Source organism: Brachyhypopomus gauderio, chromosome 17 (genome assembly GCF_052324685.1).
Source record: "Brachyhypopomus gauderio isolate BG-103 chromosome 17, BGAUD_0.2, whole genome shotgun sequence".
NCBI lineage: Eukaryota > Metazoa > Chordata > Actinopteri > Gymnotiformes > Hypopomidae > Brachyhypopomus > Brachyhypopomus gauderio.
The window spans coordinates 8541465-8682235 of NC_135227.1; the positions used below are offsets into that span (position 1 = coordinate 8541465).

General features: G+C 40.5%; 14 protein-coding genes and 1 pseudogene across 26 annotated transcripts in view; 9 read left to right on the top strand and 6 right to left on the bottom strand.

The window, feature by feature from the left end:
- Nucleotides 1-16349: 16349 nt before the first annotated feature.
- On the top strand, nucleotides 16350-19569 carry LOC143480668 (B2 bradykinin receptor-like). The gene is made up of 2 exons (XM_076978456.1): nucleotides 16350-16491; nucleotides 17594-19569. The coding sequence occupies exon 2, from the start codon at nucleotides 17602-17604 to the stop codon at nucleotides 18643-18645; it is 1044 nt and encodes a 347-aa protein (XP_076834571.1). The 5' UTR covers nucleotides 16350-16491; nucleotides 17594-17601; the 3' UTR covers nucleotides 18646-19569.
- A 2069-nt stretch (nucleotides 19570-21638) lies between these two features.
- On the top strand, nucleotides 21639-22840 carry LOC143481082 (B2 bradykinin receptor pseudogene; annotated as a pseudogene).
- A 480-nt stretch (nucleotides 22841-23320) lies between these two features.
- bdkrb1 (bradykinin receptor B1) lies at nucleotides 23321-24928 on the top strand. The gene is made up of 2 exons (XM_076979028.1): nucleotides 23321-23416; nucleotides 23592-24928. The coding sequence occupies exon 2, from the start codon at nucleotides 23593-23595 to the stop codon at nucleotides 24664-24666; it is 1074 nt and encodes a 357-aa protein (XP_076835143.1). The 5' UTR covers nucleotides 23321-23416; nucleotide 23592; the 3' UTR covers nucleotides 24667-24928.
- Nucleotides 24929-27791: 2863 nt separating this feature from the next.
- gpr65 (G protein-coupled receptor 65) lies at nucleotides 27792-30110 on the top strand. Its single transcript, XM_076978250.1, has 2 exons — nucleotides 27792-27929; nucleotides 28521-30110. The coding sequence occupies exons 1-2, from the start codon at nucleotides 27919-27921 to the stop codon at nucleotides 29452-29454; spliced, it is 945 nt and encodes a 314-aa protein (XP_076834365.1). The 5' UTR covers nucleotides 27792-27918; the 3' UTR covers nucleotides 29455-30110.
- Nucleotides 30111-34688: 4578 nt separating this feature from the next.
- On the bottom strand, nucleotides 34689-47578 carry kcnk10b (potassium channel, subfamily K, member 10b). Of its 3 annotated transcripts, none has more exons than XM_076978995.1 (7): nucleotides 47519-47578; nucleotides 44985-45394; nucleotides 41019-41136; nucleotides 40029-40189; nucleotides 39649-39841; nucleotides 38958-39100; nucleotides 34689-38751 (listed from the first exon to the last, which is right to left on the bottom strand). In XM_076978995.1, coding segments are annotated over exons 1-7 (1698 nt in total). In that variant the 5' UTR covers nucleotides 47520-47578; the 3' UTR covers nucleotides 34689-38079. The 3 variants fall into 3 exon arrangements, with proteins under 3 accessions (XP_076835110.1, XP_076835109.1, XP_076835108.1); XM_076978994.1 differs by lacking the exon at nucleotides 47519-47578 and adding an exon at nucleotides 46985-47505 and having other exon boundaries at nucleotides 39649-39838; XM_076978993.1 differs by lacking the exon at nucleotides 47519-47578 and adding an exon at nucleotides 46985-47505.
- A 1132-nt stretch (nucleotides 47579-48710) lies between these two features.
- On the top strand, nucleotides 48711-55656 carry spata7 (spermatogenesis associated 7). 4 transcript variants are annotated; one of them, XM_076978771.1, is made up of 12 exons: nucleotides 48711-48985; nucleotides 49181-49273; nucleotides 49400-49447; nucleotides 49553-49650; nucleotides 49723-49838; nucleotides 50127-50186; nucleotides 50451-50496; nucleotides 50631-50737; nucleotides 50869-50919; nucleotides 51124-51201; nucleotides 51301-51373; nucleotides 51601-55656. In XM_076978771.1, the coding sequence occupies exons 1-12, from the start codon at nucleotides 48943-48945 to the stop codon at nucleotides 52132-52134; spliced, it is 1347 nt and encodes a 448-aa protein (XP_076834886.1). In that variant the 5' UTR covers nucleotides 48711-48942; the 3' UTR covers nucleotides 52135-55656. The 4 variants fall into 4 exon arrangements, with proteins under 4 accessions (XP_076834886.1, XP_076834883.1, XP_076834884.1 ...); XM_076978768.1 differs by having other exon boundaries at nucleotides 49723-50186; nucleotides 51601-55653; XM_076978769.1 differs by having other exon boundaries at nucleotides 49726-50186; nucleotides 51601-55653.
- Nucleotides 55657-56289: 633 nt separating this feature from the next.
- On the top strand, nucleotides 56290-70588 carry ptpn21 (protein tyrosine phosphatase non-receptor type 21). Of its 2 annotated transcripts, XM_076977670.1 has the most exons (20): nucleotides 56290-56751; nucleotides 57367-57647; nucleotides 57999-58168; nucleotides 58290-58387; nucleotides 59281-59348; nucleotides 59497-59567; nucleotides 59956-60043; nucleotides 60152-60240; nucleotides 60378-60465; nucleotides 60737-60816; nucleotides 60946-61053; nucleotides 61477-61537; nucleotides 61675-61756; nucleotides 61875-63313; nucleotides 63873-64007; nucleotides 65635-65853; nucleotides 66181-66309; nucleotides 66444-66678; nucleotides 67457-67617; nucleotides 67832-70588. In XM_076977670.1, the coding sequence occupies exons 2-20, from the start codon at nucleotides 57468-57470 to the stop codon at nucleotides 67958-67960; spliced, it is 3630 nt and encodes a 1209-aa protein (XP_076833785.1). In that variant the 5' UTR covers nucleotides 56290-56751; nucleotides 57367-57467; the 3' UTR covers nucleotides 67961-70588. The 2 variants fall into 2 exon arrangements, with proteins under 2 accessions (XP_076833785.1, XP_076833786.1); XM_076977671.1 differs by lacking the exon at nucleotides 60946-61053.
- Nucleotides 70589-72838: 2250 nt separating this feature from the next.
- On the top strand, nucleotides 72839-75272 carry LOC143480913 (akirin-2-like). The gene is made up of 5 exons (XM_076978784.1): nucleotides 72839-73504; nucleotides 73731-73868; nucleotides 74087-74233; nucleotides 74406-74477; nucleotides 74562-75272. The coding sequence occupies exons 1-5, from the start codon at nucleotides 73336-73338 to the stop codon at nucleotides 74570-74572; spliced, it is 537 nt and encodes a 178-aa protein (XP_076834899.1). The 5' UTR covers nucleotides 72839-73335; the 3' UTR covers nucleotides 74573-75272.
- An 8264-nt stretch (nucleotides 75273-83536) lies between these two features.
- LOC143481160 (uncharacterized) lies at nucleotides 83537-84430 on the bottom strand. The gene has a single exon (XM_076979095.1). The coding sequence runs from the start codon at nucleotides 84428-84430 to the stop codon at nucleotides 83537-83539; it is 894 nt and encodes a 297-aa protein (XP_076835210.1).
- A 1978-nt stretch (nucleotides 84431-86408) lies between these two features.
- Nucleotides 86409-94096, bottom strand: orc3 (origin recognition complex, subunit 3). Of its 2 annotated transcripts, none has more exons than XM_076977672.1 (20): nucleotides 94011-94096; nucleotides 93290-93344; nucleotides 93097-93191; nucleotides 92837-92981; nucleotides 92533-92637; nucleotides 92283-92440; nucleotides 91956-92092; nucleotides 91636-91795; nucleotides 91420-91533; nucleotides 91175-91308; nucleotides 90904-90967; nucleotides 90630-90746; nucleotides 90439-90518; nucleotides 88511-88644; nucleotides 88113-88198; nucleotides 87924-88021; nucleotides 87289-87430; nucleotides 87076-87192; nucleotides 86890-86969; nucleotides 86409-86583 (listed from the first exon to the last, which is right to left on the bottom strand). In XM_076977672.1, the coding sequence occupies exons 1-20, from the start codon at nucleotides 94029-94031 to the stop codon at nucleotides 86430-86432; spliced, it is 2196 nt and encodes a 731-aa protein (XP_076833787.1). In that variant the 5' UTR covers nucleotides 94032-94096; the 3' UTR covers nucleotides 86409-86429. The 2 variants fall into 2 exon arrangements, with proteins under 2 accessions (XP_076833787.1, XP_076833788.1); XM_076977673.1 differs by having other exon boundaries at nucleotides 86420-86600.
- A 2653-nt stretch (nucleotides 94097-96749) lies between these two features.
- znf292a (zinc finger protein 292a) lies at nucleotides 96750-109993 on the bottom strand. The gene is made up of 8 exons (XM_076978222.1): nucleotides 109731-109993; nucleotides 107044-107198; nucleotides 106810-106888; nucleotides 106247-106382; nucleotides 105801-106003; nucleotides 104298-104434; nucleotides 103579-103717; nucleotides 96750-103472 (listed from the first exon to the last, which is right to left on the bottom strand). Exons 1-8 carry the CDS (start codon nucleotides 109878-109880, stop codon nucleotides 97191-97193), a joined length of 7281 nt encoding a protein of 2426 aa, XP_076834337.1. The 5' UTR covers nucleotides 109881-109993; the 3' UTR covers nucleotides 96750-97190.
- A 1611-nt stretch (nucleotides 109994-111604) lies between these two features.
- Nucleotides 111605-116232, bottom strand: cga (glycoprotein hormones, alpha polypeptide). Its single transcript, XM_076978198.1, has 4 exons — nucleotides 116143-116232; nucleotides 112202-112303; nucleotides 111850-112037; nucleotides 111605-111758 (listed from the first exon to the last, which is right to left on the bottom strand). The coding sequence occupies exons 2-4, from the start codon at nucleotides 112296-112298 to the stop codon at nucleotides 111684-111686; spliced, it is 360 nt and encodes a 119-aa protein (XP_076834313.1). The 5' UTR covers nucleotides 112299-112303; nucleotides 116143-116232; the 3' UTR covers nucleotides 111605-111683.
- Nucleotides 116233-118512: 2280 nt separating this feature from the next.
- Nucleotides 118513-127528, top strand: syncripl (synaptotagmin binding, cytoplasmic RNA interacting protein, like). Of its 4 annotated transcripts, XM_076978195.1 has the most exons (13): nucleotides 118516-118666; nucleotides 120183-120341; nucleotides 120993-121111; nucleotides 121694-121801; nucleotides 122061-122174; nucleotides 123589-123765; nucleotides 123862-123997; nucleotides 124210-124415; nucleotides 124540-124689; nucleotides 124772-124893; nucleotides 125010-125379; nucleotides 125625-125651; nucleotides 126051-127528. In XM_076978195.1, the coding sequence occupies exons 2-13, from the start codon at nucleotides 120194-120196 to the stop codon at nucleotides 126090-126092; spliced, it is 1719 nt and encodes a 572-aa protein (XP_076834310.1). In that variant the 5' UTR covers nucleotides 118516-118666; nucleotides 120183-120193; the 3' UTR covers nucleotides 126093-127528. The 4 variants fall into 4 exon arrangements, with proteins under 4 accessions (XP_076834312.1, XP_076834310.1, XP_076834311.1 ...); XM_076978196.1 differs by lacking the exon at nucleotides 125625-125651; XM_076978194.1 differs by lacking the exon at nucleotides 126051-127528 and having other exon boundaries at nucleotides 125625-126020.
- A 211-nt stretch (nucleotides 127529-127739) lies between these two features.
- Nucleotides 127740-137427, top strand: LOC143480636 (sorting nexin-14-like). Of its 3 annotated transcripts, XM_076978412.1 has the most exons (30): nucleotides 127740-128313; nucleotides 128431-128551; nucleotides 128635-128708; nucleotides 128799-128877; nucleotides 128963-129006; nucleotides 129098-129185; nucleotides 129310-129394; nucleotides 129500-129656; nucleotides 129747-129822; nucleotides 129908-129952; nucleotides 130170-130250; nucleotides 130330-130444; nucleotides 130538-130693; nucleotides 130801-130925; nucleotides 131088-131146; nucleotides 131508-131534; nucleotides 132188-132322; nucleotides 132943-133075; nucleotides 134076-134262; nucleotides 134347-134430; nucleotides 134575-134675; nucleotides 134777-134888; nucleotides 135031-135071; nucleotides 135175-135294; nucleotides 135389-135512; nucleotides 135659-135823; nucleotides 136036-136131; nucleotides 136451-136542; nucleotides 136636-136692; nucleotides 136806-137427. In XM_076978412.1, the coding sequence occupies exons 1-30, from the start codon at nucleotides 128183-128185 to the stop codon at nucleotides 136842-136844; spliced, it is 2949 nt and encodes a 982-aa protein (XP_076834527.1). In that variant the 5' UTR covers nucleotides 127740-128182; the 3' UTR covers nucleotides 136845-137427. The 3 variants fall into 3 exon arrangements, with proteins under 3 accessions (XP_076834527.1, XP_076834528.1, XP_076834529.1); XM_076978413.1 differs by lacking the exon at nucleotides 132188-132322; XM_076978414.1 differs by lacking the exons at nucleotides 131508-131534; nucleotides 132188-132322.
- Nucleotides 137428-139205: 1778 nt separating this feature from the next.
- Nucleotides 139206-140771, bottom strand: part of otofb (otoferlin b) — a 26489-nt gene continuing 24923 nt past the window's right edge. The window contains exon 42 of the mRNA XM_076978609.1: nucleotides 139206-140300. Within this exon, the coding sequence (XP_076834724.1) occupies nucleotides 140120-140300 (181 nt within the window). The 3' untranslated portion in view covers nucleotides 139206-140119. The remainder of the gene's footprint in view (nucleotides 140301-140771) is intronic.

Genomic DNA, 140771 nt, shown 5'->3' on the forward strand with positions numbered 1-140771 from the left:
GGGTAAAGCCTTGCTGGGACTGAAATCCAATCAATTCCTTTCTGACCCTCTACAGTTGCTTAATATTTCATGCAGCCTGAGCAGACAAGATGTAGCAATGAAGCAAAGACTGGCACCAGACAAATAAGCATTACATCATCAGTTACGCCAATATGCATTACATCATCAGTTACTCCAATATGCATTATCTCATCAGTTACTCCAATATGCATTATATACTCAGTTATTCCAATATGCAACTCATCCGTTACTCCAAAATGCATTACTATCATCAGTTACTCCAATATGCATCATAGCATCAGTTACTCCAATATGTATTACATCATCAGTTACTCCATTATGCATTACAGCATCAGTTACAGTGGGCATTACGCATTATGCATGGGCATTACAGTGGGAATAACAGTGATAATTATTTGGGGTGTAACAGTCTGATGGACATGTGGGGGTCTGGCAATGTGGCCTCCAGCATCTAAAAGAGCACCACCTCAGTGCTTCAAAACAAGCAGCACGGTTTGGGTAGCTTTCTTTGGCTATCAAGAAAATCTCTTATTTTGTTGTTAAGTGTATCACCCCAGCAACAAGCAAAAGCTCACTAAATATATGTTGAGCACTTTTAAAGTGACAGACACCCCGGAGGAAAAGAACAATACTAAATTCAATATGTGACATTGTCGCAACCAAATCAATCATAAATATATATTTACATAAACGGCATGAGCACAGATATTATTATTAGAAAAGATGAAAATAGGTTGTTTTTTTTTACAAAAAAAATAGCATGATGATCACACTTCTTGGCAGTCCAGAAACCACTTTTTCTTTGAAACTTAGGATTCTTTCTTTGAACTTGTGGAATATGATTGACATCTTTCTGTGCAATGTCCAGTGTAAATGGACTGTAAAGCACTCCATTGTAAAAAGCGGAGTTTGTATTTCACACTACATTGCTATAACCATGTTCTTTCCTCTCAAGCCTGAGGAACACCTGCTCTCCTCTCCGCTGTGCCTGAAGAATGGAGAAGGTGCTTGGTAGCAAAAAGCTGCAGATTGTTGTAGCTACTGTGAAATGAAAACATTGACCACCATTGCAGCCAGTCTCAGGTCTCTGGCAGCAGTGTCAGACATGGTCTGGAGCAGGTGACCGGCACTACTGGGTTTCAACCCTTTGTACATGGCGTGTGAAAGGCCTTTGGGTAATGTGAATGAAAATCAATGTGGCTGAGACTGTAAGTTCAGGCAACATTTCTCAGTAACACATCTGCTAGCTCCTCTAACCATGCACTGTTGTGCTACTCCACAATTTGAAAAGACATGAAAGTAGAGAAAGTGTTTTCACAAGTCTTTTTTGTTTGTTTGTATTCTGTGTATATTTAACCATTTTTACTGGATTCACTCCGACCTATATGGAAGATAAGGGATGAGCCAGCTATTAAGCTGAGGTATCATGACAGTAGAATCCAGGTCTCCAGAGTCTGTCTGAGATCAGTAAATTCCCTTGCAGTGAATTTCTTTAAGACTTAACATGAGCATGCACTGGGATTTATTTATACTGTTTATACTGAAGTAAAATAGTAAACCCCATATCTTACAAACATTCGGAAAGAAAGACAGAGTGGTCATATCCCCTTACACTTGGGCCTTCTACCACCCCTGCTTCAACTTACCCGGTTTTTAATGCTTGTGTTGCCATGTTTAGTGTCTCAGTGCTGTTCTTCATTCAGTCCTGCAATTTCCAACCAGTGGTAGGATTGTCTGTTCTTGTCTGTTGTTGGTCCAGTCTATGGAGGTGATTACCCTGCCATAGCACTTTCCTCTGTTTCCATGGTATCCATGTCCCCAAAATGTTTGAAGCTCTCTCTAATGAGCTAACCCTTGGGAGCCACTGCTTTGATGTACTCATGAATGCTTTCTGTCTCCGCTCAGATAGTGGATCTTACACTTTGTAAGACTTCTTCTACCCCTGCTTCCTGCTGATGTGCTGCTTTTGAGTGTTAAATCCTCAGTGGAGTGCGCTATGCATTATAAGACATTTTCTGATCTAATCTCAGCTTCCAGCTCTTATCTCGGCCAGTCTATTGGGGCCACTGGTTACCTGTTGACTAGCAGGATCAAACCATAAACACTTTTGCAGACTGGGCAATGGAGCTCTCGAGACAATCTAGATGCAAAAAAGCTGTTGAGAAAAGCATACAGGAAGAGACACAACCCAGTGTTAAGGAACATATGTAGAATTACACTCACCAGCCACTTTATTAGGTACACTGAAACTGGGGAACTGAAACTGAATTTCCCACTCGTGGGATCAATAAAGTTTGTCATTATCATTATCATTACACCTGTCCAACTGCTCATTAATGCAAATATCAAATCAACCAATCACATGGCAGCAACTCAATGCATTTAAGCATATAGACATGGACAAGATGATCTGCTGCAGTTAAGTGACTTGGAACGTGGCATGGTTGTTGGAACCAGATGGGCTCGTCTGAGTATTTCAGAATTTACAGAGAATGGTCTGAAAAAGATAAAATATCCCGAGAGCAGCAGTTCTGTGGGTGCAAATGCCTTGTTGATGCCAGAGGTCAGAGGAGAATGGCCAGACTGGTTCAAGCTAATAGAATGGCAACAGTAACTCAAATAACCAGTCAGTACAACCGAGGTATGCAGAAGAGCATCTCTGAATGCACAACACGTCGAACCTTGAGGCGGATGGGCTACAGCAGCAGATCACCACACCGGGTGCCACTCCTGTCAGCTAAGAACAGGAAACTCGCACAGGCTAACCAAAATTGGACAATAGAATATTGGAAAAACTTTGCCTGGTCTGATGAGTCTCAATTTCTGCTGCAACATTTGGATGCTATGGTCAGAATTTGGCATCAACAACATGAAAGAATGTATCCATCCTGCCTTGTATCAATGGTTCAGACTGGTGTTGGTGGTGCAATGGTGTGGGGGATATTTTCTTGGCACACTTTGGGCCCATTAGTATCAATTGAGCATCGTGTCAATGCCACAGCCTACCTGAGTATTGTTGCTGACAATGTCAGTGTTGGCTCCAGGGTTGTTCCATCTACCACCACTGGGGGAGCCCACGAGTCCAGCTCTCGTCAGTGCGATCAGCAGAATCAGCAGTAAAGACCTGCACCTGTCTTTCTCCCTACTTAAGGAGTTGTTTGTAGCCCTATGCTATGAGCATGCAGGTGCAGCCAGCTCGCTCGCTCGCGCTCTCTCTCTCTCTCTCTCTCTCTCTCTCTCTCTCTCTCTCTCTCTCTCTCTCTCTCTCTCTCTCTCTCTCTCTCTCTCTCTCTCTCTCTCTCTCTCTCTCTCTCTCTCTCTCTCACACACACACACACACACACAAAATCACAATCTATCATGTTGCATTTGGTGTTTTATCACGACGTTTGTCTCTAGTCGTGCATCTCATTTTGGAGACAAAATTTTTCTGTCGAGTTTTGTTATTTTGGGTTTTTTGTTAATTACCTCTCGGGTCAGAGAGCCATTTACTACCCCTGGTGTCCTGTGTTTACTCTTGGGTGTCTTTTCTCGCGTGAGGTTTCCATGATTCTTTAGATTTCCCAGTTTTTTTCCTGTACTGTTTTACGGTGTTTTCCTTTAGTAGCTTTTCCCACATAGTTTTGGCGAAGGTTAGAGTTATCTATTCTGTGTTCAGGCTCTTGGGTTTGCTCATTTTGAATAAAACCTTGCCGCAGATTTCCCTACTGTCACGGTACAGCGGGGCCCCTACTGGTCACCCCCATATACAGCGGCAATTGTCTTGTTGCGTTGTTTGTCCCTCAGGGCCTATGATCCGTCTCACCTGAAGGTTGTTTGTTTGTCTATATATGTCTTGTCTTTATACCAGTTGACTGCTGGTCATTGTATCCTTAATTTGGATCTTGTCACAGGTTTTTGGTTTGCTCACTTTATTCATTAAAACCTCCCTTTTTCCTGAGACTTGGCGTTATCACTTCCATTTAATTTCACACTTCCTGCCTGTCACACCTACTAGGAACCTACCACGTTACAGACCATGTCCATCCCTTTATGACCACAGTGTACCCATCTTCTGATGGCTACTTCAAGCAGGATAATGTCATAAGCAAATCATCTCAGACTGGTTTCTTGAACATGACAATGAGTTCACTGTACTTGAATGACTTCCACGGTCACCAAATCTCAATCCAATACAGCATCTTTTGGGATGTGGTGGAACGGGAGATTCGCATCATGTATGTGCAGCCGACAAATCTGCAGCAACTGCATGATGCTATCATGTCAATATGAACCAGACTTTCTGAGGAATGTTTCCTAGTACCTTGTTGAATCTATTCCATGAAGGATTAAGGCAGTTCTGAAGGCAAAATGGGGTCCAACCCAGTACTAGCAAGGTGAACCTAATAAAGGTGCCGGTGAGTGTATATGCTATGCAAATGAGCTGGAGATCCCTGGATGACTGAAGCAGATGTGTTTATGGCAAGTGATTGAATCCTTGAATGCTAACACTGTTCCAGTGGTGATTGAAGCCCATGGAGTTGTGACCCAAAAGATGGAGGAGTGAATCCAGGAAAGACAACATTGACATATAATATGACTACCCAATAGAAAGTTGAGACAGGAATTGATCTTCCTGGAAGTTAATAATAACTGACCAAAAGACTCTTAAATAATAGTAATTATATTTGTACAGTAGCACTACTGTTGCACAGCTTACTGTTGAACGTGAGCAGAAGTGATTACCCAATGATGCACTGGAGTGAATTCATCACCCTCTGAAAGATTGAGCATTCTGGTGCAGTGCAGATGGTCAGTAGAACAGATGAAGAGTTAAAACATGTTAGAATCTCCTTAGAAAATGGAAACCTTCCTTGTGTAACTTGGTGAGACTCGGGGTTGGACACAATGCTGATAAAGAGCCGACACCTACTTTAACGGAGCTAGTCTCCTCTAAGTGAACAATGCAGACACGGAGAGTGCACGACTTACGAGGCATAGTGAGAACACACTTCACAAAAATGCTCACGAAGGAATATAAAGGGACCACAGCGATTATGAAAGGAAAATATGTTTATGTAATTAAGAATGCTGAAATAATACAAGGCACTGAGAAAACACGGCAGAGACAAAGTAAATGAGTACTACAAAATAACGACCAGTAACACCAGACCACTAGATACTCACACAAGGGAAAACCATAAGAAACCAGAACCAAATACATAGAAGTTAGATTAACAGATACGAACCCTAAGACAGAGTGTTTGACAACGCAACATGGAGCACAAAGCATAAACCAGACTATACTAAGAATGAACATAGAATGCACTTTTAGGAGTAACCAAAGTCAAAACATACAAAGGACATGGAGGCAAGACTAACCAATACAAATATAAATAATCACAAGGCTTTAAACATTAAACTAGAGCAAAACAACCAAATCACAAACACACAATAACCCACGATCAGAAAACAGAAAACCAGGAAGTAAATACCAGACAATAATGAAACAAACAAGAAACAGCTGAGACGGAAACAAAGGCAGGACTATACAAAGAAGGTGTGGCGGACAGGAGGGGGGCAGAGCCAAACGCAACACCTTGTGCCTTCCTCAATAGGAAAGTTATCTTTGTGACCAATCCTGTAGGCCTACATAATAACAAATAACATCCATCAGTTCGTCACACATGTGGTTGCAAGATTAAATTCTATGGAAAGTATAAGAATTTGTATTGCTCTGTAATGTCACAGAAAATGGTTGTCAATGTGTTTAATATTTCAAATGCTTAATCAGCATCTATATATAATGCAGGATAATACTGTAATTGCTGTCTTCTCTCCTTTTAAATGTTTATAGTGGCCACAAGTCATAAAAACATAAAAAGAAAACAAGTACCCATCAAAGCACACTATCAAACCTTTCAGCCAATATATCTAAATGGAGATGAGTCATCCATTTTAGTGCCAAAATAACACTACATATTAGCATTGCTTCCATGTAAAACTCAAAGGTTATAGGCCAATAAATGCATTCATATTTCTTTCAATCATGTATTAAGATTCAGTCACTGGTTTCTGAGAAGCTGTCTACTGACATTCCACAAAAGTATCTCCAGTATTTCTTGGAGTCCCTAACCATTTCAAAGAGCTCCTACTGAGTGCACCTGGTATTCTCAGTCACAGTCTCTGTCTCAGCCAGCCTCATATAGTATGTACAGTAGAGGAGAGGACAACTGGCATTTTAAAACATTAATTTCATACTAATAAAACCTTAGTCTTCAACCCTTAAATGTGACATTTAATATAGATGTAGAAACATTGAAAACGAGTTCACAGAAGTGATATTTTTGGAAAGGAGGAGGCCAGTAGAGGCTCTTAGGGGCTCTCTGCCTCTGTGTCCTTGAGTTGATGCGCCTTGGCAAATTAAGAAGTGAGCAAACTCACTGACTCAGACACGGCTTGGTCATATTAATTGGTACCTAAGAACATGGACAAAATAAACATAGCAGCGTGTCTTGCATCTTCACACTTTATAACCTTAAAGAGCATGCTCCTATTCCAGTGATGAATACTAACAGCAACCTGATTTTAATGTCAACCTGCTTTGCTGGTTCAGTTTTGTTGTATGTTCACAGAATGATGGACCTTCTCTTGCGCAGATCCCAGTAATGACTGGAGCTTTCATGGACTCGCCCAGCGGGGACTACAGCACTGAGCACTCGCTCTTCAACTCGTCTGCTAGTGTGAATGCCATCCCCACGACGACCGTACACATCCAGCCCGACGAGCATCAACGCGTGTCCACAGACGCTATCTGGCTATGGGTTGCCATCATTGCCACAATTGGAAACATTGTGGTGGTTGGAGTGGTTTACGCATTCACTTTCTAATTCTTTCATTTATAGGGTCGGCTGTGGAAAGTTCTAAACATCACAAGATGACAGAGATGGTATTTGCAGTTCGGGTTCAGTTCCAGTTAAGCAAATCTCATCACACAAAGCCTGGAAAATCATCTCATCGCTGTGAGAAGTGTTGTGTTTACAGGATGTTCAGAAGGATTAAATGTCCCTCAAGATTTGGACCAACTTAAATGTCCCCAGGAGACATGAGAAGCAATTAGGAGAAGTGCTGCTCAATTATTTGGATGAAGGGACTGCAAATCTTCAAACATTAAATGGAATCAGGTCACTGCTATAGTTTTACTTTAAGACCCAAGAAAAGAAATTATTGCTATTTTTCTGCTAATGGAATTCTGCTAAAGTTATTTTGCTTGATATATGTTGTAAATTTGTATATAAATTGTTTTGTTTAACTTAGTTATTGTGATAAAAGAATGACACCATTGTTTTATAGCTTCACAACACAGTTTTGCATAGAATTCTAAGCTAAAGTCCTTATTTTGGAGAACTTCTTTTCCAATGCTAGATATTTAAACAAAAAAATATATTTGCTTTGAAAATGCTATTGCCACAGCTGCTCAGAAATTAGTTTTTAAAATGTGGAGGTGGTGTATCTGTTTTAGAATGAATCTAATTGCTACCGGTATCCTTCTGTGAGAAATCTCCAAGTCAGAGGCATTCAATGAATTGGCATTGATCAGCTGGGAGTTCTAGTTGTTACCATGGTGATTAGTCCCCCATAATTAAGGACATTAAATGACTCTTCCCTGGTTGCAGAGCTCCAGAAGGGAATATCCTGCCTCCCAGCTGTCTGTCTGTTCAGCCTGCTGTTTTATTGGATGATAGCAACTAGACACAGAAGAAGCCATAAGCACAAATTGTGTTCTCTAATAGCTGTAGAGTGGGTTGCCATGGAGAAGGTAAGACAGGGTCACATAGAGAGTGCTAGCAATGTTACCGCAGAGCTTTCTGGGCAGGACTCACATGGAAATCATTAGAGCCATTCACTAATGTCAGATCTATAAATATGTCTACCAAAAGCAGTATATATACACATCTGATTGCTCTTACAAGCAATTTTATCACAGTAAAAATGTTACTATAAACAACAAACATAACGTTCCAGTTTACATAGTAATGGACTGAATTAAATTATGAAGGTGTCTGATATGTGTCTGAAATCATCTATATGTTAATTGATACACACGTAAAACTATGGCTATTACTTATACATAATAATATTCACTAATGTTAACATGTTATTGTTAGTAAGAAAAATCAGCTGTCTCTCGAATTAATGCTCAACCAATCAGAGCTGTGAAAAGCCCAAGTATACTTTTCTGAAAGATAATAACATATTTTCTGTACCATTACCCCCTAATTCACCTTAACGTATATATTCTGAATCTCTTCTGAGGGACAAATATACAATTTTGACATTTTAAAAACAAAATGAATACAAACACAAAGCTCTTCGTGTCCTCTGCTGAATGATATGGATGGGTGAGACCCTCTGCTCTTCCTCTAGCGTTTCCTCACACCACCTCCATGCTGCCAGCCTGTCGGGGTTAATGCAAGCCTTAGGTTATGTGTACATATTGATGAGCCCAGAGATCTGAGGTGCTCTGGAAGCCTGGTGTCTCCTGAGAGGTGCTCTCTGCTCAGTGCATGGTTTCTGACAGCTCTGTGAACACAGTTCCAATATGCTAATGTGTGCCACGGACACGTTTTGGCAGGAGCTGTCATCTGTCGTAATACCAATGCAATCCCCTGCAACTACTGTGACTTACTGCAATCTGCAGCAGGAAGTCTGAACACAAGCTTGTCTTCAAAAATCATCTACTGCATAATGGCTCTTCTGTCATTATGTGTAATGAAATCTACATATGATTGTATGCAGGTGGATGTAAACTGAGAGCATAGTTGTAATATGGGCTTGTTCTGTGGTGACTCTCACAGCTGTGCTTCAGTCTGTCTGACATCCACCCACTCTGACTACACGTTATGCATGGACTGGCTTTACAAACTTAAAAATCATAAGTTATCTCATGAATCTCTACGTTTATCTATTTATTTTACACTGATTTGAATGAAAGGTAAAGAATAATGAATTAACTGCATAATCCTTAAACTCAGCTTTATGTTATGGATAGCAACTTTATGTTACACAATGAAATTAAGCAGAAGCAGTGGAAATGAGTCAAAGCAATCCTTCTGCGTAAGCTGTCATCAGCTTTATTGAAATCGAGCCTTGTTTGGATTTATTGATGAAATATAGGCAATAATGGCTACTTTATTCTTATGCACAATGAATGCATTTACTACCCTGACCATCAATATTATGATAGAAAAGCATAACCTCTGAAAAAAATAGCATAAAGAAATTGATTCACTGACAAATAGCCATATGCCAAATAAATAAGATATTTCTTATGAAATACTATGTACCTGAATCTTTACTGACACAAATGTTTGTGTCAGTAAACAACATTTTTTTTCTTTATAGCAGCACTTTGCTGACACAATAATAGCAGCGCCTGTGTGCAAATAAAAGAGAGAGAGAGGGAGAGGTGGAGAAGTGAAGCTTCACTTTGCTTGACTGAAATTTTTATTTTTATTATGAACACTTCAACAACATATGTTGTATTTAGAATAGGAATAATAAGTGGTAGCATACATAACAGTGTTAGTTAATTCAGTACTTCTGATTAGCTAGCATGGGAAATGTAACTCGTAATTCAACTCCAAACAACGTCTTCCATCTTGTTCCATAAAGAGTGTGATTAATGGTGTCATATCAGCTGAAAAATCTTAAATTTTGTATTTCAGTGTCTGGGTTTTTAGGAACGATTGCCAATGTTTCAAGTACAACTATGAAATACTTTAAGTAACATCTTATCTCAAGTACTATTTGAACTAGCATACCTTAAGTAACGTGTCTGATTCACTGAATATCATACTTACATTCTTATAATCTGTAATTTGGGGTGTTTGTTTGTTTGTGTTTTTGCTTTGATAATTATTCTTTAGATTCTAAATGTTAAATCCCTATTAATTACACTGTTATGCTGAGCTCTGAAATGAAACCTAAATGTCATGCCCTGGTTGGCACTCAGCCAATTCACTCATTTTGTTAATATCTACTAATCACAGTACCTGAACACTGTCCCCATGTCCTGTTATCACCTACACAAGGACCTTGTTTGTGTGCCATATTGATTCCCTCAGGTCCTCACCCTTGACACTTTCCATTAACCTTCTTGCGAGACACTACACCTCGTCTCCTAGTCACAGCACTGGAGAATCCAGGTAGCAACCTGCATGTGGAGACCAGGGAGGACAACACAGAGCAGTCTGTGGTTTTAGTGACATGGAACAACTGACCTGAGCATGCAACGTCTGTGGAGTTTGTGTTGTAACTATTAGTGATGAATTTACTTTGTTAATTTTTAACGGTTTATATCCACATTCACTTTTATATGATACCATGAATAGTTCAGCTTTCATTTGATTCTGAAGTATTTCATTTGCCTTTCATCCCCTTCAAGGAAGTTTCGTAGTGATATCAACCTCTCATACATTTGCCTACAGATTATTTCATTATCAAAATAAGGGCAGGGGTGAGAGAAATGTAGAAGACGGCAGAGCTAATCAATGTCTACATTGTGTTCTCTCATTTTTGCATCATGTGAGATGGGGAATAATGTGCCAGGTCTAACTGATGGAGAGAATGTGATCTTTTCAGTGCGCCTGCAGGCCATTTGTCTCCCAGAAGCATGAGTGTAGGCAATACATCATGATTTCTCAATAATATGAGCCATTGACTGTCTCCATTGAGAAGTAAAACAAATTGTTATTTTGTCTTTCATGGATTTCCTGTAGTTCTTTGTGCTGACGTTTTAAAGGGAAGGGGTGCTGATGATAAAATACCATAGCTGGTATTAAAGAGATCAACAGTGAGAGAATTTTTAATTAACAAATAATGTAATTCAAAGTAAACAGAATGTCTGTAATATTTAAATGATTATTGGTGTTACTGTTTGATGTTGCCTCCTGCTACTGTTTTATGCTCTATCCAACACTACCTTTGATAAAAAATAAATACCTGAGCCATAAAATGATCAGTGTCCTTACTGATTATATATAAGATTCGCAGATAAGCAGAATATACTGTATATTCTGCTTATTAGCTTATAGTAAGAAGAGGAAAACCATCAGACACTAAAGGGTGGAACTGAGAGAACTTGGAAATGTAACACCAAGGATTCCCTAGTGGTGACAGCGGTGACTTGGGGCTGATATCCATAAGTGACTCCAACTGATCCCAAGAAAGACAACACCTGTCCAGAAGATCACAGATCCCAGGAAAGACAACACCTGTCCAGATGATCACAGATCCCAGGAAAGACAACACCTGTCCAGAAGATCACAGATCCCAGGAAAGACAACACCTGTCCAGAAGATCAACGATCCCAGGAAAGACAACATTTGTCCAGAGGATCACAGATTCCAGGAAAGACAACATCTGTCTAGAAGATCAATGTCAGGAAATTCAAAAACATGGCACTGCAGCCTCAATCTCCCAGGCCTCCAACCCAAATGTGAGAGCCAATATATGACCACCCACTGGAAGGGTCAGGGTGAGGTTGTTTTTATGTTTTTGTAATGGTATCAGCAGTCTACAGTTTGACCATTCTGGGCCAACAGAGGGCGCTAAAATATAAAGAATCAGATATACAGCTCTACAGGACCTTGCAGTGATTAATTGGTTTTAAAAAATTAGATTGTTCTAGTGTATAAAAAATAATTTCTGCTTTGAAAGAAGTACGCTAAGTGTCAGAGCAAAGGTGGTCACTTTCCCTTTTCACTCTCCATTTTCCTTGTTCCTGGATCACAGCTCAAGAATTCCGGCTCATCTGTTATGTCCACTTCATACACATATTCAAGTGTCTAGTTTAGAGTAGTGGAACAGCATCCTGATAAACTAAGATGACCTTGTCATCATCAACAAAACTTCTGGAAGTGACCATATATTACCCTGAAATAAGTCAACAGTCTAACATCAGAATCAGGTCCACTACTTCCGCCTGGTATCATCTACATCTACATATTTTTATAGCTTATTGTGCATATCTGGGAGAAGATATGTGTCAGATATTTTCTTAATTAAAACTGGTAATACTTTATAATACAACATTACTGATACACTGTAACATTACCATTAATTACAGTTTGTAATCTCAGCAATGGTGTGAAGCATCTTGTATTAAGTATTGCTGCATTGTTACACATTGATGACCAGTAACATTTTCCATAATTAATGGCATGGGTTTCATTTCATTCATATTTCTGTGGGAAATATATTTGTAGTGGGTTATCCAACATACTCAACATGGTGATGCTTAAGAAAGCCATGTTTTTTTTATTGTTATAGTGGAAACATAATATCAGTCAGGAAGGATAATAGCACAGATCAGGTACCATCATCTTAATACAGCCTTAAATAAGTATAAAATGGTTTCAAAATTAAAAAGGTCTCTATGCAAAGTTACATAATACTCTTGCAGGCAAAACCACTATGACATCTCTCAGTCACAGGTGAGGCATGATTAGTGGTAATCAGGGTTAACAAAACACACACTGAGGGAAGGTAGACAGAGTGGAGCAAAAAGAGAACAAACCAAACAACATTGATTCAGCACATGGGACTAGCACTAGCATTCAGAGCACTCCTGGCAGGTTAGGGACCATCAGTGCAAATCACTCGACTCTGGTAAATAGTGAAGTTAAAACAGGAAAAAAATAATAGTAACAGGTGAAGGTACTAACTAATAAACCAGGAACCAAGGAAGTGAATGTAAGTGATGATGACAGGTACATATGAGCTGGCTGGTACTGGCCAGGGCTTGACAACTACTAACACTGGTACTACTAACACTGGTATATTTTCAATGCACATTAATTTGGAAAGTGAAAGTCCTTCACCCCATCCCCCTGCCCCACAGAAACTGTATAAATAACATGTGTTTTGCTTTATAATCTGCACTGTACTCTAGTTTCCAGTTTTAATATTATGTTACACAAAAATACAGATGTGCGCCATCATTCCATGGTTGTTTGAGTGCAGTTGTCTGAGGTTTCGTGCGTAAATACTGGAGCAGGTCACTATTTGGAATGGAAAGTCACAGTATGACTTATAGTCTGCCACAGTAGAAGACCCATTATTTGCTAAATGCTTTCAGAACCAGATTTTAAAAATAAACATTCTTGAGACACTGAGACACCATATTAGCTAAGAAATAGATGCAGGCATTTTCTGTCTTTAAAAAGGAAAATGTGAGACAATATATAGATTCGTTGATAAAAACTAACTAAATTAAATAGTGTTCATCCAGACAAAAGAGGATAAATTTTCATCCACTGTTTGAGGACTAGTTAAAAGCTTGTTTACTTTGGCCCTGTAATGAAGTTGCTGGGCCAAGTGTTTGCTTTCAACTTCATGCTAAAACGAAACACTCTGAGAATATAATACAATATCTGAGCAAAACGCCACAAAGAGTAAATGTTGTAGTGTTAGTTATGTGCTCTCCCTGTGCTACAGAAATATTCCATATAGCCACCTCACAAAAGTAAACATTCGTATCCTGCCTCTCTCTCTCTCTCTCTCTTTCTCTCTCTCTCTTCAGTGCTTTTCATGTGCTTGGTTTTATCATTGAAATCTCAGGGTAAAGGTGTGAGAGGACAGTAATTAGCTACTACTGAGTTGCAACACAACACAATATAAAGCATACAACACATGGTCACATGACCCCCCCAGCTAACTGTCTGGTGCAAAGTAATTCTTTGTTGATGTAAGCAATATATAGTTCTCTTCATATCAAATATATTATTTATTTATTGTAGACTTACAACACGCTTTAACACTTATAGGGATATGCAAATGTATGGTTCAATAAATTTGCATATGCCTCTTGTTTCCAAAGGAAACAATAATAACATTTTACAAATGAAACATGTTTTTATATTTATATTAATCTTGGTGCTGCTGTCATTGGTGCGTCAGCTTCTGCAGGCCCAAAAATGTTCATGTTAACACCAGATGTTTTGTTCTGTGTCTGCATTCACCCATTATCATTACTGACGTAGAATTGGAAAGTGCTGCTCATTGTTACACATTGAATACCTTTATATATGTCAGTAAAGCATGTGTTTACGAATGGAGACAGATATGAGTGCATAATCATGCTACAATGCACAGCCAGCTACTAACTTCTGACTATGGACCTAAAATGATTGAATTAAACTCACAATAAGATGCAGTATTGCAGTCTTGAACACCTCAGAGTAGTTGTACGCTCTGTGTATGTTTTATTCCTAGACCGACGGTACTACAGTAATACAGTGTAAACATTTGCAGCTTAATTTCATCATTGTTTTATTTGCTTAAATGTTTATATTATTTTATAATATTAACATATATTATATACCATTTTAAAAGTATCAACTAAATGTTTTTTTTTATCTTTAATTGTACAATATTTGCAAACTTGTATATGTACAGTATGTATGCCTGTCTTTTTCTTTGTTGGTACAGTACCCTTCTCACCTGATAAAGCACATCATATCAGACAGAAAATCACTTTATCAGGAAAAAGAGGAAATGAGTTTTGAAAAATGTAATAGAAAAACAGTCAAAGAGAGATCCCAGCATTCCAATGTCTTGAGGAGTCGCCCAGGAGCCGCCGCCCAATCAGGAAAGCCCAGTGTGAGGCAATGCAAGCGTTCTAACGCCAGCAGGGATCTAATACTGGAAAAGCTTAGAAAGATAAAATGTGGCAAGACAGAAATACTTTCACAGTGTTTGAGTTAACTCTCTATTTACAGGAAGTGTAAGATTTGAATCAGCAGCAGTGATCTGTACATTTTGATTGTTATGATAGTACCCAGCTGAGTTCTGTGATAATAAAGCAATATGCTTTAAAGACACTACCCCCTGTCCTCCAAACACAGTTCAGTAAATGTCAAATCCATGCAAGACAGAAAATGTCAGAATTTAATATGATACAACAAAAATTGAATGAAGTTCTTAGTTATGCAAGGTCTGCAAAAAAGTTATGCTAAGATGAAGCTTCTGATACTAGTGGAGACAGAGTACAACGAGACTGTGAAGAAGACTGTGATAGTCGGGACGACAGACACAATGGGCTGGAGAGGCAGAACAGTCCTGGGCTGAGCATGTTTGACAGGCCTTTAGAGGAAAATAACTTTCTTGAATGAGAAAAATGTATTTCCACCTGATCAAACTCAGAAATGCACACAGTCTGGCTGTAAAACAAAGTGATACTGAGACAGACACAAATACTGAGAAGAGCAAGATTTATTAGGAGCAAATCCATAGATGAGGTTAGTAAAAAGGTCTAGGGTCAGACAAACAGATCCAGAATCCAGAAAACAAAAGCAAAACAAACATCAGGAAAATAAATTAGCAGGCTAACAGACAGATACACCTGAAGATCTGATATAAACACTAAACATAACAGAGGCTAGAACGATCAATACAGGCTGCATGCAACAGGGACCTAGGACAATTAACCAGCAAGGAAGCACTAGAAACAGGGTATAGAGGCTAATGAGTGGTAAAAAGACACAAGTTAAACTAACAGAACACAGCAAAAACCTAAACAAGGACTGGATCAGATACGGAGAACATGAAACAAGGACACAATATATGGTTGTAAAGAGAAGGTGGGAGGGGCAAGCATGACACATATAGTTTAGATGTCATCTGAGAACTCTGTGGTCAATAATGGTTTACAGAGAATTCTCAAGTAGAAAGCATGGTAATGCTGTTAACAGTAACAGAGCAGGCCTGGGCTTGCTGTTGTGACTGAATCTTGGTGAGAAAATGTTTTCTGCTTTCAGAGTGTTTCCTGAAAGAAAGTTGTCATAGTTTTATTATTATTATTATTTTATATATGGCACAATTTCTGGCATTTTGATTGGCTGTACTGGGATAAATTATATGTACTAGCCTGTCTATATCAACATATATCTGTTATTATAAGAGTATATGTAATCATGGACTTGATTTGGTCTGACTATAAGATTGATTTTTTTTAATTCACCAATTTGCTGAAATAAACAAGGTTTCTTCCATTTAAGGTCACAAGAACCCTATTTGTCTACTGACAAGAATTTACATGAACAACATCTGGAATGTTGGTGGATATCTAAACACACTTTTGTAGGGTCATGACTTCAAAACACTCACCTAAGAAATGAAACAATTTATCTGTCAGGACTAGCAAATAAAGTGCAAAAATGCAGATGTTAAGATAAATATTGTGTATATATTTATCTTTGTAGGAGTTTTCCTGTTTGAAATCAACTATGAATCATGAAACAGGAGGGGGAAGAAAGTGAAGAGGGCAGAACCTTCTTCTCTTTGGAATGACGTCTCATCCCATTAAGGTCCAGCTTGCGGTGCTATAAAGCAGTGAGGCCATGTGGTGTACCCATCAGAGAGACTGAAGCGCTCGCAGGATCCAGAGAGGAAACCAACATATGTGGATTTAAATCTGACTCAAAAAGGGTGTGTACAGCTTTTTGTGTATCCCATAGCCTTACTAGAAAAGCATTAACCACATTAACTATTAACCACTGACAATTGCACATTATTTCTTAGTTTTTAGTGGATCTTAGTGATAGTCGATTCTGTGGACTATCTGTGTAACCTAATGTATGTATATGTGATGTGATAAATATCCAGAAAGACTTCAGTACTGCTTTCAATACTGCACATACAAATCTTTTGTAGAATTTTGACCAAACTGTCAAATGAAAGGCATATGGCTATGAGAGTACTTCTAACCGCAGGCATGGTTTAAAAAGCTGATCTGATCTGAGTTTAATCTATTCCATGTTGGCATAAAGGTTGCCTAAGCTGTCACAGATCAGACAAACGTGTGGTTACAAGGGGTCAAGATGTTATATTCCAGTTCCATTTACAACAGTGGGTTTGAAAAAGTGCTAAGAAAAATCTAAACCATACCACTTTGTTGTATCTAATTGTATTTGAATCTAGATACTAAATCATTTATTTTAGAATTCAAATCCGAATTATTACTAAGTGAATATGCAATATATGGACAGGTAGTTTAGCCATGTCATAGTAGGTCATTTCTTCTTAGTCTGAAGATCCACTCATTCATTAACTTATGTATTTATTTCTTGAAAATCTCATAATCAATGAAAGGAAAGATTCTGTTTTTGCAATTAAAAATATAAAGTATTTAAATAGACTAAAGCAAGTAGGCTATGTTTAGATCTGTTAGTGGTGCAGTGTTTTAGATTGCTAACCAGAAAATGTACATTACCACATTTAGCTGATTAATGCTGCTTGTGAAGGAGTCACAGTGGGGTTAAAAAGGCCAGCTCTGCTCTGTAAGCTTGTAGCCTGTCATCACTACACCTGCTTTCTGCCTGAATTTCATAGTTATTAACAATTCTTCCATTGCCAGAGCATGCTAACGAGATTACTCTGAAGATCAAGATAAGTCACTCAAGAATAGCAGACTAGAAAAAATGACATTTCTGATTTCAGAACCCACACAATAATATCTAAGCTACAATGATGTGAAAGTGGAAAGTTGTAAGATTGTAGCTAAATTTTATGACCATCAATCTCTTCCCAGCTCACCGAATGGAGCCAGAAAACCCAATATCTACAACAGCCATCTCTCCAGCCAATTTTACTAATGAGAGTATTTGCCATGATTTAGAAGCATGGAATTGGCTGTACACCATGCAGCCAGCGTACATGTTGGTTATCTGTGTGCTAGGAATTCTGGGAAATGTGTTTGTCCTGCTGGTCTTTTGCCTGCATAAGAAAGCCTGCACTGTGGCAGAGATCTACCTGGGCAACCTGGCAGCAGCAGACCTCATCCTGATGTTCTCCCTACCGTTCTGGGCCCACAACGTGGCCAACGAGTTCAACTGGCATTTTGGCCCCGTGATGTGTCGCCTGGTCAACATGGGTGTAAGCATGAACATGTACTGCAGCATCTACTTCCTGGTGTTGGTGAGCGCTGACCGCTATGTGGCTCTGGTGCACGCGCTGTCCCACGGCCGCATGCGCCGCCCTTGGTACGCCAAGCTCTCCTGCATAGCTGTGTGGAGCCTCGGAGTCCTCCTCAGCATACCAACCCTCAGCTTCCGGACAGTGCAGTACATATCACAGTACAAGGTCACCGCCTGCTTTCTGAACTACCCCAATCGCGCGGTGGAGCTGGCCTGCGACATTCTACTCATGTTGCTGGGCTTTATCATCCCTGTGTCTGTCATCTCCTACTGCACCTGGAAAATCATTTGTGCACTGCAGAGGCAGGTGATGGATCGGTTCAATGCAGTGAACACAGAGAAGAAGGCCACGTTGCTGGTGCTGGCCGTTCTCGTGGCCTTCCTGGTGTGTTGGGTTCCTTTCCACCTGATAACTCTGCTGGATATCCTTTTGCGACTCAAGGTACTGCATGGATGTTTACTCATCAATGTCCTGGACATCTGTAATCAGATCGCCACCTACCTGGCGTTTAGCAACAGTGTGCTCAATCCCATCCTCTATGTGATTGTTGGGAAAAACTTCAGAAAGAAAGTCAAAGAACTTCTGGAGCAAATTTCCTACCGAAAGAATAAAGGCAGCGGGTCTACACGATCACAAACATCATCGACGCTCAAAACATTTGCATAAGAAAAGATTACACTGAGCACATACTGTAAAGCCGATGAAACACAGATGAAACAAGGCTCGTATTGTTGGTATTGGTCTGTTATGCTGAATAAGCTTTTAAACATGCTGAAAGGGAATCAAACCCATGACTGTTAGGGTTTACCAAGTATTATGTATAAAAAATATGTTCTCATAATTATTCATGTTCAGTAGCTATATACTTAGTTATTTTGTAAATACAGAGTTTCAAAATAAATATTATTAATACTATCCAATTTCTAGTGTGCATGTATTATGTGGTGTGAAATGCAATGGTTCACAGAACTGATACACAAGATCAAGAGTTACTAAAGCGTGGTGTTATCATCATGTATTAATGTAGAGCACACAGATAATAAAATTATCTGAAAAATTTCAGATAATTTCAATGGTGGTGCTTTCTGTAAGATACAGTACTTAAACCAGACTAGTGACTGAAACAAGTGCCCTAGAAAAAATTACCAAAAATAAGGTTTAATGAAAACATTAGTCATCTCAAGACACTGAAAAGATTTCTCCAAACTCCAAAACTGTTAAGTATTTATATGGACTAAATCAAGTATATTTAGATTTGTTAATGGTGCAATGTATTAGGTTGTTAACCAGAAAATGAATCTTGCAGTCAGAGTATTTCAGTACTGTCATGTTAAAGCCCTGGACCCCTTTCTTTGTGTGTATATATATATATATATGTAGTCCGCATCCATATATGTACTTCCTGTGGGTGTGGTTGTCTTGTGTATGTGTTCACCCATCTCGTCAGTCTAATGCGTTATACGCAGGTCTCGTTATGTGTTTAGTATATATTGTGTGTGGTTGTCTTGTTCTGTGCTCGTCTTGGTGAGTACATTGTGAGTCTATGTGTTCTGTGTTCGCTCAGCGATACCTGTGCAGTAGTGCGACTATTTTTTGAATAAAGCCATGTATTGATGATACTGGTCTCTGCATCCTCTCAAACCTCGTACATGTACATTACCACATTTAGCTGATTACTGCTGTTCACAGTGAGGTTAAAAAGGCCAGCTCTGCTCTGTAAGCTTGTAGCCTGTCATCACTACACCTCCTTCCTTCTGCCTGAGTTTCATAGTTATTAACAATTCTTCCATTGCCAGAGCATGCTAACGAAATTAGTCTGAAGACCAGGATAAGCCAATCAAGAATTATAGCAGACAAAAAACGACATTTCTGATTTCAGAACCCACACAATAATATCTAAGCTACATCTATGATGTGAATGAGGAAATTTGTAAGATTGTAGCTAAATGTTATGACTATCAATCTCTTCCCAGCCCACCAAATGAAACCAGAAAACCCAATATCTACATCTGCCATCTCTAAAGCCAATTATACTGATTGAGAAATTGCCATAATTCAGACGCATGGGATTGGCTGTACACCCTGCAGCCAGAGTACATGTTTGTTATCTGTGTGCTAGGAATTCTGGGAAATGTGTTTGTCCTGCTGGTCTTTTGCCTGCATAAGAAAGCCTGCACCTGGCAGCAGCAGACCTCATCCTGATGTTCTCCCTACCGTTCTGGGCCCACAACGTGGCCAACGAGTTCAACTGGCATTTTGGCCCTGTGATGTGTCGCATGGTCAACATGGGCGTAAGCGTGAACATGTACTGCAGCATCTACTTCCTGGTGTTGGTGAGCGCTGACCGCTACGTGGCTCTGGTGCACGCGCTGTCCCACGGCCGCATGCGCCGACCCAGGTACGCCAAGCTCTCCTGCATAGCTGTGTGGAGCCTCGGAGTCCTCCTCAGTGGACAGTGCAGTACATATCACAGTATAAAGTCACCACCTGCTTTCTGAGTAAATATTTTCAGATAGTTTCAGTGGTGGTGTTTTCAGTAAGATACAGTACTTAAATAAGACTAGTGACTGAAACAAGTGCCCTAGTAAAAAGGACCAAAAATAAGGTTTACTGACATGAGTCATCTTGAGACACTGAAAAGTTTTTTCCAAAACGTATTTTAAGGTCTAATTGAAGAACGTGTCACAGACTTTCCAGCTGTTACACAAACCAGGTCTTTTGGTGTTTCTTGTGAATAACAGTGTCCTAAATCATGAGTCTCCCCAGAGCTGACACTGTGGTGAGACGTGTGGTCATAGCCAACAGTGGGGAGCAGAACACCCCCGTGTGACCACAAGCTTGGCAGTAAATGACCCTCATCTATGGGTGGGTTCTGGGATGTAGTGACTTTCATTTGCTCTCAAAAAAAGTTGTTCTTTAAAAGTTCTCCTGTTTTTTACTGCACTTTGAAAATAACACTGCATGACACATGAGGTTTTAATACCAATGCCTAGAAATGGCAGAAGCATTTGAGCCACAGTCTATGAAGGTTATGACAAAGCAGGCGAATCCAGAACAGCTGGTGCTGGTGGCAGGTATGAAGGATTCAGCATGTATGTGGTAGGTGAAAAACAGCATTTACAGTTCTATAGCACTCTAGTAGTGGTTGTCACTTTTAGAAGAGGCAGTACACTGATATAATATAATAATATAAACTATAATACTGTATATAATATAAACTATATTACTGTATTCAGACAAGAAAAGTATAACCTTTAAAGCAGATCACGTGATCCTTCGTTTATCAATCATCCTTCCACTAAGAGGTGCATGGCACAGAGAGGTGAGTGGTTATTCCAGGGTGAAGTCAGGCATACATGATTGGCCATCTGTTGCTTCTGTCGCCATTTGCTTTTCATCATGGCTGAGTTTATTTTAAAGAGGTTTTGAGCTCCACTGGCAACCGCATGTCCTCCCTCTGATAAACACAGGGCACCTCCCTCTCCTGTCCCTCCTCCACTCGCCTTTTGGCTCGTTTTGTTCACATTGCACAAATCGTCTTTGATTGCTTTCCATCTACTGCTGGATAACACGCACACCGCTTTTTGTTGTTGATGTTCTGTGCAAAAAGCGTAGTCAGTTCAGTACGTGCGTGTCTGTTCCCGGATAGAGTATTCCTGATGCTTCTAAATGCAACTGCAGACCCATCCATGGAAATCTCAGACTGGAACCGGTCGGACTGTAACCACATAGAGGCCTGGGAGTGGGTCTACAGCATACAGCCGTCCTACATGTCAGCCATCTGCGTCCTGGGCATTATTGGCAACGGCTCCGTCCTCTCCGTCTTCTGCGTGCAGAGGAGCCGGTGCTCCGTGGCCGACGTGTACCTGGGGAATCTGGCTGCCGCCGACCTGCTCATGGTGTGCTGCCTTCCCTTCTGGGTCGTCACCATTGTTAACAAGTTCAACTGGTCATTTGGGGAGCCCATGTGTCAACTGGTCAACCTGATAATTGGTATGAACTACTACTGCAGCGTGCTGTTCCTCAGCCTGGTCGGCCTGGACCGTTACCTGGCCCTGGCTAGGCCCATGTCCATTGGCAAGTGGAGAGGAGCCAGCCAGGCCAAGGCCGCCTGTCTGGCTGTCTGGCTTATGGGCTTCTTGCTCAGCCTCCCTGCCTTGCTGTTCCGCACGGTCCACTTCTTCCCCGAGCTGCAGACGCTTGCGTGCTACCTGGCCTACCCCCACGACGGCTGGAGGCTACGCTACAACATCACCGTCAACGTGGTGGGCTTCCTGATCCCTGTGCCGCTGGTCTCCTACTGCACCTACCACATCATCACGGCCCTCAGAGACAAGCAGGTGATTAGGCGCTCGGCCAGAAACGTGGAGAGAAGAGCTGCTTTCCTGGTGCTCGTGGTCCTCTGTGTTTTTATCCTCTGCTGGTTGCCCTTTCAGTTGTTCATGTTCCTTGACACGCTTTATTATTTTAATGTCATCTCTGGCTGTCTCTGGACCAACAGTCTAGACATAGGCACTCAGCTGGCTACCTACCTTGGGTACAGCAACAGCTGTCTCAACCCCTTCCTATATGTCATCATAGGAAAACACTTCAGGCAAAGGGTGAAAGGTTTGTTAGTACAGATGCTGACCTGTGGAGGTCGGGGTACCTCTCATGCTTACAAAATCCATTCAAGTGTGAGATATATGATGTCTTCAAGAGTGTGATTGGATGTTCTTAGAGTGATTACACACTGACCTCTGCTGTCATGTGGTTGCAATTACTAGTGAATGGGCATCAAACATGATCATCTCTTCAAATACTACATATGCATCCACTACTGTTACCTTACCTGTGATTAATACTAGCATAGTTGGTTTTATTGTATTTCTGGTTAATCTAAACTTCAAATCTTAAATTTAAATTATTTTAATTTGTGATTTCTTTTATTGCAATAATCTGTAACATCTATAAGAGAAACGTTTTGTTTATATTTATATATATATATATATATATATATATATATATATATATATATAAATAATTTTTTACTTTCTCGTTGTATAAGTAGAATAAAGCATTCCAAAACCATCTTCATTATGACATTGTTTCTATCTGCTCATGAAATATATAAAATATGTATATGTACGGCCCATCTTACAGTTTGTTCTCCAAAAGTACATCAGCGCATACAATGAGATCCACAGAACCTATACATAGTGTATTAATCCTGCTGATGAATGTTTAGTGACTAAGTTTGTGAAGAGGGCGTAAAGGCTGAGTTATAAACAGTTCATAGCACTTGAGACCAGTGGGAGTGGAGGAATGCAGCCCTCTCTCCACTTGCTACGTTAGAGAAAGCTTCACATCTGGAAAACGCCAGCGCCATACGATCATTTGTGCTTTTTTAGAGCGTGTTTAAGATAACTAGGAGGCAAAAGTAAAACAAGCTTGCAAGGTGAGTAAACTCTGCTGGATTTTTTTTGTTGTACTTTGTGAAAAAGGAGGTAATCTGTCAGTGTAACTGAACAAATACTCGCTAATGCAGCATATGCTACAATAACAATAATACAATAATAATTAGGTTTAACATGTAAAATTTAAAAAGTCTTTCTTTGCCTTTTTTATCAAAGGATGGATCAGCTTGTGTCTATGGCAACCTTGAAATTCCAAAATACCACAGATTCTCCTGACTCTCCTTCGATGATGTTCAATTCATCAGAATGGCGTCTGGTTTATGCCATCGTACCCCCATATATCTTTATTGTGTGTTTGACAGGGATCTTGGGCAATGCATTTGTGCTATTAGTCTTCTTGCTGCAGAGAAGCCGCTGGTCTGTGCCTGAGATCTACCTGGGCAACCTGGCCCTAGCTGACCTGGTCCTCCTGACCTGTCTGCCATTCTGGGCCATGAACATTCTCAACTCCTTCTACTGGGTGTATGGAGAGTTCTTATGTAAGGTGGTCAACCTGGCCATCGTTGTCAACATGTACGCAAGCATTTACATGCTGGTGATGGTGAACGTAGACCGGTACCTCGCACTAGTGTTGACCATGAAAGCAAGGTGGCTTAGGAGGAGGCGCAATGCAAAAGCTGTTTGTGTTTGTCTCTGGCTGTTTGGGATGTGCATGGGCATAACCACCGCACTGTACCGCACTGTGCAGTACGTCCAGTCTTTGCAGAACATTGCCTGCATTATCATCTACCCTTCTGACTCCTGGAAGGTGGCCCACGACCTCCAGCTGAACCTGCTGGGCTTTGCCCTGCCTCTACTGGCCATTGTCTTCTGTAGCTATAGCATTGTGCAGGCGCTTCGCCAAAGGAGAGAGGCCATTCATGCACAAGACGGAAATGATCGGAAGGCCACCATGCTGGTGTGTGCTGTCACCATGTTGTTCCTTGTGTGCTGGGGTCCGCTCCACATTATAATCTTCCTGGATGTACTCTGTCATTTCCAAGTGTTAGATAGATTGCAGTGGCACCATGCCTTGGACATTGCATCACAGTTTTCCACATATTTAGCATTTCTGAACAGCTGCCTTAATCCAGTGCTGTACGTGTGCACAGGCCACTACTTCAAAAGGAAAGTCAGTGAAATCTACCGGAGGCGAAAGAGTTCTGCTGGTTCTGTAGTTACCACCCTCCAGCGCTCTGTGGCGTCAACCTATGTACAGCGGAGCGATCAGATAAAACCAGTCGCACTGTAGGACCTTACCAAACAGCACAAGCATGTTGCTATATATGGGTATAAAAATTGTAACACTGTTTCTGTGTCATATTAAAAGAGGATCCATAAACAAACTCTGGTAATACAGCAAGTGTGAAGGGTTATTTGACACAAATGCTTGTCAGCAATCGCGACTCGGTTTGGACATTCTCAAGATGTTATGTGCATCTATGCTGTGTAAACAGTAACCCGTCTCTACAGCTGCAGTCATTCTGTTTATTGTTAGACACACACGTCTCATTACATACCAGGCATTAGTGTTTATGGAAGATTAAGCTGTGTAAATTGTATAAAAAGAAAGTTATTTGTGAAAAATGGATAATGAGTTGCATTTAAAAAATCTGCAATGTGTTTTGCAAATAATAAAGTTCAGTTTTATAATGCTATAGACTTTCCTTAATAACTAGTTTTTAACTAAAAAAGAGAAAATGGGGCTGTTAGCCTCCGTTTGCCCTGTAGCTTCCTGGATTCAGCCGAGGGAGTCTGTGTGAGAGCCACAGCCACATGCTGATAGCTGTTTTGAGCTGAACTGTACAAAGAGGCCCTCACAGCTGTTATTGTGGCTGAGACTAGACAGCTCTCGGGTCACACAGCTCTCATGTACACAACGTGTGACCCTTTCCAATCCAGCTAAATAAAGCAGAACCACCTCAAGCAAAATTGAAGGTGTCTGGAAACATGCTTGCAAAATGATTCACTTCAAGGCAACAACGTTTTGACTCAACAGAGCATCGCTAGAACCCAGATGGGTCCCAGGCAGACTGCACTATAGACCACATCATGTGCCACTGGCTTTTCTTCAAATGTTCTCCATCTGTTCCTCGTGGCATGTGCTGATTTTTCATCAGCCATGATCGCGTGGCACCTAATCCTCAAGCTACGTCCCAGCAGCGCTGAAAGATCTCAGACTCACAGCTGCAGCCTTCAGACACGTCTTTGCTAGCAGCACGTCCTCGAGCGCATCGACAAATTCTTCACGTACAGTGTCCGTGCACTGACACAGGGGACGCTTGCATGTACCCGACTGCCCTACTCTCTCATGTTCACCCTTGCACATCCAAGTCTCTCCCTGTATGTGACCTTTGTACTTGTGCATAGAGGGAACAGCTTGGCAGCCTATTTGGTCAACCTGTGTGTGTCTGACCTGCTGTACACCGTCACACTGCCCACGTGGGTGATGCTGGTGCAGTAGCAGCCGGTGACCCGACCCCATCCGCAGCCTCGTCAGTGCGATCTTGTACAACAGCTTCTGTGCATTCCGCACCGGGTCTGCCACACGTGCGTGGGCCGCTGCTTTGACATAGCCAGGTAATTTCCCAGTGCAATATGCAAATTATTTTACACATATTACTGTAATTTTAAGCCAAATCGATGTCCTTTTCTTGCTTTTCCGACTTCATAATAAAGCACAGGAATCCTTTACGGAGTGGCCATTAAGCGGCCACCAGAGGGAGGCCACGAGCCAGGAAACAATCAGGGGCTCGTTATCCCGATGCCACTCTGGTGTCTTCAGTTCATATTGCCCTTGGTTTAGATCCCATGTGAACGTGTATAGGGGATTGGCTCTCCTATAGACCCATCATGTCTGCTTGGGTGAGTCACCTGTTCCCTCATCTCTCCACTGGTCACTCCTCTACACATCCCAACCTTCATTTTTTTTCTCGCCACTGTTTCCAAGATTTCGTGGAAACTCAGTGGGTTGAGTCATGCTCCTCTGCTGCCTACACCCTTGGTCCAAATCCCTGTTCAGTCATTCCCCGGTGGTACCAGTTCTCCACTGGTTTTCCTCTTTTCCTTTACTCCCCTTCCTTGCTCCGCCTCCACAGCATTTGAGTCCTTCTAGGAGGGCTTTGCCCTTTGAATTGCTGTTGTTTAAGAAAGGTGCTATATAAATAAACGTGCCTTGCTTTCATCATGTACAAAGTGAAACTTTAGGTTACACTTTGTTTTGATGACCCCCTATAGATTTTCTACAGATGCACAAATTGTTAAACTATTGGTTGAGGGTCATGTTTAGACATAGGTTTGGAACTAGGCTTAGGTTTTGGGTTTAAGTTAAGGTTAGGGCTGGGGATAGGTTTAAGGTTAGATTTCAGTTACAATTACAAGTTAATGTTAGTTGATCACCTTAAAAGCATCAAAATAAAGTGTTACTGTCACGGTACGGCGGCCCCCTACTGGTCAGCAGCTTGTCCTGTGGGTGTGGCGTTGTGTTCGTCCCTCAGGTGGGCGGAGCCCGTGATTTGTCTCACCTGAGGGTCGTTTGTTCGTCTATATATGTCTTGTCTTTGTACCAGTTGACCGCTGGTTATTATATCCTTAATTCGGATCAGTTCACGGGTTTTGGTTTGCGCACTTTACGTATTAAACCATCCTATTTCCCTGAGACTTGGCGTGATCCCTTCCATTTATTTTCGCTCACCCTACCCGTCAGTTACCAATGTTCATTTGGCACAGAACTCATTTTACTTAGATTTGAATGGCATTTTCTTTTTGAATGGTCTGAAAGTTTTTTCATTATTTGTAAATCAGTACAGATGAATTGACTTTCATATAAATCATGCTTTTATGTTTCTGATAATGAGGTTTTCTTTTTCAAAGATGTATCTGAACATGTAAACTATACTCTGTACTATATGGTCATCCAACTTTACCTGTAAAAGTCCTGCTCTGGTATCAGTTAATGTGACTATCTCCATTCTCCAGATCTCCATGACACATGACAAATAATTTGTTTATTGAGGCTGAGGGATTTTTTTATTGTTTTTTTTTTTGTCAGTCTTGTTACTTTTTCTGCTAAATACTTGTTAAAATAAACTGAATGTATTACCTTCTTGTCTGTTTGAGCTGATGAATAGCATAACTAAGTACAGTGGTTATATGTTTAGATTTTCCCTCAGGCTCCATTACAAAGGCAAATCATTCCATAATCTATGCCAAGACCATAAATCACATTGCTTATTCAGAGCTGGAAATAGTGTGTGGTGTGTTGTAACCCACCATCAAATCTTTCGTCAGCCTTTTCTCGGATCTGACGTCACACTCAAAAACTAAATAAGGAAAAAAACGGAAGCTGACTATTTTTATATTATCACAGAAGAGGAAGTCAGTTTTTGAAGTTAAAATGCGTTCGGATGTTTAGATAGCTTAGATGTTTGGACATATAAAAGATAACTTCTAACCACAACTTTTTCCACAGCTGTTTTCTTTTAATGCTGAAGTTTAACTTTGGATGTACCAATGGTGAGTTTTAAGTTTTAAGTTCCTCATAAGATAGTGTTTGAGTCATACAACAGTGAGGACATTTTGTGTAGTAAATTTAGACTTCATCCTCTCTGTGTCAGTACAGCACTTGGTTTGCAAAACATGTCTGTCCTCATGACTCTAAAATGAAGATTTATGGCAGGAGGACCATGTTTAATCAACTTGAAACACTACAACATGTATAACAATAATAGCAATAATATAATAACTCCAGTTGCTGCTACTGTGATTGATTGTTATAGCCTATTAGTCTGGTACCCACTACCATGACACTAACATGTCGGTGTTTGTGTCAGTGTCTGTGCTGGATCAGGAAGATGAGCTGTCCAAAAAAACTGATCAGTAATCAATAGACTAGCTAACAACATATATACCACACCCTAATTATTTACAATTCACAAGTTATATGTAAATAATAAAATATCTCCTTTGCAATAAAAACATACAATATTTACTCTGTGTGTGTTGTGGCTGTTCTTATATTGAGAAAATAGAATAAAAAGGAACACAATAGAGGCAAATACATTTACCCTGTAAATTCATAATTGCTGTTGTTTTGCATCTTTTCAGCTGGGAGAAAATGAATTCAACACCTACTGCTTCCATGTTGACCACTGCTGATCCAGACTGCTATCCTGAGTTTCCGGAAAACCTGTTCTTCTTCTCTCTCCATTTGTTTGTCATTCTATTTGGAATTCCCTCCAACGCATTCTCCTTGTACATCTCCTATCGACACATCAAACAGAAAAATGAGTTGGGGATCTATCTTTTTAACCTGGCTTTCTCTGACCTCTGCCTCATTGCAGGCTTGCCTATGTGGATGGAGTTCAGCTATTATGATCACTGGCGTCATGACAAAACTGTGTGTACCGTGTGTGTGTTCCTCCTCTACACCAACTATTACACCAGCTCTGTGTTGCTAAGCTGCATCGCTATAGACCGCTACCTTGGCGTGGTTCATCCTTTTAACTTTCTCCTCTTGCGCAAACCCAGCACAGCTGTGGTTATCACTGCCACTGTGTGGACTTTCATAGTTGCGTTCAACTACATGACTATTTTCCCACAAGCCATCTACGATAGTTCCTCCGGAGTGTGCTTGGATGTCTTCCCACTCTCCCAGAGACAAAAGAGGGTCCACGTAGCTCGTTTTGTTATTGGGTTCATGCTGCCTGCTCTTGTTGTTGCGTTCTGCTACTGGAGGATTGGCGTGGAAGTGCGGGCCAACCAAGCCACAGGCCTTCCGGAGCGCAGACAAGTGTTCAGGCTACTGGGGGCGATGCTTCTTAGCCTGTTCATCTGTTTTGGCCCAGTCCACATCATGTTGCTACTGAGGGCAGTTTTTGAAGAATGCAGGCCTCCTGTGTGGCTCTTCCTGTTATATAAGATAAGTGCAGCTCTTTCCTGTCTTAACTGCTTGGCTGACCCATTCCTGTACTGCTTCATCACCAAAACGGGCCAAGCCAGCATCAACCAAGCCTTTCTGAGACTGACCAGAGGAGCATAGGAGAGACTTTAATAATATTAAAAATATACATACCATTTGGGGCCTAAAACGCTAAGGGTATTTTACTGATATGAAAATATGACTGTACTAAAGTGTACTTCAGAAGTTACACAGGTTATATAGTAGGAGATAAAAGAGAACAGCTTAGATGATAAAATTTGGAGATTCCTTGGCTTGAAACCGTGAAATTTGCTTTCAACTGTAAAAGGTGAAAAGACAATGGAACCTGAGTTTACAACTGCTTTCCACCACACTAATCCTTCCAGGGCCTTTAAAGTCCCAGGTGCCCCCAGGGTGCCCCCAGGTACCCTTCCTCAGTGCTTCATATTCAGTCTAGCCCAGCACTGCAGCTCAGTACCTCTCTACGTCTACTGGACTCGGTACAATCAAACTCGGTACAATCAACCTCTACTTGGTACCTTTGTGTTTTGTTCTGTTTTATATGCGTCACAGCCTTGTTTTTTTAACATCTTTTTATGCTTTTTTCCCACTACTCATGTCTCACTTCAGAGATAAACTAGCCAATAACAAACAAATGTAACAAATGTATGGCAGAATGTATGACAAACGTATGTAATATAATCTTTAGTGCAGTACATAGATTACATTTACCTCAGAGTTTACCATAGCATGCAACTGCTTGTTTTACTCATTAAACCAAATGTTTTGTGAATGGTTCTGTCCCTGTTTTTGGCTCCCCTTACACTGCAGACGTGTGATTCATTTTTTGTCTCACACTTTTCTCAACTCTGCAGCCTTAACTGCAGGTGTTACGTCAGGGAGAGTGCAGAAATGACTAGTGCACTGCCATAAACTGCACACTTCCCATCTGTTTTACAGCATTACAGGCAAGAACTGGCGCTAAGCCCACTTACACCATTAGGCCACAGCCCTTAAAGCTGCTACTTTGCCATCCACATAAGACTATCAATCAGGTGCCTGCGGAGAAAAGACGACATGTCATTCAGCACTACAGCTACTGATGTAAATGTGTCTGAAGAAACACTGTGAGCATATTTATTAAATGGGAGGACATGACGGTGCGTCCTGGTCTGGACCAACATCCACACCATTCCTCTGTCAGCAGATATGTGTGGTGTATGTAATGAGTGAGCACCATGGCACTCAGATGTCCATGATGATCTGTTAGCCTGTTTATTTCCAAATGCAACTGGTTTGCTGTTACAGATAACACCTGCTAAACCGGATAGCTATGATCACTGCTCATTCAAAACCAATTTCACCCCAGGACAGCTTTTCTTCATAGTGCATGATGTTTTTAGGCTCTCTATTGCACAGAAGACTTATTATTTCACTGGTCAAAGTCAACTACAAGTGAAGAAAAAAAAATAAGAGGAAGGAAATTATCAAGCAATTAATACTTTGTGTGTGAAGGGCCCCGAAAGTATCTAATATAAATCACATTTTGTTGTGTTAGGGTAAATTTATAAGTGGACGTCTGTGAATTCTGTCTGTTGATTTTAAACATATTTTTCCACTGCTCTCCCATTCTTTGCAGACTCCTTCAGTTTCGTTCAAATTGACCTTGAAATGGTATCTTCACCAATAATACCACCTGTCTGGCTAAATGTCCACATCTTTTTTGTGTTTGCTTGTTTGATTTTTACATTATCAGCCCAGTACCTCTTTCTTTCTTGTCTTTTTTCTTGAAACTGGTCATGTAGGTCATGTTTTCACAGCCACCTTTCCCAGTGCTACCACCCCCACCACCACCACCACTGGGAAGTCAAGGAGGGCTCTTTGTGTAGTATGGGAGTGACACTCACTAAGGCCCATATCAGTAAGCTTCAATGGCAGCTGCACTTCAAAGAGCTTCTTAGTGTGGGAGTCCAGGGTCTCTACTATTCTCATACTAACTGCTGAAATACACTATTGTTCACACGCACACACTCACATGCACCATCTCAGGATGCAATATCTCCACTTAACCTTCTCCATTAACACAGATCTTAATACAGCAAAGGTACCACAGACGCCACGTCAAAGAGAGCATAATAATTCATCCATGGCTAGTATACTGAACTCACACACAGCACAACAGATGCTTAAACATTGTGTTCTATAGGATCCTGTATTGGCGAGGTTGTCAGGATGCAGAGACGCAAGGGCATTATAAACAGCGTTTTATGTAAGGTGGTGTTCATGTGCACATTTCATAACATAAATACATTACATAGGAGAACTTGTTTTGTCATGGTTCAGGATTACGTCTTCACATCTTCATTTATGCCAGTGAAGAGTTCAGATCACCTTAACATGGATGTGTAAAAACAGCTAGTGTTAACAGTTCTGTTATCTGCTCTACCACACATCTGCCTGTCTAAGATGTGAAGAAACTAGTGATTGTCACGGATGAAGAATGAGGCAGGATACACGGACCAGTATACTAACATACATGGCATTATTCATGTACTCACACACATAGGACTCACAGAGATGAGCACAGGACACAGGTACTACACACATTAAATACTAAACACATACCTAGCAGAGGTAACATCTTAGGCTGACGAGATGGGTGAATATACATACATCCACACCCACAGGAAGTACATATATGGACGCGGACTAAATATACATATGCCTGAAGGGAGGGGTCCGGGGCTGTAACGTAACAGTGATTTAACTGTCATGTCAATATACAAGCATGCATCCATTTGTGTGCTTAGTGTATGTAGAGCTACCACCAGTGTATGTCTGACCGAAAACCTAGACATAGTCATACCAATGGAGCTCTTTCCCTTTTAAGAAACATCTCGAGCAAAAACATATCAATTTGACTTTTAGAATTACAATCAGAGAATTCTAACCATTAAATAAAATTAGAGAAATCTTTATGCTTAAGGTGTAGGGTTGTGCGTAACATCTGAACATTTTAAATACCTTTAGAAACTTCACAAGAAGAAACAGTTGCTTGTTTAGATGCTGCTGTTAGATGCTGCTGTTAGATGCTGCTGTGTGCTTATGCTTGCTTTCACTCCCTCTTAGCTAAACAAATGGGAGGATGACATTTGCATTTACCATAATTAGACATAATCTTCAGTGCAATTAATTAGATTTACTTAGTATACCTCAATCAGAAACTGAAATTACTTTTATCTTATAGGAAAACATTTCTATTGTCACGGTCACAGCTCCGGACCCTTCCCTGTGGGCGTGCCGCTACATTGTCTGTGTGCTGTTATGTCCATATTAGTACTTCCATGGGTGTGGGTTGTCTGTGAGCGTGTTCGTAGTCGCACATGTGCCTTGTCTCGAGATCACGCGGGTCAGCGTTAATCACCTATTTAATGTGCGTTCGCGCAGTGTCTTGTGCTCATCTTTGTCTAAAGTTTCATGCCAGTGTGAGTGTCTCTGTGTTTTGCTCACTCCCTGCTTGGAGCTTACACATGTCTGTTAAAATAAATGTTGATTGTTCACTGCAAACGTCGTGGTGCCTGCCTCCTACACCCGCCGTTACACCTATTCTATACCTTGTGTTACCTTATTGTTCTGCATAACAACATAGCTTGTTTTCAGGACTAGCCTGACTAAAGTAATTGTCTAAAGTAATTGTCTTTGATCAAGGCAGAGACCATCAGAGGCCTATTAACCATCATTGTGTAATAAACTGGTCCTTGAAGTCCAATTTATCCTGATTTCAAGGGGGCTAGGACATTAAGTCTCCTGAATGGATACATTTTCCAACACTGACTAGGATAATCCTGTGAAAACCATTGCAGGTAGCAACAGTAGGAATAGGATACACATTAACTGAGCTCCATGTAGGATATACGTCATTATCTGGGCTACATGTAGGCTACATGCAGGGGTTTTACATCACAGGGTTTTATAATGAGCTTAAGTTCCTTTCCCGCACACGTTTTCTCTGTATGTTTGCCTGTGTTCCCAAAGATTGTCATCAGTACTTAGCAGTTCTGCCCTTTGCTCTTGAAGTCAGTGGAAATCCTTATTTCCTCCAAATTTGCAAAACAAGCCTACAGAAGATATTCTATCGATGCAGAGGCATTGTCCTCTTTATAAGATATACTTAATCTATAGCTGCACAAATTTATAGCTAATAGGCTGCCATACATTTTAAAGTTAACTATAAGTTATATAATCCACACCACCGTTGGATTCAGAGTTTGACTAATGTTAATGTTACATACCGAGCCATATCCAGTGACTTTCAATGCCTTGTTTTGGCAACAGAAGTGTTCTTGTCTGGATATTTGTGTATATACATACACAAATACATGCTACATAAGTTTCTGCTGTTTTTGACAAATAACCTACTGTAGAAAGAGTCTGAAATGTCATGGTCACCAATTCTGAGCTAGACATCACACTATCTAATTTGCCAGCCCATTAACCACTGGCCTTGCTAGTTATCAGTTTCACCTGTGGCTCATCATGCACTCATCAGCCACTGAATATATGCTCATGCTGTTCTCTGGACATTATTAATCCTCTACTCAGTCTTCATGGTACTTACTCGCTGCATTACTGAGCTGTTTATGGGTTGGCTCTGTTTTCCTGTGTACTGACCTATCACTCACTCTTGGTTTGGGGGAGGTTGGACTTGTGCCAGGTGTTTTTTTTCCGTACTATTGTTTGCTAATTCTCTGACCTGTATTTCCCAGTATCCCAGTGTTCTTGGTTTTGATTTTTGAAGTAGTGTTTTCATTTTTTTGTAGTTTGCTTTATTTTTTGGTAGTCTGTTTGGGAATGGGAAGGGCTACCGACAGAGGGGTCTGCACTCTTCGCAGTTACTATTTACATTTATACATGTAGGCTGTAATCAAGGTCTGTTTTCCTCTGCCAAGATGGTTTATGCTGTTCTTTTATTAGCATGAGGAGAAAGCAAAGGAGAATCACCTAGGCTGGGCTTCCGGTGGTATAACCCAGAATATTTTTTTAACCACCGCTGACATTATTATAGCTCATGGTTTATCACAGCTCCACTATGCTGTCTTTGATAGTAATCACCTGAGCTAGAAATAGCGCAGACCTCACACCTAAATAACTAAAACATCCTTTACTATCTGTGCTCTTTTTTGATCATGATGTGTAGCTCATGTGGACCCAGGAGGTTCACACCCTGAGAGAGAGGTGCGCCTGCACCTTACGGAGAGGTATCAGAGTATGGAAGCTGGTAAACTGAAATATCAATTTGTGAATATGAATGCACTCCAGTTTTTTTCAATTTCATGGTAACACATACATTCTCTTCCAGCAAAGAACTGATTTATTGCACTGTTCATTTTACAATGCCACATCATTACATGCAATTTTCAGACATTTCACTTTGAAAGCCTACAAAATTATTTTTTTCTTGATTTGCCCAGAGTCATCATCAAATTCCTGTGTCAGGGGAATATGATGGTGACCAAAATGAATAGTGAACAGAAAGGGGGGAGGTATGTGGACAACAAACAATAACCAACAAAAAATCAGTAGAGTTAGCTAGGTGGGCCATTTTCTGAAACTAGACTACAAGGTAAAGCCTGATTTTTGTTCATGTCGTGGGAAACAAAGGCGAGAGTGACAGAGGCACGTCTGTAATGTCTATAGTGCACAACATAAACAAGAGAGTGCTGGCAACACAGAATAAGTCCAAATGCACAGCATAACAAACTAAGTGATAATACTCAGTCTTTTAAAAAAGTGGTAGCACAGAGCGTTGGGGTCAGCAGGCTTCTGAGGCTTGATGAGTGAAAAAGGTTTAAATGCAGAGTGAGAGGACTGGAAGGGAACGTGAAACAGGTGATGGCAATGATGAAAGGGTGTGACTAAGTGGGTGATTGAGACTGGGGCGTAGTGTTAGGGTGTGGGAGTGAGTGTCTCCCCTACGCTCTAGGACCAGCCCACCATGACATTTCACATGATAGATAAGCTTGCTATGACTTACTAAAGCAATGGTTGCTATTGATTCAATAAGAAGAAATTGTTGAGTTGATTGTGACTGTAAAGAGGCTTAATGTCTGTAAAACATCTTAAATCTAGGATGAATATTTAAACTTTATTTAACACAAATCTATTGAAGAATGTTTTGTTCTGACATACTTTTCTATGGAGCCATTTATTTGTGATCTACTTTTCAATGAAGAACCTAGGGTTATGAGTTTAATTAATATTGTATTCATATCAATGCAGCAATTCACAAAAAATTATATTAGTAGATAAAAGTAGTTCTTATTAAATATATAATTTGCTAAGCATGATAATGCTTGTGAATATTAAAATGAAAATATTCACGCTAGCTCGTGACTAGCCCTGGATGTTTTGTCCTAAACCTAAAATGTTTTCAAATCCTAGAAATGCCCACAGTGTATTTAATATTGTGTATGAGACTATGATAAAAATCTAATATTAGAGGCACAGTTGTAGAAATCAGGACATATGGTGTCACCAGTCGATACACAGTCACATTCATCATGTAGTGGTTTATTTTCAAAAGGCACTCACTACTTCTGACGCAGTGCTTACACAACAGCTCTTGAAATCACATTATTTATATAGGGTTATTAGTGTCTTAGTAGTGGGCATTTAAACTCATTTACAGCAGTGGGATCATCATCAAAATAAATTAAAAAAACGTAATTACTTCAAATCCCTTAATGACAATTTGCTATATGTGCCACCGCAAGACATAAACTGAACTCAGTGCACACAATTAGCTACTGACTCATATCAAATCCTCAGAGGGAAGTAGAAAGTGTTTGACATTGCATCACCAAATACATATAGTACAATGATCAGCAGCATTCCATTATCACGCCAATTATTTTATTATTTTTGTTTTGTTTTTTAAGGTACATTTGAATGATTATAATTATGCTGGAAGACATTTTGATTAAGCAAAGAAGTTGGTTTAGTATTAATGAGGACCAGGATATGATGTCATGATGTAGATGGAGCTGAAGAGATCATTGGTGCAGGGATTGATTATTTCGACCATCTGGGATTGATTAGTTGGACTATCAGTTTGGGTAATCACAACAAAAGCTTTGATATCCTTAAAGCAGCTATTTAAATTTGAGCACTAGGCCTGTTGGTTTGGCAACTGTGACTGGATGTGCCCGAGGGTGGGAGTGATCTACTGATACGAGAAGGCTAGTCAGGCATCACAGAGGTTCAGTGGTATAACAGAGGACTCGGCATCCCATTTGAGAGACACACTACATTCACACACAGCAGGACAGGAACCTACTACTATACTGGATGTGAGCAACGTACTACCACACACAAACCGCAGGTGAGAGACCTGCTACTACACCTGGACACGGCATACACAGCAGGTGAGAAACGAACTACCACACACAAACAGCAGATGAGAGACCTGCTACCACACACAAACAGCAGGTGAGAGACCTGCTACCACACACAGACAGCAGATGAGAGACCTGCTACCACACACAAACAGCAGGTGAGAGACCTGCTACCACACACAGACAGCAGATGAGAGACCTGCTACCACACACAGACAGCAGGTGAGAGACCTTCTACCACACACAGACAGCAGGTGAGAGACCTGCTACCACACACAGACAGCAGATGAGAGACCTGCTACCACACACAGACAGCAGGTGAGAGACCTGCTACCACACACAAACAACAGGTGAGAGACCTGCTACCACACACAGACAGCAGGTGAGAGACCTGCTACCACACCCAGACAAGGTGAGAGGTCTGCTGCTACACCACACAGTGAGAGTAAATAGGAAAATGTAATGAATTGCCACAAATGGACTATTACAGGTCAATGGTATTTCCTGGCATCTTTCTCAGATGACAGGTTATATTTTATGATAAAAACAAAGAGGGTGAAGATACATAAAAAGGACAGAAGATGAAGGTTCTAGTGTCAATCATTCAGGTGTCCAGTCTGTGGAAATGAACTTCCTCCTTTGCATGTAAACACACCGCCTGGTGCAATCATACAGTGGTGCAACATTCACTCATAGTTGTTCCATTTTTAGGATTGGTTTATGATTATTTTATTCACATTGGTCTTGCTCATTGTTATAATACTGATCAATCAACCTGAATGCAGCGTATATTTTGAATGTTACATTTTCATTCTCCAGGATTTTTAATTACCTGAAGTCAAGTTGTTGCTGAACAAACCACGTGTTCTCATTCAGTTCATGAATGACATCTGAAACAGTGTTTAAATGTAACATGTACTGAAGGCTCATGTATGTGTTATGTAAATGTACGTCCCAGATTTGTCTGAACGCAACGTGACTGAGCCCCACAGCAGCAGTTCCTCAGTGCAGACATCAGTGAATGGGTGCTCAAAGGTCTTAGACACACATCCTCTTTCTCGTGGATGCATATGGCTATATCTGGGCTCTGTCACCAGTAATTATTTCTCACAATGCAAAAAAAAAAAAAACATAACATGCTTCATACTCAACGACCTTCAAGAAACAATTCCATGATCTTCCATAGCTCACAATTTTTGGCAACCAACATGTAATTGCTGTTTGTGAATAGTTGCTCTTTGTGTGATTTTAACCAATATCCCCCATAATGAGTCAAGCCATAGCATACAAAACAGAAAGGCACATTCTGTGGCTTTGATGATTAACTTGCCTTCCAGTGTCTCTGGCATGCTTACGGCTGGTGTTCTCTATGTGCCAGCATTTTGTCACTCTCCCTCTCTTTGGCCTGAGCTGGCACAAAACCATTCTGCTGTTTGGGCAGCTCAGAGTCCGGGCTGGCGTACAGACTGGTCTCGCCCTCTTTCTCCGCCTCCTCCTGTCCGCCCTCGTCTTCACCAGCCTCCTGCCTCTCCTCCGCCAGGGTGCTGTTGCTGCCGTTGGTACTGAGCGGCTCGTAGGTGCGCAGACGTAGCGCGTCGTCCGTGGCAGCGGCGGTAGAGACGGCCGAGCGCGGCTCTCTGCTCCGATGCCGCTTGGCGAGCTTGGCGAGAGAGCCGAACCGGCCAACGATGCTCTCCTCCGAGGAGGCCTGCGGGGCGCCGGTCCTGTCGTAGGGCTCTCCCCTCGCGCGCAGGCCGGCGAACCTGCCGTCGATGCTTTCCTGCGAGGACGTCTTGAAGCGGCCTCCGTCGAAGCTGGCGAACACGGCCCTCTTCTCGGGGGAGAGCATGTCGAGGGAGTGGGCCCGCTGCTCCAGGCCCAGCCGGCGCCGCTCCATGCTGCGGATGGTGGCGGCCCGCTGCAGCTTGTCGTGGAGCTCCACGCTCAGGCGCCGCCGGGTCTCTCGAAGCTCCGCCCTCACGTTGGCTTTCCACTCGGCAGCGTGGGCCTTGAATTCCCCGACCTGGGCCACATGCACACAGACGGAGGTTAGTCTGCTGAGGTGAACAATACGCCACCGCACATTGTGGCTAAATGGGCAATTTTTATGGCTGTCATTGATTTAAATGACATTTTTCAAAGCTACTCAACACATAAAAAAAACAATGAAACGCTGCCACATTTGGTACAGAGTGAGGAAATGACACAGCAGTACTGCTCCTGTCGTACCTCCTCTTTAGTCTTCTTGGAAAGGACTCGTAGCCAGTCTCCAATCATGGTGAGAACAGCAGCAAAATATGCCAGACCCACTAAGATCCACAACAAAACTAATGGTTTGTACCATTTCATATATTTAATGTTTCTGTCTCCACCTGTTAATAAATGGATATTTATAATTAGTGCAATACATTTCAGTACAGTTCATCTATGGATCCATTGGATCAACAGTTTTTCATTCAGTAAACACTGAAACTAATGTAAGCCATGAGCGAATAAGCCTGCTGCTATTAAATATGGAAAGGGAATACACTCCAACCATCATATTCAGAACGTATTCACTGTATGACTCCAATACTCAGCAGTATCCTGCTTTTTAATATCTCACTGCACATTTGTTTAGACTATCCCTAGTTTACCTTGTCCTATACTATGCCTAGTCCTATACTATTGCTAGTACAATATTATCGCTAGTCCTATAGTTATACCTAGTCCTCTACTAACTCTAGTACTGTACTACACCTAGTCCTGCAATTCATATGGCATTGCCCACTGTATGTTGTTACCCTTTGTTTTGTCTGCTGTTAGTATATGGTGAATGTTTCTATACTATATGGTGAAAGTAGAAAAAGGCTTGTCTTTGTAGTAGAAATGTTATTTACATATTATATACATTCAGTCCTGTACTATAAAATATTTTTACCTGCTACATAATCCCCAATGCCAACTGTTGTGAGAGTAATAACAACAAAGTAGACGGCCTCCAGCATTGTCCAGCCTTCAATGTGTTTGAAGACCACAGCTGGGATGGTGACGAAAACAACACAGCCGGCCAGGATGAAGAGTATTGTTGAGGTGACACGGATTTTGTTCTGGCTAATCTCCCTGTGCTTCTGCTGCAGACAGAAACAGGCAGAATATATGATTTGTGCCCAAAAAAACAAGAAACAGAACAAGCAAAAGGCAAATCTATGGCATGATAGTATAGTAAACTTTGGGTTACTATTATATCCTATGAGACTGTATTAAACATGATTTGTGTCAATTGCATATACTCTCAGGAAGCCAATAAAAGAAACTGACCTTGAAAACAAGTTCCAACTTTAATATACTTTTAACAAAAATGGTGCCCAGCTGATCACCAATGCCAGCCAGCAGAAACCCAAACAATGGAATGCCAAATATGGCATACAGGATACAGAAGATTTTGCCCCCCTCGGTGCTGGGAGCAATGTTCCCATAACCTGTCATACGTGGGTGTAGAAAAAGCAAGAAGTGTATTATACATTCACTGTACAATTCAGGACCGATTAATCTCAATTTAAACGACACTTTCAGGAGAGAGAAAATTACCATCCACCAAGAGACCATGGCAGTAATTACAGTGTGCTAAGAAGAAAACAATGCAAGAGCTGGTCAACGGGCGCACAGTTTTATTTCCAACCATGTGACCTGAACCAGCTGAAAGGAGCTCTGCAACCTATCAACAAAAGCCCAACGCATCAGTGATGATGCATCAGTGATGATGCATCAGTGATAATACACACTATCTGTACTGTATTCCCTGCCTGAGGAACATTCTTACATTCGTTCCTCTTAGATGTGTTCCTCTGCTGTTATTAAACTTCATGTCTCGTGCATGAAACGGCTACACCAACCAAAACAAAACAATCATCAAAATGCTGTTTGCCTGCATAAATTGAATTGCATAAACAGGAGAATATTTTAGGAGAGGGTTCATATTGAAAGCAGCCATGCATTAAAATTTTTCATTTGATTATTACAATAATTTCTTCTATTCAGTATAAGGCTAAGCATAGGCAACTAGGACAGTGTTACTCTCCAAACACTATACAACCAATAGAGACATCATTGCTTTCATATCTGAGGAGAACCAGTGGTAGAACCAAAATGAAGTGTTTCTGGGTAGACTTTCCTCAATGAGTCAAATAAGAACACTCAGATAAAAAATTCCACTCCACTCTTCCACTCATCTCTCATTCACATGGTGGCAAATTTCATTATGGGCTACATGAGATCTTGAAACTTTCACTGAGAGTTGAAGAATTTTACCTATTGTAGTAATGACAGTTCCAGCAAAAAAGAAGGCACTGCCCAGATCCCAGTGACTGTAATTATAGGACGTTTCTCCAATAGGACTGACCCCAGCACTGACTGCATCTACTGCATGCTAAGGAAAGAGAACAAAAACAATATAAATTGACAGAAACCAGAAACACAATTTGGATTAACATATAAAAATCACCTGCAATGTTATTTATGACCCAACTGAGCCATTTAGTACTTAATCTTGTGGAGGATGCTCACTGGTAACACTGCTGAGATGCTAGAGGGCATGAAAGGAAAACAACAATGATACTGCAGACATAAGTCACCACCTACTCTTTTTCCTGTCCCTGTGTCACTACGACAATAGCTGGATCCACCCTGCTTAGTGGCCATGCAGGCTTAATTACTGACTAAACATGAGGTTCTCTGTGACCTAATATGGTCATCTGATCATTTTGGACCTTACAACTATACTATAGCCAAGCCTTAAATTAATCAGGCCATTGCTTAATGGTTTTGAAGGGAAAAGAGGACAGACAGACTATATTGGTCTTATCTGTATCATTTTGCCACACTCCTATAGACAATGTAAACCCTACGGATTTGAATCAACATATATTATTGATTATGCTTATGGTAGATATGGGTTGGTAATTGATTTCTCAGTTTCACCTTATAGATTTATTTTATGGAAAAACACTCTCGATGCTTAAGGTAAAACTGAGCTCTGTTTAAACGTGAAAGAGGATCCCATATATTATCGATGTCACTTAACAAGCAACAATGGATTTATTTGTGTCAGGGTTTAAATGAACACCTCATGTCATACATAATATTGTACCCTCTTGTACAGTAGCGAACCATGACCATTATACCTGCCCCCCCCCGCCCCCGAAAAAAATTTGATTTGATTTGATGAATATAGAGAGTTAAGAATTCACAAACATATTCACTTGCTTCACCATAGAAAGCAAGTAAGCAACAATATTTTAAAATAAATGTTACACTTTGCTGGCAGCCAGTGGCAAGAGTCCAGCACAGAACGAATGCTCTGGACTGCTTCTGAAACCACGCCAGAGCTTCCTGACTAAGGCAAGCCAAATGCTTGAACTGTCCTTTCTGTGTCCTTAAAGGACAAAGCACATTTTAGCAAAATTTCTGAGCTGTAAAAAGCAGGATTGAATATGTTTCTTAACTGAGAATTAAAATTACATTCTTAATGGCCAAAAACTAGAACCTCTGTGTTGGCTTCATTAATAGATAAGACATCTATTGTTCTTATAGCTACAATACATTCGGTTAGATTAGCTACTCTTAGTTGAAGCCACTGTGTTTATCATAGATTGAACTGAGAGTCATCTGCATAAAACTGAAAAAAACTAGTGAAAATAGGGATGAAGGTAGACTCCTGGGGCACCCCACAAATAAGATCAGCTATAAAAGTAATCTCCAATAAATTGGAAAAAAACCCTACAAACGATGCACTACCGCTGTTGACAAAAGCAGTCCAGGAACCCACTGGCTAAGGCTGTTTGTCAGGATACTGTGATCACCAGTATCAAAGACTGCAGTAAGATCAAGCAATAGTAAAACAGAGACCTCCATAGAGACAGCATTCATTAGAACGTCACTTAAACTTCTCAAAAGAGCTGTCTCTGTGTTATACTTCTGCTTACATTTGGTGAGACTGAAGCCTTTTCTTTCTGCCTACAATGCTTTCACAGAGTAATTAGAGATGACTAAAATCTGTGAAACAAAAGGTCATTTGTAGAGGTGTAAAATAGCTGAAATCAGATGGATCAAGGGCAGGTTCCTTAAGAACAGACAGAACAACAGCCTCTTCAAACAGTCAAGATTGCACCAAAAATGATATCAATTCACAACCAATAATGGATCGATTGATTCTAAATTCTTTGTAAGAAGGTGTCAGAGAGGGCATTATAAGTAATGGGAGACTGTTGCAAGCACCCCACAGTCTCCATTAACCTTTAAAAGGACACAAGGGTATAAGGAACAACCTCCATGCAAGAAGAGAATATTAACTATAATATCAGTTATTTATGTTGTCTAAACAAAAAGCTTCTCAATATTAGAGAATGTTTTACATATTACTGTTTATATGAAAATCAATAGTAGAAAAAACACCCTAAATTTTTCTTACTAGCAGTGATTAAATGACTAAAATGTGCAATTTTTGCAATCCAAAACCTATTATTATACAAACTACCAAGTCCTTCAGAAGATGAACAAACAAATAGAATAGAGCAAAGCAGCACACAGCTAAACTCCAGCCTGGGCCTGACAATGTATTCCCCTCTCTGAGTCATCTCTTCACCGCCTGCCAAGCCCAGGTGAGGAGCCAGCAGCATGCTGAGAAGAGAGAAGGGAGGCGGGACGTTCTGAGTCATTGCTCCAAACCCCCCCCCCCCCCCCCCCCCAACAGGGTTTTCTTTAAACCAACGCCCCCGCAAAGTGACAAGTAGCACCACAACGCTGTATCTATCAAGCTGGTCTCCCACACCAGGATGGGCAGAAAGCAACATGATCAACGTGACAATGCTTCAAATGAAGGAGATACTAACACTGCTGGAGAGGCTTTTTTATGCCTTTCTATTTACATGGAGACAATTAATAGCTGTTGATAAATAACATGAAGTTTGTTCTGAAACCAGTCAGAGGCTGTGGTGCAATATGGGTAATCTTAGCTTAACTGGATATGATTTGTTTCTATGGAAACTGGGATGCATCGTCTAACTGCAGTCTTACAACATTTAGCTGCGATTTACATGACGACGGAGCAATCTTGTTCTTGGTAAGCTGTGGTCCAAGTGGACCACGCAATAAATAATTAATTTCAAGAAGTCCAAGCACTGGAATACCATGCTAAAGCATTATCACCTTACTTTGTAAATGCGGTCAATGGATTGATCACATGTAACGTGAGTTTGGGTGGTGAAGAGATCTTTAGATGATGAAGGATCTCTTCAGAAAATAATAGATCAATAAGAAAACTGTATCAGGATCTGGTACTACTTAGAGCCCATTTCAAATGATGACCAATGAGGAATGTGAGATTAGCAGGATGAGTTTGGGATACCCACCTATTCTAAAAAGTGGCATATTAGTCAATTCATAGACATAGCTATAATCAATGAACTACATTGACTGTGTAATGTGTAATTGGAATGAAGCTTCAAAAACCATTCATGTGTTACACTGTGTAACAGTATAAGAATTTAGTCTCACAATACTTTGTATCAGAGGATGAGAAAAGCACCCAAGAAAACAAATTCTAATAAAGTTGTCAATGACTTTGCATCTGAGAATAAGAGTTTCTTAATTGATTAGCTAGCATTAGGATCTACAAATAGTATAAACAGCTCAGATTTTATCTTGTTGCAGATCACAAGCTCGACAGTAATTCATTGCCAGGAGTTCAAGACAGCATATGCACACAGAAACTGGGCAGTTGGTGCTCTTCAAATACAATCAGCTGACACTGCATGAGAGGCATGTTGAAAAAAGGTGCTGACTCCACATGTTGTCGAGGGGAGACTTAGCTACCAGGTGGGAATAAGAAACAGTTAAGTAAGAAGAAAATTGGTTAAAACGACAATGCAGGAAATGACCCAAGCAATACAGAAATGATATTTAGCAATAAAAACAGAATACTGTACTCAGTACATTTGCCTTAGAAATGCTGCCTTTTTGGAAAGAAAATTTACATTCACCCTGACCAAAATGCTTCACAAATATGGATTTACATGGATATCTCTCCTAAGTAAACATATACATTAACACAGATCAGTTTGACGTACACACTGTAAGTACTATTAAACCCTGTTTTGTACAGGTTTTTGTCAAACTACATATTAAATACCTTTTCTGAAGGAAGCTTTTAAGACCTTTCAATCCCCATTCTATTTTGATGCAAAGACATTTTACAAGAGCCACTACCAATGAGCTGACCTTGATAAGGGCTTCAAGCTCCATAGGTGACACACAAGGGTTCCTCTGGAGAAACAAGGCCTTTTTCTGGGTGATGGTGATCTTTTGGTCACTCTCAAAGTGTTGCTCCAGAGCCTGGAACGCCAGTCCTCCCCCGACCAGGTAGGCCACCACCACCACAAACACGGCCAGCACCGTCTTCCACTTCATCACAGAGTGGAGTGCTAAGCCATCCACTCCGGTGTCCATGCTGGCCACTATGCTTGCCGAGCGGGAGGAGATGGAGAGTCGCGGGAGAGGACAGTGCTCATTCCCTTTTAGCTCACAGCCCATGGGGTTCTGCATGGCGCCCATGCTGGCCTGGACAAGGCTGGACTGCACTGCGCCGGCCGGCATCTTTTTTGAGGACGCCATGTTTGTCTGAACCACCACTAAAGAAAGGGAGAAGTAAGGACATAGTGAGATTCAGTCAGCTGAAATACAGAGAGGCGGTAAAAAAAAGAGGAAGAAACACTTTCAGTTACTATAGGTAAGCCAACAGCACACGAAATGTAGTCTAGTTAAGGGGGCAATGTGATTAAAGCTGTAAATAGCACTCTGCAAAGCTCACACAAATTCTTCAGTCCATTTTCTGAGAAATTATTTATTTAATTTCTAATTAATGCAACCATCGGTGCTCGGAGAGCCAACCGGTTCAGGTCTCAGCCAGTGGTCAGAAAGTTTCATTTTTTGTTATCTGACTAGAATATTGCCTTGTGATAAGTCTAATTATACACCTTCAGTGGGAAATGAAACTAGAGTTTAGCAGAATAGATTAAACTGTGTGTTCTTTAGACTTTATGAATTATTTTGTAGTTTTTTTAATGTTTCCATGACCCATAAAAGAGAGTTTCTAGCTGCTATGATAGACTATAAGTAGGATTTAGGGAAGAAAGTAGGGTGGATCACTTGAGGTCAGGGAGAAAACTGAAGGAGAGGCCTTTTTAGATTCATACAGAATGCACACCAGCAGTCCTATATATGAGCATTACCTCCCTTTTGTTGTGGTTCATAAGGGGGGGAGTCCAAGTTGCCAGTGATGTAATGTTGAAGCCACAATTAGCTAAGCAAGCTCTCACTGAATTTGACAGTCACACATGTACCAGGAAAACCCAGATAAAAAAAACATATGACAGATAAAACGATTCCACAATATTCACAACATTAGGGATGCACCATAACTTATATATTTTTAGACAGTTTTACTGATAGTGGCCAGGTTATTGAAGCCCGGAAAGCATGCAATAACCTAAAATCTCATTTTATTAAATTTTCATGTTTAGTGTACTGTGTGAATGGAATTGCCATGTTACACTTTGATAAAGGCAGTCAGATATCAGACATTCTCTTTAACAATCTGTCCATATTGATAATATAGCCTACCTGTATTTTATCAATGGATGAAATTTTCAAACCACACAAGAATCATGTGGAATTGGAAATTGCAGTGTAAGCATTGCATATTTGATGAAGCAATTGCCTAATTATGTACTAAATCGAGCTACCCTCTGGATATTTCTATACTGTATTGCCGTTACATATTAATTTAATATTACAGGTGTGCATGTTTAAATACCTACATATGCGTCACACACCTCCATTTTACCTGTATATTCCTACCTCTCCGTTTTCACTTATCACTATGTCAACTTAAGAGTGCCGTAAGTGCTTTTATTAGGATTATACATTTTGTCTGACCATATCCGTCATGCGGATAACAGCAATGCTGCGACCAACAACTCGCATTTTCAATCAAATGTCAATCTTTGACATTGTAATCTATAGCCTACTTGTGTACAGCAAAAGGTAATGAACTTGTATGCTCACGCTGATTGGTAATTATTGCTATAAAATACATCTACAGCAAAGGATAAACTACAGCAACAAAGAAAGAAACTGATTTGATGTAGATGAAGCCCTCAACAAAAAAAAAAGAAAATAAACTATTTTTAGTTTCGTAGGTAAATTAGATGGAAACCAACCTTGCGTTGGGTCCCAGTTCACTTGTTTCCTTGGATTCTCAACTGGAAATTTCATCTTGATTCTTTCCCAAAGCGGAATTTTGTCTAAAATCTTGCCGCATTGAAGAATTCCCTATTCATATTCAATTCCATGTTTTTTTCTCGTTTGCCGTAGGGGTTAACGTGAGAAGGGTTGTATGCGCTCTAGTATTCTTTGGTCGTGGGAGCGTGGTGCACGCCTTGCTTCCAACACTTGGTAACGGTACAAGTACTTAACGTAGGATAGCACAACCTATATACCATATATTATCATAATAGTCCATTTATAAATAACGAGCCAAAATGATATACCACACGATTAAATTAAAAAAGCAAAGGCACTATATCTTGCATCAATAATTTGCCCACTTTCCTTTGTTTCAAACCCTCCTGACCAAACCCGTAGTCAATATTCAAATAGAAAGCGAACACATTGGGGAAATAAATTGCGGTGCAATTAAAGAGAGAAATGCCAAAAAAATGTGAACGCTCAAAAGATGCTTTAGCTCTACTCACTGGTTATGAGGTTGATCCTTGCGACGCCTTTTTCCCTCAGTCGCGTCTATGCCGGTAGACACGTGGGGGTTGAGACGCTAACGTTGGGAATGTGTCAGTAAAGCACCGCTTACGTAAGCATACTATATCGAGCACCTTAATATTCTTCATTTAAAATGTTACCAGATCTGTGATGCAGTCTGCCTTCCAGCCACAAATAAAAGTTTTGAGCCAACTGGAAAATCATTTTTGCTCTGGAATCAAAATTACTATAACAATCTTTATCTCTGATAGGTCAGCTATCCCGATATAGGACAGCTTTTACAGTGTGTCACTAGTTGTTGGCTTTGTAACATGCAAATTTGAAAATTGCTATGCTTAATGAATATTGTGCAACATACTTTTCCAATTTCAGCAAAAACTTCAGCAAATTCTGCTGACTCTTTCTATGGTGTACATGCACTTGGTGATACTTTCTAATAGGCCTACTTAAAGCTCCAAGTGATTATATAATATTAATTCAGATAAACTATTAAACTGTGCATAAACCATTAAACTTTGCTTTTTTCTTGTCATGTTTTAAAATAGACTGGAATATTTTGAGCGGTGTGGAGAGCATAAATGGGATAATGTGTAACGGTTCTTCAGATCTGAAACCTTGGAGTATGAATCCCCTAGATAGGCTGTACCTCCCAACATTGCATTCAATTATGAATGAAATAGCTGTGCCATTCTCAGCATCTATTAATAATGATAAAACGTTTCAGAGCATCTTAATGACCATATGTGATTTTGCACATTAAATATTAACATCTTCAAGAGCTGACATCCCGTGGATGACTGCATAGATTTTTGCATTGTCTTTAGCCAAAAAGATGTTACTGGTTCACCAACCTCTTTGTTATAAAGACTGGCCTTCATGTAATGGGCAGGACTACAGCTCATTTTATGTCTGCACTATGTAGGTGTGGAATTACAAATTGTAGCCATGTTTTGCCATGTACACTTCATCGATTACCCTCTACCAAATATGTACCAAATTTACATATATGTAAAGACTGACAAATAAGTATTACTAATCTCAGTTTTTGTAAAAAAAAAAAAAAGAGATTTAATCACTACTTTGAAGCGAACAATTTGTGGCTAATGGTTCATGTGTATAATTCATGCGCGTGAGACCGTTAGGTGACGTGCATGTATTACGTATGGACACTCTTAGCAACCAACATGGCGACAAGAAGCTTAGCAGCAGCGACGCTAGCTAGTTAGCCAACCTAACTGTTGGCTAGGAAGTTATGGGGCTTGTCTCATTCTTTATTTATTTAGCGGGGTAGCCAGTTTTCATATCCGAAACTTTGTTTTTGTTTGTTTTTTTTTTATATTATAGTATCTTATATGTTTACGGTGGTCGGTGTTTACACAATAAATGTAGCAGTATTCTGAGCATGGGACCCTTGTCTGAGTTTCCAGTCATGGATGCAAAACGAGGTGAAGTAATAACGGTCGAGAAGAGCTAATGTGGTCTATCAGTTTAACTGAGCTATTTAACTGAGCTATTTAGCTATTTCACATCCAGGCGTCTTTTTTCAGATTTCAAATGGACTGACATTAGCTTCCATCCAGATTAGATAGCCAGTGAAGCACGGATAGAATAGCCTACAACATGTTGTTCTGCCTTTGCAGCTTTGTGTTCTAGCTCATCTGGAAATCCTACGGATCGTCACATCATTAAAGACCACATGATATCACATTACAAAAAGATATATTCAGCAAAAGGTAATGGTGTTTTTGTTGTTATGAACATGGTGCCAACAGGAATTAAAATGTTGCTTCAGCATTTAGACTTTAACTGTTGGCTATACATTTTTTACAAGTTTTTGTTCCATATTTTTCCATTATCAGCTGCAGTGGACTGTACAGTACCCAGAAGTATGCGTTTTAATGTAAAATGTAAGCAACACCCCCCTTTTACTTGTATTCATGGAAGTTTGCAGTAATTAATACAATGGCTATGTAATTCCATATAACAACCTTCACTTCTGCCCATGTACACAGACATCGACCAAAAGCGTCGTCAACAGCAAAAGAGAGAGAACCATGAGTGGGCACAGACTGTAAAGTCCCATACGCATAAGAGCATTGACAGGAATACTGTAAGATGATTTTGACAATATTTTCACAATATTCATCAAGGTCAGGATTGAAGTTGCCTTCTCTTTCCTAAGCAGACCAGACACAGTTCGAGAACTGGTCAAAGTGATGAGAGTGCCCAACTGTGTATGGTGGGGGGTGAAATGTCCTCACCTCGGTTTAACACCTCCTTCCACTGTAAGCAAACTGTGTATCCTTCCCAAATGGCTGCAAGCTCTACAGACTGTGGGCGTGCTTCAGAACTGAGTTATGGCAGCCCAAATTCTCAGTGGCACCACTTCACTCATTCATCTTTTACATCGACAAGTCAGAAGAAATTTAAGAGCTTTCAGGATCCTATGCAGAAAACCTACAGTGGTGACATTCTCCTTAAACATACTCACTGTTTCACCCAAGAAAAGCCTTTTACCCCCAGAACTTTGAAATCCAATTCCAAGTCAACTCTATCTACCTATCGATATTACACTTGTCCTAATAGGAGAGAAGTGGAAGAAAAGACTGTGTCCAAATTAAATCAGCAAGATGCTTACTACGGCAGGTAGTGTGTATTTATTTTACGGATTGGGGTAGCCTTTTGTATTTTTTGAAAATGTTCCTGTAGATAATGATTTTGCAATAAACCATTGTAATAAATTCTGATTTTTAAGGAATTATCTTTGCTCTAATGCAGCTCTGCCTTTTTGAAAAATGCTCATAATAAATTCAGTTAGCTGTTTAATAGCTGTAACTACTTTTTTGCTGTTGCAATGCTTTTACAACAAATAAAACACACCCAGTGCATCATAACCTTTACTTTCCCCAGAACAAACAACAATGGTGGTGGCTCAGCAGGACTGGACTCACCCCTGGTAGGTTGTATGTCTTGATGCTCAGTGCCATCCCATTATTCCTGTACATATAATTTCAGACTGAAAGATTGGTGTGTGTCTAAATATATGCATGTATAAAATTAGGCACTGAAATTATTTTTATATCTTAATAGCCATGCTGCCCTGACCATGGGTGGTCTGATGAAGAGTCAGATGTGTTTGGACATTATAGCACAGCAAATAAGACCAAAGATAGTGATTTTCTTCTCTCCTCCTCAAGGTAAAATGCAGGCCTTTATATGCTATTACTGTACTTTATTATAGATGCATAATATGGTTGTTTTGTTATTGTTTTTTGTTTGTTTGTTGGTAACCTGTTTGTTTGTTGTTATTTTAAAACGTGTTTTGCAGGGTATCCCCAGAGGGGATGAGGTCCCCAATTATGAGAAAAGTAACAGCAGAGTAAGAATCATCCACCCCTTTCAATTACGCTGCCTCTGAAATGTATAAAGAATGTCTCAAGGCTGTCAGTTGTGTAACTAGTAAAGCCACATTTAATAATTTTGTGATGCAATATGATGCAGCTTTTTTGGTTCAGTATGTTGTTTTGTGTTTTACACTGCTATACCATGTCATTGAGTGGAATGTCCTTGTCTTTTTTATTAGGGAGGAAGAATTACTGTACCTGGAGTTTATTACTGATGTAACAAATGACATTATAGCACACGGATTCTACTCTGACAGGTTTGTTACAATGTTCGTTTGCAAACATTTGTTTCAGGTTAGTCCATAGGTTTGTAAAAAACATATTTTAACAATCACATCTTCAATGACAAAAAACAGTATTTCTTGTCACAGAGTACTGGAGCGAGTATTTAAGCGTCATATTGACATGAATAGACATCGATTAAATGAGGTGAGGTATTCTTCAGGTACTTACGTTTCTTACATTTTTCTTGTGCAATATTGGCAAGTTGTCTTTTCAATCAAATCTTACATTGGTTAAATTAAGTAGTGTAATATTTGAGTTGATATAAAAAAAAGTAAAAAACATCAATAATAACTACATTCCTTGGGTTATCAGTCAGTACAGCTGCTGTTTTAGGACACTCATGACTTTTTGCATCTCATATTTATTATAAGGACAAAATGCGCCACCTTCTGGATGATCTTCACAATGATTTGCAAAGTCCCCCTGCTGCTTCTGTCACAGCTCTTGAAAATAAGGAAAGGGGCAGATCCTTGTTGCTTAGACACAAGAGCTCAAGCCTTGGGCAAGAGCTCACATCAGTGACTGCAGATTACATCAACCTTTTCCCTTGCACACCCTTTGATAAGGACAAAGAGGAACCTGACAGTGCAATTCCTCTATTATCCTCCATGCCAGTAAGTGTCTCCAAAAGTGCTGGGACAATTAAACAAGAAGATGAAAACAACATTGAGGATTTGGACACAAAGCATCGACACAAAGAGGGAAATGTAAAGTTCCCAAGTTTGGAAAACCTTCAACAAAATGAAGACAAATATCAAAACTTTACAGACCAAAACGACCTGATAAAACAGGTTGATGAACTGGGAAGAAACATGTCAGAATCCCTCAGTGTGTCTGGGACACATTCCTTAGAAGTGGTCATTGAGCAAGAGCCAAACATAAAATGTAGTGAGGATGAGTTTTGAATCGTATGTTAGCATTCAGTTGCTTTTCTGAATACTCTGTCTTATGATAGTCTTACAATAAGATATTATTAATTACAGATGTTTATTCATGTGTGGAATTATTTAATGTTTTGGCAGATAATGTAAGGCACTGTTGCAGAATACATTTGATAATGTAGCCATGGGATCATTTGTGGTACAATCTTAAATGAAGATAAGGCATGGCAAGTTTGTTTATATACACTATATTGCCAAAAGTATGTGCTCACCTTTCTTGACTCACATATAAGCTTAAGTGACATCCCATTCCTAATCCATAGGGTTCAATATGATGTTGGTCCACCCTTTGCAGCTAGAACAGCTTCAACTGTTTTGTGAAGGCTGTTCACAAGGTTTAGATGTGTGTTTATGGGAATTTTTGACCATTTTTCCTGAAGCGCATTTGTGAGGTCAAATACTGATGTTGGACGAGAAGGCCTGGCTCTCATTCTCCACTCTAATTCATCCTAAAGGTGTTCTGTCGGGTTGAGGTCAGGATTCTGTGCAGGCCAGTCGAGTTCATCCATATCAGACTCTGCCATCCATGTCTTTATGGAGCTTGCTTTGTGCACTGGTGCTTAATCATGTTGGAAGAGAAAGGGACCAGCTCCAAACTGTTCCTACAAAGTTGGGAGCATGGAATTGTCCAAAATGTCTTGAATGTCTTGAAGCATTCAAAGTTCCTTTCACTGAAACTAAGGGGCCATGCCCAGCTCAACCATACTCCAACAGCTGACAGTTGACTGTGGAATATTTAGGAGTGAGGAAATTTCTCGACTGGATTTGTTGCACAGGTGGCATCATATCTCGGTTCCATGCTGGAATTCACTGAGCTCCTAGAGCAACCCATTCTTTCACAAATGTTTGCAAAAACAGTCTGCATGCCTAGGTGCTTAATTTTATACACCTGAGGCCATGGAAGTGATTGTAACACCTGCTTCCAATAATTTGTATGGGTGAGCTAATATTTTTGGCAACATAGTATAGCATCTTTCATAAAATGACAATTCAGCGTGCTTTACAAAGACAAATGTGAGGTAAAATGTGGTATGTACTCATACATTTAATCAACTAAAGAGAAAAAAACAAATAGGCAGCTAACAGTTATAATCAAATGTAGAAAATGTCAGGAATCCAGGATGGAGTCTAAAAGTGGGTATAAATCAACCCACTGTTGCAGAATAACTCCAATATGGTGAGTAAAAGTCATTAATCATCATCCTTAAACGTTACATTTACTGTAGATCCTTCATTACACACATTTTCATTTATTTCACTGCATTATCCTACTTCCACAGCTGATTGTCAAGCAAAGTAATTAGGTTCAACTTAACATTTGTAAATTTAAGTACAGTCTGTAAGTAAACTGGGAGTAGTTACAATTTTTGTTGTTTTGTTTACATAATGCACCACATTAGACTTTGTAGGCCCAAATGTGTAGTGCGGGTGTCAAAGGACTCTGTCCAGAATTATTTAAACTCCTAAATATTTTTGGGATGTCTTCTGGGAGTAGAGTGTGCAGGAGCCATTAACATGGGGCATCCGATTCTTGTATTGTCAGAGTAAGAATAAGAGAGGCTTGTCCAGTGTAAGAGTTTTGAACTGTATGGTGCATTTTATCTAGAATAAATAGGTTCCAGAAGCCAAAAAGTCTATTCCCATCTAGATCCAAAGAATAGTAGGTTCTTCAGCATGAACTGTGATAACATGCAGGAGCATGTGAAGTTGTAGAGGAAGGAGTTATCGCTCAGTTGAGCCAGATGGGGTCATTTCCCTGTGCATTATGTTGCGCTTGATGACATGCTGGGTAACAGACCAGGAAACCTGAGGACTGGGGTGCTGAGTTCAGCTACGATGCTAGAAGCTGACCCTCCATCTCTGTCCACATCAGCCATTGATCCCGTTAGGTTGATTATCTTACATTAAATACAAACTTTCATGTAGTGTTACTATAGTTTCATGACTATTAAATATTGTTATATCTTTTATTTAAATGATCATTATCTGTTAATATTATTATCCATCTCCTTATCACCAATAGTTGATCCATGCTTGCTTTTTGGATAAAACAAGCATCTGTAATAACAGCACAAATGCTTGCAGGTATTCTTTGTGCTCTTCCATATTGTTACTACTGTTTACTTCTGTTGTCTGCTTTTCATTGGTAGAAAAGGTCTACAAGGGTACGGCTTGTCTCCCCCACTGGTGGTGATATTCATGGATAGGATATAAGGGAATATCTCCATGCAGTGGAAAGAAGCAAATATCATTCCAATTCCTAAATTTGAACAACTTATTATCCCTTCAGGTCAGCAGGATACCTGTGCAATAAAGTGATATAATTCATAACCTTGCTCACTATAATCATTTTGGTATAATGTCTGGATCAGCTACTCATGGTCTAGTGGGTATTCTTAAAACATTGCATAAGGCTTCAGATACTTTATCTACTATTAGATCATCATCTACTTTCATCACAACTGGTTTATAAAATGCATTTGACAGTAGATTTGACAGTCACCATGAAATTCCTTGTGCAGCTAGGTGTCAAACTTGCCTTAATGCTGTGACTGTGCAGTTTCAACTCTGGCCGAAGGCAATGAGTTTATCAAGACTGGTAAGAACTCATTGGTGGAACAGCCATAAGGAACATTATTGAGGATTCTCATCTTTTTTTAAACCTTATAAATAACAAGTTATTTTTATTTATGAGAAAATTATGTACTGTAATTGTTGTGTCCGTATAGGTTTATTACATGTAAAATGCACAATTAATAAAAGGCTTCTTTAATTAGCTGACATTAACTAATAGATTCATTAGAAAAGGTCCTGTTATACTGTTATACACTATGGATCAGCACCTCCGAGTCTGAGTACATGGTTATCTTCTGGGAAAAGTTGGCATGCTCCTTCCTGGTAAGGAAGTGGAAGAATGCAAGTATCTGGCGGCCTTGTTCATGAGTGGTGGGATGATGGATTTTGCAGTAATGCAGTCTATACCACACTATAGTGGTGAAGAGTGAAGTTATAAAGCAAAGTTACCCCACCCTCACCTGACATGCACTCTGGATAATGACCAAAAGAACAAGATTGCAGATCAGTTTCACAAGCAGGTGAAATTAGCTTTTTTTGCCGGACAGTAGAGCTTCACTCACCATAAGGTGACGAGTTCAGGGATTAGAAACCATTCTTCTATGCAAAATCCTCTAGATTCTTCAGAGTCCTTACGGTCCTTTATTATGGACTCTTCTTTAACAGGGTAGGTATATACACAGGTATTACACACAGGTGTGGCAGAGCTCGAATGCAGTCATATTATTTTGCGTGAATTTATAGGTTCACATTGGATCTTTGTCCTTCATTTTTGTATATTTGTCACCTTGTTGGCTTTTTATTTTTAATGCAGTTATCTGTTGGATTGGAAAAACATTGAGATATGTGTTTTCAGTTGTTTACTATAGCCTATCCTTCGCTTGTTTTATAAAGCTTAGCAACCATGTCTGTTATGAATAAGCACTTGGGAGAACGTTTAGAAAAAAAAATAGAGAACCTTTGCATTTTTTGTCCTTTTTTAAAATGGTAATATTACGTTGAGTAAAATCCTTTTACGTGTTTCTCCGTGTTTTCAATGCATGCTTAGCATTTTGAACATTTGAAACATTAACGAATACAGATGGCTTCAAATTCATTAATACGGAGTGACTCGTCTACTTTTGGTGTCCGTGTAGCTAGCTTTATTACAACACTGCAACGTCCAGAGAATCTGAGAAATATGCGACCACGTGCACATGACAGTAAATACACCGCCGCAAAGTGCTGGATAGTTTGATAGCACCTCGACGAGTGTGAGTAATGGTGAAAGTGCTCATTGGGACACGGAGAGGCAGCTGTCTCATTCCTGCCATTCCAGCTGACTGATGTAACACACTCAAATCCAGTCCGTATCAAAGCGCTGCATTATAACCCTTAGACATCTACCTAATAATTGAAAGTATGGTTAACAATAATAATTACAAACGCGTATGTCTTATTCACGCTGTTTGGATGTTTGAAAGAAGTTGGAAATGCAACGCATTCTCCTTTTAAACGTCTGAAAATAGGTCCGCGGACGTATCCGACCAAAGGATTTACGTGCTCCAACCGGAAGTGAAGTATGGGAGCGACTACTAGTGTGACCCATGAACCTAACATGCGTAATCTTGCACAAACTTTAACGTATTTCGGATTACGTTCGAAACTTTTAATATCGGGAGAAAAAATAGTGTCGTCACCCCCAGTTGATGTAAACTAAATGAATATGAAGAGAATTTAATGGCCGTGGTAAGCCGACTATGGCGTTATCTAGCGGTAACTAGCTAGCTGCGTGGCTAACACGGTTGAGTTGACCGTCAGGACGGAGCCGCCGTGCCCGACAGCGCCTCGCACCACACGGGGGAAACGCCGCTATTATAGCGCTACACCGAACCAGGTGGTCGTTCTCGGGTCGTTTTTTTTTCACTTTTTGAGAGTGTGTTTTTCTGTTTTTGTTTGTTTTCGGTGCTCACTTGTTGCCCGCAGCATGATTTGGGACGCCGCCTCAGCCCGCTGTAGTAAACAGAGGTGAGACGAGTCAACAAACTCCTCGACAAACTTCACCTAAATGTGATTTAACGTGGATTTATGGTGTTAACTGGCAGCTTCACCTTTGTGGAGGGAGGGGGGGGTCGTTCGTAATGAGCTCACTTAACTAAGTTAAAGTCATGGTTATATAACGGGGTGTAGTTAAGTGACATTTGGCCGTGTTTGTGACTCCTTTGGCTCGTTTGTTGTGGTGTGATGGTCATTTTCTAAGTCTGGATCGCCTATAACTAGAATGTGATACCGTCTTAAAAAACAGGGATATTCTTTGGTTTAACTGTAACTATATTGGAATAGTTTGGATTGTTTTTAGTTAGTAATATAGTTAGTAATTAAAGTTAGAGTCGCTGAACATCTGAAAAGTTTTCATTGGGCAGGTCCAACGTGCAGTAAACACGGAACCTTGGTCACTACTGACAGATACTGATGCGGCCAAATTAGGTGGTGTTTGTATGTGTGTTGGTTTTGGATTGGATTATTTATTTATTTATATTTTACAAAAAACATTTTCCACTGAATCTTAACGATGCATGCTCCTAGGAATGCTTCCTAATAATATTGTGCACTTGATTTCCCAAACACCCCACCTACCCTCAGGTATACATGTAACTGCCTTCTGAAGTCTGGAGAACTTTCTCATTTGCTGATGGCTTAATTTTAAAGTGAAGCATAGCAAGTCTTTCCGACACTGGTGAAACATGCCCTTACCGTTTGGATTAAAATTGAAAAGGACACGGAGGTACACTGTCTCCAGCAAGAGCTGTCTGGTCACACGCATCCAGCTGCTCAATGGGGAATTTGTGGAGTTTACACTTTCAGTGGAGAGCACTGGGCAAGAATGCCTGGAAGCAGTCGCTCAGAGACTGGAGTTAAGAGAGGTCTGTATTGTTTTCTGCTGACGATTCTAGCTTGTGTTAGCTAGCTAGCTTTTTGTTTTACTTGTTAAAGCAGTCTTAATTGTGTGCTTGACCAATATCACTCATCAGCACTTGCTGGCTTCTTTAATCAGAATAGAGTCTGACATTTTAATTAAAGTATGAACACTCGTATGCAAATAAAACTTCTTTACATATGTGATATCAAGTGTATAGAAGTGGTAAAGTAGTCTGGATTAAGGTTGTTAAATATTCCCCACTCGTCGTTCCCAGAATAATGGTGTTTATCCAGAACAATATTGCCTTATGCTCCATTAACCTGTGAGCCTTACTGACCTTTTGTTCACTCTCCAGATAACTTACTTCAGCCTCTGGTACTTCAACAAACAAAACCAGCAGAGATGGATTGATTTAGAAAAGCCACTGAAGAAACAGCTTGACAAATACGGACTAGAGCCCACTGTTTACTTTGGAGTAGTTTTCTACGTGCCAACTGTTACCCAGTTACAACAAGAGATAACCAGGTGACTAATGAGAGAAGTCATTGCCATCATTTGATCCACTGGTGGAGGTGGTGCTGAACCAAATTCTACATCAGTTTTCAGTATTGTCCTGATGATGATTTGTTCATCTCTAATCTAACAGATATCAGTATTACCTCCAGCTGAAGAAAGATATTTTGGAGGGGAGAATTCCGTGCTCAATTGAACAGGCAATCCGATTGGCAGGCTTGGCTGTACAAGGTATTCTGATTTTAAAATTTACAGTTGATATTTAGCTAATGGCTGATCATATACAGGTTAGATTTGGGCTAGACATCATGCACGTTGTACCTGTAAGACATAAGTGACCCCTGCTGTAGTTTATTTATAATCAGTTTGTGTGTTGACTCTAAAGTTAATCAAACTGAAGCACTGTTAGGTACACTTTTAGGTGAGTAAGCAGAGCATGCAAGCCTGACATTTTTGGTTGCAGTTTTTGCCCAGGAGAAGAATCTCAAACACTGCTGGCAAAGATATATCTGGCAGCCAAAGTTACTGGCCTGGTGTTAACATAGCAGAAGAACTGACATCACTCACAGTTGCAGTCTGGTCCAAACTGCTGGCTCACATGCATCTTGCCCAGGGGGAAAGAATTCTGCTGTTGCTCTGATGCTTGCATGCAAACACACATTGGCCAGTATGTGTAGAGTCAAATGGTCTTTTGCTTTAGTTTGATGTGGGTCAGTTAGATCGGATATGTAACACAGGCTATTTTTGCACATTAGCAAATGCAGTACATAGAAGCGTATAGCTGTCCTAATACTTTGGATTGTCAGCATAGCATGTACATTTCTAACAGGATGACTGGAATTACTGTTACTGTTTAACATCTATTGTTTCAAGACTGGTTTCCAAAATATTTCACTGGCTTTGATCAAACAAGATCTTGTCGCAAAATGCTGTTTTGCAAAAGTACCACTTGTTTTACCAGCAGTATTAAATTAAATAGCCTGATAGTCACAGATCTGGCCAACAAACAGATTGTACTTACAAAATTGTAGAGTGCTTGTGGTGTGTTGGCTTGTGTAATACAATTATTATACTTATAAAAAGAAATTAATAGAAATTTTATGTATATTCTTTTGTGATTATAGCGGACTTTGGTGACTTTAACCGCTATGACTCACAGGAATTTCTACAAAAATTTGTTCTTTTCCCAATAGTAAGTCATTCATAGCCCTTCTTTCATTTATTGTTTTTGTTTTGAGAATCTCAACCCCACCAATGGTCAGTAGTTTAAGCAATATTCACTAAATTTTTTACTCTCTCCTTTTTAAAAAATAAAACATTCTGTTCGTCTCTGCACATAGGACTGGATTCAAGATGAGAGGGTTGTTGAAGAAGCCACTCAGAAAGTGGCCCTGCTGTATCAAAGCTACCGGTGAGAACATCCTTTGAAGTATATTTGTTTCTTTAGTTTTGTGTTTTGATGTTTTGACATTGTTTCTTTTTAGTCATGTAAAGATCACTTATGGTTTCGTCATCTGGCTTCTACAAACAGCTGCACAGCAGAGATATATGCAGAGTAAAACGATGAAGAACAAACCTGCTGTTATGTGATTATGGACTTTAAAATAAGGGACTGCGTTCTGATGGAAAAAAATTCCAGCCTTATCTTGCTGCTGTTCTACAGATATTCTGTCTATTCACAGAGCGCATGTTATATGACGTATGATCCACTACTGTGATAAGGCATGTTTGACTAGTAGGCCAATCGCTGACGTACGTCTGTGTGTTTTTGCACATTCCATCTTCACCTTCGACCTCAGAGGCTTGCCGGTGCCCGAAGCGGAGATGCTGTACATGCAGGAGGTGGAGAAGATGGACGGTTATGGCCAGGAGAGTTTTCAAGCAAAGGTGCGACGGCTGTTGTGGTCCACTACTGAAGCTTGAGCCAGAGTCCTACACTTCGATGATATAAAAATGTTTTGCAATGTTTTTTTCCCCCCCATCATTGCCACACAGGATAGCCAAGGTGCAGATATACTTATTGGATCGTGTCTGGATGGAATTTTTGTCAAGCATAAAAATGGCCGACCACCTCTCTTATTTCGGTATGTATTTCAGTGCTAACTGGTGGGGAATAAATCATTTGTCATGTACTTAATTTGTCATGTATTTTCTATGGTTGACTTCAGGTTGCATTAATGTAATCAATGGTATTCATGTTTGATGTCCTCTTCCCATGTAGGTGGAATGACATTAATAACATGACTCATAATAAATCGTTCTTCGCCTTGGAGCTGGCCAACAAAGAGGACACCATCCAGTTTCAAACTGTACGTTACACCACTGGTGCTTCTCACAGGCATTGGTTTGCTCAAAGTAGCTCAAAGCCCACAGCCGGCCCTTTCTGTGGGCTACTTGTACCTGTGTTTTATTAAGAGATTGATTCATGTGCATGTATGTAATATGTCTTCATGTGTGTGCAGTGCACCACTAGTTGCAGGCATTTGTATGCCACTGTCCTCAGCTGAGCACGGCAGGCCTTAGCCATGGATGCTTATAATTCCTGACCTTGTAGCGACTGGATTTCCTCATCTGTTTCAGGAGGACATGGAGACTTCCAAATATGTGTGCAGAATGTGCTTGTCACGGCACAAGTTTTATAAGATTAATAAGAGTAGTCTGTAAGTATGGCTTTCGGAATTATTGCGTGTGTGTGTGTGTGTGTGTGTGTGTGTGCGTGTGTGTGCTCACGCTTGTGTCTTTGTCGGTCACTTCTGGTGACTTCATCCCTGTGCCTTTCCTGTCTCCAGAGAGGAATCTGAGGCCCCGCCTTCTGAGGGCTCCCAGAAGTCCATTCTCACTCTTTCATTTCCTCGCTTTCCAATGCTCTCTCGTCCCTCGCTGCCTTCTAACAAGGGGTGAGCAAGTCCTCCTCGGTGGTCACCTCCACTCTCCACTCAGAGTCCTCACACTGGTGCAGCAGCCAGGAACCTTCATTTGCCATATGTTACATCTCTGCTGCAAAGCCCAAATAGTCGAATTTCTGATGCAGACAAACTGTCCGGCTCATGACCAATCAGATCTTTACACATATAGCATGACCACCAAGCAAAATCCTGAGATGTGTCCAGGTTGTACATTCATGAAGGCCGCACTACTCCCATTATGTGATTTCAGCAGTTAGGGCCACTCTGGCGGTTTCATACCCTTGTGGTTTCAAATTTCACAACACGCACCCTGTTCCCACATCGATCCTGGAAAGCCTGTCTCTCCCTCTGTGCTTGTTGTAGTCGATGTGCTGCTCTCCGGCTTGTTTCACTCGTTCTCGTCTCTTCCGACAGCCAAACTCCGACTGTTGCGGTGAACCCGGTCAGACAGCGCTCCTCCACACGGATGTCTCTGGTATGCGCGATCTGAATAACTGCTCGCTCTGGCTTATTCCTGCCGCTTGGCATGTAATTGTCTTCACTGGGTCTATCCCTGTGATTGGTCATGTGTGGCGAGGTCGTAATCTCAACATTGTTGCTGCTCTTGCTCAGCCCAAGCCTCAACCTTACATGATGCCTCCACCGCCGTTGCACTACAATGGACATTACACTGAGCCTTACACATCCTCCCAAGGTAAATTTTTATCTCACTTTTGGTTAACTGTTCACAAAATAAGTGCTTTGTTACTTTTCTGAAGGCTCTTTTTTTTTATGTAAACCTAACATGACCATTTTACCCCCACTTGTTGTAGACAACCTCTACATGAACAATCAGAACGGATACTACTACCATTCTCAGACCAGTTTGGACCGGTCGCCGCACGAGTACAACGGAAGGATCCGGAACGGCAGCGTGTACAGCGCCCACAGCACCAGCTCCCTCAACAACCCGCAGCTGTACCTTCAGCCCTCGCCCATGTCCTCCAACCCCAGCATCACGGGCAGCGACGTCATGCGGCCGGACCACGTGCCCACACACCGGCACAGCGTGCTGATCCCGCCCTCCTACCGCGCCACGCCCGACTACGAGACCGTCATGCGTCAGAAGACCTGCGCCGTGATGCCCGCCGCCGAGCGCCAGAGCCGCTCCATGCGCAACCTCAACATCGGCAGCTCGTACGTCTACAGCCGGCCCGACCCGCTGGTGTACAGCCAGCCGGAGATCCGCGAGCACGGGGCCGCCCAGTACCACCTCAACTACAGCTTCCACAGCCCCTCCCCGTACCCGTACCCCGCCGAGCGCCGGCCCGTGGTGGGCGCCGTCAGCGTGCCCGAGCTCACCAACGTGCAGCTGCAGCAGGCCCAGGAGTACCCGGCGCCGAACATCATGCGTACCCAGGTGTACCGGCCCCCGCCGCCCTACCCCCACGCCCACCCGCGGCCGGCCAACAGCACGCCGGACCTCTCTCGCCACCTGTACGTCAGCAGCAGCAACCCGGACCTGATCACGCGGCGAGTGCACCACTCGGTGCAGACCTTCCAGGAGGACAGCCTCCCCGTGGCCCACTCCCTGCAGGAGGTGAGCGAGCCGCTCATCATGCCCCGGCGCCCACACACGCAGAAGCGCAACTCCATCGAGATCGCCGCCCTGGCCTACGGCCTGGACGGCATGAGGCTGAAGGAGAGGGCGGTGTCCGTCTCGGCCGCGGAGGCTGGGCCCCCGCTGGCCCCGCCCACCGCCTCCACCCACTCTGGCTCAGAGCTCAGCGTCTTCCTGGAAAGGACCAAAGCAGAGGAGACTGTCCTAAAGGAGGACGTGTGCTACGGGCACAAAAAGTCCCTGTCGGATGCCACCATGCTGGTGCACAGCAGCGGAGAAGAGGAGGAGTTTGAGGACGACGGGGGTCGACACACCCCCCAGTCTCAGGACGCGGTCGCCTGTCCGGATCAAACCATGGCTGTTCTGGGACATCCGCTGATGGAGGCACCTCCGCCCGCCTACCATTTTGCCCCCAGCCTGGATGCGGTTCTTCCCAGTCCTCTGGGGTTCAAACCCCCGCCAGGAATCCAGGAACAGGAGGAGGCAGGGCCGCTGTACCTGTTTGGTGAGGCCAGTGCCATGGTGCCCTCTGTTTCTGAAGGGGACCTGAGCAGTCAGGGCAGAGTGAAGACCAAGAGGGAGCTCCTCAAGAAGAGACCCGTGTCTGACGTGCCGGCCGCAAGACGGAACATCGACGGCCTCCCTCCACCCGTGAGTTCTCCAGTTAACTGGCCTGCACAGTCACAAGTGCCCAGTGTGTTTTGGGGATGTCGCAGGTTGTCATGATCAATGCCAAACGTTGTCACAGTGCCACTAAAGCTGTTTCAGTTTCATGGAAAAGAAAGTGACGGCTGATTCTTTTGTAAAAGAATCACTATGTTAATTTTCTCTCACACCCTTCATTCTGGCTACTCAGTGGATGAGAATTATTACCAGTCAGTGGTTTATTATTATTATTATTATTATATTATAAGTATTATTTAACACTGGCCACTTAAAGATTTAGGCTACTGTGGCAGGGTTTTTATATAATTTTTATTGTTGTTATTATTATTGTTATTATTATACAATCCTGTCGATGCAGAATATTTTTATCTCTGGGAAGCGTCCAGGAAACTGCACCTGTGGCCCCAGGAATGTAGGCGAGCGGGTCAAGGGACTCGCCTGGCAGCATTCCACAGCAGCACTGATAGCTCATACGCCAAGGATCCTGTGCGCTGTTCGTCTCGCTCACGCACTCTTTCTCAAATTTTTGCCACACGCATAACAGGGCATGAAGAAGAGCGCCCGCCAAGAGTGCAAGAAGACGAGTCCACTGAAGGTGGCGGTCCCCAACGGCGTCTCGCCCACCCGCGTGCCCACGCAGGGCGAGGGCGAGCCGGGGAAAGCCTCCAACGATGAAAGGGTAGGCGTGCTTGACAAACCCAGGCATTGTGCTGAGCTTGTTTAGGCAGTCAAGTGGTTGTAGAGAAGTATCATTTTATATGTGTGTGTATATTCATTTTTATATTGTGTGTGTGTTTTAAATGAACTGTATTAAATGTAATCTATAGGGGGGGGGGGGGGGAGTTTAGTCAGTCACCAATTGTGCAAGTTCTCCCACTTAAAAAGATGAATGAGAGGCCTGTAATTGACATCATAGGTAGACCTATGAGAGACAAAATCACATTGTCTGATTTTTTGCTAATTATGGTGGGAAATAAATATATGGTCACCTACAAACAAGCAAGATTTCTGGCTGACACACACCTGTAACTTCTTCTTTAAGAGGCTCCTCTGTCCTAAACTCATTACCTGTATTAATGGCACCTGTTTGAGGTTGTGGGCAAGTTCAAACAGTCACACTCCAAATTCCACTATAGTGAAGACCATAGAGCTGTCGATGGACACCAGAAACAAATTTGTAGACCTGCACCAGGCTGAGAAGACTGACTCTGCAATAGGCAAGCAGCTTGGTGTGAAGAAATCAACTGTGGGAGCAATAATTAGAAAACGGAAGATCTACAAGACCACTGATGATCTCCCTCGATCTGGGGCTCCACGCAAGATCTCAGCCCGTGGGGTCAAAATGATCACAAGAACAGTGAGCAAAAACCCCAGAACCTCATGGGAGGACCTAGTGAATGACCTGCAGAAAGCTGGGACCAACGTTACAAAGGCTACCATCAGTAACACACTACGCTGCCAGGGACTCAGATCCTGCAGAGCCAGACGGGTCCCCCTGCTTAAGCCAGTACATATCCGGGCCTGTCTGAAGTTTTGCTAGAGAGCTTTTGGATGTTCTAGAAGAGTTTTGGGAGAATGTCATATGGTCAGATGAAACCTAAGTAGAACTGTTTGGTACAAACACAACTTGTCATGTTCGGAGGAGAGTGAATTCTGAGTTGCATCCAAAAAACACCACACCTACTGTGAAGCATGGGGGTGGCAACATCATGTTTTCTCTGCGAAGGCACCAGGACGACTGATCCGTGTACATGTGAAGATGAATAGGGCCATGTACTGTGAGATTTTGAGTGTAAACCTTTGGGTCTCCCAGCACACAGCCCGAGCACACTGCCAGGGCAACAAAAGAGTTGCCTTCGTAAGAAGCATTTCAAGGTCCTGGAGTGGCCAGTCTCCAGATCTCAACTCTATAGAAAACCTTTGGAGGGAGTTTAAAGTCTGTGTTGCTCTCCCCAAAACATCACTGATCTAGAGGAGATCTGCATGGAGGAATGGGCCAACATACCAGCAACGGTGTGTGCCAACCTTGTGAAGACTTGTTGTCGTTGCCAACAGAGGATATTGAGATGTATTGAATTTTTTTTGTCTCTTAGTTGAGGTCTACCTACAGGCCTCTCTCATCTTTTTAAGTGGGAGAACTTGCACAATTGGTGACCGACTAAATACCCCCCCCCCCCCCCCCCCCCCCCCACTGTATATCTTCTGAGTTTAAATGTTTAGGATGTTTGGTTGTACTCCTTCACAAAGTTGTGTTGAGTAAGGTGTGTGTGTGTGTGTGTGTGTGTGTGTGTGTGTGTGTGTTCCAGTGTAAGGTGTTGGAGCAACTTCTGGAGCAGGGCATAGTCTTCACGGAGTACGAGCAATTGCCCAAGAAACGACCTGACGCCGAGTGCAGCATAGCGCAGCAGCCTGAGAACGCAGAGCGAAACCGCTTCCAGGACGTCCTGCCCTACGACGACATGCGGGTGGAGCTCGTCCCCACCAAAGAGAACAACACGGGCTATATCAATGCCTCACACATCAAAGTAGGCACCTCACACCCACATGCCAAGTTCTCGTCGTGTAGAGAACACTGTCCTGGTTGTTTTCCTATGGTGGATTTTACATTTTGCTTCGCCATCGATTTCAGTGTTTTGTGTTTAATGGTTGTGCAGATATATGTATTGATGTATTGATGCATTCTTTGCCATGGTCAGATTGCGGTTTTCATTAAACATTTATATATTTGTTCATCACAAGAAGCATATTCTTGTAATGGACTTTTATTTGCTGTATCACATTACCAGTGTGGCTTTGTCACACACGTTTGAATGCTGCTCATTCATTGCGTGCTGCCTTGCTGTCTGTGCCAGGTCACGGTAGTGGGGGAGGAGTGGAACTACATTGCATCACAAGGTCCCCTCTCCAACACATGCCAAGACTTCTGGCAGATGGTTTGGGAACAAGGAGTTGCCATTATTGCTATGGTCACTGCTGAAGAGGTGTGTGTTTCATCCATGCTTCCAAAGACCTGCTGAAGTTCCCAGAGGAAGAACACTCCAAAGGGTTCTTCTGGTCATGCATTCTCTTTCTTCACTTCTGGCCTGTGTGTGGTTTTTTAACGCTGCACTCACAGGAGGGGGGTCGTGAGAAGAGCTTCCGCTACTGGCCCCGCCTGGGCTCTCGCCACAACACCGTCACGTACGGCCGCTTCAAAATTACCACCCGCTTCCGCACCGACTCGGGCTGCTACGCCACCACGGGCCTGAAGATCAAACACCTGCTCACGGGGCAGGAGCGCACCGTCTGGCACCTGCAGTACACTGACTGGCCTGACCACGGCTGTCCTGAGGACTTCAAAGGCTTTCTGGGTGAGTGACTCACCCATAGAGGGGCTGGCCCACTTGGCTCAGCTTAGTTTATGCTAAATAGTGCTGCACTCATGAAGACATCCAAAATGTTTTTCTTCTTCAATTCACTAGTCAAAAGTTTATTTTTAATATTTTCTGCTTTTTAGAAAAATGGTGAAGGTATCAAAATAATGAAATGACACATTACTATGCTATGTTAAACCAAAATAGATGGTATAATAGATGGCTGTAAAGTCTGTAAAGAACTGTAAAGTTCTTCAGAGCCACCCGATACTGGACAGCTTGTGATGATGCTCTTGGTGTTCTTAACCAGCTTTATGAGGCATCACCTGTGATGCCCTGAACACATTCTCGTGTATACTAGGCACCTATGATGTGCTGAACAGATTCTCATGTATACTGAGCACCTATGATGCCCTGAACACATTCTTATGTACGCTGAGCACTTGTTTGATGAGCAAAATCATTTAAAATTTAATTATTATTTAAATCATATACTGTGTAAAAAAAAATGGGGGGGGGGCATATATTGGCTATCGACATTAATATTCATCTTGGCAGCAAATTTAAGCATAAACCATTTGCTAAAAATGCCTTTAAGACTACATAGAACATGCATTCAGTCAGCTGTGTCCAAACCAAGTTATGAATCTCAAACTCTCAATTTTATTAGTAATCAATGTAGAAAAATGTATTTATGTACTAATCAAACTGAAGAGTTTTTCATTCATTACTTTAAAAAACGATGAAACAGGCCTGTTCTTCCTCCATGTCCTAGCATACCTGGAAGAGATTCAGTCAGTGAGGCGACACACCAACAGCACCAGCGATCCAAAGAACCCCAACCCGCCCGTGCTGGTGCACTGCAGTGCAGGGGTGGGCCGCACCGGTGTGGTCATCCTGACTGAGGTCATGGTAGCCTGTCTGGAACATAATGAGGTACGTGCACACTTGGCCTATGATGCCCCTAACTGGTCCGATACACCCGCCCCCCCAAAGTGCCAGTACTTCAGTGTTCTTACCACTGCTAGTATTTGTTTATTTTTGACATGCATTAATGGTTAGCCAGTTATCACTCACTTCATCCCTTATTCACATGAGCGATGGGGGAAGCTATGCTGTTAGGTTGACCCTCTGACCTCTGTTCTTCCAGATGCTGGACGTCCCTACGGTTCTGAAGCTCCTACGGCACCAGCGCATGTTGATGGTGCAGACCATGTCCCAGTACAGCTTCATTTACAAAGCCCTCATACAGTTTCTTAAAAACTCCAGACTTATATAAGAGTCTTGAATAAGCTGCCATACATGCATGGAAGGTGGTGTTTTTCCATGGTAACTGGAGCAGATCTTTTCCCCTCCTGGCGCATGTTCTCAGGGGTGCCAACGGGATGTCTCCTGGGGGGCGGGGGTGCCTGAGGTGGTGGAGGTTGGGCGGAGTTCCCTTGGATTCACTCCATGAGCACTTTGATTAGTAGTGAAGGGGTGGATCTCGGAAGGATGTGGGGCGGGTCTGAAGGATTCTGCAATTCAGGAGAACGTGTTCTCATTCATCAGTATTATTCAGAGATTTCACTGTGGCGTGTTTCACTACATGGTTACTGCTCTAATGAATCCCAGCACTTTTATTGTACTGTATATAGCAAATTACACTAATGCTGCATCTTTATTGTTAAATGTACAACAATATTGGTTGCTCCTCTTTAAATGTTTTCCTTTGTTTTTCTTAATGGCTATCTTGATCGATAGTTTTGAGTGAAGGTTTACTGAGCTGAAAAGGTATGATCACAGTGTTTAAAGTTGTAGGGAGGTTGAACTTTGAAAACGAAGGCTGTTTTCACAACATTTTAGGACGCTTGCAGATAAAGTTCTGAAATTTTAAATGCTTTCATAAAATTTCAAAAGCAGAGAGTATCATAGCTAAAAGTGTATGACACTTGGACATTGCACTCCCACCTGAGATTTGCATCTCATGCAGTCTTTCACAGATGACAATGGAGTAAGTAACATGGGTTTTGCACAACTATCATGCATATTGCATAACTCAAGTTATGTGGATATCTTAAGTTAGGATACAGCCAAAGAAGAGTGTTTTTATATAAATGTTTGCAGATAGAATCTTTTAATACATTTTTAATAGAGTATTATATTAAAATAATTTATAATGCTCCATATCCTATACATATCAAGAAGGATTTATTATGCCCAAGCCCTTTCGCCCCTGGACATTTTTTTTTTGGCATCTGTTTGTGATATATTTTTACCAGAAGTGCTAAAACTAATATAACCAAAGAACTGTCCAACTTGAATTTTGGATTTATTGAGGAAAAGCACAGCTGTAGTCTTTATATAAACTGTTTATATCCTTGCTGCATAGACATGTGATGGTTACAATAATCTACCAAAGAAAATTCATTTTCCTTCAGAGACACTTAAGGACATCTTCACACACTGTGAAACTTCATGATTTTTGTGTATTGGAGAAAAGAAGAAACCAATTGTTGGAAGATTGTGTGGTATGTTGGTGTCCCCTGTGTGTATATATGCTATACAGTTTTTGCCAGACCTTGAGATCGGATATTTTCATGCCTGTTTTAGTTTGACCAACATTCCACCACAAGGTTGCAGGGTGTTTCTAAACCAGAACGTACCTGTACTAGCTGCCCTAGGAGCTGAGACGTTAAAATTGCCTGCATCTCATGCTCAACACTATTATAACAATACCAGCACTTCAGTTTAGATTACATCACCACGAATAATCATGTTTTTAGATAGAGTGCAACTGAAGTTGGATTGGCATGCATTTCCTGTCCAGTTAGAAAACAAATGAATGCAAAGACTTGGTCCAAATATCTGACTTGTGAATAGTAGTTTGTCTTGGCTGGTGAACGTAGCTTTTAAAGAAAAGCCCATCAATCTTCATCTCTTAGCACTGGGTACAGCTTCGTTTGTTTTGGCACAGACGGCCCAGTTCAGCATTGCATGGAATAAACTCATGAGTGTTTTGTTACATTAGCACGGTCCTTGCAAATTGTAAAGCTTCACAATAATATGAAGACTGTTGCAGTGCACCCATACACTAAATACACATGGCCCGCTGTTGATTGTTTTGTTTAGTTTGTCTTAAAGCCAGTCTGAATGCAAATTGACATTTAAATAGTTTTCTACAAATTAACCCTAGATTGTGACTAAAACGTGGCTTGAATCTCTGGAGTGATATAGTGTCATGCTAGACTTGACCTGTTTATAGAAAATGTCATTCAGGATTAAGGGAAATCTGGAGTAAACTAGAAAATCCAGTCTTATTTCTATTTTTTTCCCTTCAGTATGGAAACAATTTTATTTTTCCATAATTCAAACTTTTTCAATATTGTTTTTATATTGATTTGTACTAATAGTGATGTGTTCAGTGAACAGTCAAAAAAGAAGCAAATTGAAGTATCTAATATAGAGGGTGCCTCAAAGTAAAGAAACACCCGTATAAAATGAATGTTAAGGCTATCATTTACTCCCATTCCTGCTGAACTTTCAGTAAAATATCTGTCTGAATGCTGGCACAAGCAATAACAAATCTGTTCATGAGATAAACATCATTCTGTATCATCACAAACTATATACATTTTTTTATGGGTGTTTTCTTACTTTTGAGACACCCTGTATCAGTAATGCAAAACTTTTTTTATATATATTTTAACCATTTAGTGTATTACCTCAACATGTGTTGTATATTTCAGGGCAACCATACTGAGTTTCTGATAATCTTCATCTTAAATGATCTTCACATCTTCATTTGGTTCATTTTGGGGAAGAAATCAACGGGTCGAGATAAATTTAATGGCACAAAAAATGTTTATCAAACTAAAACTGATGACTGTTTAGTATTAAAACACAAATATCCAACTTAAAATGCCAATTTTGTCCCCCAAATCTCTTTGTATTCAGTAGTTTCAAGTGCTTTTCTTCAAGGTGGACAAGGTTCTTTTACTTGTGGGATGTTACTTTAACTAGGTGAGAAATTTAATTGTTACTTTAATTTGGCATGGAATTGTGGAATATGATGAAAACATGGATGTAGAATGGACTTATTTCACAATTTAAATAAGTGGTTTCAAGTGTTTACCAATAATCAGGAGAAAACACATATTTCCTTAAATTAAATAACTTATTCTTTAGAATATTTGAACATTTTTTCTGCAAACTTCGAACTGTGTCCTAAAGTATCAAACATTGATGATTAGTTTAGTAAGCTGGACAGGGAACCTATTACAGACACGCACAGTTCTGAAGTAATCCGATAATGATTGCCTGTAAGCCTTTTTAAGTTCTTGTTACTAAACAGTTCTAGTTTGAGGCTGCTTATCCAACATAAAAGGTCTTCTCAAGAAAGTGCAACTTTTAAAATGGAAGTCAATCAGGACTTCCTGCAAATTTCTGCTTTATTTGCAGAGGAAAGTGGTCCATAGGATCGTGCTGCAAAATGTAAATTCATCATTTAGTGCTTTCATTTGAACCAGATGAGTGACTTTGAACTTGAATTTACATTGTTCACCAACTTGTATTTTAATACATTAATACTGGAAAATATGAAGATTAAAGAAATGTTATGAACAGAAAACTGGATTATGATGCTTGCCTGGGCTGTTTTATATTTTAGTATATATTGATATCATATATGGTTTATGTTGTTATAGTCTTAAATAATAATATTGCATTTTTGAAGTAGAAAAAGTATTGCCCTGATAAACCATATTTTTCTAATTCAGAATGTATTTATGTAGCCAACAAACTATTGGAATTAATATTCCAGTATAAAATACTTTCCAATGTAGGAATCATTTAGTTTCAGTAAATACATCATTTAAAATATACTCTGTGTTGTGTATTATTTTACATGCTATTTCATTGTGTTTAGCTCTTCATTTTTTCCTCATGTGTTCAACTAATTTTCTGTCCTGGTTGCTCTTTTGTGTAAAATCCACAATATAACTGGCAAAGATTTGATATTGAACACTTTGCAGGTATTTTTCCTTGCCGGATTCTCATTTGAATAAAACCCACTTAGAGTCCACTCAGGGTAAAAACCTGCTTCTCACCCATATAATTTACAAACTCATTCTTTGTGAATTTAAGTAATTTTAATGATTACCATCCTATATTGCTGACCTCAGTGGAGATGTGCTTTGAGAAGCTAATCCAAAACAACATCTGCTTATTAGACCCTCTTCAGATCAACTTATCACAGTAATAGGAGCATTTCACATGTCCTCCATACCATTCTTTCCCACCTGGACATTGTAAAGGGGAATTATGTATGCATGCTTTTCATTGACTACAGTTTGGCATTCAACGCTATTGCTCCCACCAGACTGGTCACCAAATGTCAGATTCAGCCCCTTAACACTGGTGCCCCCAAGGCAGCATCTTAATATACTCTTTAAATCACTGCAGAGCCTCGCATGGCTCTAACACCATTCTAAAATTCACATGTGACTTGTGAAGTAGTGGAAGTAGCCCTCAAATATTTATGAGATAGCTAACTTGAAAGAGGTGAAACTACCATTGTCATGGTGTGATGTCCACAACCTGGTCCTGATTGTCTCCAAGATCAATGAGATGATGAATACCCAAGACACACTATTAAAGTATATATTGATATATATAGTAGCAACAGATGCTTTTAGAAGCAACATGCACCACTTTCTCTAGCTGTTCTCTCTCATATATACATCATATTGCCATTCCAAACACATATTGAAAAGGTCAACACACTTCCTCAACAGCTTTGTGAAAAGGTAATGTAGTCTACTGGCACATTAAATTCCCTCAGTTGTTTCATAAAGAAAAGCCTTTAATGAGCTTTGCCCAGCAAGACAGCAATGCTGTCCTCCTGCTCGAATGTCTTGTTGATGGTTGTCCCAAGGAATTTATAGGAGTGAACCCTCTCCACCACTTGACCATAAATGACCAAAAGAGAAGGGCATACTATCTTTTTCCTAAAGGAAAAGTTAAATTATTCTATCTACTCAATTATATTCTATCTACTCAATCTACTCAATTTCTTAAACCTTTCACCGGCCCTTTTCTTTTCTTTTTCTTTTTTTTGTGTAGATCTATTTAAATGTTCCAAAAGGTGGCAGTAAACCGCTTAGCTTTCATACTATCAACAGAGCAAAGAACAAGACAGGCGACCTATCACCAACGATAACTGTGGGGGAAAATGGTGTCTTAAAAGATAAACAACCAGCTAGTGAATTTGCTCGTTTTTATTTATTTGAAGTCGTCGTTACTGTGATGAAAACAAGTCACTTCCTTGTTTACAGAAGTGAATCACCTCAGCAGAGACCGAAACGAGAAGAAAAGCACAGTTTTCTCGAAAGCGAACAGAAACCGCTTTGTTTTCGTTAAACGTAAAATGAATAACGACGGCTACGCTAGCTGAGCTAGCTACATTTAAAGCGACCAAAGGGCCTTTTTGGCCGGCTAGCCCAGCTAGCGGTACGTTAGAGATCCACCCAGCTGGCTGGCTAAGTAGCTTCGCTACGCAGTGGGTTGTGAGTTGCTTTTCAGGGCTGTCCAACTCAAAAGAACATTTTATTCGGTCTTTTATCTCATTCGGAGGTTGTTTGTTTAGGATCTTTGACCGTTTCTGGTGTTGATAAAATGGCGTGCGGAGCCACTTTGAAAAGAACAATGGATTTCGATCCTTTGATGAGTCCCACGTCGTCGAAAAGGAGGAGATGTGCTCCGGTGTCGCCCTCTTCATCCCCTAGAAAATACCTGCGGAATGAACCCTCGCCTTTCGGGGAGGTCTCGGCCAGACTCACCGCAGGTTTGCGTCTAGATAGTGTTGAGTTTTCTTGTCATATCATTTACGTTTTCGAAGTAAAACGTGAATTGGGGGAGGGGGGTATATTTTTCTCTCTTAGAGAACATCAATGTACCCTTATATTGTGCCCAGCATGATTTCAGAAAAAAATAATTGCTAAGTGTATATCTAAAAGCAATTACTATAACTTACTATACACGATACTAACTGAGTATTCCCCCCTGAACAGAGCAAATCCTACACAACATAAAACAAGAGTATAAACGCATGCAGAAGCGCAAGCATTTGGACGGATGTTTTCAACAAACAGAGGCTTCCTGTTCCCTTGTGTCTCAGGCATCTGTTTTGAGTGGATCTAGCTTTCCAGGTGAGCTTTGTCTGATATGCCATTATGTCTTTTTTGTTTTTATTCTCGTCCTTACTTATTCAAGCTTTGCCAAGTGTGAGCTTGGTGCAGGCTGAAGACAGTTGGTAGTGTTCGTAATGTGTTTATTTACAGATGGTTGTCAACACTCGTGGAGCTCTGTGTAATACAATGATCATGTAATTGTTTATGCTCAGCACGACTGTAAACTTATTTTACAGAGACCACTAGAGCTGTCTCACCTGCACGCAGAGAACAGCCACTGTTTACTTTAAGACAGGTCGGAATGATATGCGAGCGTCTTTTGAAAGAACGTGAAGATAAAGTCAGGGAGGAATATGAGGAGAACCTGACTTCAAAGTTGGCAGGTTTGTATTAAATCCCATTAACAAAAAGAACCTTAAAACCAAACGTGGTGGAAAGACCCATGTAAAACTAAAATCTAGTAAAAGACAAAATGCTATGTAGCAACAGTTGGGTGTAGTTTATGGTCATTAGATCTCATCCAATTTTTATATTGGATTTAATTCTCTATTACAGAACAATATGACACCTTTGTGAAATTTACACATGATCAGTTAATGCAACGATTTGAGGAGCAGCCTGCAAGTTGTAAGTATTTTGTCCTTTCACATTTGTATATAGTCCTGCCATAATACTGCCTGGTTGATGTGGTTTTTCTTTGTTCTTTTAAAGATGTATCTTGAGAATAATCCAACTCCATGCCAAGATGCTACTGGACTTCAGTTGCTGCAGTTAAATGTCCACTGATAACACCTAGTCTAAAATAAAACGGCTATAGTGACACTCATGCTGACATAAGCTGCCTTTAGAATTTGTCAGTAAATATTATTGTTCCTTGTGAACCTGGGTGCTTCCTCTTGTAAATGTATACGGACCTTTAATGTCTGTAATTCTACCAGTGGCCTACTTATAATCTGTACCATAAGCCTTCTCACAAATATTTCTCACATTCCTGGATAGTTTTTTTCTTCTAGTTCACAACAGGTACAGAGTACCATGTCCTTGTTTTATTTTCTGAACAGCCATTTCACATCTGGGTAGAGATTACTAAGGACAAGAAATCCACAGCATTCAGTTGTTCTTTGGCAGTATTTCAGTCTGTTTGGAAACTGTTTACTGCATGGTTCAGTGTTTCTCTTTGCTTAACACAACTGATGTATTACACTTTCATGAGCCCAATCAGATTTGTTTTAAATGGGGGGGGGGGGGGGGCGTCTTGGTGCCGAGGTACTCCAGGAATGGATTGGGAAATGTTGCCCTGTGCTGTATAATGAGCTAACGAAGTGTTACCCTAGTTCTTCATATCTTTTTGTTTTTGCTTTACTATGTATTGATATAGACCGATCCAAACATTAAAAGCATTTTATTAATAAACATGGGTACACAGTATTTTTTCAGTCGCTTTTTAATGTGAATTTTTTCATGTCCTGCCCACTAAGTCTTTTTGAATTTGGAACATGGTACCATGTGGAAACTGTTATGACAGTAACACCGAACTGAATTCTAGGGAAAATGGGGAATGCAGCGTATTCTGACACTGAAATATTTATAAATTCCAGTTTGGGTCAAATGTTTGAAGCTGGAATTGCTCTGGAATTTTATTCATTCATTCACATTTTGGGCATTTAGCCGACGTTCTTATCCAGTGTGATTAACAAAGCCCTTTGCCATCTGTTCACAGAATGCATCCTAGATAGTACCGTTGATGGGTCAGAGTTCAAGATACTCTTGAGCCAGACTACCTACAGAAATCAATGCCATTACCTAGTGCTGTAAATATACATAGAATCAAACATACAGGAAGTTAAAACAGATACCTATAAGTGCAAATATACATGGACATAAATGAGCTAACAGTGTAAAGTGCAAGGACAACAAATGCTATCTGTGGTGGTGGTCATTTAAGCAGTGATGGCTAAGTTACCTTGAGAAAGTAATCCGATTACTGATTACTCCTTTTAAAAGTAACTTAGTTACGTTACATATTACTTGATTTTAAAAGTAACTACGTTAGATTACAAGTTACTTTAATAGTTACATTCAGCAGCAAAATAAAAATTTCCAATACTCACTTTATTGGAAGTGCATTTTTAACAGTAACAATGTATTAAAGCAGGTTCGGTAACCGAGGCAGAAACTGCTTAATCCAAAAATCCCGAGGAGGGAAACTTTATTGATAACGCAACCCTGGCTCGCGCAGGCTCCGCCCCCCCAGTGTCACATAAAGGGCAAGACTCGCCGTGAGGAGTAGGAGTCGCTACAGTATGGCAGGCCGTTTTAACATATAATGGGCTTCGTCTTATTATCTGTAATTACATTCTGAATATCTAAATATTAGTTTTGACTGGTAACAATTACAATTTGACTATCCGGAATAACAATTCAAGATATCTACATTTGCATTCTACCTAGTAAGAAGAACAATTCAAGATATCTGCAATTTCAATTTGACGGATCAAAACTGCTTTTAAGATATCTAAAATGACGTCACTGGATTCGTCATTTTATGAGTCACACATCCGTAATTCTTATTCAGGATATCTCTAACGTAATTATGACTAGTCAAAATGACATTTTTAGATATCTGAATTAAAGAAGTGCGTGCATTACGCCCCTTTTGCAATGTCGCTGAGTCGTCGAAACTGCTGCCTGCGGAATTTTGGGTGGCTAAAATGGCGTTAGCTGTTCTTGAAAAGAATCATTTCAGTGCGCTTTCTGTGTGCTTAACTACTCAATATGCCGTGTTTCCAGATAGATTTGAGGTGTTAAATGATGTTGGATCAGGCTAAAATCAGGTTCCTCTTAGAGTGACCTGTTCTTCATGATGCATTTGTTATTTCTCTGGCCCACCATCAATAAGGGCTTCAATAAGCCTCTGAAACGGCCCTTTAAATCCGTTAACCTATGCCCACTGCTCAATATGCCATGTTGTGTGCTGGTATTTCTTCTTCCGATTAATTTGTGTTCTAGAACAGCATTTCTGTGTTTTTAGTTTTCAAATCTAAGAATATGTTTCCTTACGTTAGAAATGCTGGCGAATTCAATCATCATGTACAAATCGGGTACAATTGGAACAACTTGAAATAGAAACCATTTACAAAAGGAATGCTTTCATTAAATTTTTTTTTTCTACATTCACAAAATCAGTATGGGAAACAATAACCTCTTAAATGTTTGCTTCTACGCTCGTTTGTTTAATCTATCGCTTTTAAACAAAGTGGGCTGCAAACACGCATCGTGAACACACCCTTTTTGAATAAGGAACCACTTCAGCCGCCGAATAAGTAACCAAACGAATCTCAAACTGCGAATAAGTAACCAACTTCAGCGTCGTGAAAAATGGCACAATCTTGAAAGATCTCAACAGTATGGATTATGCGGCACTAAAAAATCGTATTAAAAACATGAGAATGCGAGTTCGACTGTCCTGACATCGCGTACAGACCACTGATTAGCTAGGGTGACCAGATGTCCTCTTTTTCCCGGACATGTCCTACTTTTGAGACCTAAAAAATGTCCGGGGGGAATTTCAAAATCGTCCGGGATTTTGTTCGACTTCCTCAAACATAATACATGTACAGTGCATTTTGATTAGAATTGCCACTCCGTTCCATTACACTTCATTCCAGGTTTCTCTGTAGCGCAAATTAGTCACGTACTTCTCCTCAAATCTATCTACTTTATATTGTGTGTGTGTGTGTGTGTGTGTGTGTGTGTGTGAAGAAGAAAGCGTGGGCCTGCCAGTCTACCACCGAGTGTTTACAAGCGAAAGCACGTGTGTCCGCCAGTTCTGCGGCAAAGCCGAAACGAAAGTGAACGTTTACGGAGGAGTTAAAGAAAAAATTCCTGTGCTTTCGCCAGGGTCGTGATCCGTATGAGGCAGAGTGCTTGATGTGTACGGCACGTACTATGTTGTTTTGTGCTGTTCAATAAATGCAATTTTTACACAGACACCATGTCATTTGTGTCATATCAAACACCGATACACCGATGACCCCAGCAAAAAATGTGTCCTCCTTTTCAGAAACCCAAATCTGGTCACCCTAGATTAGCAAATACAAAGAGTGCCAAGCTTGGCGCCAAAATGCTACGTAAATCTGGGACGTATTGACTAGACAAAATGATTATTGAAGATATCTACAAACACATTCCGACTAGTCAGAATAATTATTCAAGATAACAGAAATAAAAAAAAAACGTCTAGATAAAAAATGTTCAGGATATCTGCAATTTATTTGTAGATATCTTTAAATGACGTTTGACTAGTCAAAAATACAGTTCTGGATATCCCTAACTTTGTTTTGCCTAGTCATTACTTACTTTCAAGATATCTGATATTTAATTTGCACTAGTCAAATCTTAGTTTCAGATATCTAAAAATATTTTTAAGATATCTTAAATAATGAGTATGTTTAAAATATCTTTAATTAGAATAATGACTAGTCAGAACAAAAAAACGAGATATCTGTAATTGACTTTTTGACTAGTCATAATTTAATTGTAGATATCTTAAATGTACATTTCAGATAGTCAGTAATTAATTGCAGATATCTTGAACTTGAGCCTCCATACAAATCAATGGTGAATATGACGTAATTTATACTAGTCAGAATGTAATTGGAGATATCTCAAATTGACATTTTGCCTAGTTAAAATATAATTAGAGATATCTTAAATTAAATATACAGATATCTGTAATGTAGTTACAGATATCTGGAATGTAAGTGGGGTGAAGCCCATTTTATGATAAAACGGCCTGCCATAGCTACAGTATCTCCTGACATTACGTTTGTGTAGCTGCGCGGTATTATTTGTAAATTTATTTGTAAACGTAATACAAGCGAACTGGGGTGGGTTTCCCGAAACGTTCGTAGCGCCAAGTACTTCGTAACCTCTTATGAAACGTACGAGGTTAAAACCAGGCTTAAGAAGTACTTAGCGCTACGAACGTTTCGGGAAACCCACCCCAGTTCAGTCAGACAGCTTGTGAAACGAAATACCATTACAATTTCAAGCAATTTAAAGTAGGCTACGTTGGTCAAAATTCCAGCACTTTTCAAACGTGGAACACAAAGCAACATTAAAATTGGTCAGGTAAATGTTCCTTCCCCTGTTTTTGAGGGGTGTTTCTTTACACTACCACATATCGTTACGGGAGGACACTGCACAGAATGACTTGTAAAACGTGCTCGCGCTCTCACAGGGTCGCGCGCAGCGTGCGGAGTCGAGCGCTACGGTCAGACGCAAAAGTAGAACTGAGCCAAGAAGAAAGCAAAAATATATATTTTACTAGGGAAAATATAAATAGTAACGCAGTTATTTGAATAAGTAACTTTAATCTGATTACTGGACTGGAAATAGTAGCGCGTTATATTACTCGTTACCGAAAAAAGTGGTAAGATTAGAGTAACGCGTTACTAAGTAACGCGTTACTGACATCACTGCATTTAAGTAGTCAAGTGAGTGTTCAGTCTACGTTTGAAGACTGCAAGAGACTGCAGTCTGAACAGCTAGTGGAAGATCATTCCACCATCTTGGAGCGAAGACAGAGAATAGTCATGATCCATGAATCATCTTCCATGAGACTTAAAACACCAAGCTTGAAGGCGAGCCATCCTTGAGGTTCGGAGTGGTCATGATACGGATCAGACTCTGACCATGGTCATCATGTAGAGAGGGGCTAGTCCATTTTTGACTTTGTAGGCGAGCATCATTTATTTATTTTTATCAGATACGTGCAGCTACTGGAAGCCAGTGAAGAGAACACAGGAGTGGAGTGATGTGTGAACCACCAAGTGGTACAACGAGGGAACCTCAGACCTTTAGTGCAAGTTCCCACTACAGCAGCGGCTTGAGTCTGGCTGTGTTGCACTAAACAGCAGGTCAATGACAAGAAAACATGCACCGCTCTGAAGAGTTTATGAGTAGCAATACCTTAATATCCGAGACTTGCTCAAGCACAACATTTTTTGGGGGCAGTCATGGCCTGGTGGTAGGGAGCTGGTCTTGTGACCGGAGGGTCGTGGGTTCGATTCCCAGACCTGAGGCCATGACTGAGGTGCCCTTGAGCAAGGCACTCAACCCCAATTGGTCCCCGGGTAGTTTGTCGGATGGAAGGAAGTTACAGAGACCAAGTGGGTTTGCCTCAATGGTGAATTGAATGAAGAGGGGGTCAAGCTCATCAATGAAGTTCTCAAGGGAACCTGGAGGGCAATATATTACAACAATGTGAAATTTTGTGGGATAGGATACAGTGATTGCATGAAACTCAAAAGAAACGTTTGAAAGAGCTTAGAAGCAAAGTTGGGTTAAACGGCACTCTCGTGACTACAGCAAACTTGTGTCACCCAGGGTTGCCAACTTTTCAAGATCACTTGGAGTGAGATTTGAACCTGGGGGGGTGGTGAGTGTAAATTGTTGACCGGGGGGGGTGTAAAATGGACACAAATGAAGTATTATATTATCGCGATCGATTGATCGATCGCCAGTGGTTGGCACCAGAGCGAACTAGTAACTCATTGAATCATATGGATCAGAGATAAAAAAAAACTGGACCATAGATTTTTTTTTTCATCGTGAGAAATCTGAAGTGTGGCGTGTGAGCGTGTGAAGACAGTCAATTGCGTGTGTTTCACGCTCAATGCGTGAGAGTTGGCAACCCTATAAATGTTATATATATAAAAAAGCACTCACATACTGTCAAAAGAATATTTATGTTGGCCAAAACCCCGGCTGTTCTGAACGACGCCAACTGAACTGGGTTTATGACGGAGACCCAGCACAGCAGCTAACGACGCGTTGCTGTGGCGCTAGATGCGTTAACAACAGGCCCAACTAGAGGCCCGGCTGAGTGTCAAGGTCTTGGTTGTTATGTTACCCATTATTATGTAGTGGCGCTTTCTTTTAAAAACATTTTAAACGACGCAAGGATTTGAAAAATGTTAAGTCACTTTTTAGAATTGTAGCCGTTTGAATTGGCTGTGAAGTAGTCTAGGTGGTCTACGAGCGTCGACCCTCGTAAATTCCTGAGAACTTGTTTCGATAAACAACTAGATTTACCATGATGAACCCCAGCGCCCCTAGATATGCGATGGCCTCGTTGTACGTCGGGGACCTTCATGACCTACTATGGCTGCATCTCAATTCAGGGGCTGCAGCCTACGTAGACCGCGTAGACCGCAGCCCACGGTGGCCACACACTTCGAAGGCCGGGTAGGCTGCATCTCACGGCTGTTAAATGAGACAGTCTAGTCTTCGCAAGACGTATGTTTGCGTGACCACACTCTGCCCGTTTCATACGTTACATACGTGTTAGCGCGCTGTCCGACAAATATCACATAACCCACAAATGCCTAAAAGAAAATGCGTTGAACATGTATTCACATGTTTGGCGGGAAGTATAACTTCTTAACAAAATTCAATGTATTTTTATAAACGTTACTCTTTAGTAAATACTCAAAGCACATATTTACCTGCAATATCATTAATAACTGGCATGTTATTTAGCATCTCATTGCAGTATAAATGTCCATATTTTAAAAATACCGCCATTTAAAAACGAATTCCTCCTCCCGAACACTAGACTCCGCCTGTTTATTGTTCATAGAGCAATGAATCCTGGGATATGGTGGGACGCGAAGGATACTCAGATGCATCCTTCGTTTTCGGGGTTTTGAAGGCTACATTCGTCGGCCGCATAAGAAAGAGTCCACGAATTGGGACAGCCTCGTCGCGGCGCAGTGACGTAACCGGCCTACAAATGCGCACTTCGTGGGCTGCAGCCCCTGAATTGAGAAACAACCAATAGGTGTATCTCAATTCAGGGGCTGCAGCCCACGAAGTGCGCAAGGGGAGACCTGTGCGCATCATGTGGTCTCAGCGCGACCCGTCGCTGAGGAAGAGTGGGGTGGGAAACATCTTCATCAAGAACCTGGACAAGTCAATTGACAACATGGCCCTTTATGACACCTTGTCTGCTTTTGGCAACATCTTGTCCTGCAAGGTGGTTTGTGATGAGAACTGTAGTGGCTAAATGTTTGTTCTTAAATTGTTGACAATTTCTTTCTTTTCATTCATACAAATAACCACTCAGTCAGACGGAATGAACGAGTCTACGCATGTTAAAAGTTTGAACGATGATAGAAAACAGTGTGCTCGCCCCGTCTTTACTGAAGATCAAAACATAACAAAAACAAACAACCGTTACATTCGATAGATGCACGAGCTCCAGAAATGTCATTGCTCAGCATCAGTTCCTATTGGCTATCCATTCTAGAAAATTCTACACATTAAACTAAGTGCAGATTGAACTAAATATAAATGATAAACACTAATATAATTATACTGCAATCATAAATATTCTAAACTATACAAATACTAAATACATCCAAGGAATACCTAAATATGAGCATAAATTATTAAATAGAAAATGGCACCAATATTTCCGGGCCCCTAATTGCTCATCATGGGGATGACAATTACACTAAACAAACTTATACAAACTGAAGAGTCATTTTCTATACTCTAATCCCCATTACATACTTGTATTAAGGTCTAAACATGAACTAACTTAAATCACACTATTCAGCAAATAATTAGGTGAATGAAAATGTCTTTCATTGTCCATGAGATTCTTCCATCTCCAGCAAGAGACACAACTTGTCGATGGGCCTATCAAGGGTGTTGGTCTTCGTTTTCACAAGGACCCGACGAACAAACCCTTGGGCATCGGGAATGGTCTTCTCCACTTTTCCCATCAACCAGGACCCTCTTGGAGCTCTTTCATCTACAATGAGTACGACGTCACTCATGTACTTGTCCTCGTCTCGCAATGAAACGTCTCACTGCGTTTATACAAGAGCCTGTGTCCAGTGAGTGTGCGATTTCAATGTGGACTGCTCTGATTGTAAGGCAAGTAAACAACACTCCATAGCGCTTGACTTGCGCTCGTCCACGCTTGACTTCAAGGGGACCAAAATAGTCTACGCCGACGTTAGTGAACGGTGGGTGATCTGGCTGAAGACGATCTGGTGGTAGATTCGCCATCTTCTGTTCACCAACAGCAGCTTGACTCCTTCGGCATTTCACACACTTTGAAAGCACACTTCTCACCGCTGCATTCCCTTTGCATATCCAGACTATGTCTCAGCCGAGCGAGGGTGTGGTTCCTCCCTCCATGTCCTGTCTCCTCATGTGCGTTCCTTATGACTAGCCGGATGCCTTGTGTGTTCCGGTAAGGCTGCCTGGTGCAGACTTCCACCAACCCGGAGGACACCCTCTTGGAGGAAAGGATCCAATCTCACGATAAAGCTGCTTCTCCTGATCTTATTACCCTTCTGCAGTGCACAAAGCTCCTCATGAAAGGTTTGCCTTTGGCTGAACTGAATGATGGCAGTCTCTGCTCTCCTGATGTCCTGGACAGTCAGACGAGCTCCTTTCAGGCCAGATTTCCACTTCTGCATGTGGTCTTCAACAATCTTGGATTTCACATTTTGACTGTCTAGAGATTGGGTTTGAGACTCAAAGATCTTCTTTTGTTCACACAGATTTTTAAGCAACTCCTTAAGCCTCAACATCCAAGCAACAGCCTTCCTCAGACTGTGCCAGCTGGAGTAATGATGAATCAGCTTGAAGAGAGGATCTGTGCTTTAGTTGATGGCTTTGACGATGTTCACGGTGACCTTGCGCTTCACCTCAACATCATCATCACTTATATTTCTTGAGAACTCTGAAAGAACTGGCCAGTGAGACTCATCCTTGGCAAGGAAGTCAGGTCCTTCCATCCAACTCTGACACTTCATGAAGTGCTCTGCCCTCATTCCTCGTGATGCGTGGTCAGCTGGATTAGAAGAAGTCTTGACATATCTCCACTGTGCTGGCCTTGTGTTCTCTCTGATTACTGACACTCTATTAGCCACAAAGGTTTTAAAGCGAGTGCCATCATTGTGTATGTATCGGAGGACAGTGGTGCTATCTGTCCATAGCACAGACTCTTTGAGGTCCATCCGAAGTTCTCGCTTCATGAGCTTGTCCATTTTCACCGCGATAGTAGCGGCTGTCAGCTCTAGACGTGGCACAGTGACTGGCTTAAGCGGTGTCACTCTGGATTTTACAAGAAGAAAGGAGCAACAGACTTGACTGTGGCTGTTCTTGATGCGAATGTAGCTGACAACTCCGTAGCCCTTCTCGCTAGCGTCAGAGAAATGGTGCAGCTGTGCTGATGCTACTGGACCAAATCCCTTAGGTTTGATGCACCTCTTCACAGAGAAGCTGGCGAACCGGCTCAAGTCGGACAGCCAGGCAAACCATCTGTTTGCTATGTCTTCAGGAATCTCATCATCCCAGGAAAGTTTCATTCGACACAGATCCTGCACGATGGTCTTAGCGAGAAGAATGAATGGCGACAGGAATCCAAGGGGGTCATAAATAGAGTTTACGACTGATAGGATACCCCTTCTGGTGACAGGCATGTTCTTCACGAGGATGCGGAACCTGAAGGAATCTGATTCTATGCACCAGTCCACTCCGAGTGCCCTCTCCATGGGTAACTCATCCTTGTCCAGATCTAAATTCTTGATCTCCTTTGCACGCTCATGTTCTGGAAGTGATGCCAATACTTCACGGCTGTTGCTAAACCATTTAACCAAATGGAATCCTCCACTCACACAGAGCGCAATGCATACGGACCATTGAATGTAAGAAAGAGGATTTGATTTTTAATAAATTGTGAGATGGTTAACCAGCGTAACTGATTCAGGAGGCAGCAGGAGGAATATGAGCAGAACTCCCTGTCTGTGTCAGTACTCTATCGGCGAAGTTTTTAATGTACTGAAATCTGTTCAGATTGTTAGGAGGAAGACCTACAAAGACGCAGATGAAGACCTACAAATAACAGATGATGGCATGAACAAGAGGGTTAGCATCATTAACACTAAAAGAAGGGTGAAGATGGGTAATATTGTTGAGATGAGAGAAAGCAGAGTGAGTGAGGCAGGAGATACGGACCTCTAGAGACACTCAGAACAGAACTTGAGCATAGAATCCTAAAGCCTTTTAAAGAAGTGTTCTGGTGTTCAGATTACTATAGAATTTAAGGTTAAGTCCATATTGAGATAAGGGGGGTGTGGCGAATGTAAAATGGTAAAATGGGACACAAATTAAGTATTATATCGCGATCGATCGATCGCCAGTGGTTGGCGCCAGAGCGAACTAGTAACTCATTGAATCATAGATATGGATCAGAGGTTAATAAACTAGATTTTTTTTCGGCGTGAGAAATCGGAAGTGTGGCGTGAGAGCGTGTGAAGACAGTCAAATGCGTGTGTCTCACGCTCAATGCGTGAGAGTTGGCAACCCTGCTGTCACCATTGTATGACAGCATTCAGTTATCATCTGAATTCTCCTTATCACATCAAACCTCATCCCAGAGCCTCTTGTCGGCTGCCTGCAGTTCTCAAAGATCTCAAATGAAAAAGAAACTTTTGTTTATGAGTGTTCAACTTATGTGACCTGCTACTAACAAGCCCAAAGAGAAGCAACATGCAACACATCAATAGTTTCCAGCAGTATGCAGTACATCAGCAATATTTTGAAGCTGGACAGCCTTCTGTTAAAGTGTTTTATTTATGGGTTTTTAATAAGCAACAAAAAATCAATTACCTTTAGTCCAAAATCATACAATTATCAACTAATCATAAAATTTCAATTTGATAAAACATCAAATTATCCTCAGTCGCCTACAAGTCATAAACTCATACTACTGAAGTTTCTTCATTCCAGTTGTGAAGGAAATATTGATTATATTCATGTGTGATTCATGTTAATCATGTCCATGCAGACACTATAGCACAGTCTGTGTGAAAAGTACTGCTTGCACTGCTTAGTAATTAACTGTAACCATATTGAAGATGTTTTTTCACTAGGACTGAAGTTTTCTGTGCAGCAGCAGAGTTAGAGATAATATTGAAATAATCTGTTTCTATGTACCCAAGGTTGAATCCCAGGGAAACTGATAACTGCTACTGGGAAGCAGCATCCTTAGTTTTTTTCTACACACACACTTTGACTATAAAGAAACTGGACTGAGAGAGACAGTTCAGAGTTACTGCATGAAGTGTAAGCTTCACATAATTTTATATTTTGTAACTCTCTTGCTATCAAATAAATACAGCTTATATAAGACCTCGACTTCTGTGCCATCAATTCCACCACAGTTATCAGAGCTTGGATATTTAGGAGCAGCCTATACATCATTCAAGGTGCCAGATAATTACCAGAAACCAAATGATTAATAGATGCCAGATCAATACAAGATACATTATATTGACACCACAAATGTTAACACCATGACTAATATGTGAACCATTTTGAAAATTTTAAACAGCGATGTTATTGTCCAATGATTAATGCAATTAAAAAAATTTAGCAAGATGACAAATCTCATGAAGTGTAGTATTGAGGGAATACTCAAATAATTCTGGTTTTGCATATGAAGAAACTGATGAACAAATTTACCATCTCAAATGTTTTTATTTATAACATTCAAAACAAGCAATCACCCTGTCCAAAAAGAACAAACCAACCACCACCATCACAGTAAATCTCAATTAGCAGCCTCCCCAGGTCAGTCTTGCCACATGGTCGGTTTTCTGCTTTGTTGATTTCACAAACCCCAGGAACTCCAGCTCGGACACTGCTTTAATGAAGCGAGCACTGTTTGGTTAAGGTCATTATACAGCAAGGGACGTTATGTCTTGATTCAGTTCCAATCACATGGTGCACAGGAAAGCACCAGGCCTCCATCAGCTTGGCTGCGGGATGCTGTGAGCTCTACATCTGCGCCCAAACACAACACGATTCAACAGTAATAACAGTTATATAGTCCCCATCATACCCATGGTCACTTTACACTGAGGCAAAATAAAAGTGTGTTCACATTATGGGACCTTATGAAACACTAGCAGGTAACAAACAGATCTTTAATAGTACAAATAAAGGATACTGCTTCAGTTCATCAACTTGGCCATAGTCTTCAGAGTCAGGATCCTTACCCTCAGCACCTGACACCACTGTAGCATACGCCTGAAATACAATGACATTTCACAAAAGTATAATCCAGGTTGCAGCTAGTGCAATGGCAGTTTATAATAACCACCATTTATTGCTTCTTGCTATCAGATGTTCACACCTCCAGCCAGTCATACAAGTTGATGAGCCTCCCACACTCCAGATGGAGCTTGTAGACAATGCAGATATCCGGAGCAGAGCTGGAGACCGTGCCAGCATCTGTTTTCAGGCGTTCGTTCTAGCACATGAGAAAACGCGCAGGGAAAACATTTCAGTTTTCAGTAACAACAAGTACCAATTCTTCACAATACTTCAACCGATGCGAGATGGCCACCTGCAAGTAATAGGAGGGTTGGTGGAGTGCTGTCTGGATGGAGGTGCGGGGAGTGGCGTTAAGGTGTCGCCGCAGGAACCCAGACGAGCTGTAGTAACACACCTCATACAGTGGCAGCAACTCTGGTGGAGTTAGGTGGCTCCTGAAGGAAGAGGGGAAAACACCCCAGTTTTTTTTTTTAAGCACACATCCATCTCTTTGAAGCCACCATGTTACCGTCACATTGTTATTAAGATGGCAGTTTGAATAATGTGGTCATTAAAATATTCAGGTTGGGTATTCAAGTTTTTTCAGACTGTTATACAAGATTTGTAATTCAGGTAGACACCTTAGTCCGAAGAATGTTGTGCCTCAGAGTACATTTCTTGTACTGACATACCAAGTCCTTTTGCTTTTTGAACAAAACTGCCCTTTTTAATGTTCATTCATTAATGGAGCAATAACAAGTGGTTAAACGGGTGGTCACTTTAAAAATGATAGAATGCATTGTTCTAAACAAATAAAAATATTACTCGTTTAGAATATATAATATAAAAATATATTACTCGTTTTGCGCTTTGTGACAACATGTGTTGTGAAAAGCGCTATACAAATATATTTGATTTGATTTAGAATACCCGACATTTTTCACTAACCTCACAAGGCAATCAATAAAATCCAGTGCCTCATTTCTCAGCATTTCAAATGGAGTCATTTGTTTTGTTCTTCTAGACCCCTTCATCTCCAAGAGGGTCTAAGAAAAACAAAAAACATTATAAACTAAACATGTTAATTATATAAAGCTTTCTGAAACTCACAGGAATTTCAAACTGAGAAACATTTACTTTCTGAAGGTGGTAGAGATCAGTTTTCTTTTGGAGATCTTTTCCTGGTGACATGACCTCTTTAGAGAGATCCTCCATATGCATACCTAACGGACAGAGTATGGTGTATTTATTCCATAACCATATCCTGGCAATATAAGATATACAAAAATAAATAAACAAAACAAATGCTGAATCAAGTTTAAAACATTACAAATGTTAGATGACAGGACATATTCACAAAGTAAAAAAGCACATGATTTTGCCAGGGGTGAAATTGGATTAGTTCATTTAGAAGGTTTCAGTGGTTCCGCTGAAACTCCTACACATTTGAGAAGTTTACCTTGATACTCCAGACCATGTAGCATTTTAATGAACCAACAATGCAAAGAGTCTTAAAGAGAAAGCAATAACTTTACAGTCAAGCTGCTCCAATCTGACGATGTAGTCCTCCAGCTGCTGGGAGGCGCTGCTCATCTTCTTGGTCTCGCATGGCTTCAGCATGTCGGCACACTTTCTTAACGTTGCAACAAGCTCATCTTTTGCAAGCAACCTACAGTGATGTGATTCAGAATGCATCTTCAATGATCTGTACATGCTGAACATTTGTGCAAAATGCATTAAAAGCAGCACTATACATGTACACTGCTCAAAACAATTTAAGGGAACATCACAGTACAACACCAAGCATGTTAAACTTCAGAGACCTCTATCTGTCTGATAGGAAGCATAAACAAACAAGAGTCAATTTGTCCTGCATTGATGCAAATAAAAATGATAACAGCTGCACTGGAGAGGTAACAGCAAGAACTCCCCCCCCAAAAGGGAATGATGGTTTTGCAGGTTGAGGCCACAGGCATTTACTCTCCTCATCCACCTGACTTATTCTTCTCTACAGTACTGTAGTTTTGCATTTTGCTAGTGTACCTGTCACAAGTGTACCTGAGCACAAGGTGGTACCTGGAGCCCATTCAAGCTTCACAGTTGAGTTCCTCCACGAGGACACATCCTTTTGTGTCATCGCAAGACATTTTGCTGTCTCCCAGCACAGACTCGAGATATACGCGACATGTCATCACACATGGGAAGGTGGACGGGGCCATAGAAGGGCATGAACCCAGCATCAGAACCAGCATCTGCTCCTTAGTGTAAGGAAGAAGAGGAGGAGCAAAGGCAGAGCCCTACAAAATGACTTCCATTGAGCTGATCGTGTGAAGGTTAGATAGAGAACCATCAGGGCAGCACAAGGAACCAAAGTCCTCTAGTGAGACTTGGGCACACTGCCCAGGCCCATGGAGCTCGACTGGCATAACTCCGAAAACACCAGAATTGGTACAATTGGTGCCCTGTTCTCTTCACATGAGGGCAGGTTGACAGTGAGCGTATGCGACAGATGTGAAAGAGCATTAAGGTGCCGTTATACGGACTGCAACATAACCCAGCATGACCAGTTTGATGGTGGGTCAATGATGTTCTGAGGAAGCATAACCATGCGATTGCCAGAGGCACCCTGACCACTGTTAGGTAGTGAGATAAATCCTCCGAGCCACCATTAGACCCTATGCTTGTGCAGTGGTATCTGGGTTACTCCTGATTCTAGACAATGACTGGCCTCATGTGGCTAGAGTGTGTACTCAGTTTCAGGATGACGAAGGTATTAATGCCATTGACTGGCTCTTATGTTCCCCAGACTTCACTCCAACTGATGACTTCTGGGACATTATATACTCATAAGTGCATCTGAAGCATGAAGTGCTATGAAGTAGTGTCAAGACTGTCCAGGAGCTCAGTGATGCCCTGATCCAGGTCTGGGAGGAGATCCCCCAGGACACCATCTGTTGTCTCATCAGGAGCATGCCCACACACAGCTGAGTCGCATTATGTAGTGCCATGGTAACGTTCATGCAAACTGTCACCTCATGAATTACATTTCTTACTTTTTCAGTGTGATTGAATCCAGCTCTCAATGAGTTATTAGTTTCCATTTACCTATTTAATTCAACAACAAAGTTTATTTCAGCAACTTGAACCTTTCGTTCATCGAGATCAGACAAGTAGTTCAAATGTTCCCTTAAATGTTTCTGAGCAGTGCATTGAGAGTGAAATATTTAAGGCTTTTCTTACACCAGCCTCAAGGCTCTAATGCACTTATGAAGCTACAGAAAATTGTTTATGATGATTAAATGCAAGTAAAGGTGAACTGTGCATTTAGTTATTTTAAACAATTAAAAGGGTCATCAACTGCTCCTAAGTGGTTTTCTTTCAAAAGACTTTGCATTTTCAAAGAAATGTTCTATAAAAATATAATGACAATCCACATTACATACAACACCATGAAATCTGATACCTTAAGAGTTGAATGGCAGATTCATACTCATTTGTCTCCCATACATTCTTCTCCAAGCTGGATATATGCAGCTCACGTATCTAAAACAAAGATTAGGTCATAGTAAAATGGCATAAATGTTCTCACTGAAGAGGAAAATAAATAAAAAATGTACCAGTTCTCAACTTCATTAGCAGTGCTCAAAATCTTACTTGTTTCCCAAGAGGATACTTGGGCAGAGCTGATGTCAGCGAGTGCAAACAGCGCAGAATGCTATAGTAGTTTTTATGGTATTTCCGAAGATCTTTCAGCAACTTCTGACACACCTCCTATAAAATGAATTAATGTATGCATAGTAAAATAACTAAACTTGTATTTATCAAAACGTAAACTGAATGAATAAAATAGCAAGTATCAACAATAACAAATAGATTAAACGCAAGCAGAGAAAACACTACAAAGTGAGGAAAAATGCAAATAAGTTACTTTAACATGCTTGTCGCTGGTCAGAAGCTGAACCTGTTCTTGTGGTTCTTGAGTCTCCACATATCTGGTTGTGGGGGGAGGAATATTAATGAATACACACACCCTCATAACTCTTACCTTCACTAGCACAAGTAAAAAATTAAGTGCACGGTTTAAAGGGAAGACGCTCTTTGGTTCACCTGGCCTCTAAATACAGTACTGCACTCACCCTTTTCATTATACGCAACTGAACAGACTCTTGCTGACAGTATGTCAAGACACGTCTTCCTACCTCATGAAGGAGGGCAGCTGACGGACCATCTCCACATGCTGGTGTTTTAACGCCTGTGCAGAGAGCAGGGCCTCCTTCTTCTTACAGCAGAGCACACTGAGAGGCTGAGTGTGGAAGTGCTCCAGCAGGGCTAACTGCACACAAACAAGCGCGTACCTCCAACCATAAATGGGCAACGTACATGAACGCAGTGGTGGCAAGTGTATGTGGGGCAACCGTCGGCCGCCGCACGCGCGAGTCCTCACCTGCAGACCTTTGACGAAGTTACGAACGGAAAAGTCGTGATAAAGGAAGATGTTCACCAGCACCTGAAGAACCTTACCGCTGAGCTTGAAGGGAAACTCAGCGGTCAGGATCAGCTGCAAAAACAACAAAAAATAACAACATCAACAATAATGGAAAAATCGTGAGAGCACACGTGATCAGATGCGTTTTACTTTGTGACTTTCATTAAGGAATACCTTGTCAATAACAGTGGCCAGATGCTGGGTGCAAGACAGTGACTGGAAGAGCTCAATGCAGAGCAGAGAGGACACGGAATGGGGAAGCAAGTGCTGGATGGTGCTGGGGGACGTGGCGATGCCAAAGACGAAGATCAGAGGAAGCTCCTGGATGTATCGACTGTGGGGCAAAACGTGTTATTTGACCAAGGAAATTGTATTGGATAAACATGCATTAAGATACAAGACTATATTAGGAAAAGCTCTTGGATATACCCATTGGTGTTAGGTAAAACTACATTTTATACTAGACCTATACTAAACTCAGACTGAACATTTACCTGCAGATAAGTATAAAATCCTGTAGAACATGTGGACTAAAAGCTTCAAAATCTTTGAAGATCACCACGATTGGTGGATTCTGCAAAACATCCATCACTGTACTACAGTTTTTGCCAGGAGAGGTCATGGCATGTTTCTACAAGAAGGGACAGGTAATACAATTAGCTCTGTACGTTCAGTTAATACAGTTAGCTTTGTACGTTTAAGTATAAAATATTTTTAGTTGACAACATTTCAAAATGATTTGAATATCAACAATGAGTAAAGGTAGACACCAAATCATTAAAATTGCAATATGATAATGTGACAACTTTGTGTTTTCTTACCTTTGTGACTGTCTTGTACCACTGACAAAGTGCACCGATTGAACAAGATACCCTCTTCTGTGGTAAAGGGCCACCTTGAAGAGCAAGGTCTTCCTCACCTTCATCGACCGTCACCCCCATCAGTCTTTCAAGGATTTTCTTAACAAGGTTCTTCAGAGCTGTGTAAACACATGTATTTCAATACCTGCATTAAAGCTCACAGAGAAGGAGGGGGGAAGCCTGGACAGATTTATAACACAAAAAAGCACACCTGAACACTCTTTAGCTTGTACAGAGACAGCAAAAGGGGTTACAGACTCCCGCAAGAGGTCAGAGAGGCTCTGAAATGTCATGTCATGGTCTGGCACATTCACCCCTGAAAGGAAAAAAAGAATACTTAAGTAGTAAAAGAACAGTAAATAGTAATGAAGGTAATAAAAGTAAATAAAGAGTAATATCATATGCCAGAATGTTCTCTATTAATGTGAAGTGTTAGGATATAACTATGCAAGCATTCATCTGTACACTTTCATATAGTCTTGTTGGAATTAAACTTAAAAATAAATAAAACTTACCCAGGACTAAAGCAGCTGTAGGTATCTCACTGGCCCTCATGAGACATGCCCACTCATCACTTTTACGCTGGAAGCTTGAGGTAGACTTTTTGATGAATTCTAAAAGGCTATCCAATATCTTCTTACTGAGCTCATCTTGTAATTTCTGTGTCAGGGATGCCACAAACGCCATAACACGAATTAAGAGAGGAGAGGGGGAGCTAAATGTTATTCACAATTCAATTCATCATTACAAAATCACACGCAAAAATGCTATGTACCTCTGTGTCCGTCTTAATCTTCTCCCAAAGACTCTGACAAATGCTAAAACGTTGTCTTCCATTTGAACAATCATCTCCATCAGCAAAATAGTCCTCTAAAAATGTACAAACCAGAGAACAATGAGGAGGAGGAGGGGAGGATGTAGTATCACCAAATAGTTAAAACGAATGCAGCAGTTTCCCCTCTACTTACCTACATCTACAGTTCGCTTTCTTTTCTTACGCTCTGGCTTGAAGACAAAACAGCCCTATGCGTACATAAATGTAAATTAAGCAGGTAAATGTGACAGGCATCATAGTAATCCTAAAAAGTAAAAATTTCAAATCATCATATCATGGCATTCCAAAGAAAACCACCTGTATAGTCATTATTACACGTTTTTATACCCTGCATCCATATTATAATGTAGCGATTCGTGCTGTTGCATTCATATACAGACGTGATAAATGACACAAGGGTATTTATTTTCCAGTTACAATCTTATTTTCCCGAGCCGTTCCTCACAAACAGCTTAACTTAGTAGCCTATAGTTCTCTGCTGTCAACATTAACGTTTGCTAGTTATGACCTCTAGAGATTTATTTTCCTATTACATATACACATGCCAAGGGGTCGACATTTAAATAAGCGTAAAGAGCGGAAAGTCAATTTTATACATGCGTATTGAATACGTACAAACCCTTGCAATTATGCAGATAGACCCCAAATCCTGCCAAGCAAAACTCAGTTGGAAAAGCTTTCAACTAGTTTACCTAAAGGAACTACCCAACTTCGATGAAATACAGTCAGTTTGAACACCTGGCAGCTACCGAGTAACAAGAGCACTATGAAATACGACAGGCTCCAACGCACTACGTGAATGCAAAATGTTTCCAACATTTTCCAATTAAAAGATACATAACATTAATTTTTACCTTTGATACCGACGTAGTCATGTTCCCCACGCTCGCGGGGGAAGCGCAACACACTCACTTCCTGTTGTTTTTCCCGCGTTTCTACCATATATGTAATGCTGCAGCCCGGAGCCCCGGTGGGCGTGGGTAAAGGGCGTATCATGTGTCAATAATTTTCGAATGCAGCCAATCAGATACTAGACTTTTGTTGTCAATCAATTTTTATTAAGCCAATTATCAGCCAGAGTTAGCTGTCAATCATTTTTTACTGCAGCCAATCATCTTAACAGATCTGCCAAAAGAAGGCGTAAACTGCACGGAGAAGCTCTTTAAACAGAAGTATATGCCGCTCTTACACAAAAGTAGCTGAATAAAAACATTAGAAGAGCCATGACTTTAGACATTTTTAAATAAAAGTTTAAAATACTTCTCACTTATTTTTCTGGAACGGCACTTTAATGTTTTTTTTTCCTTTATTGCACGTATTGTATCATTTACATATATATATATATGTGGCGAGTGTAAATTGTTAGCGGAGGGGAGGTGTAAATGGACACAAATTATGTATTATATCGCGATCGATCACCATGTATAAGCGCCTCCGCCGAGCAGAGCGTTGAGTAGCGATTTCGATTGGAGGATCGTGCTCTATTTTTTATTATTAATTTTTAACTGATGCTGGTCCAGCGTGTCGCGTGCCACTGATTATGCCTCGGCGTGCCAACGGTGGCCCGCGTGCCATAGGTTGCCGACCCCTGCTGTAGAGCCTTTGAATATTAAAACCATTGTCGAAATTAAGCTCAGATGTGACCAGTAATGTAGCGCAAGTAAAAGAAGAACACGATCACACAGTCTCATTGAAAATGTAGGAGTTAATGAATAAAGTGCACCAACGCAAAACCCGTGACATAATCCAAATAAAGTTTGAAGACCAGTATTGTTTTGATATAATCAGGCATTGCTTTTAATCCTCATAATTATGGAGAGCTAGCTATTGTATGCTCACCGTGTACATCTTTCGCCAAGAGAAATTCGTGGGCAGAGTTTAATTACATCTTTGCGGGAGTCATTGAGTTGGATTAACTCTGATTTGATCAACTCTGTCCGATAACTCCAACACTCCATCGTCATTTGATTATATCAAAACAATACTAGTCTTCAATCTTTATTTGGATTATGTCACGGGTTTTGCGTTGGTGCACTTTATTCATTAACTCCTACATTTTCAATGAGACTGTGTGATCGCGACCTTGAAATCTTTTACTACATTACTGGTCACATCTGAGCTTAATTTCGACAATGGTTTTAATATTCAAAGGCTCTACAGCAGGGGTCGGCAACCTATGGCACGCGGGCCACCGTTGGCACGCCGAGGCATAATCAGTGGCACGCGACACGCTGGACCAGCATCAGTTAAAAATTAATAATAAAAAATAGAGCACGATCCTCCAATCGAAATCGCTCCTCAACGCTCTGCTCGGCGGAGGTTTTAACCTTGGCAATCGATCGCGATATAATACTTAATTTGTGTCCATTTACACCTCCCCTCCGCTAACAATTTACACTCGCCACATATATATATATATATATATATATATATATATATATATATATATATATATATATATATATATAGATAGATATGATGTACAAATGATGCAATACGTGGAATAAAGAGAAAAAAAAAACATGCCGTGCCGTTCCAGAAAAATAAGTGAGAAGTATTTTAAACTTTGATATAAAAATGTCTAAAGTCATGGCTCTTCTAATGTTTTTATTCAGCTACTTTTGTGTAAGAGCGGCATATACTTCTGTTTAAAGAGCTTCTCCGTGCAGTTTACGCCTTCTTTTGGCAGATCTGTTAAGATGATTGGCTGCATTAAAAAATGATTGACAGCTAACTCTGGCTGATAATTGGCTTAATAAAAATTGATTGACAACGAAAGTCTAGTATCTGATTGGCTGCATTCGAAAATGATTGACACATGATACGCCCTTTACCCACGCCCACCGGGGCTCCGGCCTGCAGCATTACCCTTCTCGTTTCTACCGCATGAGTTCTTACGTCACGGTCACGGCTCTGCGTCACGGGATCAAAGCGAACCAGAGCGGCGCAGGTCAAACATTCACCACTCAATAACCTTTGATGTTGGTTTGAGTGAAGAGCAGACCAAAGAGTATGATTTCGACCTTTTTATATATGTTAAAAACAAACAAACAAACAAAAAACTACATATTTTCAAAATAACACCCCCCCACAAGTAAAGTTAATTTTTTTTTTCTTCTTAGAAAACGTCGATTTTTTGTCGTCACGGAGTGTTTTTTCAGTAGCCCTGAAATAAATGCTCCGGTTTAAAATTTAGTCTCCCGTAAAAATAAAAAAATAGTTTTGGCATTTGGGTCCGTATCCAGTTAATCAGGAATGTGATTGGGTCCGGACAGGACGGCGTTCGCGAACCGCCATTTGGTGACCCTTGATCTATGTTTACACAGAGCGTAAAGCGAGATTCAGATTTTACATTACTTGGTTTTCGTTGTTTACACAAACAAATTTATAAATATTTTATATATAAAGCCATAACCAGAAAATATATTTTTAAGACCTAAAATAAATGTTGCACTTCACATTTCAGTGCAATAATGCCAGCAATTGATTTATAGTGCAATAATCTTAGCACTTCATAAAAACATAAAAATGAAGCATGCTCAACAACTAGATTATCAAATGACTCATCTGAAAGTGAAAAATCAAACGCAGCATTACAGAAAGCATTCGGGTTACTTTTATTCAATATCATGTGGAAGACATATACATTACTATACACTACAGTGAAGTAAAAAATAAATATATACTTAAAAAAAGAAAGAAATCCCATAGGGATATATCAAAACATTTGTCAGCATGTGTGTAAAATATTTAATTTAGCAAATGCTAATCTTTAAAAGAGAATTAACTTCATAAATACAAATATGTTTCTACATAACATTTAAACCCTAATGTACATTAATGGTATCTCAAAATTTAAAATGAATATTCTGTATAAGAGTCTGCCTTTTCCCTCTTTTCCCAAATCATATTAAATCATGCTTGGAAAACCACTGATAAATGTGTTATCTGATGTACCTGTCTGCAGCATGTAACGTTATCTAGTCCTGAGTGCAAAGCTTTGAAGACAGAGACGTCAGTCTCAAACTCAGTCATCAACTGCACAGCCACTTCTTCAGTATGACCATGGGCCGCATATCCTGAAGTTGTTTCAACAAAAGATCAGCACCATTGGAAAAGCTTTCATCCATCACAATCTTAACATTATTCACCGACTCCAGCTTTAGAGGATTTCTGAAATGAACAACATTTTCGTCTTCATCCACTTCTTGGAACTCTGCATCTTTATAGATGATGGTAGCATTTTGTTCAATTGTTTGCTGCCGTTTCAAAGGCATGTCAGTCCATTCACTTTCACTTGTTTTCCTTTTAAAAGTATTTGTAGATGAAGACTCTTCAAATAACTTCAATATCGATTCCTCAAACCCCAAAGGACTGAAAAGTTTTTGTGCTACACCACTTTCTGTCTGCTCTTCCTGATGGTCGGTGGAGTCTGATGTGGATTCTGAAACCTTAGTCACACAATCACCATCAACCGCACCATTTTTAACACTTTTTTTTTCTGGATTGATTTTAATTGTCTGCTCGGACTTTCGTGGACGGCCTGGTTTGCGTTTAGCATCTGGCATCAGAATGGATGGAGGGTCTTCATCGCTCTGCCTTTCTGGAGGAGTTGTATTTTCAGGCTCGTGAAGTTGTGACCAAACCAAAGAACTCTCTGCGTTACTCTCCTCAGGATCGGTCTTTTCGACCTCTGAGGTGTCCCCCGAAGAATCATCCAGTTTGTTTACATCTTTGTTCTTCAGTCGTGTGTTCTTCTTGCAAAAAATGAAATGGCTCCTCTGATCCTCAATGTAGCGTTCGGTAAGGCCGTGAGTGGTGTAATGTTTGAACACACGCCGCTCTGTGTTCAGGACGGACTCACAACCCTTAATCATGCACGGGTACTGCAAAGGAAACCTTCCAGTACACACAGCTGATGCTTCATCCATGGACTTCAGAGAAGGTTTTCCGAAGCTCGTCCAGTGGTTACACACCTTTTCATCTTTTTTCTTAGAAATTTTTTTCTTCAGTTTGACTTTGTTGCTTGCAATGTTCTCTTTGCCATTGTTGGGGTCTGCACTGGTTGCTTTCGCTGGGACATTTTCTCCATCACAGTTTTTTTGTTTTTGTTTAATCGTCTCAAAAGTTGCTTCATGTTTCTTCATGAGATGTCGGAGAAGATTTGATTTGGTGGTATAGACCCTATCACAGCCTTCACATTCACACTTGAATGTCAGGTCCACACTTTCAAAATCTCCATCTGCTGAAACTCGTATAGACTTGTGGTCATTTTTAATGTGTTCGATATATTTTAAGTGACAGGTGAAGTAAGCGGGGCATTTCGACTGATCACACTGAAATGTGCCCACTTCAACACCAGTCAACAGAGCACTTGCTTTTTCCAATGTGCATCTGTGAAGTAACAGATAATGCTTCAATAAGCTGGTGACTTTGGAGACAACCTTCGAACATTCTTTGACTTGACACTTGAATTCATGGACCTTAACAGCCCCTTCTGCTTGACCACCATTTATATTTTTTCCGCCACTGGTCTCAGCTGATCTCTCTGACTGATGCATTGCCCTGTAATGCAGTATAAGGTTCTGTTGTATAGAAAAGGCTGCTACACATCCTTCATGGACACATCGATATGGCCTGTAGAGACTGAGCTCATCATTCATGTCTGAAGACTCACCCTTGCCTCCAACAGGTTTGTGTGCCTTTTCTTTTTTTATGGATTCAACTTTAGCTTTAGTCTTTTTCGGCTTGTCCTTCTTTTCTACAGCGGTTTCTCCAACATGTGTGGATGCAGTGCTGGCAACTTTGTCTAAATTGCAGTGCTTTCCAGGGGGGAGAGAGTTCCCAGCCGCTTGCTTTGGCTTTGCATCAGCTGATGTACATTGAACACTTGTCTTATTTGTAGTATGGCAAGGGCTAGTCAGTGGTTTTAAATCCTTTTCTGATTTTATATTAAGGCTGGATATTTTTTGTGTTTCGTTAGCTAGAGCACAGCTCTCTCTCCCTTCTAGGGGTTCTTGTTTAGGAAACTGCTTTGCTCCTGGTATATCTGCTGGCTCTTTTCTGCTGTTTGTATTCACCATTTTCACAATTGGACTTGACGTACACTGAGGCTGCACTGACAGAATACTGCCTCTCTGACTGTGACCAATGCTGTTGCGTACATTTTTTGACTCAGAGTTGGATTTTTCTGTCTTTTTAAATTCTTTGCCGATTTTTAATTTTGACATTTCTTCAATTGAGAAGTGATGGACATTTTTATAGTGGATTTTGAGGCCTGTGGTTCGAGTAAATGTCTTTGTGCACAGGTTACAATTATAAGGTGATAATTTGTCTGGATTTTTCTTCAGTTCATTTATCTTGTCCTCACCAAAGTCATGTACTCTGCATAAATGTTTGAATAAAGCTTCCTTTGTCATTGCGCCATAAACACAGCCTTCCTCAACACATCTAAATGGTTTAAGAATATTCTTCAGGTCATTGCTTTGCCCCTCAATTTGAGATTCAACACACTTTGCAGTTTCGGCTTCAGGTGGATGATTATGCAATGTTGTCGTTACAACTTTTAAGGTTTCTTGGGTTTTCAGATCTACTAAATCTAGGCGTTCGAATGCCCTTTCAATTTCTAGAATTTTGCCATCTTCACCAGGGGATGTAGAAGGTATTTCAGTGTTCTTTTCATTATCCGTTTCTGGTCCAACTGGTACATCAGCCGTGAGCTTACTCAAAGGGGGTCTGCTGGATGAACTTCCACTCTCATTATGAGGTGTTACGAAAGTAATTTCAGATGTGTCTCCAGATGGTGAACTGCCATTTTGAACACTGTAATTTGACCCATGGATCTCTGTAAAGGTGTTGAGAACGTCAGATTCTGACTGCTGATGCATGAGCATATTGGTATCTTGGCCAAGTGGATTATTCCTGGGGAGAGACGTCTGAATGGTTGAAATGTCTGGATCATTGAGAAAATCAAGAAATGATGTCGGCAAATCAGCAGTAAGATCAACTTCGTCTATTGGTCTGCACTGAGAACGCTTTGATAAGTGACCACCAAGTGACTTTGTGCTAGAAAACTCCCTATAGCACCTACAGCAAATTACTTTTCCATCCTTTATTATTGCAGGCCATTTTGTCCTCCTTGATGACCTAATTTTCTTTTCTTTCTTGATCTCACCAGGATTTGTAATATTCTTATTTTCAGGAGATACGTTTTCAGTTGTCACTTGCGATGCTTCTGGAACAGACAAATCGTGACTTTGCTCATTTTCCATTGTTGCAGTACCGACACTTGAAACAGAGAAACTTTCTGGTTCTTCCTTACAAATAGGTGATGCAAAATGAGTTAAACATTTGACATCTGGTGAAGAGAACAATGGATCAGCTTGATTAACGGTGAATTCTTTATTTGCTTTTTCTATTGTTTGTACTGCACTGGAACATGTCTGCACTGGGTAAGGTGAAAAATATTGATTAAAATTTTGCCCAGACGCAGAATGTAAATCACCAACATCAGGAGGAATCCCAACGTTGTCATCGTTCTGTCTGATCTCCATGAATCCAAGCTCCTCACTTGATGCTGCTTGTGGCATTTCACATGCCTGATCAACATTGAGAGAATGCAGCACCCTTAGAGAACTGGATACATACTTAGATGCTTCATTCATTACACTTGAGTGTGAATCTGTATTTATTGTTGATTGTGTGTTGCCATCATCAGTTAAGGAAGGAGTGTAATCCATGTCCTTTTCCGACAGTAGGTCAGTGTGTGACAGATATAATGGATAAGCCTGCAAGCTATCAGGCATAATCATTGTAGGGAAGTGATTCTGCAGAGAGTAATCTGAATTATAACCATCAAACGAGGGTGAACTCCATGACTGAGACAACTGTGGCTGCACTAATGAATTCTGGGTTAATGGAATTTCACTTTGTGAGTTTTCAAACTGAGGGCAAAATTTGGCACTGAAAGACTGTGCAGGACTAGGAAGAGGTGGGACAGGGTCTGTCAGTGTAGAATCAGCTGATACCTTTTTTTCCTGGATTTCTGTATACTGCTGAGATGTGGCTGTATCTGAGGACTTTATCTTTTTCTTTGGAGTTTGAAAACTGGAGTCCTTGATTTCAGATAAAGACTTTCTTGCTGCAATTTCTGCAATCCTCTTGTACTTTCTTGCCAACTTCCACTCTTCGAATGCTTCAAAATGCACATTTTTCACATGTCTTGAAAGACTTTTTGAAGTGCTGTACTTCCGTGTGCAAGTCTCAAAAGGACAGACATGAGGGAGATTTTCTTCATCCTCTGTGATATTATTCTGTGAACATGGTTGCACACCTGCTTTTGTCACTGACCCATTGTGTACATTAGATGTTATCTGAGCATTTCTGAGCTGTTTCCATGTAAATGAGAACAGCTTCTTATCTTGCAAGAGTGACTGAGTCATGGAGTCAGAGCTCCGAAGAGCATTCAAGAAAATAGGATCATCATACTTGATGGGTATAGGTACCAGTTTTACGTAGCATGGCGCAAGACACAATGGAGTTTCCCCATCAACATCAGGCTGTACGTCTGAGGCTGAACAAGCTGCTTCTGAAGTCGGGGACTCTTCGTAAGGCTGTTCGACAGGAGAATCCCTAGCTGGTGACTGATCATGTGCAAATGATGGTTCGGCCATTAAAGATAAAGATGGTTCAGGCTCTTCTACAGAGTCACAAATAGAGTTTAACATGCTCTCAACAGAGTGCTTGATTATCGGTGGACTAAAATCTTTCGGCACTTCATCAGCTTGGTGTTCCGTAAGCTCAAGATCCGAGGAACTCTGGGTAGGTGTTTCATGTTGAAGCACTGAACCCTCAGAATCAGACAGCTCCTGCTTCGTGTGCTCCTTCTGATGCGTATTCAGCTGAGACAGTGAATAGAACACCCTTCCACAGTTGTTACTTTTGCAAGTGAACGTGATGTAGTGCTGTGCTTCGTGATCATACAGTAAGTATGCCTCACTGAATACCCTCCCGCAGTTTGGAAACATGCACTGTGCCTGGAAATCTGAATGCATTTTCCTGTGCATGAGAAGTTCCGCATGAGAATGAAAGCTCCCTTTGCAACCCAGTTGGATGCAGAAATATGGTTTCTCGCCACAATGCATCTGTAAGTGATCGTTCAGGTGAGTGACGTTGACAAACTGTCGACGGCAATATTGGCAAACTGCCTTCTGGCTTTGGATTTCAAGAAAGTTTGTAGCTTCCTCTTCATTTTTGTGAGCCTTAACATGCGCAACCAAATTTCTGAAGTACTTGAAAACTTTCTGACAGCTTGTAACAGGACAGGAACAATCTTCAGTGTTTTCAACATCACGAACAGGGTTGCCCCGTTTTGGAAAGCTTATTTTACTTTTGACTTTTCCGGCAGTGCTAGAATTAGTGTTTGAAGATCCTACATAGTTAGAACACACATTTTGGCCCATCTTTACAACAGCTTTGCTGGGGTCTTGTTTGCTGTTACCTAATATGGATTCTGTAGAGATAGTTTTTTTCATTTTTGCATTCATAGCAGCAAGTCGCTCTTTGCTCGACTGTTTTACGTGTGATGCTACATGAGGCTCTAGAACTGCCCTAGTCTCAAACGATTTTGCACATATTGGACAACGGAAAATACCATCTTGGACATGCTTCAGTGCGTGCTTCACGATCCTGTGCCCAAGGAACTCCTTATCACACAATACACAATACTGCATGTAAGCTTGCCAGTTGCGAAATCTTGCTGAAACAAATCCCTTTTCCCTTAGCTTCTTCATGTCCCTTTTTTTCTTTCGCTCAGCTTCAATGTCACTGAGATCATTTGTGGGACTAAGGAGGAAATCCATATGTTTGAAATCTCTCTCGTCAGCATCCAGCACACCTTCATTGTCCTCACTGTCATTCAGTTTATCAATGGATGACACAATAGATGCTTCCTCTCCCATAAGAGCAAGACAATGACGCTTCAAAGTTTTCCAATCCCAGAACTCAGGATCGAAAGGCCACTGTGTCTTCAAGGCCAACAATAGATCACAGCGTAGTGAATTTGGAATTGGGAGACTTTCCTCTTCAAGCTTTTGGTCAGGTTCATTGAACAGTGTTTCAACTGCGTAGTAAGAATCCACAGTGGGCTTAACAAGAAACTCTGTTAACTGACAAGCCCGTTTTACTTCTAAGTCTAAAGGCAACAAGCAGGAGATAGTCTTGCAAATAGTTGTACTGCAGTCTTCGTTGCCATTCACTCCTATTTTTAATGCTTTAATGCACATTTCAATGCACAATGTAAGGCCTTCACTCTGAACCTGAAAGAAAAACAAAAGCACATTATTTGGTTTAAAAATCTAGCTATGCATCGTCAATGAAATGTCACGAAAAAAAAAAAAAAAAAAAAAAAAACTAATCTCTGACCTCTGCTTGGATAACCTTTATGAGGAGAAGGATGTGGTACACACTCCCAGAGAGTTGTGCTAACAGTCTGCATTGATCCAGAAAGGCCTGAGCCGATTCAAGACGTATTAGAAGTTTGCTCCAAAACAACGTCAGCTCCCTGAAAATGGAAACATAAAAAAATTTATACTATTACACATCTAGATTTAAGCATGAAAATTTGAGCATTCCATGAGATGACATTGGTAGATCCTAAAAATGTAATAACTGACTTGGATATCACTACATTGCTTCCCAAAAACTACTGAAGAGCTGGATGATGGTTGAAGAAAGCAGTTTTCCAAGGCAATCAGCGATGGTGGTAAAAACAAATATTCAAACAGTTACCCAAGCTAAAACAAAGATCCTTTCAGGATTAATCTTAGTGTGATCTTCAGTAATTCAGCAATGCTCAAAGTAATATAGTAAAGTAACTTGGTTCAAATATTTATACTGAAAGTAAACCTTTTGCAGTTTCACAATTTGCACCTGAAACAATTTAGGCTAAATCTATAGACAGCCTATGGTACATATACTAAAAAAACATGTCATAGTGAATAGAACTACAGTGATAAAACCTTTACTACTGCACGTTCAAAAATGTATTCAGCACATTCATGAACAAATCTATATTTTATGTAGCAAAACACGCCGGCTCTACATGCACTGGGCCAAGACAAAGTCTGAGTAAAGAGTCCTACCATGCACAATAAACGTCCCCCTGGAGAAGCTGCCGTTTTAGAAAAGCAGTGCAAAGACTTAGAGCACCTTTCTCATTCTCCTCAGATTCTAAATTACAGATCATATCCAGAGCATCCTTGCAATCGATCTCCTTTATCTAAAAAAGAAAGTTGAGGGAAAACCAGTTACCTTCATTAAAAGGATTCATTTTCAAACTGCTCTATTTTACTGTTTGCAAACTGTAGACAGACAAGGAAAAGACAGTGAATGAACAACGTTGGAGATTATATACATGGCATATGTCGAACAGCCATGCTACATTTACTCCTGTAATAAAGTGCCTGAAATATGCATAGGTTTGTTATAATTTGGGGATGTAGATGTGAAGCACCTACATTCCTCCCCACACTGCCACTAATAGAAAAATATAAAACCTGACAGTATGCAAGTCTTTTTACTTCATAATTAATTAGTTACATAGTCATACACAAAATATTTAAAACAGTCAAATGTTCTTTGGTTCCAAAATTTCTTTTTTTTTTTTTATAATCGGAAAGTATACATTTGCTAAACTTTAAACTAAGTTTATTTTAGTAGGTAATGATCACTTCATGTAAGCGTGAATATGATTTTTATTACAAAGACATTCTGCAACAAAGAATGCCACCTAACAACTTTACATTCTCCAAATCAAATTTTTAGACATGTTATAAATACAATGCAAGGGGGACCGACTCTAAAGCTGAGCATTGGTTATAGATTTTACTGTTCACACACAATCCTCAGTTAATGACCATGTCACACAGATGCACTACAGTAGGTAGATATGCCTATAATCATGACGTGTTTGCAGGTTTTTAGTGCTGCAATACTTTAAATTTAAATTCTTAATCAAAATTAAATAAACCCACCAAAAAATAAACCTGAAATCCAAGTGACAATAATAATAATAATAATAATAATAACAACTGTCTTTATGTTCAAATAAGAGTCATTCCTTGTTTTTATTTTCTACTGCGTGACTTCCATTCCTTACCAAACATGGACACGCAACTTTCATTTCAATTGTAGCAATACTGCAGATTTTTACGCATGCATTTCATTTCAGGCTGTGCTGCAAAATGTTCAAAAGGGCACAGTACAGACAAGGCAGTACCGGGAAATGCAATGTAGTGTAAGCGGTAAAAACTACACCCATCAGAAGTACAAATCAGACAGGGAGACAGGTTGCAACACCCAGTTACTGCCTACATTTTTTATGCATTTGCAGTGGTTCAGGAGTTCCAAGTTAAACTTCCATTTTTTGGTATTTTTTTTTTAAACATTAAGTGTTATTAACATTATTTGTGAGGTGTTATATTTTGTTTGTTTGTTACATTTGGATATGTTTGCAATTAGGTAAACAGCACTTTTTAATCTCCCATTTTTTATCTCCTGGCCAAAAAGCCAAAAGTGCCATTTTTTGGCCAAAAAACATTTGCTATATGAAAGTTTGGTGCATCTCATAAAATGTAAAACTGTACCTCTTGCATGAGTTCTTGCTGAGACACTGTCTCACACAGACATACAAGGTAGATCTGTTTGAAATTCTTCTTTCCACCAAACTCTGGAAACTCTGCACACGTCTTTGCAAGCACCGCAGCTTTGTCAACACATCTCTTTTTGATAAGGTGCTTTATACGCAGGTCAAGAAGCGTTGGGCCTTCCTGAGCCAGAAGTTCATAAACTGTGGACAATAATTTTACAATAATTAATCCCATTATAACAATAATTTGCAAATACTTTTAAAATTCAAATGCTGATAACATTGTGATGCTTAAATAACAGGATTATTAAAGAAACATGGTGTGAGTCTTTGTAACTGTTACCCTTGCATTTTCAACAAGGAAACAGTGCCGACTTCTCCATATTCATTCACATATAAATAAGACAGATACACAAAAATAACAGACAGTAAGATTAATTTCACCTTTTTCAGCATCTGGCATGTGGTTTGATAGGAGGCTACACAGAGTATTGTTGGTCCAAACACCACTTTCATTGGAGAGAGTCAACAGTGTGCTAAGCTGCAAATTCCCAGTTGCCTGAAGAATACTATGCGCCCCCTGCAAGAGAAAGCCGAAAGACAGCTGAGGCTAGCCAGAAAGCACCTATTCTAAGTTCTTGCAGGTTAACACCATATGGAAAAACTCCCATGTTTATGCGATTCATTTTACAAGATGGAAAATCCATCCGCCAAGCAGGGTGCAATATACTCGTCATGGCATGCAAGTATAAACAATGTAAATTAATGCAATGCATTTAATGCCATTTTGCTAATCTGCATGTACATACATTATTTTGATATAATGAAAACAACTTTACAAAATAAAGAAAGAATAACTATTTAAATAATTAGGAACCTTTTTACATTGACAATTTTAGAGTTAGCCATAGTAACTACACAAGGATGAGAATGATCATTGCAACACACAAAGATGCTCCAAGCATCCATGTTAGATTTGGGTACAGTAAATAAAGACCATCTCTAACCTTAACGGATGACTGAAATTCTTCCCATAAGGCACCTGGGATTGTCTCAGACACTGAGAGCAGAAAATCCAAACAACTCCTAGAAATGAATACAGAAATGTGATTTTTAAAATGTATTTTGTGTTTTTTTTTATCAACATGCAGGATAATGCAGATGTTTTCAACAAGCAAACAGAGAAGCCTAGGTAAAGAAAATGGGTAACTGAACAACATATTGACGTCGTTTCTACTCACAGAGTTAACTTTTCAAGTACAACTGTAACATGCTCGCACTCAGGGAAGAGAGAGGGGGTGGCTTCAGCAAAGCATAATATAGCCACGGTGTACATCTCCAGTAAAGGCAGTGGATCTTCCTCAGACTTCCATTGGCCTCCATGTTCCACAAGTATCTGATAATAGAGGGAACAAATTCTCAGTGTATTTTATCACCCCACTGATAGAAATATTTACCCTGCAGTATGTTATATGTTGTTTTAGAAAGACTCTACATCAGAGGTGATGTTAGTAAGGATGGTTTAAAGCAGGTCTAATGAAGTACCACATACCATAGTAGTATTATATTAAGCGCCATTCTTTCATTTTTTCCATATTTCTTGATTTTGGTTGTGAAGCCCTTCAGTGTCATTATTTATATATGTCTTTATTTAAAAAAAAACTTCATTTACATGATTTAAAATGCACTTAAACCCTTGTTTTTTCTTAGTCATTATTGCATTAACTATGGATTACATTTGTACAAGTGTCAAAACACCAAAAATTACCATTATTTTTTGTGTCAAGAGATTTACAATTTTTTTGTCTATAAGAATTTAGTGTTCCTCAGTTCAGATCACTGATTAGTTTAAAGCAACTGACTCTCGTTTTGTCTGTGTCAGTCAGTCATTGTTTTACTCAATTTGTGCCAAGACAGTGAATTAATAAGAAAGCTGGATCCCACCTATTGTGTCTCACAAAGACTACATGATATAGAAAATTTTAATTAGCAAAAGACTTTAAAAACAAAACTAAAAAATGCATGTAGTATGGCATGGTAACTTTACATGAAAATATTCTACAAGAACATGTAGATAGTTTGTGGTTTTCACTACATATGGTCATCACTTTAAATATTAAAGACATTTCTGGAATCAACACGAAACAATGTGGCAAGGCCACACATTCAACAGTGCATGTTAACTCATTTACACTAGATGACCCTTATTTAGACCAGTGAATGTACAGGGAGGCCCCTCAGAAAGGATTACAGATGTGTCACCAATGAGGGTTCCGGCCTTTAGCAGAGGTGGCTTGCTTCTATTTACACGTACTGCATTTGGCAGGCACTCTTATGCAGAGAGACTTACACAAGCGAGCTCTCAGAATATCAACTAAATAGCATAGCTGGCACTAGAATCGCAGACACTATGCATTCCAATTGTTGTTGTCCATAAACCCTGGGGATATCCTGGCATAGTATGATATATAGTGAAGGTGAGATCAAATTTGAAAGTACAGACATGCCATCACACTTCCTGCTTTCTTCACTGGGATTGTTAAAATAACAAAAAAAAGATCAAGAGAAATAATCAATTCCTAACAACATCCCAATCATTTAAAGCAGAGATGCATTTAGCACTGAAAACCTGTGCCCTGTGCTTAACAATATTTAGCAAGATAGTCTAAATAACCTTAGTGAACCTACATCATAGACGCACAATAAACTCAAGATATTATATATATATATATATATATATATATATATATATATATATATATATATATATATAAGGAATCATTAAATGAGTAATCAACAAACTTCAAAATAGAATTGCAATTACAAGCTATGAAACTGGATATAAAAAGCACAGCAGGTACTGAAGGATTTCCCTCAATATAAATGGATAAACCCTATAATTAACAAACATTCTGCACTTCAACCTCTTGGCCATTGTTTAATTTCACATCCAGTGTGCAGGACCACAGGATCAAAACAACTAAAAATTGTCCTACTGTGCAATTGCTTACAGACTGATCAGTACTACATGTCTGTAGTTACAAGACACGTGTACATGAAATACTTTTGATAGGAACATATTTATTTGCAAAGGAAAATCCGTCAGTTTACACATTTCTCTTAACATTGCCCAGACCTAATCCTCTGTCCAGGTCAACCCATTACATTTTTTTTCACTAGAGCAAATCAATAATGCTTCGTAGGTTTGGACAAATATCATCACTACAGACAACTGGTTATTGCATCCTTTAAAAATAAATGACATTATCCTCTAAAAAACAAACAAATAAACAAAAAAAGAGCTAACCGTTGGGTCAAAAATAAGCCACAACGTATCTGCCCTTAATCTGTGCGTTTCATGTCGGATTTCTATGGCAGTTCTCAAAACTGCACAAGTAGCGTTTATGAACTGGTTTTTGTCTCCATGTTAAATGCGTTAGTTTTCTTCACACATGATGTGGAGGCCATTTGAAAGGCGTCGCGGTGCAAAATGCTGGACGACCGAGCGCATTTAGGCTGAGACACTCCCTTATTATCAATGCAATTAGCGTAAGGTGCCACAAAAAGCTAGCCAGCTAGCCGCTGTAGCCGAGCTGCTATCGCGGGGGGCTTGGCAGGCTGGGTCTGCAGTGTACTGGTCCTGGTTAGTGGGGTTTTATACACATTCTGGTGGTGGGAAGCTTCTGGTTCTGGTGCATTGCGCGCCGACTACTTCTACTGACGTGTTATTTGCTGAAATAACCGCACAGGCACGTACTGGAGAGCTCGAGTACCGAAGCGAAGGTTCCCCACCCGGTCAAGTGAGTGAGAGACTGCGGGTCTGGGGAGTTAGCCACCTAGCTAGCGATGATGGAGACGTGCAACACCATCAATCCGTGAAGCCAGCTGGCCAAAAAAAAAAGAATAAAATAAAAAAAAACCCACAAACCTGGCAAAATTCGTGGCAGAAACTATCGGAGGCATCTAACGGTGAATCTGTGGTCTGTTGCAACGAGGCGGTTAGATCCTTGAACCGTTTTCTGAGGGCCACGGTCTCTTCCCGTGTGTTGTATTCTTGTTCAGCCTCCTCCTCCGCCATCTTCACAACAATCACGGCCGCGTTCGCTCAGACCTCCACGCGCCGCGCTCGTGCACCGCACGCACGGCGACGCGCACGTCCTTTTTTTCTGGAGCCTGTCTACTGGTTTTGACCAACGTTGACCCCACTGACTTACGAAAAGTCGCTTGAAATGCTTTTGTTCTCGGTTGAAGTACAAATTGCTAACGACTCAACACCGCATGCAGTATTAATTCTTCCGGTGCACAAACGTCCCTTGGGCCAATTTGCCTGTGGTCTCCTTATTAGCGTATTATTTAGTAGGAGATGATTATAGCTGCTTCTGTTTGTAGTGAGGTTAACTGTTGATTAAAACAGCAAAAGAGGAAACTTTAAAGAACAGTAACACGAACACAAACACACTATATGCTGTATTTCTTTTAGTTCCAAAAATCTGCAAGACTACAGCCTGAGGCACAGCTTTCTCCTTTAGAGCCCCTTAATTATGGAATAGCCTTCCAGCTCCAATCCGAGATTCTGACACAGTTCCAATATTTAAATCTAGACGTAAGACTCACCTATTTAATCAAGCCTTCGGTTAATATTCCCCTTGTAAGGTGTGGGGCTTGGGGGGGGGGGGGGGGCAGAAGTTGAGACTTCTGGTAATCTGAGATGTTGATGCTGTCATCCAACTGTGTCATGGCATCACTCTAGTTGTGACAATGACTTGGCTGGAAAGCAATGTCTCAGTGAGCCCTCATGACTGTGGTCACCTTTGAACCCCTCCCTTTAGTTATGTTGCTATAGATTAGACTGCTGGAGTCACATGCTAATCACTGGCACGTGAGCTATGTTTAAATCAATGGTTGTTTAAATTGGTGTCCACACACTCAACCTGTATTGTCTATCTTTTTGCTTGCTTCTACCTAAGACGATTGCATGCAAGCACCTAGGATATGGTCTGGTTTGCCGGTGGATGTAGACCTACTGATGCCGGGGATGGATGTGCCATTGCCGCCAGAGGATGTGCTGGTGCTAGCTCCTAACTGAGGCTCACCATCTGCACTGAAGGGACTGTGACTGCTTGGCTGGGGAACTAGAATCATTACTATACCATAAGTATGACCACAAATACGGATTTGTGCTAACAGGCCACTCAATGGAGGATGGGTTCTCTTTTGAGTCTTGGTCCTCCCGAGGTTTCTTCCTAATCCCCACCATCATAAGTGGCTTGCTCATTAGGGATCTGGACCCATACGATTGTAAAGCTGCTTTGTAACAACATGTGTTGCAAAAAACGCTATATAAATAAATTTGACTTTGACTATACACTATATGTAGAAATAGGTAAGTGCCTGCAGTGTATTGTGGTGTATTTTTGTATTGTGTACTTTTAATGCTTAAATGAATAGCTAGTTATATCTGTGAATTTAAAACACGTCTTTAATAAGTTATGATGAGTACCCAGAGACAAAACTGAATTTAAAAGGGTGGAAATTTTCATGTAATCAGAGAAAAAGAATGAATTAAGAATTAAGCCCTATAATTTGTTGCAGTTTAGGCTTTATTTTGAGAATACATTTTTCAGATTTATTGAAATCAAGACAACTATCACAAAATTTTAGAATTTCCATATTTTAATCTAGTTTTCTTAATTGGAAAGAGCAAAAAACTAACATGCACAAAAAACAAAACAGATGTAGCCTGCACATGTGTGAAATACACTTGATGCATTTGATATATTCACTTACATTCAAGCAGTTTCTTCAGAATGCTAGTGAAGCAATCACATTGAATCCTTTGCATACATTTAGCCAAGTTGCTTTAAAATCATGATCATGAAATCTAAGATTTATGATAGTAGCAAGTGCTACAGTGGCAGTCTGTGTGGTTCACAAGTTTCACATCATTGACAATAACCTGCAGGAAAAGAAAATATACAATATCAGTGTTATATAGAATCTCTGATGTACTAAAACAAAATCATATACAGACTTTTGTTTTAAATTACCCGTTTTACTTCTTTGGCAACACAGCATGTGGCTTCTGACGTGATGTTCTTGGGGACCAACATAGTTTTCTTGGACCTCAGAGGAGTTGGGTATGCCCGAGAAAAGCAACAACCCATGCACTGATAAACCGGAGCACCAGGCTTTGAGAAAAGGTTATTCTCCTTGAGTTTGCATTCCTCACAGCCAACTTTTTAGATAAGGACAAACAAAACAACATTATGAGTAACAATTAAATATTGTATAATATTGATTATAAATGTAATTATTTCAACCTTTTTAGCTTATTTTTGTTTATTTGTGAATTAAGAACTTATGACTTATTTGTGCATCAAAATTAAAGTATGAACTTACAGTTCATCATGTCATGGTTTGGATAAAGTTGTCCAATTTGAATTAGAACTGACAGCAAAAGGATAATTGCTCCGGTGTATTTAATAATCAGAATCATTCTAGCTGTAAAAAGAAATATGGATAATCTGAAAACTTTCTATAAACACATACACAAGTGCTTAATTAAAAACTTTTTTATGCCTCTCCTGACACTATAGTTTGCCATTTTAACATCACAAAATTCCAATTATTACTGCAATGACAAAGTATCACTAATTCAGAAATATTTTACCTCTGTTCTTCTTCAGTGCTGAAGCTTCACCAACTGAGACCTGAAAAGCTCACCTTCGTTTTTTATACTCCTCTCTGTATGCTGGCTCAATGAAACCTTACAAGTGCCCCCACCCCTTACCCCTTGCTATGAATCAGTGTCCTTTATTTGACCTTATAGTCCATTATGTGAATTAAAGTAATAACTGAATATGCAACAGTGTGCAATATTGGGCTCTTTCATAGGCTACACTATCCATGAATATGTGAATTACCCTAAACGACAGAAAATCTAGTAGTATTCAAAAGCACAAAGCACTGTTATTGATACACACATTCCTCAGTAATTGAGTACATCAGTAAGAAACACCAAATATCATAACTGTGCTTATTATTACATCAAATTGAAATAATTAGATTTTTTATTCTCTAGTTTCCTGCTGCAATGATATATTACAGATCATTTTAACTACTAGAAACCAAATCATTACCTTTGTGTGTGTGTAGATAGTAGTATTCATGAATAGCTTGTTTAAAAACACTAAAGACTACTTTTGTCCTTGCAACTTGTTCAGTTAATGATGTCCACCTCCGCTATCCTACTGTGATTATATGTACCAAGGATGAATATATGCCTGACCTTCTATCTCTCCATCTTTCCACTGCCAGTAATCTACTTATCCTTGGTTGTGTTGGAGACCAGTGTCTTGCCTCAGACAAATGTAATTCAATACATTCTATGACAGATGGAACACAGTATCTAAGGTTAAATGATTTATTTGGCTTCTCTAGGTTTCGTACAGATGTTATTTCAATCAAATGTTGACAACTATTGCTGCTTATTCACTGAGCATAATTTGAAAATATAGATCTGTCTGACTGGCTGCAGTTACTCTTACAGTTTTTCTCAGTCGATTTGGTTCATTTCTAAGATCAGAATTGAAATTCTCAAAACTGTTAATTCAATCTCCACATCTCCTTGTCACTTGTATACATCATAATTGCATTTGTGTTTTGCATTATCAATTGCTTATGTCATGTTTATCAAAATGTGTTCTTCTGTTGAATTGTCTTACACTCCAAAACATTTAGTCTTTAGGTCATCGCCTAGGTCATTACAAGTGCTGAACATGTTGTCATAATCTCTAAGGCATCATTTTACATTTATTTATTTTGTTTTTTTGTTACATTTTAGTAATTTATCCTAATTTGATTAAATTGTTCGCAGGTGAACATTCAGTTACAGTAAGAAAGGGAATTTGTGAAGGTTTAGATCAACCAATGGTCTCAACCATAGGTCAGAGGTGCATCTCATGAACCTTTACTGTAATTGGCAAACATTTATAGATGCGAAATACTGTAGTATCACAAAGTCTCAAAATGGAAAAACGAGGCCATGTACAGGGTGAACAAGCAATGAGTTTTGGGAGACAGTTCTAAGGACTGATGAAACCAAACTGGAACTGTTTGGACATATGGACCAATGGTATGTCTGGCGTGTGAAAGGCCAGGCTTATGACCAGAAGAATACCATCCCCACAGTCAAGCATGGAGGTAGGTCATTGATGATGTGGGGCAGTTTTTCTGCAGCAGGAATTGGCAATCTTGATTGTGTACCTGGCATCATGGATTCTCAGAAATACCAGGCCATTTTAAAGAGGAACGTGATGCCATCTGTTGACAAATTAAACCTTGGACCTTCATTGGATCATTGGACCTTCCAGCAAAACAATGATCCCAAGCACACCTCCAAGTCAACCAAAGCTTGGTTGAGAAAGATCCTGGAATGTCCTGGAATAGCCTTCTCAGTCCCCAGATCTAAACCCAATTGAAAATCTTTGGTGGGATTTAAAGAAGGCAGTTGCAGCACGGAAGCCATCAAACATTACTGAACTAGAGGCTTTTGCACGTGAAGAATGGACCAATATTCCAACTGAGAGGTGTAAGAAGCTTGTTAGTACTTACCAAAAACGTTTGTTGGAAGTTATAAAAGCTAAAGGATGCTCCACAAAGTATTGAAGCAGGGGGTTGAATAATAATGCACATGCACATGTGTACAAAGAGTTAAATTTTTCATTTGAACTTCAAAGTTAAGTAAACTTCTGTTGTCAAAATAACTCAAATATGTATTAATTAATAATGTTTGTTGTTTAATGAGGTTTTTTGTCATTTATTGTCATTGTCTTTCATCCACATCTCTATGTCTTTGGAGGTGAGGGGGTTGAATATTTCTGATTGCAACTGTATATGGTTTAGAATTTACTTGAAGAAGTTGTTAACTACCTCTAGTAAAAAACAAGAAGACTTGTTCCCCCAGAACAATGAAAATTAAGTATTCTGTCCACGTGACGGCAATACCAAGTCAATCATTCAATCTTAAGATGACTAAAACATCAAATCAGCCTCCGGTGTAATGTTTCCACTCCTCAGTTGAATTTCCATTGATTGAAGTGGAAAGAATCAATAATCAATGTCAAAAACAGGAGTAATATTCTTCTGGGTGCAGTGGCAAAATCCAGTTCAGAGTCCTTTCTTTATTTAATTAGAAACATCATAAAATGTTAAATAAGGGCTACATTTTATGAGTGTCCTGCTTTTAAACAAATGGTGTTAGCAGAATACTTTTAATGTGAATTTTACTGTAAATGTAAAATTGAGCCAACACATGAATGTAATATGTTTCCTGAATGTGTATTTTTCAAATATAGCTACATTTCAATTAATAAATCTGCCATATCATGTTAGTTGTTAAGATTTTTGGTCCATTCAGCCCAGCTGTCTGAACAATCTATTACTCATTTCCCACCTTAATCCCAGACCCTTTTCACTGAGGTAGGGAAATGCCCATAAAGGAGATGGTCATTGGTGACCGTGGGGTCTCTTGTGGCGCGTTAAAGTCACACACGATTTAGCAAGCAAGGAACACTTGGACCTAATCTTGTAAACCTAATCGCATCGAATGGCAAAAGAAAACACAGATGTGCCAATAGAAAACCTTGGTCCGTAAATTGAAAAAATTATAAACAACGGTGTGCTACACACATTGGGACACACACCTGCTCCACCTTACTGACATTAGTCTCTAGCGCTATCTCAGACGCAAAGGGAACACGCTCCCGGGGCGCGAACATAACGGGGCGCGACACGTGACTCCATGGGCGATTTAAATCTTTGCAAAAATGACTTTGCATGACGAAATGATCAGGGGGCTATTCCACAAAGCGAGCTCATGAAAGCGGCGCCTTTTAGAGTGAGCCTCGCTTGAGTTAGCCAAACAGTTCACTTCCGTCTAGTTCCGTTCCACTAAAATCTACGAAATCCAGACGCAACCTGTTCCCGCTAATTCAAGCCCGGCTTTTATAATCGGCGATCATGCGCATGCACACAGTATTTAAAACAAAAGTTTAAATACTAGAAGTAACATGAGTGTGGTAAAGAGAACGTATCAGCAGGTCAAGGTGAAATATAAAAATATAGGCCTACTGCAGAATGGTAAGTACAGTTGATTAGTCTAATGTGCAGGAAAAGGTAAAACAACCAGAAAGAAAACCGCTACTGCTGCTACTGGTGGTGGGCCTCCTGTAGCAGCCCTCACTCCTGCAGAAGACCTTGCTTTAGAGCAAAACAGCAGACGCCCCATCATTGTGGAATTTAATGAATATATTAAGGAAGCGCTTAAGCACAAGGCAAACCTTTTGAATTTCGCGGCAGACCGTCGCCTGCATCCCCAACGCTGTACTCAAATGCGCCACTGGCAAAGAAGCGCAAATCGATACAGACCGTTTGGGGTTTGGTAAGAGCTTTACTACGTCTAGTGGTCTTCTCAATATATGGCCCCAATAATTTACAGATATATAATATTGTGTCTTCTGAACCTGTAGCGTTCAAATAAGTAGTCATCCGGAAAGCCCAGTGGATCTGTCCTGTCCTGGAATGACCTTGGAGCTGGTAGCATGAATGCTCTGCGCGCTACACACGCTCTCTTATCTACTGGATTCAAATGGGCATGCCATGGTCAATCAGCCTTCACTGTTAGCTGCTCTTTCTATAGCCTACATTTTGGATTATTTGTATCACCTGTATGAATATCTTGGTAAGGTAGTTGTCTGTATCCATTTCCTTTTTGCACCATTAAGTTAACCACACATTTACATTATTTATACTGAACATATGGTTGTATGGATGGGGATAAATATATACCTAAAAGTATCTTCACCTAAATTACTCAGTTATTATTAATACTCAGGTACAAAGAATTGTATTTTTTGTAGTGGTGGGCCATTAACGGCGTTGCAGACCGTTTTTATCTATCTATATATACATACTAGTGGTGGGCCGTTATCGGCGTTCGTTAATTTGATACTGTTATCGGGCGATATAAAAAATACCGCCATTAATCTATTCTTGAAGTTGGGTTGGGAGCTGGGTCAAAATAGGTAAGCAAACTATGATGACTTTCACCTTGATAGTTTAGCTCGGTTGTATTCCTAACCAAATTGCACAGTAGGGGGCGAGAACGAGTTTTCAGACCTGTGATTTACAAAGACTACCACAACAAATCACACAAGTGCTTACATGAATGCAGCTACGAAGCCGCCAGGTTTGCTTCAAATTCATTTTTAAGAAGCTTCCTAATGGAGACGTTGACAAGACTAAAGTTGTTTGAACCTTATGCAATGCGGAATTAGTTTATTGTAGGAGTTATACCAGTCTGAAGTACCATTTAAACGCAAAGCACCTGTTTGCTAATGCTGCTGACGCTGGGTCAAGCACTGATGCAGCCCAGGGGAAGAGTCACCGCCGCCGAAAACAGGTTAAATGTACTAAATGTTGGCTTACATTTCAAATCTCATGTTTAGCTGAATAAACATGTTATCAACCCCCTTTAATGTACAGTATGTAGGCTTACAAATTCATGTTTAACTGAATAAACTGTTGAACACAAGTAGCCTACATTTTATTGAGCATGTTTTTTTTCTTCAAGTATCAAAGTAAAACAGCTTCCTCAAGCAGTCATTGATGCATTTTGGAAACAGGAGATGAGCCCCTGGTCTAATGCACCATCTGTATTAAGAAACCCTATCTCAAAGACTGACTTTTAGTCATTACTTGGGTAGCATGCATATGAGCCATTTTAATCTAGATTAATTTCAAGATTTCAGTGAGATTAATCTAGATTAAAAAAAAATTAATCTATGCCCACCCCTAATATATACATATACAGATAAAACGGTCTGCAAGCTAGTTAAATTTAATTAGTGGTTTATCGGCGTTAACAGTGTTAACGGCCCACCACTATTTTTTTGTTATATAGAGTTTATGCTAATGTATGTTTGTGGACCATAACTGCGATTAGACACTGTATTCCATTTTACACTGACCTGAATTTAAGATTAAACCAATACACTGAAATGTGCAGAAACCTCACTGATTAACAATGAATATGTACTCTGAAGATCAAAATATAAATTGCATTTGGAAATATAATTATTACAATTTAATAATAACCTGCAATCATTCCAAACTAATAATTACAGTACTCAAATATATAAAGATATGATATGCTACATCCACAGCAATTTAATGGATAGAACTGCAGCGGAACCTTGTTCCTCAATTTTGTTTCCCGGATGGCGAGACTGACATCACACTGCTCAGCCAATAGAAGCGGTCCAGCTAAGCCAAGCCTCAACTCTATCCTGGTACGGAGCAGGTTTGTACAAACGTATATGTTGCTGTAGTAACTGAGCGAGGCTTAAGTCTAGCCTCTCTCGTAGAACCGAATTCGAGCAAAATGAGCCAGGCTTGTCTTAAAAAGCCCGGCTTACTGAGTTAGCTCGCTTCGTGGAATACCCCCAGGTTTCTCCATAATAGTCCTTGACCAACCCCATAATGTTTATAACACCTACTCCCCTGAAGCAATGCTGCCCCCTAGTGGGTAAGAGCAGTGTTGGAGCGTGGTCAGAAAAGGTTCGCTTTGCGCGCGCGGCCACTAGTAGCCGTTTCAATCGCAGCAATGAGCGGGCCCTTGGATGGGTGTGTGGGAAACCCCGTACATCAGAAAAAACTAGCGGCGCGATGCTAGCCGCCATTTTGCATCATCCTAGCTAAGTGAGTGGAGCCGGATCAACGGCAGGGATTTGGTCACTTTTTCATTTTCAACACGTTCCCCTCCGGAGATATCCATACATAGCAGGCCAAGTTATTAATTGACAGGTACGAGAAAACATCTTAATCTTGACAGGGAACCGCGTAGTGTAAACGTGGTGAACTAGACGACGGTCTTTTGTTTTGTTTTTGGGTTTTTTTTTAAGTGGTTAGAAACTGGTCCGCTCGACTCAGACCGGCTTTTTGAAAATGGACGTGTGGCGGCACGTTGGCGAACTCGCGCCTGGCTAATGCGGCTAGCTAGCCCGCTCAGTTAGGCCTCGGCTCGACGCACGACCGTTAGAGCTCCGGGTTAAGTGTTGAAGACGATTAATGTCGTCGCTCGTAAAGAAAATAACGCCGTTTCACCACGTCGCTTCGTTGTTAACCTCGGTAGAAAGGAGAACCGTCCCCCCCACGAAGTTATCCCGCTAACCGTCTCGCTACCTAGCAAGTCTGGCTAACAACAAGCACGCAAAAGTTGTGAAAGAGTTTTTCCGTTACGGCGAAGAAGGTGTTACACGTACTATCGCCGAGCAAAACTATATTAAGACACGAATTTCTTGACAGCCCGCTTCACGATAGCTGTCAGGTAGCGCTAGCTGGCTAGTCACAGTGCTGAAAGTTGCGAGTGTCCACGTTGCTCGTGTCCCGGCCTAGGCAGATCGGGCAGCTGTGGCCACCGAGCGCACGTTCTTGGGTTAAATCCGATCCATCTCGCCCAGGGCCCGCCAGTTTCACGCCGATCTCGTTATTTACACCTCCAGGATCTTAATCGATTGAATGAAACCGTGTTCACTTGGGGGCATGAGGTGTGCGTCGTTGGGAGTAGTGAGCTGGGGCGAGCTAACCTGGCTTCCATGGTCAACCACGTTTTTGATCGGTTCGTTTTTACTGTGGGTTGGCTAAACTAACTTGATGAAATATTAAGTGAAAACCAGTCTGCCAGTGATTGATCCATTGTCGTTGAGCAAACGTCGGTAAAGCGACGTGATTAACAATGCATGCAATTAATAGACACTAATGTCAAGCCTATAAGGGGCGATCTGTAGCCCAGTAAGAGAGCTGGATATGTAAAAGCGAGACAGCTCGTGTTTGGTGGTGTCAATGCAAAAAATAAATTCGACAGCTTGTGAAATATGAGGGCTCATGCTTCCTAAACTAGTATTAGAGGAGCGGAAATGAGCCCAGCAACAGAACACGTGTAGCAGCTGGCGCGTCTCATTGTTTAGGGTTTGTTTGTGGCTTCACGCATTGAGGACATGATTTGCCAATCTAAAGCAGGGGGGGCGAAAATCACCAGTCAAATAAACGTGATTGGTGTCATGAATAGCAGCACAATATTTTTTTTATAAGTCTGACTTTTGTGGCACCCGTAGTTGGTTGAGCTTGTTCATCTTGAGAGTGAGAGGCTGAAGAGGCTAGGAGCGAATTTTTAGCACCACAGTGGATCCAAATTGTGTAAAGCTCCAGATCAGTGCTGTGCACTTTTGTAGGAAATCATAAGACGCGATCACAGGGTCAGGCAGTAGGTTACTTGACCTCTGCCCATTTTGCATTAATTTGGCTCATTGCATCTGCACAGATAACGGAGACATGGCCACAGAGCATATAAATGGAAACGGTACTGAAGAACCAATGGAGACTTCGGCTGCAGTTACCCATTCAGAACACTTCCAGACATTATTAGACGCTGGGTTACCTAGAAAAGTTGCTGTCAAACTAGATGAAATTTACATAGCAGGTAAGGCCGGTTGAACATTCAGCATATTCTCACCCATTTCAGATTTCATTACAGTTGCATGTGCTTTTTAAAAAATACGATTGTGGGAATTGGAACATCAAAGCAACTTTTTGTGGTTTCCTTCCAAAATGGGTACTGCAGTCATAAAGTGCTTGCAAAAATCTTGTATAAAAGAAAATTGGCTACTTTAAATATTTTTATCTTTCTCTGTGCCTCCCTTGGCAATTTGGAGGAAACAGGGGGTCCTGGTTGGCAGTTTTCACAAAATTTCATGTGTAGTCCCTTTTAAGCTGAGTGTAAGCAGTCCTGAGGAGCTCTCCTCGTACAGTGTCAGGGCAAGTGTGTTGCCAGATGGACATATGCAGGAACAATGGAGCAGCTGGTGGTGGTTAAGACAGGTGATGGGGTCCTCATAAATCACTGTGGACAAGCTTGATATGGTGATGGGGCTCTAGATGAATATATCAAATTATACCATCTTCACCATCTGTTGTGATTACTACTGGATATTTCTGTTTTGATATCAGCAGTGATATCAGAGCAGTGCATGATTGAATGTTGTATGGGGTGGCTGTAAGTGCAGAATAAGGTTTAAAAAAATGAATGAGCTGACGATCAAATTATTCTGTTGTGTTTTCATCTCTTGCTCAGGTCTGGTCTCACACAGTGATCTTGATGATCGGGCGATTGAAGCTCTAAAGGAATTTAACGAGGAAGGTGCTCTGCAAGTGCTTGTGCAGTTTAAAGACAGCGACCTCTCACATGTTCAGGTATGTTCCCGTGGCGTTTAGATAATAGGTTAGTAGTGGTGCTCCACTCCTGACATGAAGTCAGTTCTTCTCTTGGAAGTACAAGAGTTTGTTTCAAATGCAGGTCAAAATGCTTTTGTTACAACAGTTTGTAAAAGCTCAACCTCAAAGGGCATTTTAATTATGACCGAATATAGCCAACATGGTGTCGCACATTTTTTTGGAATATTTCTTCCAACCGGAGAAGATGGGCAGGTACTGTGTCCATAGTCATCTGGAAATGGCCTGGTGATGGAGCAGTGTTAACATGCTGTTTTTTCTGTAAGCTTGTTCAAATCTGCAACGGCAACTAGTGATTCTTCTCATTTCTTCATATCTAAACTAATGATTGGTTGGTGGAAACGCTGCAGTAATTATTGTCTGGTTTTGGATTGTGATGGCTGTGATTAAATGTGCTACTGTTGAATGTCTAAAGTATAAGGCACAAAATGCAAGCCTTGCTGTTGTAAAGTTTACCCTCGTTTGTAAACTTGTCTTTAGTATTTCTCAAGGCCTTGTTTTGCGTTTACACCATTGTTAATTTTCTCTTTGCTTTATAAACAGAACAAAAGTGCCTTTCTCTGTGGAGTAATGAAGACGTACAGACAGCGGGAGAAGCAGGGGACTAAAGTGTCAGATTCTAATAAAGGACCAGATGAATCAAAAATCAAAGTTAGTTGGCTATAATAGTTTCCTGGTCTTTCAGAGGCTCTTGGAGAATGTAGAAGATACATTAGTAATGTGCAAGTGTAATTAAATGTAACAGTTATAAGTACAACATTTTCTTTTGTTTTTAAATAGTCTTTGCTTATATAACTAGGTATACATTCCATAATTTCATGTGCTTGTCAGTTTTTCAGTTATTATTTCTGAAGAACTATTTGCTTTACTGTGTAGCTGTGATTTTAAGTTCCCATCTCTCATTTGCCAGGCTTTGCTTGAGAGAACTGGCTACACACTTGATGTGACGACTGGTCAGAGGAAATATGGTGGCCCCCCTCCCGAGTTGACTCACGCAGGAGGACAACCCACGGTTGGCACAGAGGTAGGAGCTGAGACACGCCAAATGTATCTTGTTAGGGTTTGCTGCCAGCTATTTACATTTAGAGATTTTCTGTCTAAGTGACAGACAAGATAGTCCGGTTTAGTGCTCTCTTGCAATAACTAGTAGTTTCCTAACTATTTATCATCAGGTCCTATTTATTATTCCAGAAGTGTTGCTTTGTGACAATACAACATTACAATCAAACTAACAGTGTCTTAAATGTTGTCTTTTTGTCCGTATTTGTGTTTACCTGCAGTTTGGGTCATAAAGGCATCTGTGCTCTGTAGTACGGGGGGGAAGGGAGGTGTAAATAAAAATATAGAAAGTTAATAGCTAACCATGGGAACTTTCTCAGCCATTTAAAACGGCCAAAAGGGTAGGTAGAAAACTTGATCGCTGTTCTGTATAAACAGGCCATATGATGACTTGTTTTGCAGAAATGTTGCCTTGATGCTAGAGTTATCCATTGTTCTTGATGAGCCCTATATGTCACCATTAAATGCCTATATTTTGAAGGGTAGTGAAGACAGTCTGGTTCTTCTGAGAAAAATGAAACATTTGTGCAAAACTTCTTTCAAAACAGCATCGCCATCCTGTGCTGTTAATAGTTTCAGCTTCTGGAAACTCTGTCAAATATCGATATTTTACCATGCCCTGCTAAGTTAATGCATAAAAAAAACTTTAGGTTTCAGTGGATATAAATTGGAGAAATAACTGACATACATTCAGTATCGCCTTTAGAAACTTGTACGTTTTGATACCACTTTGTAGAGATCTTACAAAGAATGGAGTTTTAGCTGGAATTTACCTGAAATTTCTTACAATTTACCTGAAATTACTTTACTGTTACATCATCTGCTCCATCCTCTTATGAGAACACCTTTTCCTTTCCCTTATGGGAAAGAAGCCCTTTATCATTACATATTTGTAAGATTAAAATGTCACATTTGCAAAAGTTGATCTGTAAAAAGTTAGTTCTGTTTTGCGATTTCTTTTTTAGTCCATAGCCAAATAAGACATCAGAACACGTGCAATTCCAAAGGGGTGTGTGTGTGTGTGTGTGTGTGTGTGTGTGTGTGTGTGTGTGTGTGTGTGTGTGTGTGTGTGTGTGTGTGTGTGTGTGTGTGTGTGTGTGAGAACTTTCCACATAGCCTCGGGAGGTGTTAACTTGCCTGAAGGTCTTAATTTAGATTTAAATATTTTTCTTTATTTGAAAGACTGAAATGTGGCTAGTATAGTATGTTGGTATTGTGATGTGCAGGATGAAGAGACGTTGGCACGTCCGAGTAGAGATCATAATGTTTAAAACTGAGAAGCCAAAATACAGGATAATCTACTGTCCCAATTATGTAAGCATTTTGTCTGGTTATCTCCTGCAGTAGTGATTATTTTTAATTAATTTATCTTTCCTTAGATTTTTGTGGGAAAAATACCAAGAGACCTTTTTGAGGATGAGCTGGTTCCCCTATTTGAAAAGGCAGGGCCTATATGGGACCTGCGTCTGATGATGGACCCCCTCAGTGGCCTGAACAGGGGCTATGCCTTCGTCACGTTCTGCACCAAGGAGGCTGCTCAGGAGGCAGTAAAATTGGTAAACAATGTGAACATCTGGAGCCCTCTGTGTCTTTTAAAGTGTAGAGAATGGATTCAGTAAAGTAACCTTCATTTATTTTTGCCTGTCCTGTAGTGCAACAACAGTGAGATTCGCCCAGGCAAGCACATTGGAGTTTGTATCTCAGTGGCCAATAATAGACTGTTTGTGGGGTCTATCCCCAAAAGCAAAACCAAGGACCAGATAGTGGAGGAATTTGCCAAAGTTACAGGTAAGTGATTGGATTGCTGTTTAATCTTATGGCTAAAGATTTTCTTGGGTTTTCAGCACTGATCAGTTGCTCATTTGAGGTGTGGTGTAGACTTGGGTCTGGGTTGTGTAAACTCAGAACATGTACTTGGAGGAGGGGAGGGGGAATATAAGTGTGTGTGTGTGTGTGTGTGTGTGTGTGTGTGTAATCAATTTTTTGCTTTTTTTCCTCAGAGGGGCTGAATGATGTAATTTTGTATCATCAGCCAGATGACAAGAAGAAAAATCGAGGCTTTTGCTTTTTGGAGTATGAGGATCACAAAACAGCTGCCCAAGCCCGTCGCAGGTTAATGAGCGGCAAGGTGAAGGTGTGGGGGAATGTGGTGACGGTGGAGTGGGCTGACCCCATTGAAGACCCTGATCCAGAGGTCATGGCAAAGGTATACAGACCAGCTGTCAAAAGCACGTCACTGACACCTTTAGCTTAGGTGCGATTTTTTAAAAAGTACAGTATGTTAATCATGTTTTAATGTTATTAGATACAGCTTTTATTTTTATTTTCAGGTTAAAGTACTTTTTGTCAGAAACCTCACGAGCACTGTTTCAGAAGAGCTGTTGGAAAAGACCTTCAGTCAGTTTGGCAAATTAGAGCGGGTCAAGAAGCTTAAAGATTACGCCTTTATTCACTTTGAGGACAGAGATGGTGCTGTTAAGGTAATATTTCCTTTTTGGATTACATTGGTTATACTCATGTTACACATGTTTTGACATGTTAGCTAATTAACTGTTCAAATAGGCCTTGGCTGAAATGAATGGAAAAGATTTGGAAGGTGAACAAATCGAAATCGTCTTTGCGAAGCCACCTGACCAGAAGAGGAAAGAACGGAAGGCTCAACGACAAGCAGCTAAAACCCAAATGTAAGATTACTCCTTCACCCTGTGATGCATTCGGGAACGCCAGTCTGAAATCTCTTCATTCCTTCTATTGCTGAAGTCAAAGTGTTTCTAACAAGGTGCTTTCGGGCCTCCTCTAGGTATGATGATTATTACTACTACTATGGCCCACCACACATGCCTCCTCCCACAAGGGCGAGGGGAAGAGGAGGCAGGAGAGGTTTCTCCTATCCTCATGACTACTACGGCTATGAAGATTATTACGATTACTATGGCTATGACTATCATAACTACCGAGGGGGCTACGAAGACCCGTACTATGGCTATGAGGACTTCCAAGCCCAAGGCAGGGGAAGAGGTGGCCGAGGAACCCGTGGGTCCTCGCTGACCCGTGGGCGTGGGACCTCCACAGCTAGAGGGCGAGCAGGCTTCTCCCAACGCGGAGGCCCAGGGGCTGGCAGAGGTGCCCGCGGCGGATCCCGAGGAGGAGCTCAGCAAAGAGGCCACGTGGTACGTGATGTGTGGGGAGAGCGTGCATGGACGAGTAGCGGGAGGTTTTAGAACTAACAGCCACATTCCTCTGCACCCTTGTTTGTGTTTACTCACTGAAGGACGCGTTTTCTATCAGAGAACTGTCTGTCACCCTCTTCTCTATTGGTTTGAGATCGCCCCCAAATAAGTGATACTGACCAAAAAAAACGTTTTTTGACTATTCTCCCCTCCCTCCCCCCTTTCAAATTGCTAACGCATACAAGGCACCTTGCGGAAGAAATGGACCAAAGGTTTGCATGTTTTTCTTTCTTTCCCTTCATCTAGGGGAGGTCATGTTCTTTGCTCTGAATGTACAGAGCATAGCAATGTCAAGAGAAGCGTAATGATATTTTGATTACTCATTTAAATACATAAAATTTTCATTTCAGTACCCTCTTCTTACATTTTTTTTGGGCTTCCTTGAAAAAAATCTAATTTCAAGGATGAATAATTGATGCAGAACTGCATCATGAAATCCTGCTTTTAATAAGTATTCAGTTATAACATGGTTATATCCTAGCAATTTTTATTTGACATTAATTAAAAACTTTTTGTTTCTTTTGTTTTTGAATTTTTCTTTGGTTTTTTTTGTTTGTTTTTTTTTTTTTTCCCTTGTTTGCTTTTTATTTTTATTTTTTACCCCTACCCAGCAGGGAAAGGGGGTCGAGGCTGGTCCTGACCAGTTACAGTGAAGACTGACTTGCTACATGGGGTTACACCAGAAGCTGCCAGTGGACATGGTGGTAAGGTCGAGGCAATGGTCCAATGATATTCCAACCTTACAGAAATAAATCTCCCATACTGCCACCACAGAAACCAGTGGAAGTTCTGTACCCTTAGGCTTGGACTTTGTTGTATGAGTATTAACGTCTCAAATTAAAATAAATGTAGGTCACGTGCTACTCCCTGTAACATGCCCCCAAATTACAAAGTACATCAGTTAAAATAAACAAGAGGTTCAGACTTCCTAAAGCATACTAAAACTTTTGTTTTTCCTTTGGTTTTTTTTCTTCCTTTTTTTTGCACTTTTTTGAGTTTGAAGTGGCTCAAAGGAGCTTGATGCTAATGTATATTTTTGTGCTAATTGCAATTTTATTGTCCATGTTTGTCCATAATTTGTTTTATTTGGATGAAGAGGACATTTGCAGGTTTTTTGGTGTAACCACCTTGCATGGATGAGTCAGGCATTCCAGGAAAGTGGTTCTTTTCAGAACTTCTCTTTTAAAGGGTTGGTGAACTACCTCAGTACAGAGGATTGAACTACCCTGCCTGTACTGTAAATAGGGAAACATACTGATAAAAGCAGGGCTTGTTTTTTATGAAATATGCATTAGAGCAGCTGCTCAAAAGATGTACTTAATGTAATATAGTCATTTTGCCGTTGCTCTGACACTGCGAACAGTCAAACTGGGCATGCAAATTAATCTCATATGATGAGCCAGAACAAGCCCTGCTTTTATCTTATTTTAAACTGAATTAGCCATGCTTCTTCAGACCATGTAGTTACTGGTTGTATGATTGTATGATAGTTTTGGAATAAAATGTTACTTTTGTAAAGGCTTGAACATCACAAAGGCATCAACTGCTTTTGGTAGGCCATGCGGTGTCCCTTTTTTCTTGAATGGGGGGGGATATTTTATTTTGTGGGGAAAACGGCGTTTTTTTTTTGTTGTTTTTTTTTTTTTTATCATGTCCTGTATCAACATACTTTTTCAGTTTAAAAGTTTTTATTGTTAATCATGCACAGTTTGAATGATCACATCTGAGCTCAGGGCCAGCCTGGTTTCTGACCACAACATTCTAGGCTCTGAGGTGCACCCCCCTCACGCACATGCCAAGCTGTGCGGGGCGGGGCGGGGATCATTCTGTGGGAGGGGGGAAAAAGGGATACTGCAGCTTTGGTTTATATTCCATATATATCAAACAAGTTGACTGAACCATTCAACCGGTTTTGTACGCAGTTAACTCACTCTTGAAGCTGTATCATTACAACCTTTTGACAAGATGTTAGCAGTTTTAAACTATTGTTGGTGGCCAACAACGTTTTTGCATTCCTGCAAATAAATTGTTTTATACTGTAAAATGAGGTGAGTGTAACTTATTTTTGTAATAAAGTTTTTGATTTCTATCTGCGTCTTAAACCTGTTTACTGTAAGTTTGAGGGGAGGGGGGATATGTGGTTCAGTTGTACGATACTCTTAATTATTGTACATGGAGGCTAACGGGGAATACTAATTAATAAGAGATGTCGCTCCTTGGTAAGTCAAGTGCTTTGGTTGCGCTTGAGGACTTTTGACGAAGGCTACCAGAACCCCGTCTGACGTGCGTGGCGAACCGGACGTGACGTCAGGTTCGGTCCGAATCCCCAGATGATGATACAGTTACAAATGAACCCGTTACAAACCGCATCAAGGCTGCTTTCAGATGGTTTAGTTGATGTCGGCAAACGAAGGGTTTGAAGTAACGGCTGCATGCCGGTATTGTCGCTCGGTTATCAGGACATTGCGACCCAGGACCTGCTTATACTGGTGAAAGTGATCTCAGACGCGCTCAGAACAGCCAGCTAATGGTGCTACTGCCAGGATTTGTCTACCCTCAAGCAGCTCGCTAGTTATCCTGAATAACTTCATTTAGTGGTCGTTTTAGTGGTTTATCTGGGTTCAATAAACATTACTGGTTTAATTTTATATTGCTAAATGTGCCTGCTAAATATTTGTGATTAAGCAGGAGCGGGTCCCTTAGCTGGGTAGCTACTCTAGTTTTGGTTGTGTTGGGTCCCAGCATGTTTATATTGAGGATGTATTTAAAGACTCTGAAGATAAGGCTGGGTCTTCTGAGGGAGACGGGCAGGCAGTATCCTGTCTTCTGCTTTTTGCTTATCCTCCTGCTCCTATCCACTATTCTGTTGAACAGGTAATGGCAGGATTCGGTTCAGTAATTTTCTTTACCTACACTGTACAATCATAGTGTTGTCAGTGTTTTTAAACGTGGTTGATTTCTGACCTTTATGCCTCACCTTTCGTGTTCTAGATATCTGCACGTTATCATCATTTTCTGGTCATTCTTAGCAGGAGTGGTCAGCTTCTATTTTTCATTAGGGCCAGAGACCTTGTTGCCCAATATCTTAATAACGTTAAAGCCGAAGAAAAAGGTAAGATAAATAACGAGTTGTCTTTGTTTTTACTTCAGTGCACTGGTTTGGTCAGTGCTGATTATACTTTCTGTTTTTTATAGACGGAACAGCAAGAGCTGTTTCCTTTTGCTCATAGTTGTGCTGTGTGTGGGAAAATAAAATGTAAAAGACACAGGTAAAGTAGTTGCTTGTCTTGTTTGATAGTTATTTTGAGGGAAATATAATTACTGTGCACTATACAGTGTGACTTTGTCTCTTGTGTTAGACCAACGTTGCTTCTTGAAAATTATCAGCCATGGCTGGATTTAAAAGTTCACTCCAAGGTTGATGCATCTCTATCAGAGGTTTGAGAAGTTAATGAATTTTATGTTGATTTAAAATGTGTTTCTTGGCCAAGTCTTGTATGGTAATGACCTTATCTTTCCACAGATTCTCGAACTGGTCCTTGAAAACTTTGTATACCCATGGTACAGGTGTGTGCTTGATTGTGTCCTTTCAAGTGTTTACATATTAATATATGACTTTTGATATTATTGATCTCTAGCCTAATTTAATGAACGATAGAGATATTACAGATGACGAGGCATTTGTGGATGAACTCCGAGTGACCTTGAGATTTGTATCTGCGGTCTTGGTCCGCCGAGCTCAGCGAGTAATGTACCTTTTCATTTTTAGAAAAAAATTGATTAATCCAGTCTGATGTATATTCCAGAGAGCAAGCCCATAATTTCCATCTGATAAAATGTCCTTTACACTATCTATTGTATCTGTTGCAGGTAAATATTCCTTCTGTCATAACACAAAAACTGCTTAAAGTAGCCATGAAACACATTGAAATTATTGCCAAAGCAAGACAAAAAGGTATTGAATTACATGAAATATCCTGCACATACGGGGCGTGGGGGATCCTCCAGTCATTTATTTGTATGAATTAGTGAAACACACTAATGGTTCTGCTCGCTTTAGTGAAGAAATCGGAAGACCTACAACAGGCTGCATTGGAGGAGTATGGTCCTGACCTGCACTTTGCCCTGCGTAGCAGAAGGGATGAGTTGCTCTACCTGCGGAAGCTTACTGAGATGCTCTACCCATACATCTTGCCTCCAAAAGCCACTGACTGCAGGTACAGAACCGTGTCAGTGCACACAATGAACTATTTTCCTCCTTCCTTTTTCCTTTCCATTTTTGTTTTGCATGCCTCTTTTCCCCTCAGATCTCTCACTCTTCTGATAAGAGAAGTTCTTGCTGGCTCTGTTCTCCTCCCCTCCCTGGATTACTTGGCTGATCCTGTGAGTGTCACTCTACAAGCATCTTGCTTCTCTGGTGGGTCTCTCTGCCCACTCACTTAAATCAGTGTTCCTTTTTTCTTTTTAGGACACTGTGAACCACTTACTGCTTATTTTCATCGACAACTCTCCAGTAAGACTTATGTTGTGCAGTTACTATCAGTAATTCTGAATTTCAAGAGCACGAAAGAACCCCACTAATCAAAAGGCTTAAAACGATATTGTGTTTTAATACCTGAACCAACATAACAAACACATAAGCAAATAGATTAGCGAAGCAGGGGGAATGAGAAATGGAATTATGTCTCTGTATGGATCTGGTCTTGATGGTAGATGATGTTTCATTGTAGCCAGAGGCTGCCACTGAACCTGCCTCTGCACTTGTCCCATTCCTGCAAAAGTATGCAGATGTGCGCAATAGGAACCCTTCTGTAAGTCTCGCTCCCTGACACGGTACACCCCTGTTTGGTGGTGTTTGGTATTAATCGTAAAAATGTGTCACTCGGTCAGGTTTTAAAACTAGAACTTCAGGAGATCCGCGAACAGCAGGACCTGTTGTTCCGCTTCATGAACTTCCTCAAGCAAGAGGGAGCTGTTCACGTGCTCCAGTTCTGCCTCACCGTGGGTACGGTTCTACAAACCCAGCTGTACACTAACTAAAAGATCCATTCTGCATGCTTCCCGCGGCCGTTTAAACATCGTGTTTTCTGCATTACAGAAGAATTCAACGATAAGATCTTGCGCCCAGAACTGTCTGATGCAGAAAAGCGAATGCAGCACGAGGAGGTGAAAAAAATATATGAAACCTACTGCCTCGATGAGAGCGTTGACAAAATACGCTTTGACCCTTTCATTGTAGAGGAGATTAAAAACAGTAAGTTAATTGCTTTTTGTTTTAGGATCGTTTCTACATAGACACCCCGTGGAATGGGTGCAGTCAAAATGCAGTCATGTTTTTACTCACTGTGTCCCTCCCCCAAGTTGCCGAGGGTCCATACCATGGCGTGGTGAAGCTGCAGACTATGCGCTGCCTGTTCGAGGCGTACGAGCATGTCCTCTCTCTGTTGGAGAACGTCTTCACTCCAATGTTCTGCCATAGTGATGAGGTCATTAGGGGCTCAGTGCCCTACTCACTCCTGCACTCGCCTGCATCACACTGCACCTCCACATAGTGGCATCAGTCCTTTATGTAATAATTGTAGTACTGAAATTCATGGATGTGCTTGACTGGCATGATTGTGACTTTTATGCATTTTTGTTTGATTCAGTATTTTAGGCAGCTGTTGAGAGGGGCAGAATCTCCAACCCGGAACTCCAGACTTAGCAGGTGGGTTGTCTGAAGTGTGTACAGGAGGCCTTCATTTTCAATTCTGTTAGATCACTTGGCACAAGCAGAATTATGTAGCTGTATATGCCACTTTGGCTTTGCTGTTAATTTCTGTATCACATGTCTGTGTCAGGTGCAACACAGAACACTGGCTGAGCTTTCCTGTTCTGCAGTGCTCCAATGTCTAAATATTCTATTTTATGTATTTTGTTTGTTTGTTTATTTCAGGTATACCTGTGTAGTAATGTTAATGTTCAAACCTATTTTCTTTACAGCCAAACCTGGCGCTATTTGTTGTTTTTTATCATGGGGTTTAGTTGTTGCAGAGGTCAGTTGTAATTCCTTGTGCCCATTATTTCAGAAATAGCCTGAGTTTGGATGACATCCGGTGAGTACTCCATTGGCATCGTGCTCGAACAGTAGCTCTCCACTGTCTACACAACGCTGCACCTGAGATACTTGCTGGAATGCAGTGAAAAATGAAAGCTGAGGTTTTGTTTTCTTTTTTGCCTGCAGAGGGCGCTGTAAAAGTCACAGCCTCGACAGCAACTGTTGGGGATGTATATGTTTTAGTTATAAAAAGTTCAGACTCCTTCAGTGTGACAATTTCACGAAACGTTTTTTTCCCCCCCCACCCAAAACCATTTTGCTTCTGGAGCCAAATCTCAAATGTATCTCACAATTGCTCTAATGTGTCATTGTGTGCACACTGTCCTGTCACAAAGTTTAGTAACTGACTCATTTGGCAACATGGAAAATTATGCCTGCCTTGAAATGGAAAAAAAGGTAGGAGGCAGACAGTGAGAGACCTGGTCTTTAACTGCTACATACTATTGTTTAGTCAGTGTCATTGGCAGAACATGCGTCAGAAGCTTTTAACTGAAATCCGAGACTGAGAACAACTTCTGGCTCTTTCTGCAGCACGTTGCGCAGTGACATCGGTCCCCCTCGGCTAACCCTCTCTGTGTCTCTCTCATGCCATGGACTGTGCTTGTTGTCTGTGCCCATACTTTGGTCCATCCATTGGTCCCTGGGAGCTAGCTCTTCAGAGTGGGACTGTAACCTTGAGTCTCCATGCGTCTCCCCTGGCTCCTCGCCCGCATCTGTCTCACCCCATGTTTCGCCCCATGTTATCTTCCCATCTGGCTCTAATGCCTGGCGCACCGTAGCGCTGAAGTAAGTCGGGGTCCATCTCAAGTGCACCCGCCCCCTATTGTACACATGGGGTCTTGCAATATCTGCTGCCCCTATGTGTTCCCTACGTGTTTCTGTGTGTGTTTTATTATTATTATATATATATATATATATATATATGGATAACACACAGAGTGGCCAGTGCTGGACTGATCTTGATGCTTAATGGAATTGGCTTTGGAGATGGCAATGGACTTATATTTTCTAAAGCGGTTCCTCCCTACTGTTAGTGTTTAAATGAAAAAAATGTCTACCAGTACAGGTTTAAACTCTTTAAAAAATGTTTTTCTTTATATTTCATATGCATAGTATGCAGATGTGCATGTGTTTGCGTGTATCTGTCAATATGTCACAGATTTTGTGGCATATTGCTATTCATGTATATCATAGCCATCTGCAGGATGATTTGAGTTCAATAATGCACATAGCTTTGAATGCGTTTTTTGTTTGTTTAAAATGTGTTTTGAAAAGAGGCAGTAATGCTTTAATGTGTTTACTTGCCATTACAAATGCATGTACCGTTGCATGAATATTGTCTCCTTCAGACATCATAACCACGGTGTGTGTGTTTTCGTGATTGTGTGGCTGTGTGTTGTGTTCAGGAACACGTCCAAGCGAGGAGAATCCTTTGGGATAAGTCGCATTGGCAGTAAGATTAAAGGGGTTTTCAAGAGTACCACCATGGAAGGGGCAATGCTGCCCTCTAGTGGACCTGCAGAAGGCGATGATGACATGGTGAGCAATCCCAGCTCTTTTCAGCAGTCTTGAATGAGAAAGGTTCCTCCTATCAGGTTACGGCATGATTACAGCATGTGGGATTTTGAGGCCCCATGGGTCTCTTTCTAGAGTGTGAATGCTGTTTGTTTTGTTTTCCAATAGTATGTCCTCTGATTGGCTCTGTCCTTTTGAGTCCCAAAGGAGAAGCCACATGTTTAGTCTCAGTGATCTAGCTTGCACTTTGTCTTTGCTGACCCCTTAAGCTGTATGTTAAATATTGTTAAAACATCAGTTATTAAAAAAAAAAAAAAAAAAAAAAACAATTTCATGTATAAATGCTTTTGTGGCAGCATATTCATAATAAGTATACTGTTGATCCTTTGTCAACACACCATACATTTGCATCACATTGGACATTATTTCCTCATATTTAATATATGCATTACAACCACTTTGTTATAGATTTGAGTACATGTTGCATAACCAATCCTCTGGCATGGATGTGTTTTGGGGGTGAATCAGTCTCATGCCAGCAGTAACACTGATATGTTAAAATCCAAAATGTTGTGGCTGTTGAACTTATACCAGCTTAATGTGTACCGCCATTCTATCTCCATGTCTTTGTTGTGTTTAGATTAATATTAATGATATGTTGTCAGTGTTAATGCTATGTTCCGATTATCTGGCTTTGCCAAAATATCTGCTTAGCATCTGTCTTCTGGTCAGGAACTGAACACGTTGGGAATGTGGTTGATGACGTGTGTATGCCCTCAGTTGGGTTACAGTCATTGCATTTCTACATTTGCTTAGGCTCTGAAATTGTGAATAAATATGACAAATTACATCAACATAAATACAGTGTCTATATGGTTTTGGCAATAATGAGGCTGGAGCATAATCACATCAGAATATATCTAGTTCTACACTCATTAGCCATATTAGATGGACTTCCCTTGTGTTTTATTAGCGGTCCTTAAAATGTTTTCTACTGGTTGTACGGCACTATGTGACACCCTAGGTAGAGGAGGCAATCATGGTTATGGAGGATGACTCCCCGATGGAGGTTGTTAGTACCCCAAGCACTCCTCGCAACCTGACCGCTTGGCACATCACCATCCCCTATGTTGACTTATTTGACGATGACATGAAGAAAGAGAGGATTCCGGTGTATTGCATAGATGTGGAGCGCAATGACCGGAGAACAGGTGATGTTCAAAATATCTGAGTCAGATGTTCATTTACTTGGATGATTTAAATGTATTTATTCCTGTTCATTTGGTTTTTTTTAGTGGGTCATGAAACGGAACATTGGTCTGTGTATCGAAGATACCTTGAATTTTATGTGCTTGAATCTAAACTCACAGAGTTTCACGGTATGTCAAGCTCTGCTTCTAATGCATGGGTAGAGTCCGAGATCAGCAGTTTGTCGTTTCCTTTTGTTCCCAGTTGAAGTCACCAAAGTGATTTATGAACCAGTTTCTCTCTAGTTATAACTTGAATCTTGTATCTTGAAACAGGCTCATTCCCTGATGCACAACTTCCTTCCAAGAGAATAATTGGACCCAAAAACTATGAGTTTTTAACGTCCAAACGTGAGGAATTTCAAGAATACCTACAGGTGAACATGATATAATTACACATGAACTAGTGTTTCTAAGCATCATATCCAATATGTAATCACCTAAATGTGCATGTTGTGCATGTGTGTATATTACCCAGAAACTCTTGCAGCACCCAGAGCTCAGCAACAGTCAGCTGCTGGCAGACTTCCTGTCCCCTCACAGCATGGAGTCCCAGTTCCATGACAAGATGTTGCCTGATGTCAATCTTGGTATTGCATGATGCAACTGCTGGTTTTAATAAATAAAAGTAGTTAATAGACAAAAGTAGTTTGTCTCTAGTCTACGGACGTTTTCATTTTTTTAAATTAATTCTTCTACTGACTCCCTAACCATATTTTTGTCACCTCACAGGGAAGATAATCAAATCTGTGCCTAGCAAATTGATCAAGGAGGTTAGTTCTTTTTTGTCATTTATGAACAGCTGCAAGGGTTTATACAGTACCAGATATTTACTTTGTGGGATTTTCTGTTTACATACATCTGCTTTATGTCCAGAAAGGGCAGCACTTGGAGACGTTCATCCAAGCCTTCTTCAACTCCTGCGAGTCACCAAAGCCCAAGCCCAGCCGGCCAGAGTTGACCATTCTCAGTCCCACGTCCGAGAACAACAAAAAGGCCAGTCTCTGTAGACTGCAGAATATCACATGTGCTCCGTTCATATTGCAGTGCTGTCTAATTAATTGTCTTGGTTTCTTCTGATTTTCTTTAGCTCTTCAATGAGCTTTTCAAAAACAATGCAAACCGCTCGGATATCACTGAGAAAAAGCACAACCAGAATTACTTCATGGAGATGATCACTGTGGAAGGAGTTTATGACTACTTAATGTTTATAGGTAAGTCAGTTTAATAACAGCCACACAGTTCTCTTTTTATCTTTGTAAACTATGTCTAGAATAATTATTTCAACCTTAGAGCTTTAGTCTTGGAATATTCTAGAACTATTACACTTTGAATTTTAATCCTTGTACAATTTGGACAGGTCGAGTGGTGTTTCATATGCCTGACTGGTTGCATCATCTCCTAATGGGTGGGCGTATCCTGTTCAAGAATACACTGGAGGCGTACACTGACTACTACCTGCAGAACAAACTGGACCAGGTGTTTCAGGAGCACCGTGTGGTTTCACTTATCACTTTGCTCAGAGGTAAATCTTGTTCAGCACAGATAAAAGGCATTACTACCAGCCTTATGTATTCTGTTGTTGATCAGCTATACAAAACAAGCAGAAACCTGCCTTAAAATCCATTAGTGTGACAGAATTCACTATAGTGTTGTTTTTGTGAGGTTTTTCCCTTAGTCTAAATCCTACATTTATGGCCACTAATATTGGTGTTGACCGTATTTTTACGTTTCTAGATGCTGTGTTTTGTGAGAACAGTGAGCCACGGTCTTTTGAAGACAAACAAAAAAGAGCCAAAAATACTTTTGAGGAAATGAGGAATTACATTCCAGGTTAAGTAGCAGATGGTTTTGATATTGTATTTTACCTATTTTACCCTCATAGAATACAATTTGGAGCGGTTACATTTTAGTTAGAATTGTTTTTGTAAAGAAGGATATTGACATTAGTTTTAGAGATGCATATTACTCCTAAACAGGAACTGGATATGCTTAAATCTTATGTTGATAACTGCAACAATTACCATTTAAGCCTGATAAACTGTTTCTATGTATGTATGTTTGTTTGTGTATACAAATTCAAGTTTGTGTTTTAGTTTTATATAAAACAAGAAAAGAAGATGTGCTGAATTCCAGTTAAATGTTGTGCTAGATCTTCTTGGGAAATGCATTGGAGAGGAGAGTAAATATGAGGGAATACAGCTTCTGTTTGATGGACTTCAGCAGCCAGTTCTCAACAAGCAGGCAAGTGAGAACAATCCAAGCTTAACTGAAAAAATTTATAATACAAACATGAATAAATATATATACATTTTATTACTTCTAATCTCCTTGCAGTTGACGTATATTCTGCTTGACATAGCAGTTCAGGAGCTGTTCCCTGAATTAAACAAAGTATGTCATTGCATGCATCTTGAAAAAAATAATAATGAAAACAATATAAAACGTTTGAGAATGTTTGATCATTTTATATTGACCGTTGCCTGATATTGCCCACTGAATTTCAGGTACACAGAGAAACTTCTGTATTTGCCTCATGGATCTAGAAAACTCACCAAGGATAGTTACACCTACCTGTGTCTCCTGTATGTGCAACGTCCTCCAGTAATGTCGGCAACCACATTGCACAAAGAAAACTGAAGTGCCATACCCATTTATAATTCAGAGATACTTCAGAGCATGAACTGTCTTGTATTGGGCACTGGGTGTGGTAACTATTAGTGGATGCACTGAACAGTGTGGGAACGTTTGTTTCCACTATCACTTAAACAAGAATACATATCAAATGTTTATCTTTAGCATGTTGCTACTAGTTGGTCTCTAAAACACTAAAGAAAGGGATTCCAATTAAATGGTTTTAATATTTAAGTTATTTATATTTTCCGTTATGCGCTTTTGGTATACCGTGGGATGGAACTGTTGTAATTGGTATCCGAATTTGTGATTGAAAAAACTACTAATTGTGGTGTAAGAAAATGTAACTCAATCTGTAACTGAAGCTGTATAATGAACTACTGTGAGCTAATGAGTGCCTCTTTGGCCGAATACCCTAACACTGCGATCTCACACTAAAAGAATTGAGATGAAAGTGCTGTTGGCAATTGTAACTAATAAAACATTTTAATAAGACTGTCTAACGTTGCCTCCTTTTTAAAATCAGTGGATAAACCACAGGTTGTTTGCCGCTTGTTAATTCGCTTTAGTGTTTAATGAAAGGTTGTGCACAGTGCCCAATAATTCTTGCAAACACTTTTCAAAGTGGTTTTTAAGGAGCATTTCTCTCTGCAGGCACTTAAGACATTAGAGATGATGTTACCACATTCATTTAGGACAATAATGTCACATGTGGCCTAAAAAGTATATATGAAAGAAAAAAACATGTTTCATGTTTATAAGATTTACTTGGCAGTATTTTTGATGCACACATGGCCATCGCTTTCATACATTTCTCTGAAATGTTCAATAGTTAATAATTGCTCTCATATTTTGTGTTACAGCTGTTCAATAATTTTGTCTATTTCAATGAGACAAGCGTGGTCAAATTATTAAACAGACCAGCTCACTATTGAGCTTTAATACATAACTAAATGAAAATTGTACATTTCCATATTTATGGCGACATATTATTTTACTTTTTAATGAGATTTTTAAAAGCGCTTTCCTTAGGGGAGACCAGGGACAGTTGTAACATGGGATGGTTGTAACACCTTGAATTCCTCCAAACAGAATCATGCTAGAGTGATTACACTCACTATGCTTAGATTGTCTTCTTGCTAACAAAAAAGAGCCACATTTGAAACTCACAGAGAAGGTCAACAAAAACACCAAAAGTGTTTTTTTTTAGGTAAAAATTTTACTTTTCTATCAGATGTATTTTTTGGATACTGTCCTGAGATCAAATGTCTATGAATCCAAACAAGGATTATTAGAATCACTGATTTGTAAGCTAAAAATAGAGATGATTAATGTGTCCAACTAGCAGTCAGGCTAGTTCACATGAGGTGAAAACATGACTGGTGATACTGGGACGATTGTAATGCCTTGTTACAACCGTCCCTGAACCAAGTAGTCAGTAACAATGACCATTTATGATCTGCCAAGCATTGTGAAGAGTGCCCTTCCCCTGGCTGCAACACCATCAAATATTCAGGCAGGGTTCGCATGCACTGTAATTTGGCCTTTTAAAAGATATTTTTAATGACAGCGACTTTGCATCATCCCTAGTCACAGATCGCCCACTGCCAGTGACATCACAGGTTCCATCTTCCACTGCAGCTGCAGTGAATGCAGTTGCATGTATTACAGCTCCAACACCCACTGTGGCAACGGTGGCATCCTACACACCACTTGCAGCATTCTCCCTATCACACCATGTGTAGTGCCTTAGCCTTCATCCTCTGCTATGGATACGACCTTTTCACCCAGGTCCGTCCGTCCACATTCACAAGCTGGATCAAGAAAGCAGACCACAAAGGGGAGGAAAAGAAGAGAAACTACTGTCCTTACAGATACTCTCATGAAAAAACAACTGGAGGCTGAGAAAAGCAGGTCTAAAGATAAGAGAAAAATGAATTTCAGCATCAAAAAACCTCCAAACCCAGCAAGAAGCAGAAAGTTCAGGACTCATCTGAATTCTGCATTGTGTGCTTCGAGAGCTACTCCAGGTCAAATGAGGTCTGGCTTCAGAGCTGGTCCTGTAAAGTTTGGGCACACAAGGACTGCACAGATGGAAGTGACTTTTACACTTGCCACAACTGTGACTCGGAATGATTCAATGTGGAAATGTGGACGAGCTTACTGAGTTGACCCCCCCCCCCCCCCCCCCCCCCCCCCAACCATGCACCCCCATCCCCCCAATTGGCAATGTTGATTTGATTTCATTCTTAAACTATTTTGAGGATGTTTGTTCTACCTATTAAATCATTTTCTTACATTATAATTTTACGGCTTCCCCTCTTTTTTGTAATGTGGTGTGAAAGTAATCATTAGGCCTATTAAAAAATAAATAAATAGTCCCAATAACATAAATGATAAATTCATTTTGAGTATTTGATTGATTAATTATGTAAATTGTAGACATTACAACCATCCCTAGCATGTGTTACCTGTAACAGTGGAGTGACTGTATTTAAATCAAATTTGCAACCTGTACATATTTCATAAACCCACTTAATACATTGTTTTAGTAGTTGACACATTGAAGTTCATAATACAGCAAATTGGCTATTCCAGTGTAAATGGTTTTTGGTTTATTGGAAAAATCACAAAAAGTATTACAACTGTCCCTGATCTCCCCCTATATGGTATAAAGCGGAGGACTAGCGGTTATATTCTCCTCGCTGCTTCCAATCCAACATTTTTGATGCGCAATCTACAATTTATTGTGATTCTCCACTTTATCTGCGTGAAACGTTTTCTTTCTTTTAACCAAATCACCCACATAAAACAAACGACTACACGGTAAATCACATCCAGGCCTTTAGCTTCTGAGAAATCCGGTAACATTTAATGTCGTGTTTAAGAATAAGAACAGAGGTTATACAAATGTTCATTTTGCAAAATCAAGGTATACTTGCTGTTCAGACAGCTATGATCAATTCACCTAAGATACCCAGGCCTTCAGAAAGATGATTAATTTGAAGACATTACACAGGCCAAATATGAAGTGTCAAACTTTAAAGCTTTAAACCATACAGAGAAAACTCAACACATGCTGTTTTGGATAAGACATCTTTCCCTGTTTTTTTCAACTGAAATACACATTTTTAACACAGCATCTTACTAGATACAGAATTAAAAATAAAGTTTATAATTTGCTTCCTTAGACTCCAATAATTTTCTTGGCTAAGTAGCCAGGCATACTGTAGAAGAACAGGACCACCATGAGAAGTACGAGTATAGTAACAACAATTTTGATGACCAGCCATTTGTATTTTTTGAAGACAAGATGGCGGATTGATTTTAGTGGGTTGATGAACCCCAGCATCGAGGTGTCTGGACGGCTGTTGAGACAGAAAAGTGTCATTAGCATTAACAATGTCATTTTTTAAAAACCAAAATTATGGTAATCTATGAACCATAACAGAATGGTGTTTAACAACATGCAACATTTTACAGTATATGTACTATTCAAGTCTTACGCAGCTCTGGAAATGTTTTGAGGTTTGTTTATTGTTAACTTTATGATGAATATCAGTCATGAATATCTGTCAGTTTCTGTATTGATGTGAAATACTTTTCATGAATTATACATATTGCACTGCAGAGTGTCCCAGTGAAACATGTGGTTCAGTTTGGTTCAAACTTTGAGGTTTTCCTTGGAATGTTATTTAGAAAATATATCTGTACATTTTGGTAAGACAAAATGTGAAATAGGTAAATTGATCCTGTTTTGACAATTTGACAATGTAGCCAAATAAGATCAATATGTCAATGTGTGTGCGATATGTGATATATATATATATATATATATA

Bases quoted from the DNA above. Each gene is read 5' to 3' on its own strand.
- LOC143480668 (XM_076978456.1), top strand. From the start codon at position 17,602: ATGGAGCCAGAAAACCCAATATCTACAACAGCCATCTCTCCAGCCAAT.
- bdkrb1 (XM_076979028.1), top strand. From the start codon at position 23,593: ATGGATCAGCTTGTGTCTATGGCAACCTTGAAATTCCAAAATACCACA.
- kcnk10b (XM_076978993.1), bottom strand. From the start codon at position 47,039: ATGAAATTTCCAGTTGAGAATCCAAGGAAACAAGTGAACTGGGACCCA. The intron at 45,395-46,984 runs GTTGGTTTCCAT...CCCTTTCTTTAG, and splicing joins GAACTGGGACCCAACGCAAG to TGGTGGTTCAGACAAACATG. The intron at 39,101-39,648 runs GTAAAAATATTT...ATTTATTAACAG, and splicing joins CATTGGGGATTATGTAGCAG to GTGGAGACAGAAACATTAAA.
- spata7 (XM_076978768.1), top strand. From the start codon at position 48,943: ATGGGACCCTTGTCTGAGTTTCCAGTCATGGATGCAAAACGAG. The intron at 49,448-49,552 runs GTAAGCAACACC...CCATGTACACAG, and splicing joins TATGCGTTTTAATGTAAAAT to ACATCGACCAAAAGCGTCGT. The intron at 51,202-51,300 runs GTTTGTTACAAT...GACAAAAAACAG, and splicing joins CACGGATTCTACTCTGACAG to TATTTCTTGTCACAGAGTAC.
- ptpn21 (XM_076977670.1), top strand. From the start codon at position 57,468: ATGCCCTTACCGTTTGGATTAAAATTGAAAAGGACACGGAGGTACACT. The intron at 59,568-59,955 runs GTGAGAACATCC...CTTCGACCTCAG, and splicing joins CTGCTGTATCAAAGCTACCG to AGGCTTGCCGGTGCCCGAAG. The intron at 60,044-60,151 runs GTGCGACGGCTG...ATTGCCACACAG, and splicing joins AGGAGAGTTTTCAAGCAAAG to GATAGCCAAGGTGCAGATAT.
- LOC143480913 (XM_076978784.1), top strand. From the start codon at position 73,336: ATGGCGTGCGGAGCCACTTTGAAAAGAACAATGGATTTCGATCCTTTG. The intron at 73,505-73,730 runs GTTTGCGTCTAG...CCCCCTGAACAG, and splicing joins CTCGGCCAGACTCACCGCAG to AGCAAATCCTACACAACATA. The intron at 74,234-74,405 runs GTTTGTATTAAA...TCTCTATTACAG, and splicing joins CCTGACTTCAAAGTTGGCAG to AACAATATGACACCTTTGTG.
- LOC143481160 (XM_076979095.1), bottom strand. From the start codon at position 84,430: ATGGAGAGGGCACTCGGAGTGGACTGGTGCATAGAATCAGATTCCTTC.
- orc3 (XM_076977672.1), bottom strand. From the start codon at position 94,031: ATGACTACGTCGGTATCAAAG. The intron at 92,093-92,282 runs GTAAGAAAACAC...CCCTTCTTGTAG, and splicing joins GGTACAAGACAGTCACAAAG to AAACATGCCATGACCTCTCC. The intron at 87,193-87,288 runs GTGGCCATCTCG...CTCATGTGCTAG, and splicing joins AACCCTCCTATTACTTGCAG to AACGAACGCCTGAAAACAGA.
- znf292a (XM_076978222.1), bottom strand. From the start codon at position 109,880: ATGGCGGAGGAGGAGGCTGAACAAGAATACAACACACGGGAAGAGACC. The intron at 106,889-107,043 runs GTGAGTAGAAAC...ATTCATTTCTAG, and splicing joins GTACTTGAAAAGTTAACTCT to GAGTTGTTTGGATTTTCTGC. The intron at 103,718-104,297 runs GTAGGACTCTTT...TTCCATTTTCAG, and splicing joins GGGGACGTTTATTGTGCATG to GGAGCTGACGTTGTTTTGGA.
- cga (XM_076978198.1), bottom strand. From the start codon at position 112,298: ATGATTCTGATTATTAAATACACCGGAGCAATTATCCTTTTGCTGTCA. The intron at 112,038-112,201 runs GTAAGTTCATAC...TTATCTAAAAAG, and splicing joins AAACCATGACATGATGAACT to TTGGCTGTGAGGAATGCAAA. The intron at 111,759-111,849 runs GTAATTTAAAAC...CTTTTCCTGCAG, and splicing joins TTGCCAAAGAAGTAAAACGG to GTTATTGTCAATGATGTGAA.
- syncripl (XM_076978194.1), top strand. From the start codon at position 120,194: ATGGCCACAGAGCATATAAATGGAAACGGTACTGAAGAACCAATGGAG. The intron at 122,175-123,588 runs GTAGGAGCTGAG...ATCTTTCCTTAG, and splicing joins AACCCACGGTTGGCACAGAG to ATTTTTGTGGGAAAAATACC. The intron at 124,894-125,009 runs GTAAGATTACTC...GGCCTCCTCTAG, and splicing joins CAAGCAGCTAAAACCCAAAT to GTATGATGATTATTACTACT.
- LOC143480636 (XM_076978412.1), top strand. From the start codon at position 128,183: ATGTTTATATTGAGGATGTATTTAAAGACTCTGAAGATAAGGCTGGGT. The intron at 136,132-136,450 runs GTTAAGTAGCAG...ATGTTGTGCTAG, and splicing joins AATGAGGAATTACATTCCAG to ATCTTCTTGGGAAATGCATT. The intron at 136,693-136,805 runs GTATGTCATTGC...ACTGAATTTCAG, and splicing joins TGTTCCCTGAATTAAACAAA to GTACACAGAGAAACTTCTGT.